This window comes from Monodelphis domestica, chromosome 4 (genome assembly GCF_027887165.1).
Source record: "Monodelphis domestica isolate mMonDom1 chromosome 4, mMonDom1.pri, whole genome shotgun sequence".
NCBI lineage: Eukaryota > Metazoa > Chordata > Mammalia > Didelphimorphia > Didelphidae > Monodelphis > Monodelphis domestica.
In genome coordinates, this window is record NC_077230.1 from 182653285 (window position 1) to 182779710 (window position 126426).

At 35.4% G+C, this 126426-nt stretch overlaps 1 protein-coding gene across 1 annotated transcript; it reads left to right on the forward strand.

The window, feature by feature from the left end:
- The first annotated feature begins 420 nt into the window (after window positions 1-420).
- HAT1 (histone acetyltransferase 1) lies at window positions 421-86572 on the forward strand. Its single transcript, XM_007494368.3, has 11 exons — window positions 421-763; window positions 22014-22118; window positions 39522-39597; window positions 41554-41674; window positions 63449-63628; window positions 63929-64050; window positions 64551-64655; window positions 64979-65085; window positions 69899-70050; window positions 73227-73343; window positions 86278-86572. The coding sequence occupies exons 1-11, from the start codon at window positions 757-759 to the stop codon at window positions 86443-86445; spliced, it is 1260 nt and encodes a 419-aa protein (XP_007494430.1). The 5' UTR covers window positions 421-756; the 3' UTR covers window positions 86446-86572.
- The last annotated feature ends 39854 nt before the right edge of the window (window positions 86573-126426 follow it).

Here is a 126426-nt window from a genome sequence, read left to right on the forward strand (position 1 = left end):
CCAAATTACTTACAGGTACTAATACTAACTTAGAGACTTATTTACTATTTGCTGTAAAAATGCCCAAATAACAGCATGTTCTTTTAAACTTACAAGAAAAACTTATTTATTTATTTGTTTTTTCTTAAAAAGATATATTTTACCAATTACATATAGTAACAATTCTCCACATAAGTTTTTTGAACTTATATGATTCAAATTAATTCCTCCCTCTCTTCCCTCCTCCTTCCTGGAGACGGTAAGCAATTTGATCTGGGTTATAGATGTATTATCATAGTCACCGGAAGAAATTTAAAGAAGATTGGGTATACTTTTTGGTTTTTACTGTACCATACCAGGGAAGAGGCAGAAGAGGAGAGTATTAATATCAAGTTGCAAAGGTTGAAAGTGAGCCTCCCAAGGGGCGGGGTTATTCAAATGATCCTTCACAAACTCCTGAAGAACTGACTATTCATAGCTCTCCTCTGGGGCTGGAGATCCTTGACCTCTGGCTTCGCTTCGCTGGAGGACAAGCAGATCAGCCCTTTCGGTTGCTAAGCAACGATGGGCTGTCTGTCATCCCAGATAGGAATGCTCTCAAGTCTCCGGCGCTTCCGCTCCAGGAGCCCGCGGGTTGCGCGCTCTAAACGCTCGCTCCCCAGCCAGTCAGCCGTTCCGCAAATGGGCGGATACACGTCACGATAGTGCGCTCACTTCCGGACAGGGAGCGCGCGGGTTGATTCGTTCTCCACGGGCGCTTTAGCCTGCTGCACGGAAATGGCGGGTAAGTTCCCGGGAAAAGTTTACCTAGGGGGAGAAGGGGGGGGGGGGAGCCCTGGGGATGGGATGCCGAGGTACCGGCGGCTGCGACTTGGCCGCTGCTAGTCTTGGGTAGAAGGAGCGGGGTCAGCCACAGCATCCTGTGGCGCCTTGCCGCCGGCGGTCAAGCTCCGGACTCTGCTTCTCGCTCCCTTGTCCGTCTGTCCTTTTCCTTCTCCAGCGCCGGGTTGGATCTCGGCGCCATTGGGACGTCGGAGCCTGGAGCAGCTGGAGTGCGTAGGTCATGGCCTCGTCCTGGAGGCTCTCTTGTCCCCGAATTACAGCGCGTCTGGCTCGGCTTTCGCCTCGCCCCTCCCCCCAGCCTGGTCTGTTCGATCGCGAGCGCCCCTCCTCCCGCCGGCTGACAGTGACGCTTGCCCGGCCTGGGACTGAAGGCTACTGCGGACGCCTCGAGGCTCCGCCCCCAGCCTCTTTTCCCGCGGTTTCGGGGCTGCGGCCCCTGGCTGTCAGAACTGCTTCTGACAGACTCCCCTTCTCTTCACCTCTCACCTCTCACCTGGAGGCCACTTCAGTTTAGGATCCCTCGTATTCTCTTTAACTCTGGGTTAGGAAGCCGGCTGGTTGTATACTTCTTGCAACCGCTACACTTAATTTTAGGGTATATACGTGGAGGAGAAGAACACTCAGATCTCTTAATATGTTCTGTTGAATTACTTTGCCTTCTTTATTCTGGGCCTCTTCACTTTGTGATAGGCTATCTTGATTTCAAACAAGTTTCTTAAGAGAGTGTATTGAGTTCCCAAGTAGAATAAAAATATCCCAAGGACTGAAACTTCTTTTAAACACATTAACATTGCTTTAATTTCTATTTTTGTTTTCCTGTTATAATCAGACCCCTAATTCCCTTTTCCTCTATTAGACTTTAATAAAACTCAAATGAGATAAACTAATTATGGTATTTAGTATGGTTCACTTTTATTGTTTTTTTTAGTTTATTTTAAATTTATTTTACATTAAACAGTATATAAGACTAAAACATCTATACCAAATTATAAACAAATCAGTCTTAAACTGCATACCTGCAACATTTACTAGACTTGTTATTCAGTCCTGTTTGACTTTGTGACCCCATTTGGGATTTTCTTGGCAAAGATACTGGAGTGGTTTGCAATTTTCTTCAGTTCATTTTACAGAGGAGAAAACTGAAGCAAACAAGGCTAAATGACTTGCTTAGAGTTACACAGCAGGTTAAATGTATGAGATTACATTGCTAGATAGAAATGAATAACTTAGAAATAATTCTATCCAATGCTGACACTTTGCAGAGGAGCAAACTAAGCTTGGACTAGCACATAACAGTAGCATTGGAACCCAGATCTTCTGATTTACAAGTTAATTGTTCTTTTCCACCTAATTCCTTCTCAGAACTTAAGCATCCTCATCTATAAAATGGGGATGAGAATACTTAACCTTCCTTGCTTAATGTTCTGTTGTGAGGCTGAAATCAAAGGATGTGTATAAGAGCTTTATACTTTGTAAGGTATTTATTAACTATTGCTAGACACTGGAATATAGAAATTAAGAATCCATTGTAGTTGTATGTAATTGTGGTTTGTAGTTCATTCTTTACTCCTTTTTTCTGCTTCAGTGTAAGTCTGCTGAGCCTAGGAAACCTATTATTTTCTTTAAGTTTTATTCTTTGCAAAGGACTATTTTACCACATCTATTTAATGAACAAATCTGAGCTAAGATAAGAACCACTTATCTTGTTTTTTTTTTTTTTTTGTAGCAAAGATGTTTATTTCCATTGAGAGAATTCAAAAACACATGTATGTTTGGGGTGGAGTATAGACCCAAAGGAACACCCCCCCTCCTCCAAATGATTAGAGGAGGATGCAGGCTTTTGTAGTGTTTCAAGAAAAAGAGGAGGGAAGGTTTCTGTGATTGGGTTACATGGGAAACTTGCCTAACACAAGAAATATGCTGTCAATCTTTTGGAATGTTTCAAGATGCAGCTTTAAGAAGATAGAGGAAAGCATGGGTACTGTTCAAGGCATGCTGACCTTTTGGGACTGAAACAATACAAAGCCATTTTCTCTTTTTTAAAAATTTATTTTGTTACATGTAGTAGTAATTTCTGACAATCGTTTTCTGATATTTTAGTATTTGGGCCCTGTCTCCCCCACATTGTAAATAGTTCAATATAGGTATACAGTGCTTTCATATACTACATATTTCCATAGTACTCATGCCGTTAGAGAAGACACATATCACACATACAGTAAAAAAAGTCATGAAGGAAATAAAGTGGACAAGGCCATGTTTTGATCTGCAGTCAGACTCCCAAAGTTCCTAATTTGGATATGGATAACATTTTTCATCCTGTGTCCCTTGTGGTATCTTGGGAACTTGCTCCAGGCACCGATGTCTCAATGGTGTAGAGATCTGGCCCTGGGCCAGAGAAGGAAAAGGGCAGATGACTGAGAGATAAACAAAGGAACTTGAAGCAGAGTCAGGAGCTTTATCACCAGCACCTTTTCCCTTATCCTACATTTATCTTGCTTTGCTGCAAATGAACCTGACTTCTTTGGTTTTGGTACTGTGTACCCTCCCTTAAGCCTTTCCCTTAAAACTTCAATATATATTACTGAAAAATGAAATGACATATAGGTGATACAATTAATTAGGAAAAAACTTTAAATCAATTAAGTTTGAAAAGAAGAGGGTATATATTATAGGAATTTATTATTTTGGACCAGATCTGTGTTTTCTTTGAGACGATTTGAACAGAATTGATTTGTATGTACAATTATATTGAATCTGAAGGAAAGATGAATGTTAAGGCTCCAAAATTTGTATTGTAAAATTTTAATATTGGGTGTAAAGAATTACATAATCCTTTATCTTCCTACTATAACCAAACTCTTAATTTCCTTTTTCCATATTAGACTATACTAGAACTCAAGTAAGGTAGTCTATCTTGTTGATTCAGAATTGAGTTAAACTATAGTATTTTAAAAGTTTGTTTTTATTTGTTTTAATAGCACACTTTCAATTTCAAAACATATAAAAATATAGACCACCTACACCAAACATAGCCTCATTTATATATTTATTTACTTAATTTGCTTTTTAAGCCCTTATCTTTTATCTTGGAATCTATACTGTGTGTTGGTCCCAAGGCAGAAGAGTGGTAAGGACTAACCAATGAGGGTTAAGTGACTTCCCCTGGGTCACATAGCTGGGAAGTGTCTGAGATCTGATTTGAAACCTGGACCTCCTGTTTATAGGCCTGGCTTTCAATTCACTGAGCCATCCAGATCTCCTGAACATAGAATTTTAGACTCAGAAAGTACTGTCAAAGCTAACCCTCTCATTTTACACATGGGAAACAGGTGCAAAAACATTACTTCATTTGCTCAAGGTTATCCAGTGTGAAATATCACAATCTAGTTCTGTTTCTAGTACTCTTTTCACTATGCCACAAAAAGACAATGGCCATTTTTATTTGCATAGTATATATTGAACATAAATGAGGAAGACAGATTTATATAGTGTGTACCAAGAACTGTTTTTCACAAATTTAAAATTTTTAAATAAATATTTAATCTTTATAACCAATAATAGCAGGTGCTATTATTATCCCCATTTTATAGTTGTGGAAACTGAAATCAAGTTGACTTGCCCAAGATCACACAGCTTGGACATGTATGAACATACATGTTCACATTTGAACACTGGTCTTCCTGATTCCAGGCTATCAGGATCTATGAGGATGGAAACAAGTGATTTAGTAGTTTATTTTAGAGGTTAGTTGTCTAACCAGCAGGGTAGTCACTTCTATTTGAAGCTTGTTTGATGTATCAGATATTTCTTTTCTTCATTACTATTAAATCTATAGAATTGAGGTCTTGAATGAAGATGAATTTGCTTAGTATTTTTTTAGTTAGTCCTTTGTTTTCTAAGACAACTGCTTTCAAAATCCAGTTGTTTTAATTGATATGTTTTCTCTAATTTCTCTATTTTAAATATTGCATTTTTTTCAAGTATAGAAACAGAATTTTAGTGTTTAAGGAAACAGTTAAAATCTAGTTGGAATTAAAAAAATCTAGGACTTTTACTTGAATTACATAGACATTATGGACAAACACAAATTATATATATATGTGTGTGTGTGTATATAAATAAAGGAAAAGCAAAAAAGGATTCTAGATGAAGCCACATCTTTTATGACATATAGCTTGTTTTTCCTTTTAAGTATGTAGTAGATTCAATATTTAATTTTCAAAGCAATTCTGTTTGTCATTGTTTCCTTCTGTCTTCCTTCTTTCTGTTCCCTTCTATGCATTTAAAAAAATCCTTTAATGACCTAGTTTTCTTTCTTGGGGTAGGGTAGCAACCCTATTAGTAGTCTACCTCCCTTGGAAAAAAGTGGAAAAAAAAACCCATTGTAACAAATATGTATAGTCCAACAAAACAAATCCCCACACTGGCTCTTTCCAAAAATGCATATTTCATTCTGCACACCGAGTTGGCCACCTCTTGTCTGAGGAAGTAGTATGCTTCATTATTGCTTTATTAAACCTTCTAGTCTTGAAATCTTCCAGAGCTGTTTTTCTTTACAATGTTATTGTTAATGTATATAAATTGTTTTCTGAGTTCTACCTACTTTATTCTGCCTCATTTCACACCAGTCATTTCAAATTTTTCTGAAACCTACCCTTTTGTACTTATATTTATCTAAAAGGATACATTCATGTACACATATATACCATTATATTCATGCACCACAACTTGGTTAGTTTTTCCCCCAATTGATTGATATTCTCTTAGCTTTGAGTTCTTGGCCATAACAGCAAAAAAAAGCTGTTATAAATATTCTTGTACATAGGGATCACTTAACTTTTTGGGGGGAATAGGTCTGTTCATTATTTGCCCAACATTCAAAGGGTATTCACAATTTAGTGACTTGGGCACAGTTCCAAATTGCTTTCAAAAACCAGTTAGACTATTTCACAGCTCTGCCAACAGTCAACAAGCATTAAGTGCTTACTGTGTGCCAGGTACTGTGCTAAGTAATAGGGATATAAATACTTGCAAAAGAAAGCCATTTTCTTCCTTCAAGTGACTTACCAGGAAGAAGAGACTTTCTTGGAGGAAAGAAAACATATAGGAGGAACCAGAGAAATTTAGGGAGGAAGTATACAGACTTGGGAAATAGTTTTGAAGTTCAGAAAGTCTGAACCATATGGAGGGGGGAATGAAGGTTGGCCAGCTTAGATCATTCTCCCAAATGAAGGCCTGAGGAGGAACTCACTATTGAGAGAAAAGGGTCTCCATGGCAGAGGAATGCTCTATTGTGAGAAGGCCACAAGGGTAAGTGTATGTTCTAGGATCTGACTGAAAGCCAAGCATGGTGTAGAAATCCAGAAATCAGAAGTAGAGTCAGTGGTGCTTTAGTAGTAGTACTTTCTTGACCTCTCCCAACAATTTCATTTTTTTTTCTTTTGGTCATCTTTTCTGATCAGATAGGCAGGAGGTAGAACCTCCGAGTTGCTTTAATTTGCAGTTCTCTAATGATTAGTAATTTGGAGCATTTTTATATGGTTTTTGATAGCTTAAAATTTTTTTGAGAACCACTTGTCCTTTTGACAATTTTATCTGTTGAGGAGATCTTGTTATTATATATTTGAATTAATTTTTTCTAATTTATCCAGGATATCAGATCATTATTGGAAAAATTTGCTATAAAAGATCTCTTCAGGTTAGCTTTCCCTTTTCATTTTAACTGCATTGGCTTTGTGCAATAATTTTAGTTTTGTGTAATTTAAATTGTTTTCTTTTGAGATTCTATCACTTTGGTTTTGGATTTCAGTTTCCTTTGCCTAGCTCTTTAGCTGATAACCCTTTAACCTGTTAAACTGGAAAAAAACACAAAACTATTAAATGGTCAGAAAAACCAAGTCTTTAATCAGGAGAGGGATATGGTACAAATAATTTAGGCCTCCACACAGTCACACGCTCAAAACCACACAGAGCCTAAGATTGGCTACCATTTCCCAGGGAGTGCACCACCTTAGATGATGGTTCTGAGGACTCTTGAAAATTTGGGAGTTTATATACCTCTTGGGGAACTGAGTACTAGAGAGTATGGTTGATTGGCTTTACAATGGCTACAAAGAAATGGGGGAGTCCTAGGCAGGATTATCTTGGAGAGGCTGAGGACACAAAAAGGAAAGATCCAGCCAAGGACGGTGCTACTTTGATACTGAAACTACTAGAACAAAAAGATATTTAGCATTTGATTGAGCTCCACCTAAAGTACTTTAAGGTTTATTGTTAGTCTGAAACTCTGCAGCTGGGTTTTTCCTCCAGGAGAAATTCTCATGTGACAAGATTAAATTTGGGATCTCAAGATCTCAAATTGCTACACACTTGGGATTTCTAGGTTGGTTTCTAGATACCATGTTGACAAACCTTAGGATTCTGTTCTGGGATTCTGTTTTGGGTCCTCATTTCTTCTTTCTCTATACTACTTGATCTTGTTGAGAGATGCCTGTGGACTCCTTATCTTTATCCTGAAGAGTAAATCTACTATTCCCAACCACAATGAAACTCCTTGTCTTTCTTCCTTAATCTCTTCCCCTCTTCCTTATTTTGGTAGAAGACTACACTATCCTTCTAGTCTCTCAGGCTCAAAGACACCCTCATTATCTCTCCTCCACTTTTAACCTCTATATCCATTCTGTTACCCAGACCCATCAGTTTCACCTTTGCATCTCTCAAAATACACTCTTTTTCTCCATTCACACTTCCACCACTAATCAAGGCCCTCATCACTTCTTTACTGCAGTAGCTTGCTGATGATCTTCTTGCTCCAATCCAAGTCTCTCTGAATTCCAATCCAGTCACCAAATGATTTTCTTCAGTTGCTCCAACCTTGTTACCTCCACTTCACTCAGTAAATGCAAACAGCTCCCTGACCTTCCTAGGTTAAATACAAAATCTTTGTATTCAAAGCCTTTCATGAAGTCTCCTTTTCAGTCTTATTCTTTACTCCCTCTGGACCTCACTCCTCTTTATCTTTAAGCTCTGCACATTCTCTGTGTCTGGCTCCTATACCTGGAATGTTCTCCCTCCTCACTCTGCACCGCCTTCCCTGAATGTTTCATGTTCCCACCAAAATTTCATCTTGGAAGAAGCCTTTTCCCAACTCTTCTTCCTTCTAGTTCTCTCTGCCTGTTATTTAAACTGTTTTCCCTGTATATAGTTTGTTTATACATATTTGTTTGCTTATTGACCCCTCAATTAGATTGTAAGCTCCTGGAGGGCAGGAACTGTCTTTTTCCTCCTTTTATATTTCCCTCTCCCTGGGATAGTATGTACTTAATAAATGTTTACTGATTGATTCATGAATCAGTCCTTTCCATACTTTTTGAATAGTTTTTCCTACCTTGCTTTTCTAATTTGTCTCTAATATGACCCTAAAGTAGATCATATATGTTTGGCTGTATATTGTATGAAATTTTGAAGGCAGCTAGGTGGCACGGTAGATAGAACACTGGATCTGGAGTCAGGAAGAGTTCAAATCCTGCTTAAGACACTTATTAGCTATGTGACCATGGGCGCATCACTTAACCCTGTTTTCCTCAGTTTCCTCATCTATAAAATGATTTAGAAAAGGAAATGGCAAACCACTGCAATATTTTTGCCAAGAAAACCTCAAATAGTCACAAAGAGTGGGACACAACTGAAAAACAAATTTGTTTTTGTGTGAGATTTTGCTTTATTCCCAATTTCTGCCAGATAGTTTTCTCAACAGTTTTTGTGAAATAGGAAATCCTTAGCTCAGCATTTGAGGTCTTAGATTCCCAAGAGTCTCAGGTCTAGAGATCTAGACTCTCAAGTTCACATTCTTCTATATCTCATATACTTAATCTGTTTAACTGATTGGCCTTTCATTTTTTAAACCAATACTAAGTTATTTTGAAAATTACTGCTTTGTACTGTAGTTCGAGATATGGTACTCCTAGGCATCTTTCCTTGTTTCTTTTTTATAATTTCTCATTAGATTCTTGACCATTTGTTCTTCCATATGAATTTTATTATCTTGTCTACTTCTATAATTGTTTGGTACCACATTAAATAAGTAAATTAATTTAGGTCATAGTCATTGTTATAATTTATTATACTAGCCCAGCAATGAGCAATTAATATACTTCCAGTCACTTTGGTCTAAATTTCCACAAAGTATTTTGTAATTGTATTCTTATAGTTCCTTTGTGTGATGGCAAAGAATCTGAAATCAAAGGCATACCCATTAATTAGGGAATTTGTGGTAGAATACTATTGTGTTATAAGAAATTATGAGCAGGATGTTCTCAGAAAAATCTATGATAGTAAGAAACAATGAGCAGATTTTTTTTAATTAAAAAATTTTAATTAATCTTTAAAAAATTAAAAAGACTTGCATCTGCCAGTGCAGGTGATCCCTTAGATCACCTACAGCTCTAAATAATGTGTTAAAATATCCTTAGGAGTAAATATTAAGATTGGGCTGGAATTCTTACTCTGTTATCCTCTCCATACTACTTTAGAAACCAGAAGACCAGTAGAATTCTTTGATCCAGATTACTTTTGATTATATAAGCATTTATCATTATGACTTTTAATATTCAAACCAGAAAGGAAATCCTAATACCTTTTTTTAACTTATTCCTGTGTATTTTTTCCTTACTTTTTTCTACGAACTCTAGTCTACCGTATGTTTCTTTTAGCAATTATTTTTAATAAAGAGAAATTTTAGGCAACCTGAATTCTCTTCTCCTTTGTCACCATTCTTTAGTGAGATAGGGGAGTTCATTTAATTAGAGCATTAGATCTGGAGTGATGAATACCTTAGTTTAAGACTTTCTACTGTCACTTATTATCTTTGTGACCCTGGACAAGCCATCTCTTTAATCCTGTTTCCTTATCTGTGAAATGGTGTGGGAGGGGGATAGGTGGGATTGGGGAGATAATTTAACTTCCCTGGGTTGTTGTGTGGATCAAATGACATATTAACATATATAAAGTTCTTTTCAAACCTTAAAGTGCTCATGTGGTTAGCTATTATTTTTTTATCTTCCAGAAGAGTAAACATTTTGGGAAAAGTAGAGGAATTACTAATAGTTTGCTTTGGGTAATTAACATTTTATAATATAACAAAAATAAACTTAAGCATTAAACAGTTAAAAAAGGATAACCATACTATCTTTGTGATTATGTAAACTTATTTCTTCTTAGTTCATGATCACTCTGTATATTCTGAGTCTTTAAACCATTTTAGACATCAAATCCCTACAAATTTTGATAGCAGTCTTTTATCTGTCATTTATTATGAATATTTTCCCCATGTGTAGTGTTATATTTGGAAATTTGTATTTACTTTTTGAATTAGGAAATATTCCAACTATGTACAATATTCTATGTACAGAATGAGTGTGCTAATATCCATTGAAATAAATAAAATGTTTTGATACGAAATGGTAACATACAAAATTGCAATTCTGTCATAGAACTTATGTTAAATAATTGAATTCAATTCAGTTTTTTCCCTTTTTAATTTAATATTTAAAAATTTATATATTTTAAAATATTTTTCCATGTTTCCCTGATTCATTTTCTTTCCCTCCCCTTTTCCCTCCCCTGTCCCAGAGCCCACAAGAGATTCCACTGGGTTGTACAAATGTTGTCACTTGATAATGGATTTCCATATTATCCGTTGTTGCTATTGAGCAATTTTTTTTAAGACCTAAACTCCAAATCACATCCCCATACATACATGTGATAAGTGATGTCATATATGTTTTACTTTTGCATTTCTACTCCCATAGTTCTTTCTATGTGGATAGCATTCTTTTACATAAGTCCTTCAGGAGTGTCCTGGCTTGTTGCATTGCTACTAGTAGCAAAGTCTATAACATTGATCAATCCAGTTTTTGATAAATCTCACTTTGCTAAATTCATTTGATAAATTGCCTGGGAAAGAATTACCAGGAAAACTGGAAAAGAGTCTCAAAGAAATTAGGTTTAGACCAATAGTTTAGACTAAATTCCACAATAATTCAAAATAAAAACATCGAATATTAGAACTAATGTTACACCTTTGACTATGAGTAAAAGAAAGGATAAATTCTTAAACCATACCAAGGCTTTTGGGACATTCTGTTATATATAGACAAGTTGCAAAAATATATAAAACCAAGAGCCATTCTCCAGGAGGAAAATAGTTAAAGGATACGAATGATTTTCAAAAGATTTGTAAATTACTACAAAATTTGCAGAAGAATGCTCCAAATGACTAATAACAAGAAATGCATAAATTACAGCCCTGAGACTTTACCTCATAACTAGCAAATTGGTAAAGATGACAAAAAGTTTGTTGCTTTTATTTTTTTCCCCATGGGGAGCAAGGCTTTATTTTTATTTTATTTATTTATTATTATTATTTTTTCAGATTTTAAACATTATTTTATTTGATCAATTTCTAATATTAATCCTTGGATACAAAAATAATTTTCTTTTCCTCTCTTCCCTCCCGCCACTCCTCCCTTAGTTGATGCACAATTCCACTGGGTATTGCATGTGTCCTTGATCTGACAGTTTGTTGCTTTTAGAAGGGTTATAGAAATGAAAGGGCATGCTAATGAATGCATTATTGGTGACTTTGTGAATTTGTCCAACCATTCTGGAAAACAATTTGGAATTATGTAAGGAAAGTGACTTATTTGTCCATACCCTTTGACATAAATTTCCATTGCTAGGAATATATCCTGAGGAAGTCATTGATAAAAAGAAAGATTCCACATATATCAAAATACCAAGCAATACTGCTTGGGGTAACAAGGAATCAGGGACAAATTAAGATATCCATTGTTTGGAGAATGTTTTAAACCAATTGGTATGTCAACATAATATATACATTATTGTGGTAAAAGGAGGAGTAGGCACTAGGAGGGTAGACAAACAAGGAAGGGCTTCCATGAATTGATGCAAAATGAAATTGACAGAACCAGAAAAACAATATATTAAATCACTACAGTAATGAAAGTGAAAGAACAACAAAATAAAAATGAAATCTTCAAGTTATAATGATCACTTTTGGCTTCAAAGAAATGATAGACAACACCTCACCAACTTTTGGGGGGGGGGACAGAGATAGAGGACTATGGGTACTGTCAACATGGAATCTAGGAATCCCAAACTTGTGGCCTAGTGGGATGTGATGAACCCCAAGTTTTAGGACTACCTTATAGGTTGGAGACCCCAAAGTTTGTACTTGTTCCCTTTTCCCATGGGAATCTACCCTGAAGGGAATCCCAAGCTGGCAGTTTCAGACTGAGTGGGAGACCCTCAGGGGAATGACAATCCACTTCAGGTGGGAGCTAAACCCAATCTGAAGTTGAGTGACTCTTTGGCACTATAGGCAGTCTCCCAAGCTGAAAGTCCTGAGTTCCATCCTTGGAAGGAGGGTGTGATATACTGGGAGAGGCTTCTGGAGATGGAAGAGTCACTGGACTTCCCACTCAGTCTGAAACTGCTAGCCCCTTCTAGATCCCCTTCAGAGTAGATTCCCATGGGAAAAGGGAACATGGGGTCTCCAACCTATAAGGTAGTCCTAAAACTTGGGGTTCATCAAATCCCCCTAGGCCACAAGTTTGGGATTCCTAGATTCCATGTTGACAGTACAGAATACTACAGGTAATATCAGACTTGATAATATAGGTAAGTTTTGCAGAATGTCATTGCCCCTTCTGTTTATCATAAAGGATGGTTCTCTGGGAGGGGATAAAAGAGGGAACATAATGGTAGATGTAGGTGATATAAATAACAAAAGATGTCAATACAATTTATTTTTCGAAAAACAAAATACTATGCAAGATGTAGCATAGAACAGTATAGTGTTGAAAATGTAGTCAAAGGATCTTTTTTTCCATCTTTTAAAATCTTTATAAAAGTTCTGCTTCATTGCTTCTATTTTGACTTGGTGGTTACTGTAGGTTCTAGAATACAACATGCTTAAGGGAAAGGAACATATTCATTTTTTGTCTTTGAAATCTAAAGTCTCATACAATACTTGACAATGAGTAAATGTTTAATAAATGTTTGTTGAATTGAATTGGACAGAGACTGTGGAAAGGAAGTACTTTATCTTTTTGAGAGACAGTAGATGGACAATAAACTGGGTTCAGAAATGAGTAAGAGGAAGATAATGGGTTAGCATTTGGGAAATTGAACAGTAATGTCAAGCTCTTCCTTAAAATAATTTCCAATCTTTTTTAATATTAACATTTTTCAGAGATTGCCACTTGGCTAAGAATCATAGAATACCAAACTCTCAAAGTCATAGATGATATAAAGGATGATGGAGTGATATGATAGTTGTAAATAGGTTATGGCACATCAGCAACAATGAACTGTGCATAAAAACTGATATCACCAAAGATATATGATTGGAAAGGAAGGAGGACTAGCAAGAACAAGATGCTAAACTGTTGCCTACGTAACCTTAAGAGAATGATGCCTTGTGGAGAATTTATGTGAGGACATGTGCAAGAATAATATAGGATATGAAAGGATCAGTGGGTTTCAGAACATATTTTTAGAAGATTTAGCCATATTGAGACCATGTATTAAAATTAATATATTAAAGTGTTTTTTTCTTTTAAAATAAAAAAATTACTTCCCATATGTATCCTAAAATCAGAACATGATTAACTTTATGGTTTCTGCCTCCACATCTTGAAAGTTTACTATAAGTTCGTTAATAATTAATGAAATTTTATTTTTTGGAATCCAAGTCAGCAAAAGCTTTATTTCTCATTGTTGTCAAGGCATGGAGAAGCATCACTTGACAAGTAAAGAAGTGTATCCCTTCTGACAAGTGGACCTCTGGATAAACTATTTTATCTTAGGTACTTAGAATATACTGAAAACCCACAGTTAGGCTGTATTCAACAACTATATATTGTGAAATGTAAAATGGATAATTTTGAATACATTAAATTGAAAGGGTTTTTTTTTTTGTACAAATAAAACAAATGTTGCCAAGATTAGAAGGAAAACAGAACTTCGGGAACGGGGGCTTATTTGGCAGTCTTTCAGATAGAAGTCCTCATATATATATATATATATATACATATATATATATATATATATATATATAGAGAGAGAGAGAGAGAGAGAGAGAGAGAGAGAGAGAGAGAGAGAGAGAGAGAGAATGAGAATATATAGAGAACTTTGTGAAATTCATAAAAATAAGTCATCCTCCAACTCATAAATGTGCAAAAGATATAATCAGACAATTTTTAGATGAAGACATTCTCTAGATCATTACTAATTAGAAAAATGTCAACCAAAACAATTATGAGTTACCATCTCACAACCATCAGATTGGTTAAAATGATAAAATAGCAAAATGACAAATATTGGAGGGGATGTAGAAAAATGGGGACACTAATACATTGTTGGTAGAGCTGTGAACTGATCCAACCATTTTGGAGAGCAATTTGGAATTATGCCTACAAAATTATAAACTTTTATACACCCTTAAACCCAGCAATGGGTCTATTTCCTAAGGAGATCAGGGAAAAAGGAAAAGAAGAATCTTTATGTTCCAAAATATTTATAGCATCTCACTTTGAGGTAGCAAAGAATTGGAAATTGTAAGAATGTCCATCAATTGGGGAATGACTAAACAAACTGTGGGATATGATTGTGATGGAATACAACTATACCGTAAAAAACAATGAACAGGATAATTTAAGAAAAACTTAGAACTACATAGAATAATGAATAGTGAAATGAGTAGAATCAATAGAACATCACATACGACAGAATTAAATTGTGAATGTTACCTCCAGAGAGTGGAATGGAAAGGTGAAAACAGGAAAGATTTAATTTGTATTGTATTTCCTTCCTCCCTTTAGCTAAATGAACCTGTTTTTATGTGTGTATACAGACACACACACACACACACACACACACACACACACACACACATTTTTAGTTTTGAACACTTCTTTCAACCCACTTATTACAGTATGAACATGTTGGTCTCCCAGAAAATGCCTTCTGTGATTCTGCAAGCGGAGAGGAGAATCTGGGATACTTGTGGATAAATTATATTAATACATTTTTTTTAAAAGTAATCAATTATTTGACTTGTTTTCAGTACTATACTTCTTTAATATGTCCACACAGTGTCTTGCATATTTTATGTAGCAAATACATAATATTTAAACCAAAATGAAAAGTTTATAGATTAGTTTTCAGAACTTTCCTACTTCCCCCAATTATTTTCAACTTTGTTTAAATCAAAAATGTATTTCCTCTCCAGTTGAATTGAAAATTCAATTAATTTGGTTATCACTGAATACTTCCATCAATTAATGTTTTAGATGATACTGTATTTAGTGTATCATCTAATGTTTTGATGCTGTTGTTTTTAGTTTATAATATATAGTCATCTTTTCCAAAGCACAGTCTACTAGTATTTAAAAAAAATTTCTATTTCTAAAACAGGAGATTCTGACAGGGATTTTATTCAGCAAGTATTTGAATGTCTGTTACATGCAGAACATTGTCCTAAAGATACTAATATTATATGTGTTTAGAAACATCAAACTAGTATCTTTTTAAGTAAGCAAAACTAAATTTATGTTGATGGTTTTGTTTTGCTTCTAATACACATGTATAATATGGTAAATTATAAGTTCTCTTTCGGGTGCAAAACTACTGACTAGCTATCAAAATACTTGGGATTTTTATAATAATGTGATATCATTTTGACACATCTCTACTACACATATGCTTTTCATGATGATATACATTTATGAGACCTTCACATCTTTGTATCTCTGCCATGACACCTAGTACAGTACCTTGCCTATAGGAGACACTCAAATATTGATTTCCTCACAATTTATAATCCTAAAAACAGTTAAGTAAAATAGCCTGTGATTTTAGAGGTAGTACATATAGTCATATTGTTTTCCTTTTGTTAATGGTAGAGGTGTATACTTTACAAGTTAGTAATTTATTGCTTTTGATTTGAGTTTTGTGGCCATTTGAAGTCATCTTAATTTTTGTGGTTGTGGATTTAGATGTATTCTTTTGGTTTTGCCTTGTCCATTATCGCTTCGCCCCATTGGCTCCTCAGCCAAGCACATACACCAAATGTCTGAACCTGCGGTTCCTCTCGTACTGAGCAGGATTACTATGGCAACAACCCCTCATCAGTAGGGTAAAACTAACCTGTCTCACGACGGTCTAATCCCAGCTCACATTCCCTATTAGTGGTGGAGGTTCCACCGAGATTTGAACTTGGATCGCTGGATTCAAAGTCCAGAGTGTTTTTTTTTTTAGATGTAAGTCTGTCCCTAGCTTCATATTCATCATTCCTTATAGCACAACAATATTACATACATACCATAAGTTTTTCTGCTATTTCACAAGTTAGACATGGTTTGTTTCCTTCTTTTTTACTATTATAAAGAATTCTTATGACTATTTCCATATTGCATTTTAACCACTCTTCATAAAATTCTAAAGCTCCATGCTTCAATATTCTATAATATGTTTTAAGTTTATAAGCTAGAAAATGAATAATAAATATTAAAAGGTGTTTAGCATTCATTTTATTTAAAATGCTGTTGCAATTATATAATTTAAAATCAAAGTTATGAATTAATTTTATTCTCTTTTTTTGTAGACTAAATAACTCTATGGAGTGATTTTATCAATTAATCAGCAAACATTAAGTGTTTAAATATGACAGACAATATACTAAGGGCTGGGGATACAAAGAAAGTTAAGTTTCTTACCTTTAAGGAGTTTGGAAGGTGACCTAACAGCTAAGGGAACTCAGAAAGGCCTCCTGCAGAAGGTAGGATTTTGAGTTAAAATTTGAAGGAAGCCAGGGATTCTAAGAGGCAGAGTAGTACAGGGGGAAAGCCTTCCGGGAATGAAGGGTCAGCTTCTGCAAAAGCACAGAGATGAGAGATGGCTAGATGTAGTGACTTGTGCAAGAGCAGTAAGTCAGCAAATCAGCATAGTTAGATTGTAACATGGAAAGTAAAATGGTAAGAAAACTGGAACGTCCTGGTTGTGAAGCACTTTAATAAATGCTACCTAGAGACTTTATATTTGATCCTGGAGGTTAGGTAATTTGAGATTACCTCCAGTGGAATTTATTAAGGGAGGAGGTGACATGGTCATATCCGAACTTTAGGACAATCACTTTGCATTTGTGGAGGGTAGACTGGAAAGGAAAAAGACTTGATATAGAAAAATTAGGAGTTCAACAGAAGAGGTGATGATTGTATAAATTTGTTTGTAAATTTCTAAGGATTTATATCTTCTCTAGGGAATGGAGAGGCAAAGAAGCTTTTTGATCCAGAAGGCCAATTAGGAAGCTGGTATAATAGTTCCCAGCAATGTGTGATCCTGAACTACAGAGTGGAAGAAAAGGATGAATTTGAGAGGTTACATAGGTAGAATCTACCAAAATTGGCAAATGATTATAGAGGTTGAAGGTGAATGAAAAATAGAGGATAACTTTGAGACTGAAGGATAGTGGCTTTCTCAACAGAAATAGATAAATTAGCCACTAGGATAGGTTTTAGGGAAAAATAATGAATTTTATTTTGAAATGCCTGTAGGACATTCAAATAGAGATATTTTAGGGAGCTTTTGGTATTGTGTGAGACCTAGAGTTTAGGAGAGAGAATTGAATTGGATAAATCTGGGAATCATCTGTATAGAGATGCTAATTGGACCCTTTGTTGCTGTGGGAGTGAAGAGAAAGTTTAGGGCAGAGCTTTGGACTGCTAGGTAATCCAGTGAATACTGAGCTGGACCTGGAGTTTGAAAGACCTGAGTTTAAGTCTAGCTCCAGATAATAGCTGTGTAACCCTGGGCAAATCACTTAATCCTATTTTCTTTTGTTTCCTCATCTGTAAGTAGATCTGGAGAAGGATATGGCAAACCACTCCAATATCTTTGCCTAGAAAACTTCAAATGGGATCAGGAAGAGTCAGACACCAATGAACAATGCCAGAAACAACAGAGAAGGATCTTGGCCAAAACTCTCAGTCAGGAGTGGGACCTGAATCCCACTAATTTGGCTGAAGAGTAGCAAGATAGGAAGAAGCAGTATCTTGACAGTACAGGGAGCAATGGGTTATAATCAGCCATCCTAGGTTTAGAAAAGAGAAAGCTGAGGTTTAGGCCTATGCCAGTCAATAAGTAACAAAGCCTGAACTCAGTGATTCATAGAATTTCAGAGTAGAAAGGGGACTTGGCCATTTAGTGCAATCTTTGCCTGAAAAAATATCTACTGTAGACAAAAAGCCAGTAAGTAGTCATCCATTCTTTTCTTGAAAATATTAAGAGAACAGGAACCCCTAATAATAGAAATAGAACAGTACAGTAGAAATAACATGAGATTGGAAAGTTGGGAGTAGAGTTGGAATTCTGCCTCAGTACCAAGGTAACCTTGGGCAAGTTATTTTAATATCTGTAATCATCAACTTCCTTATTTGTAAAATGAAAGAGTTGGAGTAGATCATCTGTCTGAACTTTTTCCACTTTTGATTAGCTTTAATTGTTAGGAAGAGACCAGGAGACTAACATTGAAGCATGAAACTCTTTCTTTGTACCATCTTGTCATCACACATATTCTTTTCCATTGTTTTAATATATCACAGATATTTTGCAGATATGTGCAGCATTTTGGGTAATGTATAGAATTTCTGGTAACATATGAATGTAAACCTTAAAATTTCTTAGACTTATAAATGTTGGAAATTTCACCATTGGGAAATTTCATACTTGAAAACTTCTTGAATTTTAAAGATAATTTATCTGTTTCAATTTATATACTTTTCAAAACTAGTGAACTAAGTAATATTTTCTACTTTATTCATTCTACTCTTTATATAACCTCTTAAGAAAAGTTTCTAATAAGAGGGGGAAATAGGGAGCGAATAAGCATTTGTCGAGCATCTACTATGTTTCAGGTGCTTTGTTAATCACTTGTTACAGATATTTTCTCATTTGATCTTCACAACAACCTTGTAAAATGTTATAATTATTTCCATTTTAGAGTTGAGGAAACTGAGGCTAATAGAGGGTAAAATGACTTGCCAAGGGTCATGCAACTATTAAGTATTTGAGTTCAGGGCTTCCTGATTCCCATCACTATATATCACTATATCACTAGACCCATGCTACCTAATGGCCTCTATTCTTATTTTCTAAAATTGTTAATAGAATTTAGTCTCCTTTTTTTTTAAGCTCTTTTTTTGTCTGTCAGTTTCACTTATGTAGAATTCCCTAAGGAAGATAACTTATGAACTAACATGATCTAGGAGCAGATATTTAACATTTATGGATATTTTAGTGATACTTAAAAATTTAGAGGGGGGGGGGGAGAGAGAGAGAGAGAGAGAGAGAGAGAGAGAGAGAGAGAGAGAGAGAGAGAGAGAGAGAGAGAGAGAGAGAGAGAGAGAGAGAGAGAGAGAGAAGTATCTTGAGTGATACTGCTGCTTTGAAAATAATGAAATTCTACATTGACAACAATTCTAAAATGGCAGCAAAGCCATTGTCCTTTTAAACTAACATGAAGGCCAAATTTTTGCATTCAGTCTTTAAACTAAAGGATTTCAACAAAGCTATCCAGCTTACTGTGGGAGTGACTTCAATTTAGCAATATTATCTCCTCTTCAAAGGTCATGCCAAAAGAACACAAGCACTGGCAGGTCCTGCCAAGCTAGCTAGACAGGCTTAGAATACAGACCTGATGAGAAGCTGCATGACTTAGGGAAAAAGTACACCAGATTTGGACCTAGGAGTCCCATGTTGAAATTCTTTTGATATTAGCTATATAATACTCTTCTTCTCATTTAATTTCTCTGGGCCTCAATTTCCTTGCCTATAAATTGTGCTATCTACCTCATTTTTTCTATTTTTGTAGGATGTTACAGTTCACAACTTTTTCACCTTCAAGGCTATGTTGTTTAAAATGAATGACCCAAGTTTCTTATTGCTTTTTTGCCAAGTTGATGACAGACTGTTATTTGATTCAATACTTGAATTATATAACATTTTAGAGTTATAAATTTACTTTCCTCAGAAAAGCCTTGTTAAGGGAGGTATAGTGGTATGTGGGCTATAAGTAAAATTATACTCACTTTTTGGATGATGATGTTAAGGTTGTGACTTATCAAGAATCACAAAGCCAGTTTGAAGAACTGTTAAATGAAAGTCAGGTTTTCTGACTCCAAGTACTTTGGCTTTTTTACTACTTCTAAGTTTTGCAAGTATAAAGGAAGGGCTGAAGTAGGGTGATTTAGTTACCTTGGGAAGTTGACCAAATATGCTTAGTTCCTGCCAAATCTCTTGTCTAATAATTGGTAGCCAAAACTTGTTAGATCACTGAATATGGCGTGTAAGTCTTGTTTTATTCCTTCATTTGTCTGTATTGGCTAAACAGTAAAGATTTTGTTTGAAAGCCATGTTTTATGTGAAAGCTGCTTTGTCACCTTAATAGTACACAATTGATAATGTGCATTAGCCATTCCTGCCCCAGCAGCATTTTTCCAGCATTAAAAATGAAATATTATGTAGTAGTTGCCAAAGACAATTTTCTCCCCCCTCCCTTTTTTTAATTTTTTTGAAAGTAACTGGATCTTTGACATTTTAAGACATGCCATTGGCACTGCATGTGTTTTAGAAAATGCTGCGTAGATGTGAATCCTGTCAGGGAAATCACTGTATACAGGTTTATATAGTATGAAATACATTGGTATATGTTGACTAAAGAAGAGCTCTGTGTTCTGATATTTTCAGACTTATTAATATATAAAGAAAGCCTACTTTGTAAGCATGCTCTTTAACATATTGAGTCCTTTCATTTTAGAATTGCTAAAAAAAAAACAAGTAAAACTTTAATATAAGGAGGTTGATGATCTTTTGATTAGGTAGGGTAGTCTTTGATTTTATTGGTCATCTTCTCTACAAATTATATCTTATAAGTATTTTATATTGTACATATTTCAGTGCCCCACACACTGAGAGACTAATGACTTCACATGGCTCTATGTCAGAAGTAGAACTTGAATCCACATCTTCCTGACATTCAGGTCAGGTCCCTAGCTACTGTGCTGTGCTTACTCTTAATTTGAGACAAGTTCTTTTTTTAGTTTTAAAAATTAGAACTTTGACATTGAATATCAGTGTAATCAACTAAATTTGCTTAGCAACTTAAAAATCTTAATTGGGTTATGTTCCATTCCATTAATTGATTTTGGTCTGCATATATGACTTGTTTGATGTGTGGAGATTTCCAATGAAGAAATTTCCTGGAGCAGTTTGGACCATCAGCTATTTTTTACTTTATAATCATGAATCGTCCTTACTCCTGGTTTTGCTTTCTATCCACTCTGCTATTTTGACTTACAATGTGCTACAATTTAACCTTTTCTTATTATTAGACATTTAGGGTTTTTCTTCAATTACATGTAACTTTATATAAACATCTTTGCCTTTCTTTTTAAGTACTGAACTTGGAATCATGAACATCTTATTTCCTATCCTCCAGTTATCTTCTGACTTCTTTACAATTTAATCTCTCAGCCTTTATTTCCTTATCTAGTGTAGGAACAATAATTTTACCTACTTTTACAGAATTGTTGTGAGCATATAATGATAATAGCTAACATTTATACAGCACTTACTATATGCTAGGCACAGTGCTAAATGCTTTGCAATTATAATCTCATTCGATGCTTACAACAATCTTGGAAGGTACATGCTATTATTATCCTCATTTTATAGATGAGGAAAACAAAACAAATAGAGAATAAGTGATTTGCCCAGAGTTACACAGCTAGTAAGTTTCTGAGACATGATTTGAATTCAGGTCTTCCTAATTCTAGGTCTGTGGTTGTATCCACATTGTAAAGTATTTTGCAAACTTTAGAGCTCTATACAAATGCCAGCTATTTTTAAGCAACTTTTGCAGGGCATATTTCAAATGTCTTAATTATTGACTATGATTTTTGCTACTTTTGCTATTGCCATAATTTGATGTTTTAATAGTTTTTATGTTTTGGCTTTAGCTTCCCTAATATTATTCTGATTCATAATTTTACTTAGCATTTAAATAACTTCTAATCAAGTGCTTTTGATTCTCTCTCCTTCCCCTACAGGATTTGGTGCAGTGGAAAAATTTCTAGTGGAGTATAAGAGTGCTATGGAGAAGAAGCTGGCAGAGTACAAGTGTAACACCAATGAAGCAATTCAACTTAAATTAGGTATGATCAATTTTAGATATTTTAAATTCTGTGTTCTTGGAATATGTACACTTCTTAAAAGTTGCTTATTTTATATTGAGGTGGGATTCATTTGTGGGAGAGCTTTGTAAATTTTATACATGGAACTTTTTTATAACTGCTTTATAACTTTCTACTTTCATATGAGCCAGTCTACATTGTACTAGAAATAAGGCAGCTGTAGAGTATAAAAAAAAGGAATAATAGAGATTTTTAATATTGCTATAGTCAGGTCAATAACATTATTATGGCTGGAGGGCTGGAATAAATACTTCTCTATCAACTCAGAAAGAAAGGAAGTCAGAGTGGAGATTTCCTTATTTAAGTATGCTACATTATGCTAACTTTCTAATAATATTGACAAAAAACAAGTAAGATTTGTTTGGCACAACTTGTTCTTTATGAGCCCCATGGTCAAGGAACTTAGTCTACCAGGACAATAAAGCATGTAAACAGATAAATAAATGTAATTGAAGAAGCAAATATTAACAACTGTATTATATGAAGTTGAACTAGGGAGGATTAGGATAAGTTGTAGGAAGTGACACCTGAATCTTGAAAGAATTCTAAGAAATGCTTGTGAAGAGGGAATACATTCCATGGATAGGGAAAAGCCAGTGTGAAGGCATTGCAGTTAGGGCTGTCAAGTTCAGAAATCAACTAGTTTAGCTGCAGCATAGTGTAGAAGAATAGTGATATGAAATAAGTCTGGAAAAGTAGAGTGGATCCAGATTATGAGGGGCTTTCAGTGTCTGGCTGAAGAGTTTATTAGTTCAGAAGCAATAGAAATCCAGTGAAGATTTTTCAGCAGGAGGATGATATGGTCAGACTTGTGCCCAAGGAAAATTTGTTAGCAGTTCAATGGAGTAGAAATTGGGGAAAAGAGCTAGGAATCTTGTAGAACAAGGAGTTATTACAGTTGTCTACAGGAGAGATTATTGGGGCATTGTAAGTGGAGGAAAGAAAGGAATAGTAGGTAGCAAAGAATTTTAAGAACTGAAGAAGAAAGATTAAAGGAATTACTCTGAGGTTATAAAGGAATTAATTCTGGGGTTATAAGAACTAGGGTGGTGGTTATTAGGATGTTGAAGATCTCCTTTAAGAATAGGAATATTTAGAATCTAAGAGGATCTACCACTATCTTCTTTCTAGGTTTTTATGATAACTTCCCCTCCCCCCTTACTCTTCTCTTCCTCTCCTCTCCTCCCTCTCTCTCTTTCTCTGTTCCCCTCCTCCTCTCTCTCACCCCCACCCCCACATCTATCTGATTGCTTCTTATTTTTTAAAAACCTTACCTTCTGTCTTAGAATCTGTATTAAATATCTAAGGTAGAAGAGCGTAATGGGTTAGGCAGTGACTAGGGTCACACAGCTAGGAAGTATCTGAAGTCATTTGAATCCAGGTCCTCCCAACTCCAGACCTGGAGCTCTGTTTACTGTGCTACCCAGCTGACTTTTAATTACTCCTCCTTAATCTCTTGCTGGCTTCATGCTTGCTTACTGTGGGTGTTCCTAAGGTTTTGTCCAGAGTGCTTTTCTCTTTTGCCACTATACTAATCTATACTATTTCACTTGGTGATTTCATACCCACTTATCTGGTCCTAACTTCTCTCCTGATTTCCAGTCTTGCATCTCCATCTCTAGGTATCTCGAACACGTGTCCAAAATGGAACTTTTTATCTTTCCCCACAAATCCTTCTCTCTCTGATTTTACCATTATTCTTTTTATTTTCATTTTAAAAGATATTTTATTTTTCCAATTACATGTTATAAGAATTTTCTACGTTAATTTTCTGAAGTTATAAGATCTAAATTGTCTCTTCTTCCTACCCTCCTCCTTTCCAGAGATTGTAAGCAATTTGATCTGGGTTATACGAGTATTATCATGCAAGACCCATTTCCATATTGTTTACTGTTGTAATAGAATACTCATTTAAAACCAAAACCCCCAAATGAAAACTCAAATAAACTAAAGTGAAAAAAAGATATGCTTTGATCTGCATTCTGATTCCAACAGTTCTTCCTTCCAGAGGGTGGTTAGCAGTCTTTGTCATAAGTCCTTCAGAACTGTCCTGGATCCTTGTAGTGCTTAAAGTAGCTGAGTCTTTCACAGTTAAACATCTTACAAGATTGCTGTTACTGGTACAGTGTTCTTCTGATTCTGCTTATTCAGTCTGCATCAATTCATGTAGGTCTTTCCAGCTCTTTCTAAAATCATTCTGTTCATCATTTCTTACAGCACAATAGTATTTCATCACCATTGCATACCACACTTTGTTCAGCCATTCCCAAATTTCTAATTCCACAAAAAAGGTCTGCTATAAATATATTTGTAGAAGTAGGTCCTTTCCCCTTTTTTCATTTTATCTCTTTGGGATACAAACCTAGTAGTAGTATTACTAGACCAAAGGATATGTCCTTCAGGTATAGTTCCAAATTGCCTGCCAGGATGTTTGGATCAGTTCACAACTTCACCAACAATATGTTAAATGTCCCAATTTTGCCACATATCCCCTTCAGCATTTATTGCTTTCCTTTACTGACATTTTGGCTAATCTGAGAGGTGTAAGGTGGTACCTTAGAGCTGTTTTAATTTACATTTCTCTGATCGAGTGATATAGAACATTTTTTCATAATAGCTTTGATTTCCTCATCTGAAAACTGCTTGTTAATATTATAAATTTGACTTAGTTCTCTATATGAGAATTTGGACATTTATCAGAGAAATCTGTTCCCCTAATTTACTTATATCACCCTTTATGTCTAAATCATCTTGGGATAGGGTGTGAGATATTGATCTATACCTAGTTTCTGCCATGCTGTTTTCCAGTTTCCCAGCAGTTTTTGTCAAGCAGTGAATTCTTATCCCAAAAGCTGGGATCGTTGGGTTTATCAAACACTAGATTGCTGAGGTCATTTTACCCCTAATCTATTCCATTGATTCATCCTTCTGTTTCTTAGCTAGTAACAGATTGTTTTGATGACCACTGCTTTTTATTACAGTTTAAGATCTGGTAATGCTAGGCCACTTTCCTTCACATTTTTTCCCCATTAAATTCCCTTGATTTTCTCGATCTTTTATTATTTTTTCTTATTCTTTAGAATAATTTTTTGGTTGTTTGATTGGTATGGCACTGTATAATTTAGGTGGAATTGTCCTTTTTATATATTAGCTTGGCCTACATATGAGCAATTGTTTTTACAGTTGTTTAGATCTGACTTTATTTGTATGAAAAAGTATTTTGTAATTGTGTCTATAGAATTCCTATGTTTGTCTTGGCAAGTAGATTTCCAAGTATTTCATATTGTATAGTTACTTTAAATAGAATTTCTTTATCTCTTGCTGCTGAACTTTGTTGGAAACATAGAAATGCTGAATTATGTGATTTTATTATTCTTGAATCTACCACCACCTTCTCAGTTAGCCAGACTCATAATCATATCTGAGACTGCTGCCATCCTGTGCAGACCCTCATCACTTCATGCCTTGACTATTGTAATAGCCTGGCTGTTTTCCTGTTCATCTTCCACTCTACTATCAAATTGATCTCCCTAAAATGCAAGTCTGATCACGTCACACTCACCTGTAACCTCTAGGATCAAATATGAAATTATCCATTTGACATTCAGAGCCTTTCATAATCTGATCCTTTCCTGCCTTTTCAGTCTTCTTATACCTTACTTCCTTCCACATACTATACAATTCAGAGATAGATAGTGCCCTTCCTTGCTCTTCCTCTACACAAGACACTCCTTCCTACTCCAGGCATTTTCACTGACTATTCTTCATGCCTGTAATACCCTCTTTCCTCATCTCTACTCTTGGCTTCTCTGACTTCTTTAAAGGCTCAGGTAGAATCTCACCATTTACAAGAAGCCTTTCTTGAACTCCCTTTATGCTAGTGCCTTCCCTTTGAGTTTATCTTTATCTTGTATATACTTTATGTGTACATAGTTGTTGGTATGTTGTCTCCCCCCTTTACCCTGAACTCCTCAAAAGCAAGGACTCTTTTTACCTTTCTTTATATCCCTAGGGCTTAGCAAGTGCCTTATATCGAGGAAGCTCTTAAAAATGCTTGTTGACTTGATTGTACAATCCCCACCAGCTCTAAATCTTTGATTCTATGAACCTTAAGAACATGTAATTTCCTTGAGTATACCTAGCCTTGGAGTTTAGCTTTTACCAATAGCAGATAAGAACATGTCCATAGACTTAAGAGCTTTGCTTGAAGTTCAGAAAAGTTAGATGACATCTCCATCTTCACAGAGCTAGAGAACTTGGTTTTTCATGACTCTAGTAGTTTATCTCTGCTGTTTTTCTTAGTTACATATTAAAGCTGACCTTTGGTTTCTGTAGATTTTGGATCTATGTTTTCAAAAGTATATTGTATTTATTTTGAAGTAATTTTGTTAAGATTCTGTCACTAATTTTAATTAGATAAGGAAATAATGAAGACTATGACTTGTTTGCATTTTAAAGCAGTTTTCAGAATTTTCTTTAGAGAGGATAAGTTGAAGAATAAGTGCTTCTAAATATGTTAAATGTGATAGCATTAAAGTTTTACAGATAGGAGTTTTTTGGTGTTAATATTAAGTAAAGTGTGTAGATGTGTGTGTTTGATATATACCAACACATGGTATATAATTATACCTGTTTTATGTACTTGATTTACTTGGAAGTACATTATTTTGGTAACTAAGAATTCATCAACAAAGCTGCTGAGCATTCAAAAGGTATATCATAAAGTCTGTGTACTAAACCTTTATGGAACCCAAACGTTTTACTTATATTTAAACAAAATTGCTTTTTCTAATTTTCTGTGTAGATCCTGTTGCAGGAAGGGGTGTGTCTGGATAGGATTCTCCTGGAGATAGGCTTGGAGAAGTGGCAAGTTACTTCAGATAGTGATTAGCCTGAGGCTAATTTACTGTCCAGGCAAGCTGAACTTATAAGACTTGGTGAAGTAAAGAAAATGTTAAGTAGAGTATATTAAATATAATTTAAGAAAACAAGTGAAGTAGTTTATCATTTTATAATTCCATTAAACATTTTTTCTTTATGAAGGATAAGCCTCTGGTTATATGCAAAATTAATATATGTGGAATATTTCATTCTCCAGGAATATTAACAAGATATATACATATATATGAAAATTTTTATTAACATCTGCTTGTTAATGAGGTGTTCTGTGTAATTGAGGGTTAATTAGAAATATTTTTTTGTTTCAGAATGATTATGTAAATTAGTAAGTAGTACAATGATCTGTGGTTTAATTGATGTGGATCCTCCCTACACTGATTTAGATTGAAATATTCTATACCTCAGTTAGATAGTCTTCATAAATTGCTCTGATCAAAACCACATTCCCTACTGGACAACGTTTTGGTGATGAGCTTTTCTCTTGTTCTCAGATAACTGGCAATTCATCAGTGAGCCTATATCAGCCTTTTCAGACCTTTGTCATGCTAGAATTTATATTCTGATACAGCTTTGAGGTGTACAAGGTCACTAACAATCATAGCAGGCTAACTTTAGTGGAAGTTTGGGGTCATTCTTTTTGGTTACTATTTCTAAGTTTTGTTCATTTAACAAATGAGTTCTCCTAGTCAAATAACTAACCAAACTTCTTTAAACAACCTTTTTACTTTAGAAGTATAACTAATGAAAAACAGTTGGAATACTGAGGCGGCCAAAAGAGCCTGAAAAGTAAGCAAACGCTTGTTCTCCTTGCCTGCAGTGACATGGAAGCCAAGGGCAATTCTTGTTTAGAATATGAACCCATTTGTGACATACTACAAGGGATGGTGGAAAACTGAGCAATGGTATCTCAAAACATTGAAAAGAAGAACCTGCTGAAAGAAATTGGCATGAGATCCCTATATGTTTTTTGAAGAAATGACAATAACCCTTAAAAGAAGATGAAGTTGGAAAGAATATCTGGATTTGAACAGACTTGTAGATAAGAACTCAGTTCTAGAGGTATTACAATTTTGAAGGTATTCTGGGATTAGCCTTTCAGGATATCTCAAGGAGCATAAGATTTCCAAAGGATAAAAGATCGTGGAGAGTTTTTATTGAAAATATAATTAGGAAGACATCAACAATTAGTTATACACATTCCTTTTTTATCTCTAAAGTTTTCCAGGAAATAGTCTCTGCATTTATTGCGAGTATCTTAGATGAATATAGGATATAGACTACTTGTACTAGGGAGGTCATGGATTCATTGAAGTATATATATGACCACAATGGGAGTTTTACTGGCACTAGAGTAAAATTAGATACACCACATGGATAATCTGGTATTTTGGCAGTACTAAAACAAAAAGATTACTGTTAGTATGTAGCTAGTACCATATCCTTTATGGGGGAGTTTTGTGAAAATACAGATAAAAAATTAATACAAGATAAAACAGCATAGAAGAAATTCCACACCTATGAAATTACAGATACACCAAAGTAACATTTAAGAAATATATGTGTTTTTATGGGAAAAGACATTGCAGGATATAAGCTGCTTGAGAGCCAGTCCCATTTCATTTATTGTCTTTATATCTACTTATATGTATATATATTTATATGTCTCTCTCTCTATATATATATATATATAAAGGCTCATCATCAAAACGTTGTCCAGTAGGGAATGTGGTTTTGATCAGAGCAATATATCTATTGTATGTATATCCTTTGATCAGAGCAATTGTCTACATATCCTTAGTTTCTAGCAAAGTGTTGGGGACATACGTGTTTAACAAATTATTTTCACTTGCAAAAGATATAAACATGCATTATTAGATGTAGTTTCTGCCCTTCAATATCCTGTACAGATTTTATATGAAAGGCGTGTGAATATCAAATTAGTGAGGATAGTATAGTAAATATAATAAAGTCTTTAAATGTAGATAATCTCTTTAGTAATCTCTGAATTATAATTTGAATTTTAATTGTAATTAAGATATAAATAGTTGGACTAAATGTGTATCAACCCTGGGACATATCCTTGAAGTTAGTGTTTTTAGTTAGACTGTGAGGGATAAGCAGGATTAATAAAGGGGAAAAAAGGAGTGAGTATATTCTAAGCAATTTATTATTCCTGTTAAAGTGTTTTATATTGGCTTCCAGTTTAAACAAGTCCAGATTAGTTATTTAAGTTTACCCATGGTGTTTATGTATTCAAAGGATTATAGATCTAGAACTAGAAGAGACCACAAAGTCTATTCAGTCCAAATCCCTCATTTTATATAAGGAAATTGAGGCATATTGAAAGGTAAGTGACTTGTCCAAAGTCACAGAGATAGAAAATGTCATAAGAGAGCTTTGAATATAGTTTCTCTGACTCCAGAGCCAATGATTACCCCACTATACAGTTAGATTGGATGAAATAAGTGTTCATAAATACAGGATTATAGAATTTTAACTTAGAACTCTAGTTCATCTAGTTGAACTGCCTTTATTTTATAGATAAAGAACTGAAACCCAGGAGACTTAAGGGAATTGCCCAGTAATAACTTCCATCTATTATAGGCCTCTAAAGTTAACAATGCATCTTCCTCATAACCCTGTGAGGTAAGTAGTTCAAATATTATTCCTATTTTACAAGTGAGGAAGAAATTGAGGCTGAGAGATTATGATTTTGTTTATGGTCATTCAGCTAGTAAATGTTAGGACCCAAGATTTGATCATAATGTTGACTGAGATCTCCTGAGTGTTAGTCCAGAGATCTTTCCATTATGCCATGCACCCTATACTCAAAAGTCATAGAACTAGAGTCGGGATATAAAACTAGAATGCCAGTGTATTGTTAGTGTAATGCACATTCCAGTCATAAAATTTCTCATTCTAAATTATGTATGTGATATAAAATGCATTTAATTGGATCTTTAGCAGTGTTACCTACCCTTTTGTTCTTTAATTCTTTTCTTGTAGGGAATTGAAATGTGGTTAGGAAGTTAAGAAAGTGGCAGAGAAAAAATTTAGGTCTGACCAGAAATGAATAACATTGTTTATGGTATGTTAGGTACTTTAGAATAACCATAATGTTTTGGGGAATGTTTTGCTAAAGGATGAGATAAAAGTATAATTTTGGTGCCTGGATTGGATATAAAAATTTATGATTTCTTAATAAGCAACTAGTTTGACTTGCAAAAATATAAACAAATAATCATCAGTCTGTCTGAACCAAAAAAAGCTTAAATACCATATTTCAAGAGAACACAAATGAAAATTGCTCAAATCTCTAACAATAGTGATGGCAAACCTTTAAGAGACTGAATGCCCAAACTGCAGCCCTCAAGTTATGAGTGAGTCCCCGCCTCACCCCAGACAGGGGAGGGAGAAAGCACTCCCATTGAACTGCTGATTAGAGGGGAGGGTCATGTGAGAAATATCCTTAGGGGAGAGGGATGGGATCAGCCTCCTCCAGCATGTGTGCCATAGGTTTGCCAGCACAATCTTAGAATCATAGGTTAAAGTGAAAGGAGAAAGAATTCATTAGTTACCTGCTGAAAGAAATCTCAAAATGAAAACTCCCAGGAACATCATCAAAATCCAGGGTTCCCATATAGAAAACAAAGCAACCATAAACAAGAATTCAGATACATAGGAGCCACGGTCAGGATAACAAATGTTTTAGAAGCTACCTTTATGAAGTAGTGGAAAGCTTGGAATATGATATTCCAAAAGGTAAATGGTATAAGCTTACTAATAAAAATAAATTAACCAGCAAAATGGATTATAATCAATCTTAAAGTGTGAAAAAATAGACTTTAAATAAAATTAAGAACTTCAAAATATTCTTGATGAAAAGACCAGAACTGAGTTTCAATGAAATGAAAACTTAGGAGTAAAGAGAAAAGTAGAAAGGTACACATGTGATAAGATGCTTATATGTTACTAGGGAGACAAAAAAACAATGTCTTCTCAGAACCCTGATATCTTCAAGCACCATAGAAAAAGGTAAAAATGACAGACAGAAGATCTGGGTATGGTTTTAGAAGACAAATGGGGAAGCCTAGAGGACCATATTGGGGATGGAAGGAGAGAAAAATCATTATAGCTGGATTAGATGAAAAAGTATTCAAACATGGAGAAAGGAATGGAGAGAATAGGTATCCAACAAATCTTACTTTTCATTTGAACTAAAGAAAAAAAAGTTGAACACAAATATACATACCCGAAGATTTTAATTATTATTATTCCATTCAACTGGGAGATAGGAAGGAGGAGAGAGATTTAAAGAGAGTAGAATAAAGAATAAAGGTGTCTTAACCAAAATAAATTACATGATTGAAGGAGGTCTGTATGAAGAGAGAATTCAGAAGAAAGAAAGAGTAAAACCTGTTACTGTTTAATTTATAGATTATAAATATGTTTATAGCTTAGGAAAAGTTTTCTACTACAACTTTCTATTTCTAAAGTAGACACTGGGAGCAGAGAAAAAAGGTAAAAGATGACAGAATCAAGGAAATTAGAAAATAATCATAACAGTGGATAGTATGAATTAAGACTACCCCCATCACCACTATCACCAAACCCTCTTCCCCCAATGGAAAAGATTAGCAGACTGGATTAGAAAATAGAATCCTATAATACTTTTTTTTTCCACAAAAAAACCATTTGAAATAGGATTCATATAGACTTTAGCATAATTGATTATGTTTCAGATGAATTAGAAAAGGCAGGGGTAGCAATAATTTCAGAAAAAATATTTTATGTATATGTAGGCAAGGTAAGAAGAGGAATTAAATTCTTTTTTAAAAAATTTTTAAACCCTTACCTTTTGTCTTAGAATCAATACTGAATATCTGTTCCAAGGCAACAAAGTGGTAAGGGCTAGGCAATTGGGGCAATAGTGGCTTGCCCAAGGTTACGTAGCTAGGGTGTATGAGGCCAAATTTCAACCTAGAACCTCCCATTTCAATACCTGGCTCTCTACTGAGGATCTACTGAGCCACTTAGCTGCCCCAGAATTTCATTATTCTTACTATTATGCTTAATATAAATGCATAGCATGAATACTTAAAGGAAAAGTTAAGTGAATTTCAGAGAGAAATGGACAGTAAAACTATAATAGTAGGTACCTCAATCTTAGTTGTACTTTAGAATTAGACAGATATAGCAAAAAGATTATACTTGAGTAGAACTTTTGAAAAATTAGAGATGATAGATCATTGCTATTACTAAGTGGAAACAAATGGAAACCGCCTGGGCTATAGTTTGCTGATCCCTACTCTTTACTATCTTATTTGGTTATCCCTTCAATTCCCACAAGTTCAATTATCAGCTCTATGCCAGTGATTCCCAGATCTATCTATCTAGTGCAAGTCTCTCTGCTGAGCTGTATTCATGCTTAACTAAATGCTTCTTGGACATCTCAAACTGCAGGCATCTTAAACTCAATATATTTTCTTTCCTTCTAAATCCCATTCTTCCTTCATGTTCCTTTTAACTGTCAAGGGCATTACCATTCTTTCAGTTGTCCTATAACCGTGGTATCATCCTTGCTGCCTTACCATCACTCACATACCAATCCATTGATAAATTGTATTGTATCTACTTTCATGAGATTGCTTGTATTTATCTCCTTTCATTTATTCATGCATCTACAATCCCATATTAGTCTCTTATCACCTTTCCTAATCTGTTGTAATAGCTTTCTAACTGATCTCCCTGTCTCAAGTCTCTCCAATCTATCCTCCATTAATTTGCCAAAGTGATTTTGCTAAAGCATGAATTTGACCATGTCTTTTATTTTTATTTATTTTTAACTCTTACCTTCCTCTTCAGAATCAATACTGTGAATTGGTTCTATAGCAGAAGAGTGATATGGGCTAGGCAATGGGGGTTAAGTGACTTGCCCAGGGTCACATAGCTAGAAGTGTTTGAAGTTAGATTTGAACCCAGGACCTTCCATCTCTAGGCCTGGCTCACAATCTACTGAGCAACCTAGCTGCCCCTTGACCATGTCTTTTATACTTTGATAATGAACTTACAAGCTCCTTGTTATCCTGTTAGGTATTTAAAATTCTTTTTAACTGGGCTGCCTCCTACCTTTTCAGCCATCTTACATACCATATTGACTCACTCTTTTAGCTACACTTACCTACTTGTAATTCCTTCAATAAGACACCATGTTCCATCACCATGCCTTTGCATTTGTTTTCTCCCATCCCTTTGCACTTGTTTTCTCCCATCCCTTTCACATCTTCCTCCTAATTTCCCTGATTTTCCTCAAGGCTTGACTCAAAGTCTACCTTTTTGTAGGTATTTCCCCCCTACCCCACCCCCAGTTACTAATTCATTCCCCTTTCATATTACCTTCCATCTACTTATTATTTTGTTTTCTTAGGATTTAGCCCAATTCCTGGCCCATAGTAAGTACTTAATAAATTATTCTTGACTGACTTTAGTTTGTTGTTCAAGGAACAATATCTTTACTAATCCTAGGAAGCCCAGATCTCTCAACACAATGAAAAAACTGAGAATACTTAACTTCTCATTTCTTCATGTGTCTTGATTAGTTTCCTAGTATCTTTTCAACCTCCCATAATGTAAAGGTGCTCAGAGACTTCCCCTTCTAAAGCTTGTCCCTGTTATTTTGCGGATGGCAACAAGCAAGAATGATTTTCCTGTGGTCATATTATAGGTTAAAAAACATAGTATAGTTTTAGAGTTGTAAGGGACCATAGATGTCATAGAATTCAGCATTCTTGTGCATTTTTTGAAAATTAAAGATTCCTCTCTTTTAAGCGTTTGGAATGAATTTTAAACTTAATTATAATTAGAGAAAGTATGCTTGGAAATGTTAAACTGTTCTGATTGATCACATAAGGTACCAACTTTTATTTTATAGCTAAAAATAATTTGTCAATAGTATTGTAAATATATGTAAAAGATACTTTTGAAATATTCAAAAGAACTTGTTCTCATGGATTGTGGTACCTAAGGGGGGGGGGGGTGTGAACCATTATACTCCACTATTTTTCCTGTAGCAGTAATACTAATAACTCAAAATTGATTCAGTAACAACTGACATCTGAAGTAATATAATTTCCATTTTACATGATGAGACTTGCCAGTAGAGTCAGCTGGTGGTGCAGTAGATGGAGTAATAGGCTTTGAGTTAGGAAGAACTGAGTACTAGCTTTGTGACCTTGGGCAAGTCACTTAACCTCTATTTGCTTCATTTTCCCCAACTATAAAATGGAGATCATAATATCTACTTCTGAGGGTTGTTGTAAGGATCAAATGGGATGGTATTAGCACAATCCCCACAACATAGCAGGCACTATATAAATAGTTATTCCCACTCTTTCTTTCAATGTAGTATAACCAATAAGTATGAGAGATGGATTTCAAACTCAGATCTCTCCTAATGTCCAGTACAGGTCACTATCCTATATGCTATACTGCCTTGGTTAACTAGTTCTCCCTTCTTTTTTTTTAACCTGCCATCATGGAGGAAAAGGAGATGGGTAGAGATTTGAAGTACCAAATGAAAAGGTTAATTACTTATAGTTTTAAAAGTTCCTTTATATTTCATTATTGTGCTTTGTCATATGAATCTTACATATTTATGTATTATAAGTATATAATATGACTATACCTGTATTTGTGTTTTATCCACTTACTAGACCCTAGGTTCCATGAAGCCAGAGATTATGTCTATTCAGTGCTAATATTATACCTACTATAGCACTTTGCACATAATAATTGCTTAATATGTTTGTATTTTGTATTATAATTTTCATTTAAATCCTATGTAAGCTGCAGAATATTTGTTCCCTACTGCCATTGGCATTGTATTTTTTTCTTCAGTCTGGCCCTGGAATTCAGACTTACTTTTAGTATCCTAGAAATGCAAGTAACTGGCTAGATCTTATAGAAATATATCTTTTCAATCCTTTAACATGACCTTAGTCTGAAGCTAAGCAGAGACTCCTGTTTTGCCCTCAATCTCAGCCATCTTGGATTTCCTCATCCTGAAAGTTCTAGCTAAAATCTGGAGTATTCTGTCCTCTTTCTCCACCTCCTCCTTAGTTTTTTTTTTTTATGTTTTGTTTGAGAATTTTGTTTTAGCTCCATTTGAAATAATTTAATTCTTTTATCTTTTTTCACTTAGCTCTGAAATAATTTGTCTAGCCATCAATGGAACAAGGCCCTTCTCTTGCCTTTTATATCAGGCTATTATCTTGCCTTCCAAAAGATCAGTGGATACCTGATGCCTTTCTGTAGTCCTCAAGGATCTAACCACTGCTATCACATAACCCTGAGTCTTCTTTGGGTCTTTCCTGCCACTGTTCCCACTTCTTAAGTCTAAAAGCTATGTGCTGAAATAATTATAACCCCCCAAATTGTATGAACATATAGTAATAACAAAATTTTCACCCTCAAAATACATAGCCAAAATAATTTTATCACAAGAACTTCACAAAGAGGCATGATTCCAAATGAAAATGGAAAAGTTCAAAACTTTTCTCAGTAACTTTTTTTACCTACCATTAATTAAGGATTAGAATTTTGATCAATAAAATTAAATAATCCTACAAAGAAAATTTGATTAAAGGACTTAGATTCAAATTGACATATATAATTTGAAAACTTTTAATTTAGAATTATCTATGATATATGTATACTTACAGATATTGAAGTCCTCCATATTTTTTTGTGAATGATACTGTGCTTATTTCACCAAATTCTGAAACTTTTTTTTTTAACTCTTACCTTCGTCTTGGAATCAAGTATTGATTCCAAGGCAGAAGAGTGGTAAGGGCTAGACAATGGGGGTCAAGTGACTTGCCCAGGGTCACACAGTTGGGAAGTCTGAGGTCAGATTTGAACCTAGAACCTCCCATCTCTAGGCCTGGCTCTCAATCCACTGAGCTACCGAGCTGCTCCCTCTGAGACATTTTCAAAGCCATGTAAAGAACCATAATAATATAGAAGAATTTTGCCCAGGCATTCACACAGGATAAAAACAAATTGATGAAGAATGCAAATTATCCAGACTGCTACATAGAGAAAGAGAATGCTCATGTGGAGAGAGAAAAAGAGTGTATGTGTGTACATATGTACGTACAACATATGTACTGCATATGGATAACTGATGGACATTAAAATTGGATAATGAATTAGGCCCAGTGGGTAGAACAGGAGAAGAGGGTTAAATTTCCTTTGGGAACTTGCAAAGTTCTTTCAGAGATCCCAAACTACTCTCTTAAAGAAAGACACATCTCTTTTTAGAACAATATTCTTTCTGTGGTATTGTATCTCTTTGAATCAAGAAGTGCTATAGTCTTTGAAGAACTGGGGCAATAAAGAGGCGCCTCGTGAGTGTGTATTAACTCTTTGACCTTCCTAAAGACCAACTTTGGAGAGGTGGCATAAAGGCTTCTGACAGGAACTTATAATCAGAAAATTTGACTGGTACATAGAAAGAAGAAAGAATGCATTGATAGGCATTGTGCTCTATTCATGTCCTCTTGAGGTAGGAGACCTCAGGGAAGCACCAAGCACATTGATTGAACGTGTAGGCAGGGAGTGTGGGTAATAAGGATGAGTATATTAACAGAGATTACTGCATTGATGGAATCACAAATACATTTGGAATCATTTAGATTTTTTTTTAAACCCTCATCTTCTGTCTTTAGAAACAATACTGTATGTTGGTTCTAAGGCAGAAGAGTGGTAAGGGCTTGGCAATGTAGTTAAGTGATTTACCCAGGGTCACACAGCTGGGAAGTATCTGTGGCCACATTTGAACTCAGAACCTCTCCACTCTAGTTTTGGTTCTCAATACATGGAGCTAATTAACTGCTCCTATAATTTAGATTCTTTGAATGTAATTTGTAAGAATAATTATACTTTAAATGTTCAAGGGAAAATGGTTTGGGAGAATTAACAAAATACAAGATTTTTATTTAGTTATAAACTAAAACTAATATAAATGATCCCTTATTTTTTGCTTAATTATATACTCTTTTTAACAATAGGTAACATTATTAAGTCCTCACAAATGACAAAGTTAGAATAATGCAATCACTACGTTATTTCTCTAAAACTTTCCTTAAGGCATTGATAATTATACAGATTTCTATATCTTGTGCCTGGCTTATTAGGAGCTTTTAAGAAACTGGACAGGGTTTTTAATGAAACCAAACAATACAATTACTTTCTTACTGGCTCTTTCTTCCTTATTTCTATACCTTCTTTCCATTTTTCTGTGTTTTTAGATTTGAATTGGAACTAGAATTGCATTTTCTTTCAGTGACTTATTTAAATTAAGCAGAATATGTGGGTTCTTCAGCACTAAAATAATAGTACAATAAAAGTCTGTCTAAAGATGTTAAAAGGCATTCTGCCCCATTTCTAACAACTAAGTGTTGTCTTAGGACTCGTAAACACTAAGGCACTTAGGAATCAATCAGGCAGACATCATAACCTCCAAGCAGTGGTTTGGGATGAAAAGTAAATAAGCTGGAAATTATAGTTAAGGAAGATCCTTTTATTATGGGACTAGCTGAAGGAAAATCAAAATTATTCAGCATGAACCACATCTATTTGGCCTTGAATTGTTAGTGATACTCATTATGGAACCTAAGAAAGGAAACATGTGGCATGACTTTCAACTAGCCCACGTATATATTTTTGTTCTATTGGGAAGAAGTAGGAGGAAGTCTCAATAAGATGAAATATGTACTAAATGACACATGTAAAACTGATGTGCAATCTCTTACCTAACAAGTAAGTAACACAGTTGTTAGAGTATTGGACTTGGAGTCAGGAAGACCTGAGTTCACTTTTAGCTTTAGACATTAATTCATGTGACTCTGGACAAGGCACTTAATATTAAGTCTTTTGTCAACTTCAGTTTCCTCATTATAAAATGGTGACCCTAATAGGACCTGCCTCTTAGGGTTGTTGTGGGGAGTAAATGAGATGATATTTCTAAAATGCTTTGTAAGCCAATAGGTGCTTTAGAAGTGCTAGAAATTATCACCCCTTACCCCTATCACCCATACCTATACCATCAACTGTTTGACATTATAGATATATAATCTAGATGTAGTGTCAAAAGGTAATTTAAAATGTTATCCTAATATCAACATCAATAAAGTTAAGTATAGCTTTATAAAGTGGCCATTTTGAAGAAAAGGAGTCTTCTACCTCATAATATACATGTTTGGGGGAGAGATACACTGAGAAAAGGGGGAGGAGGAAGAGATTAGGGGACAACTAGTGTGACTCAGTAGATTGAAAGCCACACCTAGAGATGGGAGGTCCTGGGTTCAAATTTAACCTCATATAGTTCCTAGCTGTGTGTCCCTGGGTATGTCACTTCACTCCTATTGTCTAGCCCTTACTGCTCTTCTGCCTTAGAACCAATACACAATATTGGTTCTAAGGCAGAAGGTAAGGGGTGGGTTTTTTTGGTTTTGTTTTTGTTTTTAAGAAAGAAAGAGAATGGAAGGAGAAAAGGTGGTGGTGGGGGGTTCTTATCATTTTATAACTATACTTTGTAAAGATTAAAATTAATATACAATAGCTAAATATTATATTTTTATAAAGTTTTATTAGTAACTAAAGCAAAAGAATTCAGCCTGATCACAGGTCAAAAAGAGAGCATGGGAGGAGCATACATCCACTTGACTACCAATAACATGATCTTGCCAACATGGAGATGTAGGAGAGTTTATAGGGAATTTTGGGAAATACTAAGGACTTCTGGAGAATAAAGTCAAAGGTTCAAAAAAAAAAGGAAAAAAAAAACAACTTAAAACTAAGGTCCTTTATAAATCCTGTATAAGGAGCCTAAAAATAAGCAAGTGGCACTATCATTCATGAGCAAAATCAATTGTTCCTGAAATTCATAGTATTTCTGTTTGGATTTGTTAAACAGTGGCTAGATGAAAAAATATTTTTATGTTTATTGACTTGTAGGTATATCTAGACTAGTGGTTCTCAAAGTGTAGTCTGGGAACCTCTGGGATTACCTAACATCCTTTCAGAGGATATGCAGGGTCATTATTTTCATAATAATACTAAGACATTTTAATTTCTAATGCCATAAAAATATTGACAGATATTACCTAAATAAGTACTCTTTGAGCAGTCTTTATAAAATTTTAAGAATATTGAAACTGAAAAGTTTGAGAACATTGATTAAGACAAGTAACTATTCATTTTTCTGTCTTATCTATCTCTTTCATATTAGATTTAGAGTATTTCAGCATTGAAACTTCAATATTGAATTCAGAATTGTCTCATAAAAATCTAGTCAATTGTCTCTATAGAAGAAAGATAAAAATTGGTGAAACCCTGGATGACTATAATGGAACTGCTTCTATTGTGTGTATGTATATTTTATATATCTTTTTTTTTTAATAGTTCGCTTTGCTGAGGATATTGACAATGACAGCACAACTTTTAATCCTGAATACAGCCATCAAATATTTGGGGATGAGTAAGTATTATGGCAACATAAAACTAAATATAAATAGGATACATGCATTTATTCTTTAGCTTCATTCACATAGCTATTAATTTTATATTTATTGTGTCCCTTTTACATTACATATCATATTTTCTTGTATTGGGAATTTTTTTGATAGTAAGATTCTAGGTATGTTGTACTCCTTAAAAACCAGAAGTTTTTAAGAAACTTTTTTATTATAATTTTGGTTGTATAAACAAACAGGTAATAGGAAAACTATTAAGAAAAGGAACTTCCAGAATATGTCATGAGATCTCAGTTCAGTTGTGATTAGTATTAATCAACCTGAGTCATGACAGGATCTTAAAATACTTTTTGATTCATCAGAGAATTTAAATTACATTTGATATCATCTCATATTTTTATTCTCTCTGATGGTTTTATTTTGTATCACATGTTTGGTAACTCTTAAGTTAACCAAAAAATTAAAATAACTATAACATTCCTTCACCACTTTTGATTAAGTGGACTTTTACTATATTATGGAATTGTTGTTTTAGTGAATAATTGTGCTATTATGCACAAAAAGACCTTGACTTTTTAAAAATGTCAACTAAGAATGTACGCCCATTGTCAGTCATAGCTGTTCTTTATATCAGCATTTTTCTGTGGATTTTAATTTGGTTTTATCAGGATTTGAACATAAATTCCAAGAATTTTAACTCATTAACAGTAGCTCATGATTTTTATTATCTTGATCATATGTTAACTTTCACTGATTGTTATTTGTATTCAGTTAAATATTGCTCAGTTTCACTGGGGTAATGTTCATGAATGCTATCATTTTATAGAATAAATAGCTCTTTATAGTATAATCTACTTGAAGAAATATTGATGCATTAATCTTTTTTTTGCATGTTCCTTTTTAAAAAGAGAACTAATAATATTTTCATATAAAAGTTGGCCCTTCATTGTTTTAAAAAATTAGATCTGTGGAGGCAGTGGGTAGCTCAGTGGATTGAGAACCAGGCCTAGAGACGGGAGGTCCTGGGTTCAAATTTGAATCCACATGTCCTGGCTGTGTGACCCTGAACAAGTCACTTAACCCCCATTGCCTTTTTTAAAAAATTAGATCTGAAATGGAAAAACAATTATACTTCACTTTCTAATTTTCTCTTGAATAGAAGACAGTATTAGAAGCATATTGTATTCCTCTGTGTTTTTATTATTCTCTGTAATGACAAGAACTGTAAGGGCTAAGTGATAAGTGCCACAGCTTTGGGGCACATTTCACCCAACAGACATTCTTGTGTATATTGTTAATTCATTTTTAAATCTTGTAATATATATCCTTTTAAAAAAATGGTGTGTTACTGTGCCATTCTTTTAGGTGGTCTACAAGACAAGTAGCTAGATGAAATTTTCTGTCTTAATTCCTTGTCCACTTATTCTAGTATCACCATTATCAAGTCTCTGAAATTATAATAAAAGCTTGCCCACATTTTTCTGCAGTAGCCTAGAATGAATTTTGGAAATGCTGTTGTTTTTAAATGCATTTCATAGGTCTCTCATGGCAATATAATCTTATTGGAAATTACCTAACTAAATTTATTTCACTTAGAAGGCAGCAGGGAAATTTTATGACCCTTTTTGTCTGAGTTTATCCATTTGAATGTGACAGTGCCTACCTACAACCTCAACTCCATATTTCTCAGAGGGTTTAGGATGTTGTTACCACCCTTTTCGTAGAAGGGAGCAGTACAGTTGAGGGACCACTTAGACTTTTGATTGACTGAGGTCCTGGTTCAACACTTTCTTTTTTTTTTTTAATACAGAGCTACTTAAATTTTTTTTACAAATGTTTATTTGTTTTTATGAGAACAATGAGAAATATTTTATTGCATTCAAATGGAAACCATAAATAGGTTGGTATGATCCTTATTTCTTTTGGGTTTTTGATTGCTTCTTATTTTTTTTCCCTTCCAGTGAAACTGTCTTTGGTTACAAGGGCCTTAAGATCATTTTGTACTATAATGCTGGTAACCTGTCAACACTGTTTCGAATTGAATATGCATCTAAAGTTAGTGAAAATTTCGACTGTGTAGAGGTAAAAGTAGAAATAAAATTACATTTTCACTGTACTTTTAATTGTTTAAAATATTACATTCTAAGCATTTTAGGTAAGAGAGGACTATTTTATCTACTTTTAGAATACATAGAGTAAATGATCAGTTGTGACTTCTACTACTCATTAAATTATGTAGCCATTTTTTCCTACTCCTCCTGATACCTTAGACTTTTTTCTATACACTGTTTCACCTTGACTTTTTGTCTGAACATTGCATTTTCTTTTCAAACACTTAAAGTTCTCTTCCCATTGCTTTTTTATTATGGATCAAGAAAATTTTATTTAGAAGGTTCGCTGCTGCACATTTTATGTAAAAGGAATGGAACTCATTGGGATAGAAGAAAATATCTAAATTCTCCTTTCAGAAACTTTGTAAACTATTTTTACAGTTTCCCTTAGTAGTCACTATTTTCATACTTCTGATTCAGATCTCATAGAGATTTTGTTACTATTGTCTCATGAGGACTTCAAGGCAAGAGTGAAGTTGAGTATTTTGAGTATGTTTTTCTGTATTTCAAAATCCAAACATAGGCTGTTTTTGTTTTGTTCAACTTCCAAAAAGATTTATTCTTTCTCCTAAAAATGCTCCCTTTTTTATTCATCAAGATATTAATTTTTTGTTTAACCAGTCCCTAAATTTCCTGTGCTATTAAAAATGATGAACTATGGTGCTTATGCTTTCTACATTTGGTATACAGCTATCTTCCCTTCTACAACTTCTATTGAGTATTTTGCAAAATCCACCTGCCAAAATCTGTATCGTTTATTCCCTTATAAACTTCATTCTCACCTAGTTTTTATAGTATTTTGTCTGTTCAGGAAAGCTATATCCTAATAACAAAAGGTTTTTCCATCAGCTTTCATTGAGAATTACAAGGCTGAAATGGAAAGTTTTTATTATTATTATTCAATACAAATACAAGACAGTATTCAGTTTCTTTGTTCATCACTCCTTTGAAGTGAATACCTCAGACTTGTAGAATCAATGCTTAGAATCAGGTACTGCTTTTTCTCTTAATTGGTAGTTGGCTAATGATATCAGGATCCATGCCCTCTTTATCATAAGTCACTGTGTTTCCAGGATCTTTAAGTTTCTACTTGAAAGATTTCTATAATTCTTTAATTCTATAATTCTTCCATAATTTTTTTTCAGAGGAATTTTATATTTATATAAAATGAACAGTTCACATGGTTATCAAGTATTTGAAGTATTCCCAGTGTTTCAGTTCATAGCTTGCCAAAATTTCTACTATTTCATCTTCACAAATAAATACATTTAATCAAATCACACCAGTTATCACTGGATCAGTCAAAAAACGTAGAATTTTAACAACTTCAATTTTGAAGAGTTTGATGACAGATATTTCCTTTAGTTACTTCTACTGATAATCCTTATGGAATTCTGCTAAGGCCCACTTGCAAGAGACTCATCAGTTCCATGACTACTTTAGCCTAGACTATGTTTTCTTGATACCAATGTCTCTTCTATAAAATGGATGGATACATTCTTGCAAGGTTTCTTTTAAATCTTATTTTTGTAAATGAATCCTGTTTCCCTTTGATTTATTAAAAAATTAGAAAAATTCTTTTAGAAAAGTTCTTATTAGACATAATAAAATTGCATTTGGTAATGACACAAACTGTATAATTGAAATTACCAAACTTAACTCAGAAGAAAAGGTAGAAAAAAAGCACTGCCTGCTTTTTCTTACGATCCTAATGAATGCAAATATTTGCATGTACAGAGAGAAAAAGAATTGTATATAAAGCCATTGATCTCTTTTGTGTATTGTTTGATTTTTAATGTGATGGGTTTTTTCCAAATTTTTTCTACTTCTCATGAAATCTCCTCCTTTCCCTCACTTATAACAAATACATATAGTTAAGCCAAACAGATCCACATACTTGTATGTATTGTACAGTAGTCTCTCAGTGATCGAGAATGACTATTGTCTTTGTGCAGTTTCATCTACGGTGTACCCTCATGTGGCTTTGGAGTCCAAAGGCTGAAGTGCAAAGTTTGTGGCACATGGGGCATGGGACTCCAGTTGTTATGGGAGGTGCGGTTGTGGCCTGGTGTCGGCGTTCATGCGCAGTGGCAAGATGTCGACATCACTCATCTTCAAAGGTGATGGCGGCATGGTTAATGTGGGTTCGCCAGCTGCTTCTGTCAGAGGCAGCGAGTTCTACTTGCTTTGGTGTAATGCCAGCCCACTTCAAGTTGGACTTTAGCTGATCCTTGAATCTTTTCTTTGGTCGGCCTTGTTTCCTGAGTCCAGCTGACAGTTCACCGTAGAATACCTGTCTTGGTATTCTCTGTGGGTCCATGCGGATGACATGTCCAGACCATCGTAGCTGGGTTTTGAGGACCATTACTTCGATGCTGGTGGAGTTGGCTCTGTCGAGGACTTTCTGATTGGTGATTCGGTCCTGCCATCAGATCCTCATGATTGACCGGAGAGAGCGTTGGTGGAATTGCTCCAACTGCTTCATATGCTTCCGGTACAGTGTCTATGTCTCACAGCCGTACAGGAGCAAGCTGAGGACCACTGCATTATACACTTTGAGCTTCGTCGCAGTGCTTACACCTCTGTGTTGGAGGACTTTGGAGCTCAGCCGCCCAAGTGCCTGGCTGGCCTTTTGGATCCTGGCATTAATCTCGTGGTCTAGGGACCCGTTGTTGGCGATGGTGCTGTCCAGGTACTTGAAAGTGTTGATGTTAGAAAGCTGCGTGCCGTCGATTGTAATGCACGGCTGGTTAGTTGGCCTCTCTGGTGCAGGTTGGAACAGCACCTCTGTTTTGCTGAGGCTGATAGTCAGGCCAAACAGTTTTGTTGCGGTGGAGAACCTGTCCACAATGGTTTGGAGATGATTTTCTTGGTGGGCCATGAGAGCACAGTCATCTGCAAAGAGAGCTTCTAGGATGAGTCTCTCTGTTGTCTTTGTTTTTGCAGTCAGGTGGCGAAGGTCGAATAGTGAGCCATCCAGTCGTATTTGATGTAGATGCCCAGGTCTAGATCCATCACAGCATGTCGTAATACTTGGGTGAAAAATAGGTTGAATAGTACTGGAGCGAGGACACAGCCTTGTTTCATGCCATTGGAGCTGTTGAAGCAATCGGAAGTCTCTCCACCAAATAGGACTTCCCTTTCATGTCGACATGAAAGAGCTGGATCAGTTTGACGAATTTTGCTGATCAACTGAGCTTGCTGAGGATCACTGTGTCAAACGCATTTGTCAAGTCTATGAAGACAATGTAGAGACTCAGGTTCTGCTCAAGGCATTTTTCCTGCATTTGCTGCACTGTGAAGACCATGTCGATGGTGCTACGATCTGGTCGGAAGCCGCATTGTGATTCAGGCAGGTTCTGCTCTGAAACAGATGACAGGAGTCTGTTGAGTATAACACGGGCAAGGATCTTTCCAGCAGTGGAGAGTAGTGAGATGCCTCTGTAGTTGTCACAGGCTGCTGTTCTTGTATAGGGCTACGATGGAGGCATCTCTGAGTTCTGGGGGCATGTCTTCCTCTTCCCATATGCTGGTCAGTACTATGTGGAATGCCTGGAGCGCCTTTCCATTTAAGGCCTTGTACACCTCGGTTGGGATCCCGTCTTTACCGGGTGCCTTGCCTGCACTCATTTGTTTAATGGCTTTTTGGACTTCCTCTATTGAAGGAGGGACATCAAGTTGTTCAATGGAGTGGTTTTGGGGGATCTGGTCAAGGGCGCTTTGGTCGACTGAAGAGGGTCGGTTGAGAAGCTGACTGAAGTGTTCTTTCCACCTGTTGCTGATGCCTTTTTTATCTTTTATGATAGTATCACCGTTTGAGGATAGCAAGGGAGTGGTGGTGGGTTTTGATGGTCCATAGACAGTCTTGAGGGCACTAAAAAATTGTTTGTAGTTTTTCATATCAGCAAACCGCTGGATTTCTTCTGCCTTTTTTTCCCACCATCGGTCTTGCAACTTCCTGATCTCACGCTGCGCCGTCACTTGGAGAGACTTGAATCTGTCCTTTTTAGGAGCAGAGTTTGGGTTATTTTGCCACTCCATAAAGGCTTTGTTCTTCTTGCTCAATAGGTCTTCAATAGCAGTGTTGTTCTCGTCGAACTAGTCCTGGTGGTTGTTTTGGGCCTAGGACTGCCTTTGATGTTTCCTTCACTGCGTCTCTAAACTGGTTCCATTTCTCGGTTGAGCTTCCAGTGAGTGGTCCCTTGGCAGACAGCTTGCTTGTCCAGGCAGGACTGGGATGTTTGCAAATAAGATGGATCTCTAAGACTACTCACCTTGTAAAATGCGCAAACGTTTTGGATGGTGAGGCGCAATGCGCATTAGAAGAGTCGCTCTAACCAATTGGTGGTCTATCCAGCATTCTGCTCCTCTCGTGGCTCTGGTGATCTTTACATCCTGGATGTCTTGCCGACTTAAAATGATGTAGTCAATGAGATGCCACTGTTTTGTTCTTGGGTGCATCCACATTGTTTTATATTTGTTTGCCATTCTGAACACAGTGTTCGTGATGGCTATGCCTAAATGGGTAAGTCCTTTTTTACAGCTGTAGTCTACCATGTCTCCTTTGGAAAGATGGGGAAACATGTTTTGAGTCATGAGGTTTCTAGAGATTCATGATTGGGAATTGCATTGGTCAGAATTTCTCAGTCTGGAAGAGTTGTTTTCCTTCACAATGTAGGAATTGTCCTAGGCCCTTTTACTTCCTATCAATTCATATAAACCTTTTTAGACTTCTCCGAGTCTGACACTTTCATTATTTCTTAGAGTACAATAATATTCCATTACCTTTATACACCATAATTTGTTCAGCCATTTTCTATTGATGAAGATTCCCAAACAAGGGAATTACATTAAATATTTAAAAGTTTTTATTTTACCTATACTGGATGGAAATCTTTTAAAAGGCATTTCATTTGTGCCATAAATAGTTTATTGAGCAAATTTAACCTTTTTTACACATTTTTATATTTGACTATAACACAGGCATAACCCTGGACTTCTATTTTGAGTTCTTGTCTATTTTTATAGGTTTTTAGTATCTTCCTTTGCTCATGATTATCATTAATTACTATTAGTATATCTACCTCTAATAGCTGGCCAGTTGATTGTGATATCTGATAAAAAGTTTTTTAGAATTAGGGTGCAAAATAAGAATATACAAGCTTCAAATAAGTTTGTAAGTGATTTTATTGCATGGAAGAATTCATTTTGGCTCCTCAGGAGCCTTTTTCCTCCTCCACTTGTGTTTTTTGCTCCATGTTCCAAATTGGTTGAAGAGATATCAAGCTGTAGTGGGATAGGGACTGAGGACAAAATCGATTTCACTGGTATATGGAGCTTAATGGTAAAGAAACTGCCACACCTAATGCAGATCAGTAGCTCCTATCCTGGTTATAGTCTTAGCAGGACTCTAGTATTCATTTATATTCAGTGTACATTTGTGTGCATTTAAAATGGCATTGGAGGTGAGACCAAAGGTAAATTGTGATGACTCCAGTTTTTAAAAAAGATTGTTTCTAGGGTTCTGACATGTAATTTCATTGGTTCAGGGAGTTCCTAGTGAAGAAACTTTCTATACCTGTGCAGATCTGCAACTATGTTGCAAGTTAATAGCCTTAAAGCCAGGGGTCCCCAAACTTTTAACACAGGGGGTCAGTTCACTGTACCTCAGACCATTGGACCAAACTATAAAAAAAGCTATGAACAAATCCCTATGCACACTGCACATATCTTATTTAAAAATAAAAACAAAACAAAACGGGAACAAATACAATATTTAAAATAAAGAACAAGTAAAGGTAAATCAACAAACTGACCAGTATTTCAGTGGGAACTATGGGCCTGCTTTTTGCTAATGAAATGGTCAATGTCCGGTTCCATATTTGTCACTGCTAGCCATAACAAGTGATGCAAGTGTGCATCAGTTAGTCTAGATCTGGTTAGAGATTTCAGATGTTTCATTCTGGAAAAAGTCTGTTCACAGACATAAGTGCTGCCAAAGATGGTTGCCATTCTGAGTGCATGGTTCCTGAGATTAGGATATGTCTCAGAGAGATGCATAGAAATTGGGCAAGCTTCTTGACTTGAATGCATCTTTCAGAGAGTCACAATTCTGCAGTTCAGCCACTTCTATTTGGTAAATTGTATCCACATTTTCAGTGTTAATAGAAAATGGGTTACGGAAAAACTATGTCCTGTTCATGGAGATGAAGCTCTTTAAATCTGAATTGGAACTCCTTTTGCAACTTTTCCAGCGAATCCACACATGTTTCTTTTAAGAATGCAATCAAGGGTTTTTCCACTAACAGATTTTGAGTTAAGGGGAGATGGCAGAAATTTTCCTCCTTCACTTGTTTGATAAGGAGGCCTAATTTTACTTCAAATGCTTTCACATGTGATTGCATATCACAGATGAGCTTCCCTTTTCCTTGAAGTTGCACATTGAAACTGTTGAGTAGCTCTGTTACATCTGACAGAAAGGCAAGGTGCCATTTCCATTTTGCATCATTGAGCTCTGATACTTCTTTATTTTTTGAAAGCATATAAGCTGTAATCTATGGAAATAAGTCATAGAAATGGCTCATAAGTCTCTCTCAACTCAGCCAGCGGACTTCTGTGTGGTACAGAACATCTTCATAGGCAATATTTAGTTCAGACAGAAATTCCTGAAATTGTCTGTGCTTTAGTGCATTAGCTCTAATGAAGTTTACACAAGATACCACAATTTTCATAAAGAGTCCCACTTCAGTGATTTACTACATAGCAGTGCTTGTTGGTGGATGAGACAGTGTATGGCAATTGGATGAGAATGGTTATGTTTGTCATCTCTTGTTTAATGTGAATAATTATTCCTTTCTTAGACGACCCCCCCCCCCCCTCCCCATACTAGGAGCACCATCAGTTGTCACACTGGCTAGTTTAGCCTACTCCAGCTCCAAATCCTTCACAGTTTGGGAAACCTTTTCATAGATAATCACTCCTGTAGTTGTTCCTTTGATGCTTTGCAGTGCAGCAAGCTCTTCTGTGACTTTGAAATTGTCATTCTTCCCACAAATAAAATTAGAAGTTGTGCAGAATCATGAACATCATTGCTCTCGTTGAGTGCCAAGGAAAAGTAGGAAAGTTTTCTTGCAGAGTTTTGCAAATGCTGATGCAAATTGTCTCCCATTTCTTTAATCCTTCATGTAATTGTAGATCCTGAAAGATTTAACTCTACTAAATAAGTCTGCCTTTTCTGGACACATTTTTTTGGCAACAGAAAGAAGGCACTCTTTAACAAATCCTTCCTCTACTAATGGTCTGTCAGTGCACACTATTAGCTTGGAAACTTGAAAACTTGCTCACAGTAATGAATTATTTAGCTGCTTCTGCTTCACAAAAGTATTTTGCTGAATTGTCAATGTATTTTTCAGTTTTCATATTTTATCTTTTCTTACATCTCCAACCAAACAAATCATATCTATCTTTATGTTGAGTTTGATAGTGTCGATGTAAAGTTGTATTCTTTGAACACAGACACTATATTTTGGCATATTAAACACACAACACACAGCTCTTTCCTTGTACTGCATGAAAAAGTAATCATAAGTCCACTGTTCTTTGAATATCCTACACTCTGAGTCAATTTTTCTCTTTCTTCATCATTGTTTCTTAGGGATTCCAAATTGCTATTAGTAAAATACATACATACATATCCCTACAAAAACAATATGCCAACAATAATTTTGCCCACACTAAGGCATACAGACTGCACTGCCCATCAATGCAGTCTGATCTGTGTCCGTTAATGCAGCCTTCCCAGTCCACATCATTTCAGCCTCACCAGTGGTCATATTGGTGGAACTACACTTTTACCTCAGGCTTATACTGGTGCAGTGTGGGAACCGGCACGATTACAGAGCCGGTTCCTCCACTACCTTTCCAGTTCACGCTACCCTGTGCGAACCACACTGTGATCTGTGAACTCACACAGGAATCTGATCGCATGGGTAAGACCCTATTATAGGGGCCATTATGTTGTGCATCTGGGGGAGTATGGGGGCCATTGTACTACCGTGTTTCCCCTAAAATAAGACACCGTCATATTAATTTGACCCCCCCAAAAACAGGGGGTGTCTTATAAAACACCCAGTGGCAGTGGTGTACTTCTCACAGTAGAGGCCCACAGGCCAGATCACCGCTATCCGATGCCTGTATATAGTACTGGAGCTGGTGCTGGGCCTGCGACACTGTATACTGCCGTCTGGGATAGCAGAGGCTACAGCACTGGCTGTGATGGGCCGGTCACACCTTGCACAGGCCTATTGCCACCACCACTATACCAGGCAGCAGTATACACAGTGCGGAATCCCCTTCCCCAGATCGCTGCTCACCATGCTGATGTCTTCCATTGTGTAGCCGCATAATCCTTTGCGTGGCGCCTCGTTCTCATTCAATTACTCTCAGAACAAGGTGCCATGCAAAGGATTATGTCATCAGAAGTAGTACTGTACGTGAGTGATGCCATGCTTTGCGGCACTGCCACATACAGTACTCCAGGAGCGCAGGATGTGGATGCATCCTGTGCTCCTCTCACCACCAATGAAAGAGGTGCCCCTTCTGGAAGTGCAGTGAGGGCCAGATAAATGGCCTCAGGGGACTGCAGTTTGGGGACCTCTGCCTTAAAGTATTACATAAGGAATTTTAAAGGTTAAATAACTTTCTTAGACAGTCTGAGTGACTTCCATCTGTCCCAAAGCAAATTCATCCTCCCCTGCAGTTTACCACTTCTTCCCGTGCTGCTTGATCTTCAGCCTCAGATGAGAAGAGGAGCCAGTCCGTTCTCAGTCCATGTGCCTTCCATCTCCTGTGTGTGTCCCCTAAGGGAAGGCAGCAGGAGACAAAGCTGGGCAGATATTCTCTGATCTTTGGCTTTCTATTTCTGGCAATGCCTGACTTAGGGGAAGAAGAAGAAATTTGGTGGGGAATGGGACTTCCTTCTTGTGTTTTGCAAGTTTGACTTCAATCTTTTGCTGCTCCATCTCTTGCTTAATTTCTAACTTTTGAAGTGAAGAGGAGTAGTGAAAGTGTCTCCCATCTAACCACGTGCCTTCTATTTCATGTTATATTTGTCTCCAGCCTGATCTCTAGCCACCTTTGAGAAGAATAGTGACCCTTCCACTCAACAATGGACACTCTTACCCCATCATACTCTATACATCCCAGTTATTCTGAAACCCTATAGGTCATCATCCAAATTCTCTTATTACCCATACCCTCCCCATACCACCTGAGTCTTTATTCTCATACCTCTTCAGCCCTCCTACCCTAATGTTCTAACCAAATCCCCCCCTTCTCTACTTCTTCTGTTGTGATTCTTCCAAAGGCAACAAACTTCCTTCATCCTAAAGTTTTTCTTCTGCTCCTTCCATTTATTAGCAGTTACTGAAACCTGGCACCTCCAATGACACAGTCTTCCTGGCCACCATTCCTAGTATTGAAGGCACTTTATTCATTTGCTTTGGCTTACTGGCCAAAGAGGGAGTTGCAAAACTGTTGCTCCCTTTTTGCCACTTCAGAATGTTTCCCCTTCTCTATCTTAGAAGTTCATCCTATACATATCTACCTCCTAATCAAAATCCTGATAGCTGTTGTCAATGAATTTGGTACATGGCTCACAATATTTTTATCCACTTCAACTCCTGTCCTCATACAACTGCAACATGTAAATTAAGTCTTTCTCAAACACTGTAACCATTTATTTCCTCAACCAATACCCTTCCCATAAACTACTCCTACAACCCATTTCAGCTATACACAAAGGTGGTCATGCCCCTGATCTTGCTGTTGCTCATAAATCTACTACCTCAGGGGCAGCTAGGATAGAGAGCCAGGCTCAGAGACAAAGTCTTGGATTCAAATTGTAGTTCAGACTCTTGAGTCCCTTCCTTATCATTTTGCCAATTGCAGAGCCTCCCGAGCATTAGCCTTGGGTCACTGTCACCATCTACAATACACGCTGATCCTATATCTTTCTGCTAAAGAAGATGAAGAAAATCACACAAATGTTCTGATTGGAGTCATTACAAGTTTATACCACACCACCTCAACAAGACTGTCATTGCTGCTAGACATTCCTGTTTTGCTACCTTAAGCATTCATTATGCCATTTTCTACAGTAGCTCTTCTAAACCTATTCCTTTCTCCTCAGACTTTTCAAGGCTCCCACACACACACCTGAGAACTTTGCTTCCTATTTTATAGAAAATTTGAGGCCATCTGCCACGAGCTTCTTCTTCCTCTCTCTTCCTCATCACATATTGCTCATTTGCCTTCTGACACTCTCTTCCCCCTGTCTCTTAGGATAAGGTAGACTTACTTCTTGTCAAAGTTAACCCCTCTGCATTTCCTCCCAACAGATTTGCCTCTTGTCATCCCCATTCTGTAACTCATTTGCAATCTTTATTTTCTATTAGCTTCTTCCATACTACCTACAAACATACCCATGGCACCTCCATCTTGGAAAAAACCCTCATTCGATCTCTGCTGTGACCTTTTTTTTTCTTTGGGGCTATACTCCTTGAAAAGACTTATCTATACAATAGGTGCCTCCATTTTCTCTTCTTAACTCCTTGCAATCTGGTTCCAACCTCATCATTCCACTGATGTTACCCTCTCCAAATTACTATTGATCTGTTCTTTCCAAATATAATGGCCTTTTCTCAGTATTTATGAACTTCAACCTCTCTGCAGCCTTCCTGTGGTCAGGAAGTTCTATGAAAAGTTGATCACTCTCACCTTTTTGATACTCTTTTCTCTAGGTTTTTGGGACACCACTCTTTCTACCTCTTTGACCACTTCTCAGTCTCTTTTGCCGGATCCTTATCCACATCAGACTCTAATCATAGGTATGCCACAGGGTTCTATCATAGACCCCCTTCTCCTCTCCATCTATACTAGTTCACTTGATTATCTCGTCAACTACCACAGATTTAATTATGATCTTTATGCAGAGATGCTTAAATCTTACCTATCCTGTCCTAACCTTTCTGTTGACTTCCAATTTATAGTCCATCAACTGGTATTTCAGATATCTAGAATTGGATGCTCAGTAGACATTGTAAACGCAACATGTTTGATATTGAATTCATCTTTCACCTGAATCCTCCTCCATTCCTAACTCTCCTATTACTATGGAGGACAACACCCTCCTCCTAGTCCCAACCAAGGTGTCATCTTTAATAACACTCAGCCCTTCTATCCAATCTATTGCTAAAGCCTATCAGTTTCACTTTTCTAGCATCTCTTGAATATACCCCTCTCTCTCTCCTCTACAAGCTACCTTTGCTCTCAGACTTTCATCACCACATACTTCAACAATTGGAGTAGCCTGTCTGTCTTCCATTCAGTGATTTCCCTAAAGTGCCTATCCAATCATGTTACTCTTTATTCAATAAATTCCATTGGCTCCCTGTTCTGTTTGGCATTCAAATCCTTTCATAACCTAACCCTTTTCTAACTTTCTGGTCTTCTTACAATTTGCTCCCCATCTTATATTTTTCCATCCACTGATACTTGCTTCTCTGCTATTCAGTGACTAAGACACTTCCAGATCTTCTCTCTTAGAATTTTCTCTGGCTGTCTTCATGCCTGGTATGTTCTCTCTCCTTATCTCCATCTGCTGGCTTCCTTTATGTTCCAACTAAAATCTCATCCTCTGCAGGAATCCTTTCCTAATTCCTGTTATTTCTAGTGTATTCCTTCTGTTAATTATTTCCCAATTTATCTGTATATATCTTATTTGCTCTTATTTGTTTGCTTGTTATCTCTGCCATTAGTTTGTGAGCTCCTTAAGGATAGTGACTGTATCTTGCTTCATTTTGTATCTCTAGTGCTTAGCACGATAGCCAGTATGTGTCAGAGGCTTGAACTTATTCTGAGTTGACTCCCTAACTACCATTCACATTCAGTATGGAAGCTGCCTCTATTTTGAAAAGATGTAATCTTAACTTAGCATTTATCACAGAAGGCTTATTAATATGTAGTTTTCACAATTAAATGCCATTAAATCATTCAAACATAAGTCAAGTTAGTTATTCTTTTTACAGTGCTATTGGTATTTATTCTCATCAAACTCATTTTCTATGAACTGTTTTTTTAGTTTAAGCTAACTGTCCTGAATTGATTTCTTCCAAAAGAAATATTGACTTAATTATTGATAAGTCTTTCAAATATATACAGTGAAAATAGCTATGTGTTTACATTGACTTCTAATTGTTCCATGCTTGAAAACCTGTTTTTTCCATTTGGAAGTACATTTTCACTAAGAAATCAATGTTCTTTGATTTTGTTACTTTATAGAGTCTTCTCTTCTGATCAAAAACCATTTAAATGTGTTCAAACAATCCCCTTACCATCCACTATTTACTTACTTTTTTTTTAAGGAGGGAAAGAAAATCTGGAGTTAGTGGAATTTTTTAGTGGGCTTGTTGCCCTTAGCATTTGAGTTGTTATATGGTGTATAAATTAATGTTGCCTAAGCAGTACATGTATCAAAATCATTGAATTATTTTTATGTCATCAAGCATATTGAGTACTTACTAAGTATTCAGAATCATAGTAGGCACTGGTAACAATGTAACAAAACATGGCTCTACTATTAAGGAATTTATCATCTAGCTGGGGGAGAAAACACTAATTTGGTTAAACTAGAGAACACTTAAGGGTGAAATTGTGATACCCACTACTAAGAGAAACTGCTATAGATAGAGAAAGCTTGTGGAAACAGGCGAGATAAGCTGGCATAAGAGAACTGCTAGATTTAAAGGGAGAGAAGATTTTTCTCTTACCCACTGATGAATATTTAAACTGCATCCAGTTTTTGCAGTTCTAAGTACTCTTATAAACATTTTTCACCAGGTTTTTTTGTTGTTTTTTTTAAACTCTTACCTTTTGTCTTGGAGTCAATACTGTGTATTGACTCCAAGGCAGAAGAGTAGTATGGGCTAGGCAATGGGGGTTAAGTGACTTGCCCAGGGTCACACAGCTGGGAAGAGTCTGAGGTCAGATTTGAACCTAGGACCTCCCTTCTCTAGGCCTGACTCTCAATCCATTGAGCCACCCAGCTGCCATCTCACCAGGTTTTTTTAAAGTAATAGTTCAAGCATATGTTTCCTAGACTGCAATTGTTGAGTCTCAGAGGCTATGATTATTTTTATAAATTCTACTTTGTACTGTTATATTGCATCACTCAGGGATGAGCTGAGTTTGCAATTCCAGTGGCATTCAGTGAGTGTATTTGTATATCCATACTCCCCATTATCTTTTCGTTTTATTGCTTATACTTATTTTTGCCATGTTTAGGCATGATTTGATTTGATTTTGTGTCCTATTTGATAAATTAATGAGAGTATGTTGTCATTTTTACTATATTACTATGGCTCATCAATTATCATTGTCCCTCTAATAACTTTTTTCAGTCTCATTGCAATTATTAGAATTTCTAATACCATTTCAAATAAAAATGGTGTTAGTGGGCATCCTCACTTCATACCTGTTTTTAGAAGGCATACTTTGTTGACTCTTGACCTTAAGGTGGATAGTTTGTATTGTATTGAGGAAACATTGAAAATTTTTCTAGGTTGAGAGAAAAATTATGAGTCAATAAATAGTGATTTGGGAATGAGTATGTATGTAGAAGACTGGGAATAGCACCCTAGGAATAATATAACTAGATAAAGATGAGGGATTAAGTTGAATTTTAGAGCTAGGGTCATTGAGAAACTCATGCTTGATGAGGTTGGCACCAGGTACCAGACACTATTATAGCTCTTAATCAAGGAGGTATATGAAATTAGATATCTTTAAGCCATAATATAGAAGATAAAGGGCATGGAAGTAGGAAATAAAGATAGAGGGCAATAGCCAATAAACCACTTTTATAATCCAATTGTGGCTATATGGAAACCAAAGAACATTCTTTTGTGACAGAGGCTGGCACTAGAGAAAAAGTACCAGACTGAAGAGTATGTGAAATTGATCACCAAGAGAGAGGAGGGTCCCCAGGACAGGAATCCTGAAGAGAGAAGACTCTTACTAGAGAACAGTGAGGGTCTCTCGGTCTTGAGACACTGAAGAGAGAAGTTAGGAAAAAGACTTTCTCCTGAGGGTTACCCATTTTTCCTGCTGGTGACTAGAAATCCTTCCCCTCAACACTTTCCCAATTGAAGGGACTTCTGAAGAGAAACCTGAGCAGACTTTACCTCAGCTCCTATTGCCCAGGGGTGAGTCAACCTGACTTTCTCTCAGGGAGCTCATGCTGCCAAAGCCCGAGTTCCCCCCAAACTTAAGGATAGAGGGGGAAGGAGAGGAGAACCCCCTTCTCAAAGTGGGGTTCAGGGGAGATAGCAGATGTAAGAGGTTGGCTCAGAGAGAGGAGAGGGGGTTCACATACTCTTCAGTCTGGTACTTTTTCTCTAGTGCCAGCCTTTGTCATTATTTCATAATTGTTTTAAATGTTGAAAATCTGCATGGAATAGCAACAGATAATTAACTCAGTATATAGAAATAGAGGTGACTTAAAAAATAATGGAATCGAAATGTCCATAAATTTAAAGCAGAGTTACAAATAATAAAGGTCCTGCACACAAAGTTACTATACAAATGAAATTGTTATGTTTCTTTTCCTCATTAGCTACACTTAAATGCAAGTCTCTTTAGAAAACTAAAGCAAAAAGTGTTTCTCAAGGTTCACATCAGTAAATTAGAGTACTTCTAATTTTGGTGTTAAGCAGATTTTTATTTTATTTTTCAAATTTTCCTATATAGTGGCATTGACATCTTTTTTTCCTCATTTTAAAATGAGATACCTTCAGATTCATTTAAAAATGAGTTTGCCTTTTTTTCTTATTATAATTAAGATTTCTCCCCAACTGTACACTATCATCTTTACAGATAAAATAGTCCTTATTGTGTTTTAACAAATCAGGGTTTTTTTTGTTTTGTTTTTTGAAAATTTTATTTAATTCGTCAGTTTAGAACATTTTCTCTTGGTTAAAAGAGTCATATTCTTTCCCTCCCCCTACACCTTCCCTTAGCCAACGTGCAATTCCAATGGGTTTTAATGTGTCCTTGATCAAAACCCATTTCCATGTTGTTGATGTTTGCACTAGGATGATCCTTTAGAATCTATATCCCCAATCATATCCCCATCGAACCATGTAATCAAGCAGTTTTTCTTCTGTGTTTCTACTCCCACAGTTTTTCCTCTGAACGTGGATGGTATTCTTTCTCGTAAATCCCTCTGAAGTGTTCTGAATCACTGCACTGCTACTAATGGAGAAGTCCATTACATTTGATTGTACCATAGTGTATCAATCTCTGTATATAATGTTCTCCTGGTTCTGCTCCTCTCACTCTGCATCATTCCTGGAGGTCGGTCCAGTTCCCATGGAGTTTCTCCACTTTATTATTCCTTTGAGCACAATAGTATTCCATCACCAGCATATACCACAATTTGTTCAGCTATTCCCCAATTGAAGGGCATCCCCTCATTTTCCAATTTTTTGCCACCACAAAGAGTGCAGTTATGAATATTCTTGTACAAGTCTTTTTCCTTATTATATCTTTGGGGTACAAACCCAGCAGTGCTATGGCTGGATCAAAGGGCAGACAGTCTTTTAGTGCCCTTTGGGCATAGTTCCAAATTGCCTTCCAGAAAGGTTGGATCAATTCACACAACTCCACTAGCAATGCATTAATGTCCCAATTTGCCACATAACAAATCAGTTTTAAACAGTTTTTAAAAATTTAAACACCAAATAAATTAACATTAAAATAGAAAAAGGATTGTATGTGAAACTACAAATCTTTATTATATATAGCTTGCTTTTTCTTTTAAGCAGATGATAAATCCACATCCAACCGATAATTTTCAAAACAGTCATGTTTGTGTTTTCTTCTAGTCTTCCTTTTGTTCATAGCCTTTTTTCTTTTGGGGGGAAGAGATGGAGGGAAAAACTTTAGGAATATCTTCTCTTCCATCTTCTTCCTCTACTAGGAAAAAAATAAGAAAAAATTATTTTAAACAAGTAGACAGTTAAGAAAACAAATTTTCATATTGTCTAAATTAAAAAATCCTTCATCTTGAATCCATTACCTCTCTGTGAAGATGTGAGTAGAATGATTTGTGCATTTAGTCATCTGAGGTTATGGTTAGTAAATGTCCTTGTATAAAATGTTCTGATTCATTTTGCTTCAGTCTTTGAATAGAAATTCATAAAATTCTTCCTTGGTTTCTCTAATAGTCCTTTTCATAATTTTTTATGGCATACAGTAACCTCTTACATTCAAATACCATGATTTTTTCAGTTTTTCCCTAATCAGTTAGATACCTCCTTAATTTCCAGTTCTTTGCTATTTAACAAAAAGGATTGCCATAAGTATTTTTTAAAATAAGAGCACTTTTCTTCCTTTTTTGAGTTTTCTGTGTATAGGCCTAGGCATTCCTAGTAGTAAAAGGATATGTTTGCAGAGTTTAATGACTTTTGAACATAGTTTGAAATTGCTTTCTAGAAAAATTGAACCAAGTAACAGCTGTTTTAGTGTGACTGTTTCCTGTAGCCCTTCCTACATTTGTCATTTTTCTCTCCTATATATGGTCTTTGATAGTTGATAGGTGGAACTTCAGAGTTGTTTTAATTCTTTAAATAGTTAATTATAGCTTTTCTTCCTTTTGAGATTTGCCTTTTCAATATAGTTAACTCTTGATTATTCAGAAACTTTGTGTCACCCCCCCACCCACCCCCCCTTTTTTTTTTTTGGTGAATTATATGTGACCATCCATTCATGTCCTGCTGCCCTGCCCACCTTATGATAAGATCACTGCTTATTTAGTGTTGTTGCTGAGCATGGACAAAGATGAGAGGAGAAACTCAAATCAATCATTTTTGCTAATTGCTAAGTTCTGGTAAAAGGTTTAGTGGAAGAAGTTGAAATTAAATGGCTAAAAATGGGAGTTATATTATGCATAAATTTGTTATATTATTGTCCCTGTCTCCCATTAACATGGATTAAATTTGAGAGGAGGCTCTAATACAGAACAAAATGCTACAGATCAAGCACACATAGTATTTTGTTATAAGGAAGATGAGTCTTGTACTTGATAAAATTATTTTTTAACTTAACTGCTCTTTTAGAGAAGATAGTATTATGTTTTCAATAATGAAATTTTAGCTTTTGAATAAGGTATGACAGTGATACTTCATAAGTATTGTGTTTATGTTAAATTTTTCATTGTAAAATATCCTTAATTTTTTCAAAATTTTTGCCTTGGAATTTAGTGAAGCAAAGAGTACAAATTCACTGTAAGTCAAATATAACACAAAACTAATTTTAAAAAAGTTTTTGAGGTTCAACTAGTTTGAGATTTCTTTTTGCTTGTATAATTAAAAAATCAATTATTTCTAATATAAACAAGATGGCAAATTAGCTATTTATGAATGTTTTTTTAATAAAATAGATTTTTTAAAAAAGTTTTTGGTCATGTTTCCATTTCAATCAAGTGTAAAACTTCAGGAAGCCTCTACTATGTTTTTCTTCTTATTGACTATAAAAGTAACTAGCAAGAATTAGAGCTAGATGTGCTACTTTCGTTAAGACAAATAATATCGTAAAGTCTTATATTAACAAAATAATTCATGTCAGAAACTGATTTATATTCATGATCACATAAATATTAAAGAATTGTAGAATTTAGATTTGAAAGGGCCCTGAGGACATCTAATCTAATATTAACATCTAATCACATTTTATAAATGAGGAAACCAGAGCCTAGAAGGATAAAATTATTTGATCACTGAACTTAAGTGAGATAACTAAAATTTAAACCAGTACTTATGACTTCAGATCTAGTGGATTTACTTTCTACTACATCACCACTAGATCCTAATATTGCTGTTTTTTAACATAGTAATGAATTAAAATCCCTATTGTTTTTATGTGTACATTTTATACTATATTAAGTAAAATAATGGAATGTTAGTTGTATTTAAAGCATTTACTCTAAAACATTAACCATAATCCAAAAAATCAAGACAATTTCACCCCCCACCCCCTTGTGTAACTTTTAAGAGAACCCAAATGTTAGGAAACCAAGTCTGAAGGAGAGGTTTTTGTTTATCCCCAAAAAGGCAAATACAAAAAACCCTTTTCAAGAATGTATTCTGGGTCAGTGATTTCCAACTCAGAAGCTGTACAGAGGTCTGTAAATCCATATGTACCAAGTATTGTCATTTTGTTCTTTATTTACCTCTAACAAAATATGCAGTTTGAATAAATTGTTGGAGGTTTTATAGCATTAGTTGTTACTTTTTAATGCATATAGGAATTGGAATTAAGCAGATAGATATAAATTCATTTTAAACATTAAATTTGTAGTTTTTAACTGCCATGTTTTTCCTCTAGTATAAAATCTTAGCTCTAGAGCTAGAAAGAGGGCTTTTTTAAAGGCCACTTAGTTCAGTGATCTCATTACACATATGGGTTAAGGTCAGACCAATGAAATGACTTGCCCACAATCACCATGTAGCAAGTGAAAGAGCTGATAATTCAATATAGGGTATCTGGTTCTCCAAGTTCAGCACTACTTCCATTATTCCATACTGTCAGTGAGAAGATGCTAATCTTGTCAGATTCCATTGCATTTTTATATTGAGCCAGAGGTCTTAATTCTTTTTTTTTTCTTATTATCAAAGAGATGATTTTATTGTTGCTTAGTTGTGTCTGACTTTTCTTGAGGGGTTTTTGTTGTTGTTATTATTATTATTATCATTATTATTATTTTTGACAAATATACTAGAGTGGTTTTCCATTTCCTTCTCCAGCTAATTATCTAGATGAAGAAACTGAAGCAAATTGGGGTAAGTGACTTACCCAGGATCATGTAGCTAGTAAGTGTCTAAGGTCAGATTTAAACTCAGGGAAATGAGTCTTTATGACTTAGGGGTCTTAATTCTTAAAGAAGATGGGACTATTACCCCTTCAATCTATAGAATTGTGTAAGCAAAACAGATTTAGAATGTAAATTCTAATGAGTGAATTTTCTTCAACATATTCCATTTTGTAACATGGAAACTAAGCATATATCTTAATGAAATGCTTTATGAACTTGAAACAAAAAGATGGTCTTGACTTAACCCTTTGTATCAAATTCAGTTAACTAGAAGATAAATTTTTGTATATTCTGATATGATGTATTATAAGTCACATCGTTAAAAAATGCGTGTTTTTTCCTTCCAGAAAACTCAGTAGACATTAAAATCCTAGTCAGTTGGTCTTCAAATTTGTTCTATAGCTCTTGGGGAGGGAATGTGAATTTAGTTTTTTAAACAATGAATTTCATGGTATAAATAAGATAAAAATGCATTGTAGTTCATCTTTTTAGAGAATGGAAATTAATGCTTCTAGAATATTTAACCTTTGCTCATTGTACCTTCCTTTTCATTCTTACCATTTTAAAGATTAAAATTTAGTGTTTGAGTTAAAGCTTTTTATCTGGTTATCTTTCATGTTAATTGATGTCATTTATCATATTTTTTAAATGTATAATCTGTTATCTTGAAGGTTAAGTCCTTGAGCTTAAAAAGCTTTGTTGGACTAAAAAGTTGATATTGCTATGTCCTTCCAACACCAGCATAACCAGGTGATTTTTGCAGCTGTTTTATTGGAATGAAGACAGGATTATCAACTATGAAATATTTTAAGAGATTAAGAGAATTGTTACAAAGGTGTAAACTGATTACACTTTTTGTTCTGTATAGAAGATGGTAAATATTTCAGGGGAATTTTTGAGAGTAATGCAAAACAAAATCTTAAGCAACTTGCAAAATCTTAAAGCTGATTTAAAAAAAAATTATTCAAGTTGGGAACTTTATAGATGTACAGCTTTAACTATTTCAAATCCCAACTTGAAATTATTAATTAGGAGTACCTTTTATTTGAATCACCAGAAAATAAGCTTATGAAAAATTAAGTTATTCTCCTTTATAATAATCTTGTTATTTAAATTGCATTAATAGTATAAAAAAAGAATCCCTAATTTGTTCTTTACTATTCTGTTGTTCAGATTAGCCTGTAGTTTCAGAGAGAAATATTTATCAAATCTTGTTTAGATAGTAACAAAAAAGAGTTCTGGTAATTCAGCTCTTTTATCTTGAAGATGAATCAGATGCAGAGACACTACGTACGTGTTAAAAGTAAGCTCAGGGGCAAAGTATTGTAGAACTATATTCTAACAGTTTAGTTCTTTTTTACAGATAGAAAACAATTTAAATATAAATGTTGATGGTACCAAAGCATTGAGAATACAACTTGTTTGTGATAAACTCCATCCGTGGTTCTCTATCCTAAAATTGTAACTGAATGATGATAAAGTGCTATTCATCTGCAGGTGCATTGCTTCTACTTAGTTAAAGATGGTTGAAAGGACAGGAATTAGTAGCATGTTGTATTAGCCTTTTGTAGTGTATTTTGTCCTAAGCATCTTAATTTCCCTGTTTTGAATGCTAAGTAGCAAGGGTCTTGGTTTAGAACTAATACCCATCATGCATGTAAACGGTGTGAAAGAGCTGCTTAGTAAGTTAACACAAAGTGTTCTTGTGTCAGTCCTTGTGGAAATAGATACAATACAAACATTACAGCTGAACTCACGGCAAACTCCATTAAGTAAAAACCTGGCCTCATTGTTCAGAAAAAAGTTTGAATAGAATGCAAGCTCATTTTGTTGAATGTAATGTCAGGCTTTTAGGGACTGTATTGAGGGGTAAGGTTTTGTTAAGTTGAGACCAATTCATTAAGTTTTATTGCCTGGTGAGAAGCAGTAATACTTTATTGTGAGACTTCATCAAATATTCATGGTTAAAGAGAAGTAGTAAATGTATTCAATCAAGTGGTCTTTTGGGGTTTTGAAAAGGATTATGAAGTCTGCTCAGCTGATAGTCTGAACATTTACCAGACTTGTTTAACAAGTGTAATTTTAATCTCTGAATTTAATTTTGTTAAGACTTGCCTTTTTTTCTTCTTCCATAAATTGAAGTCTATAGAAATCACGACTAAACTATATGAATATCTTTGTACATAATTCTATTTTGTTGGCGTATGTAGTTCCAAAATGCTGATGGATATTTTAAAACTTTGTCAGAAATCTCTTGTTATTAAATCTTTAAAAAAAAAACCATTTTTTTTATGAATGGGGGAGTTGAGAACTGCCCCCTTCTTTATTGTGGGATTCTTATTCATTTGCCTAGTCATTAGCTTTATCCCCCTGATGAAGGCAACATTTTCTTGAATAGATGAGCATGTTGGTTTCTTCCTATGTCACACAATTTCCAAACTTTTAAAATTGATTAACTTCAACGTTTTTCCAGGAATATAGTCAGCATAGATCATGTTTACAGCTGCCAAACTAGGAAAAATACAGTGGCTGTCTGACTGCCTTTTATTAAATTATAGTGTATCTGTGCTTACTTGAGACCAGTTTAACAAAATTGGTGTGGTTTTAGATGTGACTAGATAATCTTATACATAATGATCTCAATTCACTGCAAGTTTATAGTTTTTCTTTTAATTATGTATTATAATTTTGAGCTGAAGTTACATGGTTTTGTGAGTCCTATTTATGTCTTAAAGCTTTCTAATATTTTTAGCTAAATATTAAGGACAAATGTTGATTTTAATTTTTTTCCCTTCCTCTTTAATGTCCAATCCTTAGGCAGATGATGTTGAGAGCAAAATTAGAGAAATCATTCCTCCAGGATTTTATACAAACACAGATGATTTTGTTTCATTGTTGGAAAAGGAAGTTAATTTTAAGCCCTTTGGCACATTACTCCATACATACTCAGTTCACAATAAAGAAGCAGGAGAAAATATTACCTATGAAATATACAAGGTAAGAAGAAAACTAGATATTTCTTTAGTTTAAATTGAGACTTATTTTGTTTGCTGATGGCTGCATCCAGCATTTAGTTTATTTTTGGTAATCTTTCCTGACTAAAGAATATAGCTCTTAACATTAAAAAAAAGTTCTCTTTTCAGAGTGTGGGTGGGTGGATGGGGGTATGTGTGTATACACATCTTAATCAGAGCATTCTGCTCCCAGACATTTTCCCACAGGACAGTTTTGTGTTCTACAGACTTTCACTTACCTCTGTGAGGAGTTTCACCTGACTTTTCTTGGCTTTTTCCCTAGGCTGACATGACATGTACAGGCTTTCGAGAATATCATGAAAGGCTTCAGACCTTTTTGATGTGGTTTATTGAAACTGCTAGCTTTATTGACGTGGATGATGAAAGATGGAACTACTTTCTAGTGTAAGTACAGTTCTAAAGCAACAGTAGACCTTATTACCTCCACAAAGCCTGCATTTTAATTGTGGCGGGCCAATTATTGGGACAGTATAATGATATTTTTCCCAGGAAAGAAAAACTATTGTTTATCAGGCTTGAGTTTTCCTTCATTATGCTTTGGGAGATCTTGAGAATAGAGCTGAATTAAATGCTGTTGTCCGTTAGAGCCCTGAATGTAGGCTTAAACAGTAAAATGAGCTTTGCCTGTGTTTTCTTTTACTTGCCACCTATTCATCTTTATAATAGGCAAGTGCACTGAAGTGATGTAAAGAGGTCTGATTTATCCAAGTTGCTGCACACCAATTAAGTGAATTGTACATTCAGAACATAGCAGGTGTATCCATTGGGCCCTCACAGAGTAGCTTGCTGACACTGAAAATTCAGTCAGAGAATGGAAAAGAAAATGGACACTGCATGGGAGCGCGACTGTAATTGACCTGCTTGGCTTTCTGTTTTATCTGCAGATTTGAGAAGTATAATAAGGATGGAGCTACGCTCTTTGCGACCGTAGGCTACATGACAGTCTATAATTACTATGTGTACCCAGACAAAACCCGGCCACGTGTAAGGTAATTGGCAGTGTAACACGTGCCTTGTCTTTTATTTCAGAAGAGGGAACTGCTGAAGTTTCCAATACTTGTTATAATGGTGTTGATTTGTTTAAAAAAAATCACCATTATCCAGTGGGTATGTACTGATTTATTTCATTGTGCCCTTTGAAACAGTGGGGAAGATGTTTTGATTATCTTTGTAATTTTAACATTTTTTGAAGATAAAGTTTCCATGATTTTGTTACTTTAAAAGTTGTTCATAATATATAATGGATTTCAGATTTTAAATGGATTGTCTGGTTATTGTTTTAATTTTAAAATGATTTCTCTCTGTATTACAGCCAGATGTTGATATTGCCTCCATTTCAAGGTGAAGGCCATGGTGCCCAACTTTTTGAAACTGTTCATAGATATTATATATCTTCTCCTATTGTTCTTGATATTACAGGTAGGTAAATATCTTTGTTCTTCAAATTTAAGTTACTGGAAAATCTCTACAAAGTGTCTAAATTTTGCATTATGTCTGTCACAATTTAATTGAGACTTAACCTTCAGCTGGTACAATATCTGGTGTAGGGCATTTTAGATTGTAAGCTGCTATGGGGCAGTGGCTGTATCTTTTTAACATGGTGTTTTAATAGAAAGGATTTTCCAAGTTCACAGTTCATCAAACTTTTTATTTGGTCAGGCTATTCAAAAAAGTTGAGTTTTTTAATACCTATTTTTATGTACTTCCTCCTTTGTTGAAACCATGAAGGAAGGATTATTTTGAATGTGATACAAATTTAATAGGTTTGTAGATAATTGGTAACTTTTATGAGTGTTTCATTTCCCTTTCTTCATGTTACAAATTTGAGGAAAATATAAAGTCACCTCAGAAGAAAAAGAGTAGAATGAGAGAACTGTAGTGCTACTTTATGATATGAACATCAATCTATTAGTTATCCACAGAATACTATGACTAACAGAGGTAATGAAAGAAATATTTGACTTTAATCTGTGATTTCATCTGTTGGATTCTTCTATTCAAGCACTATTACTATATGAATACTAAAGAGCAAGAACAGATTGAAGGAATATGAGTAAATTAACCAAAAGTAAAATGATGCAACTTTACACTTTTTTTCTGCAGTTTATGAAGTTCTTGCCAAAGAAATTATTTTCTAGATGCTGCTCACTAAGTGATGAATTACTTGGCCATGGCCATTAACTGTTCATTTTCACAAATAGAGGACAATAGATTTTACAACTAAGAGGAACTATGAAAATTAAGTCAAACCCTTTCATTTTTGTAATTGTGTTCTAGGATTTTATTTTCAGGAAAGCCTTAGCATATAAGATGAACTTACTTTTAACATAAAGTAAGTTAACTTAAAATTGATCTGAAAGAAACTCAGAATTGCCATTTTTGAATGATCTTTAAGAAAACATACTCATTTTATCTTGCTGTCATTGTAGCTAAGATAGGATTCAAAATTAGAACACAGGTAAAGAATTAATGAAAATTGGAAAGTTAGATATGTTTGCAAGGTGAGAATTCAGTCTAGAATTGATGTATAAACTATAATAATTTGCTGCATTTGAGTTGTAAATGGTTAGCTATCCTTCTGATTTCCTTATGGTGGTTGGATTTAATTGATCTGAAGCAGTTTTGAGCTGCTTGACTCACCAAAAAGAGATCTCGCTGAACACTAGAGGATTCTGGGTCTCAATCTGTGTCAAGATCTGTTCTAATTTTATATTGTCATATTAAATAAAATTTGCTCTTAGTGACTTTAAGGTTATCTTCTTTCTAGAAAATAACTTTTTGCATTATATCTGATTACCCATGTTAGAATAAAAATAATATAAAAGTACTTTGTAGAGTGTAGTATCTTTATTTTAAGGATATATATTTACATATTCTCTTTTGATGAATATCCACTATACCTCTAGAGTTAGGCAGGCATTTTTAGAGATAGAAATACTTCTATGAAATGATTGGTTGTGTCTTTTCTAATTTTGAAATGTAAATTGGTGATAGGAATAAAATTTGATGTGAGAATAAAAGTTAACATCATGTAAATATATTTGTCCTTTAGAAATCCCTTATTGTTCAAGAACTTATTTTAGAGCATTTTAGAATACTACATTTAAATTTTTTATGCTTGGTTAATTTGTGCTTTCATCTTGTTTCCCCTTTCTAATATATCATTTTCCTATCTCTTATTTCATTAAGAAGAGGCTTTTTTTTTTATTATAACTGAGCACTTATATTGTTAAGTGTTATAGTTTTTAACTTGTAAAAATTCAAACTTTGACCCTGTCCTCTAATGCATATCCTGATGAACCTTGGAAAAATCTGTATTTTAGCACGTTTCATTATTAATATATTGCTTATCTCTTTGGCACTAAAGCAATTGATAAAAGGAGACATGCCAAATTGTTGGGGTCAGGAGGTACTGCAAATTCACTAAGGCTAACACTTTCACCCTTAGTTATAGAATTTTTGAAAATTTGAGAGGCAGTATGGCCCTTTTTGAGCCATATTTGAAATATAAACAGCCCATGAGGGCTTATTTTAAGCTAAATGGTAGTGATTATTTGCATAATTTAAGGTGACCTTTCAATTGTATGAAAATTGAAGTAGAGAATATGACATACTTTTTAGTTTTGACGTTTATAATTTTGATTAATACAAATATTTTAGACATGGTCCATGTTATTATGAGACACCTATTGAATTATTATTAGTTGTTCTTACATCAGATTTCCTTTTGGATAAATACACTTTTTAAGTTTGTTTCATTTAGTCTTAATTTGCTTTTTTCCATTTGAGTTTTTAGAACTTCACTGGCAATAGACAAAATATTTGATGTTGATACGGCTGGGTCTTGAGTCAGTATTTACATTTTAAAATAAGATATATAGCATATGCAAGCAATCTTAGAAAAACTTTCCTTCCCCCTACCCCCCTCATTTGGAGCAAATATTTTGGTAGTTATTTATTTCCTATCTGAAGTTATCATTCTTCATTAGAGTTCATTGGTGTATTTATGGGAAAGGCTTAGTTGTTAGTGGATTGAATCCATGGTGAGCAAATGCAAATTTTCTTTTAGCTGCTAATTGTTGCCTATAGACTAGCTGACAGCCTCATTTCACTTTCATGAACCAGGCTGCTTTACTAATGGGTTTTCTGTGCTTGGCCATAGCATTCTTTCATGTTTATTTCCTGTAAGAAAATAAAAAAAGACTTATCTTGACAGTTTTGAAATGTTCCTTTGAGAAATGCTGAAAAATGTTTTAAGTCACTTTTGTTTCTGATACTGCCTTTGACTTTGCTATATTCATCATGCCTGTAATGGAATTTGAATTCTCTTTTTCTCGAGATAACTTACTGCATGCCTATGTTTCAGATCTTCTTTTATCAACTCCTCTAAAAGTTTAAATTAACATCATATGGTCCTTGTCCACTATCTTCTAAAGCAGGCAGTCTACAAACACTTATTACACAGATGACCTTAAAGGAACTGTGTACTCCCTGAAATCCAGAAGTGGTAGCATGTAGAGGGAGGAGAGACAGGATTAAGAATAAAAAACTTTTTAGAATTTCAAGCATCACAGATCTTTATAGTTCTTTGAAGGTGGTAGATGATATCTTGTCAGTAAATATGGCAAAAAAGAATGTGAGCTGGAAGGTGATATTAGAATAAGTGCTCTAGTATCTAGATTCAAGTAAAAGAAATGTAAAACTTAAAGGGAATGATTAAAAAGCATATCATTATAAGTGAAGCACAAAAAAAAAGAAGGAAACCCAAGCATTTAAGTATATATGCCTTTTAGTAATTTTCTTTGGCTATACATGTTATATACATATACATGGTTTTTTATAAACTCTTAGAATTTGCATAACTTGATGTTGAAGTTCAAGTAATTAACTTGACACTCAAGGCAACTTCTGCTGAAATTGCTATTTGTTTTTATTCCCTCCCTAATTTAGAGCCCCAATTCCTATACCTTTAAAAGTTTTTATGGTAGTATAAATAAAATAAAATAAATAAAGTAAAAAATAAAAACCTCAAATGCTGGTGACAAATAGTATGTTGACATAAGTTGTTTTCTAGCATCTGATTACATGATCAGAATTCTATCCTTTTTCTTTGACTATTGGTTCAGACTCACAAGACTTTAGTTTGACTAATAGAAAAATATTTTAGACATGAGTGCTGATTATAGCAGCACATTTGAAAAATACCTTTCATTCTGTTCTTTAGAACTAAGAAACAAAAAAGTAAAATATTTCTTTAAAATAGTGCTAAGTATGATAAATAAACAACATTGATGGGATGAATAGTTTGTGGGCCTTTATTAGTTTGGGTAAAGAGAAGGAGGTGGAGTGATACAGAAAGTTTCAGTGTTTACATTGCTAGTTTGCAGAATACTAGGAAGGTGTAACTAATAATATATGAATCAGTAATTATGTGAATTAGAGATATAGAGTTAATATTTTGATGCGTTAGATATTTGTGTTGGAAAGAAAATTTGAAGATTTTCATGTTATATTCTTTTAGCATAGAAAATTTTTGATGTGAATATATTATTAAGCTGAATGCCAGATGTGTGCTAGCCACCAAACTGGAGGAAATATGTTTTCCATGTGGTCAATACTCACATTCCAATATAATACAATTTTTCCTGTGCTATTATGTCATTACTTTGTCATCTTTAAAAAATTGTTTTCCTATGCTGAATAGAACAGTTCGTTTTTTTTAATTTGATAATTTTTCTGATAGTTTTTGTATTGTAAATGTAGTCAGAAGTAGATCTGCAGTATGAGATCAAACAAAAGTAAACCAATTTTCTTCCTACATGCATTAGAGAATTTTAAATTGACTTAACTTGGCATGTATTAGTGAGCCTCTGAAATGACTGTTCTATGTCTTTCTGTTTGGTGGTGTGACTTTTATGTTTTTAGTCTATTGAGTATGAAAATCAAGACTGCTTGTGACAGCAGTGTGACATAAGGGAGTATTTTAAAAGACTAAAACTTAGGTCCATAAGTATTACATAGATTTGTAAAGATTTCATTTTTAATATTTGGCTTAGATGGGAAATTTTGCTGCTTAAGCACAGTTGTAGTTTGTAAGAAGGATTTTTAAAAGTTACACTATGCCCTTTATATATTCTTATGAACCTTTAAACTAAACTATGTACTCATCTTTCAAAATAAAAAGAAATGATTTTGAATGCTTGTATTGCCGTATTTTACTTTATTTCCTTAGCTGAAGATCCATCTGAAAACTATGTGAAACTAAGAGATTTTGTACTTGTGAAGCTTTGCCAAGATCTGCCTTGCTTTTCACCAGACAAGTTAATGCAAGGATTCAGTCAAGATATGGTGACAGAGGCACAACAGAAGCTCAAAATAAATAAGGTATTTTAAATAATAACAGACAAAATAGTTTTGAGTTTTATAACAAAATATTTTGTATTTAAGTAATGATAAATATATAACAAAACATTGAAATATATAACATTTGATCACGGCATTGTTGTCAGAAACTGGCCCATACTTCAGCAATTATAGTGTAAACCACTTTTCAGTATTGCATACAGCTATGAAAAGTGAGGAAGAGTGTTCTAAGAGATTCTGTTAATGTAGTACAGCATTTTATGTGAAGGATTTTGGAGCAAAAACTAGAAAGCTCCTTTGTACTTTAAAATATGTACTTCAAAATTCTTTGTCCCTTTCAAGAGATACTGATATACCTCACAATTACTTTCTAAACTACTAAAGAAAAAGATCATTTAAATTCTACCCAGTACCAACATGGTCATTGTCCAGAAAAATCCAAAAGCAACAACATAGCCTTCACACACTTTCCTTATGGCAGTGGTTATGAATACTAGTTCATAAAGCATAATGGTGTCATGCCTTTATCATTCATAGAAGCATGCAAATATTTAAGAAATGCATGTAAGACCATGCTCAAAAATTTTTTTATTTTTGTCCCCATGATTTCCTAATTATTTTTCTTCTGTTTTAAAATAGCTAACTTATTTAAATTTGGTTTAGGCTTGACACTTTAATGAGAATAATTTTTAGTCTTCATCAATATGAAAGCAAAGTTAACATTTTAGGAATGAATAAATTAGTGTAGAAATGAACAATGATGATGTAGCATGGGAACTAGCTAGGTTTTGTTTTTTTTTCTTCCTTTCATCCTTGTTTTAAAGTGTTGATTTTTGTCCTATAGAAGAAAACTTTTTTTTAGGAATCTTGTTGATCAGATATCAATCAGTGAATTTCCCATTTTGTATGACTGAGGGTGGGGGGGTAGGGAATACACCATAAAACAGTCTAGAAACCTTTGAGTACACAAACTTAGAAAATTAAAACCCTTTTTAATTCAGTGTTTAACTATTTAAAGGATCTTGGCATTGGAAGGAATGAAGAATTAGCTGTTAAGGATCTGAGAAGGCAATTACTGCGTAAGAAAATAAGGGATAATTTATTACAGATTTGCATTAAAATATACAAATACAAATATCTAACTTAATAGTTGCACCTCTAATGTATTTTCAATTTTCTGAATCTTTTGGAGTCCATAATTAATGTGAGAGAATAGTTGAATGTGATTAGGTTTTTTTTCCAATGACAAATATATTGATAATGGGTAATTCAATTAGACATTTTATTAGTTATTTTCATTTTGCAGATTTGAGAAGCTTAGCATTTCTGGATTTTTTTTTTTAATTTTAAAATTTTTTATTAGCTTATGACACAAGGACATTTTAGTTGGAAAGATTGGTCAGATACAACCAGTTAACTAGAAATTTTGCTCCTGGTCTTTAGACTCTGCTTTTCAGTCTATATAGAGGTGTTAGCTTATTAACTGGATTGGTCCTGTCAAGACCCTTAAGTAAAGTAACCAAACAAAGAAGAAAAATGGTTCTGCTTATATACACATTGAGAAGAGGCACATATTGTTCATCTGTTGAAATTAAGCAAGAAAGATCTTTGGCAAGATGGAGCTTCCAGAATAATTCAGGAGAACCTAGAAAGTTAGGTGAAATATGGGACTAGAGAAGAGGAATTAGATGTGCTATAATATGTTAAGTTTGACAATAAGGAATTTTAATAGTGTTAGAAAGGAAGCTGGCATTCAGTAAATACTGGTATTTTACTTAATATGGATTCTTACAGCATTTTTAGTAACATATTCCTTTTTTTGCTATCATTGTCCAAAATGATCTGTTGTTAAATAAATCCTTATTAATAAACTGAAGCCTAAATTGGGCTAGTTATATAAAACATTCTTTCCTCTTAATAGTTCAGGACTTGCTTCCTAGACATTACAAAGGATTTTCCTCCAAATTGGTTGGCCTTCTATTCCATCATTGCCAGCATAATTGACCACAAAATGAGAGTAACTGAAAAGCCTTGTTACATATATAGATATTTACTGTGTTAATTTTTTTTTTAAACCCTTTCCTTCCGTCTTGGAGTCAATACTGTGTATTGGCTCCAAGGCAGAAGAATGGTAAGGGCTAGGCAATGGGGGTCAAGTGACTTGCCCAGGGTCACACAGCTGGGAAGAGTCTGAGGTCAAATTTGAACCTAGGACCTCCTGTCTCTAGGCCTGGCTCTCAATCCCCTGAGCCACCCAGCTGCCCCCTTACTGTGTTAATTTTTAAAGAGAAAGTATTTCCCTTTATCAAAAATGATCCTAAACATTTTGGTAGTGGAAAATAATACCATCAAGTAGTTTTCTTTTTAAAATTTTGGTAATTTTTAATGTCATTTTCAAAATAAATTGACCATTTTTTTCAGCTATTTAAAGTGAAAAACTATTGAAAGCATTTATAGCAGTAGACTTGGGATGGGGGCAGTTGTGTGGCATTACCTTGAGGAATGTTATCTTGTCAAGGAGAATGTTCTGATTCTACTTTGAAACATACACTGGTCATTTTATACCCAACATAACTTATAAGAATTATAGTCTGCAATGTAGTATACTTCCTAGGAAACACTATTATAATTTGTACAAAAATATTCTGGACTGTCCTAGGAGCTAGACATTTATTTCATTGCCTAAAAATCCTACATTTTAAAAAAATGATAGCAAAATGAGGGGAGAACAAAATCTCAATAGTTAAGAATAACTTGGCACTCCATTGTGAATGCCTTTTTTTTTTTAGCTCATTTTTATTGCTTTTAAATAAGTCCCTGAACATAGTGTCAAAAATTGAAGTCAGGAGGGGTGTGCTTTAATGAAAAGAATTATTTGTAATAAGCACCTGGTATATAAACCACAACTTTTCAAGTACTTTAATTTTGTTTACATGAAGTTGGAAGTGTTTTTGGTTGTTTTGGTTTGCTTAAAGCATTAACTACCTAATTCTAACTTTTCATATTGTTTCCATTCTAATATGACTTTGTTAGAACTGAAATGGAAGAAGAAAGATGAAGTTTCTTTAAGAGCAGAATTAATTTTTAAAATTAGATGATAAATCCTTAAAGACATGTGTTACTTTTTGTTGTCTTTTGAATAAGTGTCAAGAATTTAAAGGAATTTTTACTGCCTTTTCTTTTATTTAATTTTTTAGCAACATGCTAGGCGAGTTTATGAAATCCTCCGGTTACGTGTGACTGACATGGGTGATGCTGAACAATCCAGAGGCTATAGACTGGACATAAAAAGAAGATTAATTGGTCCATATAAGGTATAACAAGTTTCAATATTGTATCCTATTCAGTATTTGGGGCAGCAAGGTGGCACAGTGAATAGAGCACTGAGCTTGGAATAAGGAATCATCTTCATGAGTTCAGATCTGGCCTCAGACACTAGCTGTGTGACCATGGGCAGATCACTTAATCCTGTTTTCCCAAGTTTCCTCATAAGCAAACTACTCCAATTTCTCTGCCCTTTGCCCTCAAAAATGTGGTTATAAAAAGTCATACATGACTAAAATAACTGAACGATAAACAGCAATTCAGTACATAAATTAAAAAGACCAAGGAGGAAGTATTAATGGACACTATTTATAGATGGGTCAAAACCATCTTCTTGCTGCCTTTAAACTACTTGCTTAGGAAAGTTTAAATGCTTTAAATTTCTCTACTACTTGGGGCAGTTACGTGGTTTAGTGGATAGAGCTGGGCCTAGAGATGGGAGGTCCTGGGTTCAAATATAGCCTCAATACTTCTAGATGTGTGACCCAAGACAAGTCACCTAATCCCCATTGCCTAGCCCTTACTGATGATCTTCTTGGAACCATTACTTAGTATTGGTTACAAGGCAGAAGATAAGAATTTAAAAAAAATTTCCCCCCATTACTTTATTCTCTTTTTTTACTGAAATAATGTTAACCTTCCTCCTCTTTAGTTGAAGTATCTGTCATTAAGATAAATTCACACATAGTAATTTTTTCTTTCACTTTTATCCATCCAAGGAAATCTTAAGGACTAACACATGGTCAAACTTTTTACCACTCTTGTCTTCTACATTTTCCCAATCTTTATGCTTTTCCTTTTCTTTAACTGTATTTCTGACATCCTTTTCTGCCACTGAGTAAAAGGTAAGCTTTTCTCCCCATGTTTTGTTCCATGTTTCTGTTTCCTCTTTTTTCTGCCTATTTTCCTCTTCTGTCTTAAATTCTGCTGGGATGATGCACCATTTATACACATAATTAAGAATAGTATAACTATAGGGAGTTATGAATACTAACAGCTAAAGGTTGGGGTGGGGGGCTTCATAGAACGCTTCCAATTGGAAATGGCAGCTAAACGGAACTTTGAAGTGACAAGAGGTAGAGGTGAAGAGGGATTATATTCTAGTCAAGTGGAACAACCTTTTTGAAAAGACAAGCAAATGAGAGATAGAATTCTGAGTCTGGGGTATAGCAAGTAGTCTGGTTTGGCTAGGTCACGGTGTGTGTAATAAAACAAGTATTATTAAATTAAATATAAATATAAATTAAATCCAGATGAGTAGGCTAGAATCAGACTAGGAGGATTTAAATGTCACTTTTAAGTTTGTATTTCTGAGAAGCAATAGGGATTCTGAAGAGGATTCTTGAGTAGAAAGGTGATAGGATCAGACCTCTACATACTTTGGCAGCTATGTGGGAGGACAGCTAGGGAAAAAAGACCAGTTGGACTAATTGAAAGATTCATTAGGAAGCTATTGTAGTTTGATAAAGGCCTGAACCAAGACGGTGGTCAAAAAATAGAAAAGAAGATTGAAGAGATTTCAATTCAGCTTTCATAAGAAAAACCTGGCAACTTTTTTTTAACAGGGAGGGGAAGTGAATAGAATTGAAGATGACTTAAGATACAAATATGAATGCCTAGAAAAATGATGACCTGCTGGGATAAATAAGGAAATTAGAAGAATCAAGTTTAGAAGACAAACTCATCATGACCAAAGTAAAACTCATTGATGCCCATGGAATATCCAGATGGAAATGTCCAGAAAACAATTGACAAGGAATGGACATTCAGGAGAGAAATTAGAGTTGGATATTTAAGTTTAGGAGTTATCTCTGTAAAGAGGATGATTAACCACATGGGAGTTGATAGAAGTGTATTAGAGTTGGCTCAGGACAGAACTCATAGGAGTCACCCACCTTCAAGGGACAGGGGTAGTAAGAAGTGGTCAAACAATTAGAAAGGAAGCCAAATGAAAGCAGTGCTCTAAAAGCTCAATATGGGGATAGAAGGGGGCTGTCAGTTTTAGATTTTGGCAAGACTGACCATATGATTACTTTCTTCAGTAAACTCCAGTGGTTCCTTATGATTCTAGTATCAAAAAGAGTTAGAGATAAACATTTAAGGGCCTACAATGAGCCTGGCATTGTGCTAAGAAAGGCATAGGCCATCCCTACCTTCAAGGAACTGGCAGTTTAATGGGGGAGACTGAACATTTAAAAAGCTGAAAGAAGGGAGAAGGGGAGACCTGACTTATGGGGCATAATGAAGTCCTGAGCTGAAATCAGAAATTATCTGAGGAGGTGAGATTTAGAACTAAATTTATCCAGTTGAATAGGGATCATGACATCCAGATCAGCTGGGTAGGAAATAATATTTCTTCTAGGTCTCATCCTTTAAAATTGTTTTGTGTGTAAGTTTTATTAGGCACATAATTACTAGAATAATAGTTTATATAATCTATCAGTAATTATACACTCTGGGGATATATGCTTAGTAGGTGGGAGGAGATCTCCTGTGGAAAAGACTTGGGGTGTTTAAACTGTATCGAAAACTCAGTATGAGCTTATAGACTGAGATAGTTAAAAAAATAATATACTTGAGTTCTACAAAATAAAATTACCCTTCCCCAAGCCCAATACAGTGTTTTCTGTTACATCTTTCTGCCTGGCATTGCCTACCACTTCATTCCTATTTTATGCCCCTCCTTCTCTCCAAGAACTATGAATTCTTTAGTGCTAGAATTGGTTATTGGAAGAACTGGAAGTGGTGAGACATAAGAGGGGGGGATAATCTCGCAGATCTATTTCTCACCTAATGTAGACCAAGTAAAACAAATCTTTTTTTATTTTCCACATGACAGCTTGAAGAAAGCTATTATAACCACCTCTATTTTCCTTCTGAACAAACATCTCCTATACCTTCAACCAATTCTCCTGTGGCACATTTTTACATCCCCTTAGTCTCCTGGTTACCCTATGCTAGTTATATTCTAGTTTGTGATTGCCTCTTTTTTTTTTTTAAACCCTTACCTTCCATCTTGGAATCAATACTATGTATTGGCTCCAAGGCAGAAGAGTGGTAAGGGCTAGGCAATGGGGGTTAAGTGACTTGTCCAGGGCCACACAGCTGGGAAGTGTCTAAGGCCAGATTTGAACCTAGGATTTCCCATCTCTAGGCCTGGCTCTTGATCCACTGAACTACCCAGCTGCCCTCTTGTCATTGCCTTTTAAAAAATGTGTTGGCTAGAATTAGATATAATCTTCCATATCTGGTCTAAAGCAAAGTACACTAGAACTATGACTTCTTGTTCTGTATATTAAATTTTTTATTGAAACCTGAATACCTTATCTTCCATGGGTTATAAAAGGGTTTAAAAGGATTGTAGGAAGGGAGAGTAGAGTTGTCTTTGGGAAATGTCAGTGACCTTTTAATAGGTGCCTTTGAAGGAATGTATAAAAAGAAAGATAATCTGGTCATATGGTTGTCTAGCCTGCATTCCACAATGTTAACCAAGCAACATCATGAGAATTTAAGGAAGCTCTTCCCCACCTCCCAGTGATGGAGTCTTTATGGGTAGATCATTTGAGTTACACAGTAATGGAGTAGGTGCCAGTTTGGAGAGGGAATAGTCTTGTATTTGATACAATCTGCATTGTTGGAGGGAATATATGAATTTCTGAAACATGGACTTGGAGGATTAGAATAAGATCATATCAGTTGATTTTTGCCTGCCATTTTACTAACTTGTAGTTCCCTAAAATCCTCAAGTCTTTTTTACTTGAATTAACCAGTCACATCTCCTTCTGTCTTGTAATTGTGCCACCTTTCTCTTTCTTTATCTGTTCCCAGTTCTGTCATCCATAATGGGATTGGATTAGATGACTACTTATATCCCTTTCCTGATCCTATGTTAACCGTCCCTCCTGATTTCCCATTATGAGATAGTGGCAGATAGAACTTGACGTAACTGTTATCTAGGGGATTTTATTAGATTGCAATATCTAGTCCAGTGCTTTTTCATTAAAAAACAAAAGTTTTTGTTAATAGTTTAACATTGAATCACTTCCATAACCAACAGCCAATTTAACTTGCTTAATAAATTTAAATTAATTACTTTTGAGTTATAAAGTATCATTTTTCAATCATTTCCCATTAAGTTATAAAATTCCTTTACTATTTATTCTCATTCACCTTTTCCTCTTCTGGGGTCATGGTGTTTTTAAGGAAAAAATGTTTTAAAAAAAGAAGGGATGTAGTCTACAGGGAAGGGCTTGTACCCTGAAGTATAAAGAGGGGGTGTGTGTGTGAAGATTTTCCCCCTTCTGCCTTCCCTCCTTAGCTAAAGCTGCTCTCTCCAATTCGCTCTTGTCCCTCTTGTCCTCCCTCTACTACTCTGGTCTCCCCTTGATCTGTTCACTCACACTCAGCTTGGGGAACAGATAACTTTTAATGTTAACTCACTCAGGTAATACAAAAGGAATAATGGGCGGGGAAGAATGGGAAAAGGAAAGTGGGGAGAAGGGGTCCCTGTTTCTTATCTAAACCCTTTCCCCTCCCTCCTTTCAGTTGGGGGGGAACTCGGGCTTTGGCAGCCTCACCCCTGGGCAACAGGAGCTGAGGTAAAGTCTGCTCAGGTTTCTCTTCAGAAAGTCCCTTCAATTGGGAAGTGTTGGGGGAAAAGATTTCCAGTCACCAGCAGGAAAAGTGGATAACCCTCAAGAGAAAGTCTTTATCCACCTTCTCTCTTCGATGTCTCAAGATAGAGAGACCCTCACTGTTCTCTCAGCCAAAGCTTTTCTCCCTTCAGGAAATCCACTTCCTGGGGCCCCTCCCCTATCGAGGTGATCAATTTCATATACTCTTCAGTCTGGCACTTTTTCTCTAGTGCCAGACTCTCATCACAATGGAGAATGTTCATTCTTCCGATTCTACTTTTTTTCTTTGTGTTCCTTACAGTTATTTGTATAATATTACAGTTTTCCATTATATTTAGCTATCATAGTTTTAATTTTTTCTCTATTAAACATTGGGATTCTTCCCAATTTTTCCCCTAATTATATACATTATTGCTATGAACAGCTGTGACCGAACTTTTTTATATTATTGATGATGAAACATTTGGACCAAAAGCTGTAATCTTGAGGTAACTTTTCCTGTTTTGTTAGATTGAATCCAGGGTGTTTTTTATTATATCATGCTGCTTTCGTCTAGAAAGGTACACTAATTTTTTTGTCTAGCATTTGTATTATGGGCATCAACAAGAATAGTTCTGTTGAGGTTTTTCCTCCTCAGGATTTCAAGGTTTGTTGTGGTTTTTGTCTCTCTCAGCTGTGGTTTTGATTGTTTTAAAATTTTAACAGCCAATTAGGTCTTTTTCTGTGGAATGACTCACAAGTATCAAAAGTTCATGTGAGTTATCTTTGACATTATATAAGCAGCCATTGGGCTAACCTGAAACAGAGCACTACTTCAAGTTGTATCAAGTGCCTAAATAGCCAGTGTCTAGTAGCTTTACTCAGTTTTTCAAAGGGATAATTTAGTAATTTTAATACAATCTTATATGATTGCCTATGCTACCTTTTGGATGGGACTAGTACCAGTGTTTCCTTTCTTTTTGCTTTTCTTAAGATAACTTCAAGCATTAAAGTAGCATTGTATAGTGGATTAAGAATGGGCTTCAGGTCTCAGCTTTGACATATACACATGTCATAAGGAGCCTTGGGACTCTGGGACACATTTGTATAACTTATCAGTACATCAGGCTACTCTTTAAGACTTTAATTTGAAGAATTGTTCTGGATATGTATGGGTGTAGACATTTCTCTAGAGAGAATTCTTTATACCTACAAAATCACAAGCCCAGGTTAAAAAACAACAACAAACTTTTTAGGTATTGGGGTTCTATCAGGTAGTGATAGAAAAAGGCCAGCTTTATTACAAAGACACAGTGATGAACATATATACACAATCAAGCATTAGCTTTCTCTTAATCCAGAGTATTTGTGGCATTCTCTTCCAAAAACAATCAGTTCATAAAAAGCAGAGACCATTAGCTAATTATGATGATTGCTCATTTCTGAGATTCTTAACACTGATAACTTCTTAGATTTGTGGTTTGGTCACTTAATCTTTCTGAGTTACTGTTTCTGAATCTTTTCACTGGGAATAATACTTATATCTTCAACCTTATAGGATAGAGACAGTACTTTTTAAAAACCAGAAGCCCCTTAGAAACGTGAACCATTTTTACTTTTGCAGGAGATTCCAAACAATCCTGGCTGTTCCTCCATACAAGAGGAATTAAACCAACATTAAGCAGATTCAGAATCATTCATTCTTAATCCTTAGAAAGTTTTGTTTCACAAGCCATTGATATTGCTTGCAAAGCAGCAAGTCAAAAGAAAGTTTTTGAAGTCAAATCCCATTCTGTTGGTTCAAATTTGACACTTAGGTGAATACATTTCCTTCTGTCACTTTTAAGACCGATTTAGTATTATTCATCATTTGACATTCCTGTGCCTTTAGATTAGAACTGTATCCTATTTCTAATGTTTCTTGGGTGAGATTTGTTTAATGTGTCCACCAATTATATTTATTTTTCTCCCTGTTATTTGCATAATTTTTTTTTTTTGGTGCCCCAAATAGCTAATATCTTAAAATTCTTTGAGACTGACTTTTAAGAACATTTTCTTCAAAACATGAATTACTGAACAACAACAAAAAAGTCTGGAAACTAAGAAATATTATTCAACAATGTTCAGTAAATCGGATAGGAGCTAGATTAGCATTTTACCTTTTTACTTTAAACCTTTTATTTATAATGTAAATGAAGTTGTTCCTTATTTTAAAAAATCAAATAAAAATAAAACAAGATTATAAGGAAAAAGTATTTAAAGTATTTGAATTTTTAATTTAATACCAAGGCTTCAGGAAGTACTATATACTTCCAAACCAAAAAATAGTTTTTACAGATACGACTTCCCAAGGAACTATAATATATTTTGGTATTCTAGTTTGAGTCAAGCTTAAGAAGTTTCATGCTGTTTTAGTCAGATGATATCTGTAAGATAATAAAAGGATTTTGAAAAAATATACAATATAAAAAAACTAATCCAGTGAAAAAAATGTATATAAAGATCTTCATAAATTGTTACGCCCTACAGATAAGTTAATAGTATATGTAATCCATGATTTATGACCCTGAGACATTTAACTAGAAAGCATTATAATTATCCTTAATGATGAGGATTTCAACTAACTATGTGTATTGAGGAATTTACTTAATTACTTATTATGGATTTATATATTTTTAATTAAAATGAACTTAAAAACATTTTTTTTCATTGTAAATTATTTATTTAGTCACATTTATTTAGAACATTATTCCTTGGTTATAAGAATCATATTATTTCCCTCCCTTCTCTCCTGCATCCTCTTCCCATAGCTGACATGCAATTCCTTGATCAAAACCTATTTCCATGTTGTTGGTGTTTGCATTAGGATGTTCACGTAGAGTCTACATCCCCAATCATATCCCCCTCAACCCATGTAATCAAACAGTTGTTTTTCTTCCAAGTTTTTACTCTGAATGTGGATAGTGTTCTTTCTCATAAGTCCCTCAGAATTGTCTGGGATCATTGCATTGCCACTAATGGAGAAGTCCATTACATTCGATTGTACCACAATGTATCAGTCTCTGTGCACAATGTTCTGGTTCTTCTCCTTTCGCTCTGCATCAATTCCTGGAGGTCATTCCAGTTCCCATAGAATTCCTCCAGTTTATTATTCCTTTGAACGCAATAGTATTCCATCACTAACATATACCACAATTTGTTCAGCCATTCCCCAATTGGAGGGCATCCCCTCATTTTCCAATTTTTTGCCACCACAAAGAGTGCAGCTATGAATATTCTTGTACAATTAAAATGAACTTCTTGAACCTATTAAAAAAATTTTAGTGAAGAAAATCAGAGTTCCCTCTTTTCCTTCTCTTAGTATCGAAAAAATGAAGAAGAAAGGCCTTATAACAAATAATGCGTAGTCAAATAAAACAAATTCCCATCTTGGCCATATCCAGAAAATATATGTCTCATTCTGTTCCCTGACACAATTACCTATCTTTCAGGAAGTAGGTAAGGGGCATGTTTCCATTCTGGTATTTGTGGATTCTGCTTAGTTATTATATTGATCTGAGTTCTTGAATTTTCAGAGTTTAATTTTAAAGAAGACTTCCAACCTGAGTTCTTAAGTTTTTCACAGTTACTTGTTTTTGTTGTACTCCTTATTTTTCTCACTTAACATTGCATTAGTCAACTTCACTAAGATTACTGAAACTTTCTGAAATTGGAGTTGGGTCTAGAATATGGCCCTGAAAAGATATGCCCTATTCAAAAGGAATAGAACAGATGAAAGGGACCATAGAATATCATTATTTAAAATATAGTCATGTTATAAATATAATCCAAGAACTAAAGTTGGTAAGAATAGCATATATGAAGTGAAATAGTTTAATATAAAATTAGAAAACTTAATTGGAGCCAGATTCAGAGACTCTTGAATGCCCAGCTGAGGAGCTTCTACTTAATTTCTATTAGGTATCACTTCAGTTAAGTCATTTACTGTCTTTAGGCCTCAGTTTCCTCATCTAGGGAGTGTTGAAATTGTATGATTGCCAAGTTCCAGTGGGGAACAATTGAAGTTTATTGAGCAGAAGAATGATTATCTGAGCTTTCTATTAGGAAAATTCATTTGGCACCAGTATATAGAAAGGACTATAGTCAGAAGAATTAGAAGCAAGGTTGTAAATTATAGTATCGTAACTAGGAGGTAATAAGAGCCTAAATTAGGTTGGTGGCAATGGGAATAGAATGGAGGAGGGAAAGTATGATTGACAGGACTTGACAACTGGATGTCAAATGTGAAGGAGAAAGAAGAATCAAAAATGACTGTAATGTGCGTTTGAGAGCCCACATGATTAAGTAGAATAAAAGGCAAGTTGAGGATTAGAGCAGAGAGAGAAAGCTAACAAGGAACTAGGGAGTAAGGTAGGAGTAGGTCAGCAAAGATAGTTGATCAAGGATGTCTTTTATTTCCTATCTCTACATTAGTTTAAATAAAATCTATAAAACTTCCCTACTAATTCATAGTAACTTGTCATGAAACTTTTTGACTCTTAACTAGATGAAACTGCTTATTTTTCCCTTACAACCATTTCTTTGTTTTTTAAAATAAACTGTATTGCTTTAAAAACTATTTTGAAATTCAACCTGATCACTTGATTCTGCTTTTCCTCTGATCAGTATATATCTTTATATTTGTTTTGATTTTGAAACAAGTAATGTCTGTATTATTACAATTTTAAAGTACTGATTGACCTGCCCTTTTTTCAGTTCCGTATTCATAATTGAGTGGGTAGAAATGATTCTCAGATCCAAACATGATAAATCTGTGTTCTCAAAAGAATTTTTTTAAACCCTTACTTTCCATACTGATTTGATTCCAAGGCAGAAGAAGGGCTAGGCAGTGGGGGTTAAGTGACTTTCCCAGGGTCACACAGCTAGGAAGTGTCTGAGGCCAGATTTGGACCTCCTGACTTTAGGCCTGACTCTCAATCCACTGAGTCACCCTGCTGCCCCTTCTCAAAAGTTTTTATCAGTGATACACTTGAGTTCAAAGGAGCTTCAGTAGATATTAAATAAAATCCATATATCAATAAGAAATACCCATACAATGTCAATAAATGATTATCCAACCTTTTTTTTTTTTAAAGAACTCTAATGAAGGAAGAGATGACCACTATTTCGTGAACCAACTCAACTATGTTATCCATGTTTCATCATCTTTTCCCCACTATGTATATGAACAACTAGCTCGTAGTTATACAACTCAGTTGTACCCATATTATTTTAATTGACTCCTTTTATCAGCCTGGTATGCCCAGAAGGATCCTTCATGAGGAACATCATTCTATTCAATGTTTTGTTGATGACCTTTAGAAAGGAGCTCGCTAAATCTTCAGATGATGATTAGACCAAGTTAATAAATTAGTAACACTAAAGATAGAAATAAATATTTGTATGACCTGTACCAACTAGGGAAAAAAAATTGAACAAAATTGGATGACAGTAAGAATAAATACAAAGGTTTTTATATTTAAGGCTACCAAAACCCAGACTAGTAAGAAGGCAACCCGAGAGTTATAATTTACCACAAGTTGTATACTTCACTCATATGGTGACATTGTAGGGGTAGAAGAACCACTCTTTTGGTGCTTAATACTGTTTCAGTATCATCTTCTGAGTGATTGTATGGCATGAAGCAGGATATATATCCTCTCCAAGCTTTTATTTCTTCATGTAGAGAAGAGTGGACTCTGTGATCTCTAAGGTCCCTTCCAGCTCTGAAGCATGAAATGTAGGAGCCAGGGAAAGCCCTTTTGTTATGTTTTGTACTGATTTGACCCTTATTTAAAATTTTGTTCAGCACATTTTCAAAATGTGAAAAAAAAATGCAGAGGTTTAGCAAAAATAAATTATTAAAGGAACAATGAAGAATGAATAGGGAAGGGTTCACCAAAAAATTTTAAGGCAGAGATTTAACTGGCTAGCTTTTAAGAGGAGAGAAGAATGGTGGTAATCTTTTTTTCTTCATGTCTATAAAAGTCTAAATCAAGATGAACAAGTTTAAATTGAAGCATTTTAAATCAAAGCATTAGGATTACAGTTGGCATAAAGGAATCCTTTTACCTTTGCAGGGATTGTATTATCTTCATTCATGTGGTTCAAAGAATAATACAGTTTAGACCTGGAAAGGCCCTTAGAGGCCATCTTGTCCAACCGTTTCACTTTACAGATAAGGAAGCTAGCTCAGAGAGGGTGACTCTTCTCCATGAGGCCAATGATGGGAGGAGGCTATAATAGAAGCCTCACAGCCTTCATTCTGATTCAACAGAAACAAATGCCTATTCAAAGTTTTAACAGCTTCATGAAACATTCCAGATCCCTAATACATGCATAATTGGCACAAGAGATGTGTCAAACCTTGGAGGGTTCTGTAGATGACCTAGTTCAGTTCCCTTCTAAGAAATAGGTCCCAGGAAGAATAAGTGACTTATGCAAAGGCTTGGCTAATTGGTGGTTGAGTCAGGGCAGGAATTCAGGACCCATGGCAGTTTACTGTTTTTCCTCCATATGCTCTCTACTCTAAACCTGTCACATAAATGGAAATGTGTCTGGATAAGAGAATCTCACTTTGAAATAAGCTTAGCCTCGAATGGTATACTAGTGAGGGAGCCCGCTTCAAAGCCAGAAAAGCCAGAATTCAAGACTCTTATCAGATATCCCCTGACTTGTATGACAGGACAAATTACATGATCTCTTAAATCACTTGACAACTGTCTTTTTGAAGAGAAGGTGCCAAGAACCATTGTGTAGAGTTTCTTCATCCAGAAGTTCCCAAAACCCTTGACATTTAGGTCCAGTTCCATATCTCTATGTTAGTGCATATTGCTCTGTTTATTCACATTGGTTTTTCTGTTCGTTAAAATTTAGTGTGATCTTTTTTCTAATGGGTAAGTCTTTCCAAAGCTATTTTATTTGGTATTAAAATCATTGCATTTGTGTTGTTTGAACAGCCATGTATTTATGCAGCTAAAACTGGGTCTGCTCAGCTATCAGTTTTATAAATTCATCATTTTCTTTTCCCCCTTTTTTTGTTTACAAGATTTGCATGTTAAGCTTAGTGTTTTAGTTTAGTGTTTTTGTTTTTTTGGCATTGTAAATGCAAGGGATCATATATGGGTCATGAAGGGACCTAGGAAGGCATTTAGTCTAGTATCTTCAGTTTATAGATGAAGAAACAGACCCAGGAATGTTGTCACTTGCTCAAGGTCATACAAGTACTGGAATCTGAACCTGAATTTTCTAACTCCAGAGTTCATATTCTTTCCATTGTATTGTGTAAGCATGAAAATCAGTTTAATACCTTTGTATTACATTTTTTCTGATTTGTACCAGAATTTTGGTGAAATTGAAATGTAAGACCTTTTATGAAAGGGGTAGGGCAGGGCATTTTTATTCTGACAGCCAGTTTAGTGTATCAGAATGATTTCATGATCACCTGACATGAATAAGATTACTTTAAAATGTAATTTAGTAGACTAGTTATATAACATTACATTTTACAGGAGGATTTTTAAGTTTTACTATCTAAGTGTAGTACCACTGTAGATTGCATACCCACTTAAAACATTTTTTACTTAGTTTCTAAAGGGAATACATTTTCACATGATACAAAGATAGACCATGAATAGAGAAATTGATCCATTAAGGATTTATGTAAAATCCTTATGTAAAATACAAAATAAATGTGGTGGGTTTTCACTTTACCTATGACCCAGTCAGTTTACTACCACCCTAGTTCAGTGTTCTCTCACTTTTTGTCTGGAAAATTGCAGCATCCTTCTAATTGCTCTCCCATCTTTCATTGACTTTCTTTTCAGTCTTTTCCAGCTGTCAAAATAGCCTTCCTAAAACACATCTGCCCAAGAATCTTCATTGGCACCCTATAACCTTGAGGATAAAAGATCTCATCTTGGCATTTAGTGCCCTTTACAGCATGGCTTTAGCATACTTTTTTTTTTTAGCATACTTTTTAAGACTTCTTTCAGATTACAGTCAGTTTGTTGTGAGACTTTTTAAAAAATATTAAGGTGTGGTAGCTGAAGCCCATAGAATTTAAATGACTTGATGGAGGTCATTACCCAGGTTGTAATCACCACAGGTGAAATTTGAAATGAGGGCCTCAACTCCAAAGTCCAGCGATGTTTCCACTCGTAACAACTTGCTTTTTTTTTTAATATTGGAGATTACTGTTAAAATGATACAGATTTAAGAAAATAAGCTATTGATTTCCTTTTCTTAACAAATAATTTTATTTGCTGCTTAGAAAAAGCAGAGAGATCTTGCCAAGATGAGAAGATGTCTCAGGCCTGAAGAGTTGACAAACCAGATGAACCAAATAGACATAAGCATGCAACATGAACAGTTGGAGGAAAGCTTCCAGCAACTTGTTTCAGACTACAGAAGAATAATAGAACGACTTGCTCAAGCATAAGTCAACCTTTCTGTACAGGAAGTAAGGAGATTTCTATACATTGTGCTGTGAAACACCCATAATGGCTTAATTGAGAAATCTTATGTGACAATTGTATTTACATTAAAGGCTATCTTTTTTTTCTTTATTTGAGGATTTTCTTTTGGTGGGCTTGGGATTATAGGTTCTAAGATATTGTTAGATTCTAGGAGCACTCACTGTTGAATAAACCACAGGTTTACTTTATGAAATGCCCACCACTACCATTTCTTTCCTTCAAAATAGCAATTGAAATGCTAACTTGGAAATATGATATGGTAACATAGCTACTTCCTTAAATGAAGAGATGAAGCAAATGAAGGAATATATTACTCAGCAGTAAATGTTCTCAAACTAATAACATAAGGCATTATGCCCATATAGCCATTTTCTTCTAGGGTACTATACTCTGTAACTAGAAAATCAGGTTTCTTTCCAATTATCTTGCACTGGAGAAAGAGAGAGAATGTGTAGGCTCAGCTGATTATACTTTGAGATGGATGTAGCATTTTAAAATAGACTCTGATACAAAAGGTCTAACAATTTCTCCTGTCCCAAAACTATGTTGGGAGAAAAAAAGTAGATTCCTCACTTCTTCATGTTTTACTTTGAGGCACTGTTCTCACCTAGAGATCTTTTTTAATTGAATTTTTGGAAAATATAGACCTTTTCCCCCAGAAACTTCCCTGGCTTTAGATAGATACTTACTTGGAGCAAATAAATGCAAGTAAACAGTAAGATTGACTAAAGTCCTAATTCCTCCAATCTATTTTTGCAGTAACCAAATATGTAGCCCTAACTACTGAAAGTGGGCTTAACTGGCTAGAAATAAGTATTAAGATATTTAATTGTTGGTCCTTCACAGAAAGAAAAGACCTTTGAAGCAGACCCAGAGAGGACAGAGTCAAAGAGGTAGTAAATTAAAGAGCTAGGTTTCAAGTCCAGGTACACTTACATCTAAATCTAGTCGTCTTCTCTATGCTGTGCTGAGGTTTGGAAATATGGGAATGCTTAGGGAATCAATCTATAAAACATGAGACTGAATTAGTTTAAATTCCTAAGATCAATTGGAAAAAGAACAGAATCATTTAGTTCACCAATTGGCAAACTAAGAAATATTTTTATATATTATAAAATAAGTTGTATTTAAATGTAAAACCATCTTTCTGGGTAGTGGACTGGATTTGGCCTTCTGGCCATAGTTTGTTGACTGCTGATCTAGCCAAGTCCCCAAATTTTGCAGATGCAGAGACTGGATCACAAAGGTTAAGTGACAAGCAAGGTAATCACACAAAATAAAGCTAGGGTTCAAGTCTGACGACTCCAAATCTGGCACTTTCTGCTTCACTGTGCTGCCTCTCATATGTTTAGATTGGCTAGAGGTGTGTTTTTATGTGTATTCAGGTTGTACCTTATCTTCGAAGTTTTTTTTTTGACCACTCTAGTTAATTTCTTGGATTTTATGCCTATAAATTTTGTCCATGATTTCTAGCACAGCTGAGGGTTGCAAGGTAAGAAAAAAATAGGTGTCATGAAGAGGAACATAGCTGGGGACGGGGGTAGCTTTGGTTCTCCAATTACACCCTAATAGAGTGTAAATTCACTGAGGGCAGGAACTGTTTTGCCTGTGTATCCTTTAAAGCCTAACAAGTAGGCACTTAATAAATATTTTTTCATTAATATATGTTTATTGAATTAACATATTTGACACTATAAGCTGGAATTCTACAAAGAGCTGGAAGAATATGAAAAAGTAAAATACTTATGAGATTTAGCAGCCACCACTAAAGGAGTGAAGAGCTTGGGATATGGTATTCCAGAGGGGAAAGAAATATAGATTTACAATAAGAATAACATACCCAATAAAAATGAGTATAATCATATGGGGTGGGGAGAGTGAAATTTTTATGAAATAAAGAACTTTAAAGAATTTCTGATGAGGACCAGAGCTGCAAGGGAATTTTGATATGTGAACAGGAGGTGAGAGAAGAAGTAAATGTGTATGAGCAGTCAGAGATCGCGTATGTTTCCCTCAGTACCCTATCATCATTAGTGTCCTAGAAGATACTGATTAAGGCAGAGAGCCTGGGAGTGTTTTTGTTATGTTTAATGACCTTAAAGAAATGGGAATAGAAAAGAAATATACTGGAATGGTAGAGGGTAGAGATGAAGTATGAGGAAAATTATGTGACTTGGATGCATATGCTAAAACCGATACAAACATAATGAGTGGTGAGCCTCACTTTCCCTGACTGGATCAAAGGAAATACTATGACACATACATAGAGTCTGGTGCAGAAGTACATTTCACCTAAAGGAAAAAGAGAAAGGGGAGAAGAGAAAAGAGAATAAGAAGGAAGACTAATGAAGAGAGGATAATCCTAAACAAAACAAGTTTGGGATTTAAGAGGAAAGGATAAAATGTGTGAATAGGCTCTGGGAAAGGAGAGGCAAGGATGCAGACATTGTATGAAACCTAGACCACTGCTGCTGAACATGCTTATCTCCCTACCTTCATAAAGAAGGGGTAGAAAACTGATGGATGCATATTACCATGAGGTAACATTACAGTTACATGATGAAACATGCTGCCTACTTCTCGACAGTGATGGGCGCTGGGTACAATTGAAACTTTTTTAGAACATGGCCAATGTGGCAATTTGTTACAGAGACTTATTTACTCTTTGAATAGAGAATAAGAGGAGAAAAGATGTTTTTCTTCAGTTGAGAAAAATAAAATTATGTTTAAAAAATAGTGTTGGTTGAATGCAGATAAGATTAGGGGAAAAAAGTTATGGGGTAGGGGACTCTTAACAAGTTTCTCTTCTAAAGGGAAAGGAATAAGTGTTTAGTTAGCACCTCTTATGTGCCAGGCACTTTAGTAACTGCTTTACAAACATTTTACTGAATCTTCACATTTTCAAAATATATAAGAAACTAATTCAAATTAAGAATAAGACCCATTCCCTAACTGTTAAATAATCAACGAATAGGAACTGGCATATACATTTCAAAGGAAGGAATGTAAGCTAGCAGTATTCATATGAGGAAATGTCCCAAATCACTAATAATGAGAAATGCAAATTAAATTAATTGTGGTTCCACCTTATACCCCTCAAAGTGGCAAAGTTGACCCAAAAAGGAATATGTTGGAGGGGCTAGAGGAAAGTGTACATTAATACACTGTTGACAGAGTTGTGAATTAGTTCAGCTATTCTAGAAAGCACTTTATAACTATGCTTTAAAAAAAAAAGCTACTAAACTGGAGATGATTGCAAGATATCAGAGAGAAGGCTGATATTTTTGCCTTAGCTATTCTACAACATGTAAGCACCATGGAGCCAAAGTCAGGTTTACTCACACAAGTTCTAGCAGCTACAAATATAAAGGAGTGGAGAGTTTAGACTATGCTATTCCAGAAAGCATATGAGCTAGCATTACAGCCAAGAATAACCTGCCCAGTAAAACCATATAATCCTATGAGGGGGAATAGACATTTAATAAAATCTGAAATTCAAGCACAAGCCTCAAGAAAAGTATAAAAAGGTAAATGATGAGAAAGTTGCAAGGGACTAAATAAGGTTAAGCCATTTGCATTCATATATAGGAAGACAACAAATGCAATTCTTTGGAACTTTATCATCAACTAGAGATTTTAGAGAGAGGGCCTAGTGTGATTCTGTTCTGTTATCTCAAAAGAAAATTAAGAAAGGTGAAAAGAATGGATGCATTAGGAAAGAGATCACAGGAGAAGAAGAAAGGGGGAAATTATTTCATTTGGAAATGGGACGTGCAAATAATAAAAAAATGGGGCATGCAAGGAAGAATTTATACGATAGAGAGAAGTGGGGGAGGAGATGGGAATGGGCAATCACACTCATTTGAACTGATTTAAGGAGTAAAAAAAATATACATATACACAGTTGGGTAGGAAAATTCATCTTGCCCAATAGGAAATTAGGTGGAAACGAGGGAGAAATGGGGAGAGTAATCATGGAGGATAGATTAAAGAAGATAACAATTAGAAGCAAAACAGATGCTTGAGGAGGGGACAATAAAAAAGAGAAAGTATAAGAGCAATACACAGTAATCATAACTGAATATGGGATGAACTCATCCCATTCATGAAATGGGGAAAATGAAAGAAAAAAACAGAATGGATTAGGAACCAGAATCCAACAATATGTTGTTTATTTAAAACACTTGAAAGAGAAAGATAGACATTAAAATAAGGGCCTGGGGCAGAATCTTTTATGCTTCAACTGAAGTCAACAAAGCAGGGATATCAGTCACGATCTTGAACAAAACAAAAGCAAAAATAAACCTCATTAAAAGATAAGTGGGGAAACTTCATTTTGCTAACAGGTATCCTAGACAACTAATTAAATACTGAACATATATGTACCAAATGATATAGATCTGAATTTTCGAAGGAAGAATTAAATGTTACAGGAAGAAACAAAACTAATAGTGAGGGGCCTCAATTCACCCCTCTTGGAAATGTAAAAGAAAATGACAAATGCACGAGGGGATGTGGGAACACAGATACACTAATACACCGTTGTTGGAACTACAAACTGGTCTAACCCTTCTAGAAAGCAATTTGGAATTATGCCCCCAAAGCTATTAAACTATACATGGTGCTACTGCTATGAGGTCTATTCCCCAATGATATTGAAGAAAAAGGAAAGGACCCATATGTACTAAAGTACACACAGTGGTTATTTTTATGGTAGCAAGGAATTATAAATTAAAAGAATATAATTTTCAGAATAGTTCAACCAGTTATGATATGTGAATGTGATAGAATACTATTTTGCTAAGAAACGATGAAAGGAATGATTTCAGAAAATCTTGGGAAGACTTATATAAACTATGAACTATGCAACATGAAGTGAATAGAATCAAAAGATCAATTTATACAGTAACTGCAATATTGTAGCAGTGTTCAACTCAAAGACTTAGTTGCTCTGATGACCAATCACATTCCAAAGGACTCATGATGGAACATGCATTTTCACCTCCAGAAAGTGAACTGATGGACCCAGAGTGCATATTCAAGCATAGATTCTTCTATAAGATGATTAAAGTAGAAATTTGTTTTTCATGTTTGTACCTTTTTGTAAAAAGTTGTTTTTGGTTTGTTTGTTTTTTGCCTTATCAATAGGTAAGTGAGGGAGAGGGCGGAGGTAACTTCAAGCTGAAAATAAATTATACATTTTGTTTAACCCATACCTTCTTAGAATCTTAGAATCAATACTCAGTATTGGTTTCCAGGCGAGACAATTAGGATTACATGATTTGCCCAGGATCACATAGGAAGTTTCTGAGGCTAATTCTGAACCCAGAACCTCCCGTTTCTATTCACCATGCCATGTAGCTGCCCCATACATGTCCTTTAACATAGCAATACTACTACTAGGTCTCTCTATACCCCAAAGAAAGAGGAAAAGTATGCATATGCACTAAAATATATGCAATAACTCTGCAGTAACAGAACTAGAAACTAATGGGGTGCCTGCAAATTGGGTAATGATGAACAAATTGTTATAGAAATGAATGTAGAATGTCATTGCACCACAAGATGACAAAAGGCATAGTTTTTAGAGAAACTTGGAAAGGCTTGTGTGGATTAATAGGGAGTGAAGTGAGCAGAACAGAATAATTTATACAACAACGACAAAATTGTCAAGACAAATAACTTTGAAAAGCAGAAGAACTTTGATCAGTTCAGTGATCAGTCATGATGTCAGAACACTACCCACGGCCTGAGAGAGAGGTGATGGACTCAAGATGTAGAATGAGACATTTTTATATGGTCAATGTGGGCATTTGTTTTGCTTGACTATACTTAATTCATATAAGGCTTTTGCCTCTTTTTTTTCCCTTTCTTTTAATGGAGGAAGGTGATATAAGGAATTTTGCAAGCTGACAGCAAGAGATACAGCAAGCTAACATTCCACACAGAACTCTCAAGAACTGGGACACACACACACACACACACACAGAGGCAGTTGCTGAACACAGTTGGTGAAGTCTGAAAAGAGGGAGAGTCTGCTGTTTTCCTCTAGCAATCCAGAAAGCCCAAAGGGTTTCTGTTTGTTATTTCTGGGGTGGACCCAGAGAGTCAGTGACTCCCTCTTCTATGGCTTTCTTGATATAATGCCTGTCCTTGCTGCTGCTACTACAGAGAAGTGGATTTCAACAATGCTGGTGACTTACTTCTGGGATTACTGCTTGAATCAGAGGACTCCTGTATTGTGAGATTATTTGAACCTGGCCCTGTTCCAACCAAAACCCCTAACCTTAATTACTAATTTAAGGATCTAGATTAGAACAATTATAGTACGTATAAGGGTTTTAATTTCTGTTTGGGTTAAGAATTAGTTATTCCTTAATTCCCTTTTTCCCTTTACCCTTTAGATAAATAAACCTGTTATTTTATATATCTATTTAGTTTTGAATCCTTATTTATCAGTAGGGCAAACCTACAGAAATGACTTAGGCCAGAGTAAAACAGAGAGATCAGTAGGTTGGCAGTTGAAACCACCTTGCAACATTCCATTGTCCTTTCCAGCACTTGGTTGCTCTCCAAGGTCTTGATTGACATGGAACTCTGAATGTTGATTGACTCAGAAGGGGGTTTAAATTTTAACTATACTAAAAGCATATATGTTAGGAAGCCATTTTAAAAATTCTGTTATTTGGTGTTTGTTATTATTAATCATAGTGGATAATAATAACATGTATCCTGTGTTTTATAGCAACTTCATGTACACATTTAATATCATGTCAGGAGATATAACAAATGTTATTTTGTATTTTTTATGGAATTGTTTCCTACATATCCCTTATGGGATTTTAACCTTGTTTCCCCTTTGTTGTTATATTGTTTTAGAATATGAATGGATGGAACCAGTGATGTCTTTAACTATAAGAACTGTGTTAGCTTATGTACCATTGTTGTGCTTATGTTTACTTATCTTGTATAAATGTAGAGTTTTGTTTTTTGGTATTGGCTATAGACTAAGGGCAATGGTTTTATGGATGACAAAAGATTCTGAGATGAAGCAGATGATTATGATAATGAAAGATAAAATAGAGACCATGGAACAATGTATGAAAGAAATTTTTATCTAAGTTTGCTGTTTATGTATTGCAATAGTAGTAGAATTTTCTGTATTCGTTGGTAAGAATAGTATTTTCCGATTTTAATGTTTTGCATTAATTTATGTTTATATTTTGATTTTGATGTTTTTTGCTTGTTTTGCTTTTGCACATGTTTGATCTGTATTTTGAACTTTGTAATTGTTCACTGGATACTTTCCCTTTTCCTTTCCTTGATTAAATCCCTAAAATAGAATAGTATTTGATAGGATAAGATAGTTGAGTGTAGGCTGTTTATTACTTTGGCTAGAAATTTTAGTTTAAGGAAAATATAAGTTTGCCAAAATAGTATTTTCAACACAATTTTAGCTTTGTGCAAAGAGGGGACTGTAGTAAGGGATTTTGCAAGCTGACAGCAAGAGATCCAGCAAACCAACATATGACACAGAACTCTCAAGAGCTGGGAAAAAACACACACACAGGCAATTGCTAGACACAGTTGGTAAACTCTGGAAAGAGGGAGAGTCTGCTGTTTTCCTCTAGCAGTCAGGAAAGCCCAGAGGGTTTCTGTTTGTTATTTCTGGGGTGGACCCAGAGACCCAGCGATTCCTTCTTCTTCGGCTTTTCTTACTGCACCAAGGCAAGAGGAGACCTCAGGCCTGCTCCCCCAGTCCCATACAAGGGCAATGATAAAGAAAAAAAATTTTAATAGCTGTAAGTTCCTACTTCCAGCCCAGAACTACAAATGAAGATTGCCAGAAATGTGTAGACACTGAGACACTGAGCAAAAAAATAAAATAAAATAAAGCAGGGAAGGTGGAAGCCACTGTGCCTAGGCAGCCTTCAGTAACTATAGGATAAGATGGGATGATGCAGGCAATGTGTCATCCAAGCAATCCATGTTAGAATGCAGATGCAGAGCCAGCATGATACCCAGGTAGGGAGTAGAGGTCTAAAGGTGTTGCAGGTGGCCTACCATGCCAACAGAACCAACACTAGCTGAGACTTGTCGGGACACAATAAGGGATCTGAGAGGAGACATAGATGTATGAGTAAGTGGAGACATAACTAGGTCCAAGGTCAAAATCTGAGTTCAATCGTTAGATGACTAAACCAGAAGCCAGAGACTCCTACAGAGTTCATAGACTAGTCTTGGGTAACATATCTGGAATAACAGACACTATATCAGTCAGACAATAGAAGGACAACAACCCCATGCCATCCCATTCACAAGTATGGGAAGGAGCATAATGTGGTTCAAACACAAAGTCTCAATCTAGAAACTAAGTCTGGAGACATGAGCAAACAAAAGAAAATACCAAACATGATAAAAAAATTACTGTGGATTTGAGAGAAGCTCAAGAGGTAAACCTTGAAGTAACTCCATAACAAATTCAAGTATGCCTAAAAATATGTTATAAATGAAGTTGAAGATAAAAAATGAAATAAATACTTGGGATGAAAACAATTGTATGGAAAATAAAAACTTAGAACAGGAGGTAGAAAATCTTATGCAATAAGACTGAATATTTGAGTGAAGCAATTAGAACTCAAAAACTCCAAGAGATAAGAAGAGGTATTTGAACAAATTTAGTATTTGAAACAGGGGAAAATGTAAAAATGAAAAAAATGCAAAAATAACTGATTGAAAGGGAAAAAGACCTATTTACACAAAAATATTCATTGTTTCTCTTTTTGTGGTGGCAAAGAATTGGAAATTGAGGGGATGTCCATCAACTGGGGAATGGATAAACAAGTTGTGGTATATGATTGTAATGGAATACTATTTTGTTATGAGAAATGATGTGCAGGATGGTTTCAGAAAAACCTGGGAAGATTCATATGAACTCATGCAAAGTGCAGTGAATAGAAACAAGAGAACTTTGTACATGATAACAGCAATATTGTAAAATAATCAACTATGAATGGTTTATCTATTCTCAGCAATACAATGAACCAAGATAATTCCAAAGGACTCATGATGAAAAATGCTACTCACTTTCAGAGGAAGAATTGATGGAGTCTGAATTTAGACAGAAATATACTAATTTTAACTTTATTTTTATTGTTTTATATGAGTCTTCTACAAAATGACTAATAGGGAGATATGCTGTATATGATTGCACATATATAACTTAGATCAAATTGCTTAATGCAAGGGGCAGGGGAGGAAGGGAAAGAATTTAGAACTCAAAATTTTAGAAGACAAATGTTTAAAATTATTTTTACATGTAATTTGAAAAATAAAATATTTTTTAAAAACTAATATGACAATAAATCAAGAGAGATAATTTAAGAATAATCAGGTGACTGAGTAATTTATAAGCCAGGCGCTAGAGAGGGGAGGTCCTGGGTTCAAGTTTGGCCTCAGGAAGTGTCCTAGCTGTGTGACCCTGGGCAAGTCCTTTAACCCCTATTACCCAGCCCTTATTGCTCTTCTGCCTTAGAACTAAGATACAGTATTGATTCTAAAATGAAAGATAAGAGTTTTAAAAAGAAAAAGTACCAGACTTCATTTTTTTTCCTTTGCTACAGGTAACATAGGTCACCAAAAGCTCTACAGAAACCATTCATGAAAATCTGTCCAGAAGCCTCACTTGTGCCATGTCTATTCCAACCAACATAGTCTGATCCTCCTGTGCAGTGTCAAATGTGCTGCTGGTACTTCTGCCAGTATGTAAAAGACATTAATTTGGACAAAATAATCTTTTTAGACATTGCTTAAATGATAACTGTGGATATCAATTTACTGGAGTCCAGACAACTATTGGATCTATCAGACTACCAATCTTATGCTAATTTACATATAAAATTTAAAAAACACCATCCAAAAATAAAGGCACCTAGAATTCCCCAAAATCCATAACCATACCAAAATCTTAGACATGTTTTGTTGTGACAGTTGCAGCTGTAGGGCAATGTGGCATCAGGTCATCATTTATATGTGTTTTGAGATTTGAGATAATAAAACTCACAAAATGAAAAAAATCCTATAGCTAACTAAAAAATGAATAAATAAGGAATGTTGATTTCATATGGAAGATTTGGTTAGTTTTTAAGTTGTGAAGTGAAAGATGAGACTGAGTACCAGGAAGTCTGATGTAAGCCACAAGCTTTTTTGCCTTGTCCCAAGAGTCAACCTGCGCTATTTTACCTGTGCTCTCTTGTCTTCAATCTTAGTAGAAGACAGAGCATTCTGGGAAATGAATACCTAAGAAAGTAGAGCCAAGATGGTGGAGTTGCAAGAAGTAATGCAGTGACTCCCCACCACAACTTCTCCAAACAGGTCTGGAAAATGTGCTAGCCAGAATCTTTATGGGAAATCCAGAAAAAGTCACCATGAGTCTTTTTTCCAGTCTAGGTCAGCCTATGGGGACTTGCACCAAGGCAAGAGGAGACCTCAGACCTGCTCCCCCAGTCCCATACAAGGGCATTGCAATGGGGACAGATGCCAAGTGGCACATCTTTGTCACCTACTACATAAGCTCTGGGTCCCAGATTCACGGCAGATTGAGAAGAAGAGCTGCACGTGTGGGTGTCATTCTCAGAGAGGGAGGCCCTGAATTTAAGTATCAAGAAAGTAAGAAGTTAAGAAATCAGCAGCAGAGCAGGATCTCAGGTCAAGGATCCAGCCCAGACTACAGAGGAATAACTAGGGCAGGAATCCCAGGCCAAAGGGGAGCTTACAGTTCTGTCACTGAACCATTAAAACTTCCTCACTGCCTGAGAGGATATGAGCTCACTGTTGGTGATCTAAAGCAAGGTTAAAAATTTTCAGAGCTCAGACAAAGAGGGCAACAATCAGATCCTGCCCTCCAGAAGCACTGAAAGCTTACAGGTCCCCAGACTGTCCCTAATCCTATAATAATAAAACACTCAATACCCTCAAGAAAATAGCAAAAGGTCTAGCCTAGACCTTCTCTCCAGAAGGGCGACAAGTCTCAACCCTAATACAAAATTGGAGCAGAGAACTTGGAATGTAATAGTTGAGAAGATAAAGGGTATAGGCATGCAGTCAAGAATTTACCAGTAAAATTTAGTATATAATGCTGCAGGAGGAAAAAAAATGGATCTTTAATGAAACAGATGACTTAATGAATAATGAAATAGAAGACTTCTAAACCTTCCTGGTGTAAAGAGCAAATGTGTGCAGAAAATTCAAAATTCAAAAACAGGAGTTAAGAGAAACATAAAGAAGTAAATAGGCACAAACAATGAAATTGACTAAACAAGGATAATTTGCTTCTATTCTAATAATAATATTATATTCTAATATGGGAAGATGATATATGTGTCCCCTCCAAGCCCTATCATGCAAGGGTCATAGAAAGATTTTAATTAAACAAGGCCTAGAAATGGTTCTATTATATCTTAATGACCTTTTTTATCCTTACCTTCCATCTTAGAATCATAATTAAATATTGGTTCTAAGGCAGAAGAGTGGTAAGGGCTAGCAATGGGGGTTAAGTGATTTGTCCAGGATCACACAGCTAGGAACTGACTGAGGCCATATTCGAACCCAGAACTTCCTATCTTCTCTCAATCTATGGCACCACCTAGCTGTCCCCTTTTAAGGGAAGAACAGAGAAAAGGGAGTATTAAAATATGCTGGGGGAGAAGATGAGAGAAAGGAAAGTTAAGGAAAATTATCTCACATTATCAGGTTGCACAGGTAGACATCTATACAAACAAGGAAGAGGGAATAGGGAAGAAGCTAATATTTCAGCTTCACATTTTCTGAGATGATCAAAGAAAGGAAGAATACATATAGTAAAGAAATTAGGAAATTAGTAATATATTGATATGTTCTGATAAGGTGAAGAATTTTGTAAGGGTTATTCAAGAGACTGCAGAGTGGATGAGGAAGAAAAAATCTGTGCATGAGCTTAGAATTTTGAAGGAAGAGCAGGCAGAGTTCAGAGGACAGTTGAGAGACTAGCCAAATTCAGCTCTTACGCTCTGAATATAGCTCTGCTGTGATAGGAAAGAAAGAGAACTCTGAAACCATCTTGAAGGGTTTTTCACTTTCCTCATTGTGGAAATTCATCAGGAAGAAGAACTTGTCAGATCTGCTGGGTGAGAACTGTTGTGAGAGGAGAAAAGATTGAAGACCTGCTTGCCTGAACTTTGGGTTTAGAGCCATACTCTGGGCTGTTAGCCTCTGACACATTTTGGCTAACTGATTTGTCTACTTGGAGACACTCAACATAAAAAAGTTACTTTTAATTAAGGATTACAGATAGTTTTAGTCAGAGATTTTATGGGTTTTAGTCAGTGATAAGGAGTAAAAGAGTAGCTTGAGTGAATACTCAAGACGAAGAACTAAATTCACCAATGAAGTGAAAGAGGTTGGGTGGAGAAATTAGTTTTCCCTTACATTAAGGCCTCCTGTTATTATTAATCCTTATTATATAATATAAATAAATGGAATTTATATATAATATAGGAATATAATTTTATATATAATATATGAATAGAATTTATATAAATAATATATGAATAGAATTTATCTATAAATAGAATTTATATATATATATATATATATATATATATATATACCCAAGTAGTTTGTGTACTGACCTGGTAAAGGGAAGTCACTCTTGGCTTACTACCTTCAAGGAGGAGAGATAGAAATACTTTGTGATCAACCAGCACAAATAACCTCCTTAATAACATCCTTTTATACCCCAACACTACATACCCATAAGGTGGGGAAAAGAAATACATTAGGGAAACAAATGGAAAAGGGAGAAGGAGAGAGGGAGAAATAAAGAGAGGATAAATTAAGGAGAAATTTAGTCATAAGCAAAATACATTTCAAAGATGTATAAAAATTTTTATAATTGAGGTGGCAAAGAATGGGAATCTATGGGGGTATTCAGACTACAGAATGTATAAACAAGCAATGATGAAGGGGATTGTTTTAGAGAAACTTGAGAAGATTTGTATGATCTGATGTCAAGCAAAGAGTAATGAGAAGCATGCTGGAAAAAGGTAGGGTAAGGTGAGACGCTTTCTCACCTTCCTAATCAACCCCTCCCCACCAAATAAACAAAAGTAACTCCACAGAATCAAAGATAAAAGCAGCAAAACCAGACAGGAGTTGGGAGTGAAGCTGAACTGCCAAGGAAAACTAGAGAGGAAGGTTTCTGACTACCCTGCCTTCAGACCCACTACAGTAGGCCCTGGGGGCAAGAAAAGAGCAAACAGAGTAGAGTCAATAAGGTAATCCCCTGGGGACAGTATTAGTGACCTCACTTTGTTTGCTGAGTCCCAGAACCTGAATCCCAGAGGATGCCAATGGAATCCTCAGACAGAGGGCCCTTGGAATAGTTATGTCTGCTGTAGCCTCAGCTCCAGAAAATCCTATTGGTCCATGGCTGAGGACTGAAGAAGTGGACACTGCAGATTCTTCAGGTTCTGGGCCCTGAGGGCAGGAATTCAGGCCTTAGTAGTAGCTAGTGAGGAATTTTGAAGGCCCAGGAAGCAAGGACTAGACACTGGCTCTTTCCCAGATTGAAACTGAGGTAGAGGAGTAAGGAGTGAAGAAGTAGCACACTGCTACGTGTGGCTTCAGGGGCCATCAGGGACCAGGGCCCCATCAGTTGTGGTCACTTAAAGAGAGTGAAGTCTCTGGTTGTTGCTGTGGGGGAAGGTGGACGGACTGCTTGCAGTAGCAATGACAGATGAAGCAGGCTCTGGATGAAACACCTGAGATCAATTGCAGACTGGAGCTTGAGAGGGAGATGTGGGATTACATTACACCCTGGACTATAAAAACTGGAATAATTAAATAGGACCCAGATAAAAACAAATGCAAAAAATTCCTGGAAACTGAGGTAATATACCTAGTAAAATAGGAACCTTGAGAATCCAGTAAAAAGCCAATAATTAAATTTATTGTCCTGGATGCTAAAAACTCAAAAATAAATACAAGGAAGCAAAGGAGAAAGAACCTAACTATTGATAGTTATTATGGGGACAGAAAAAATCATGGCTCAAACTCAGAGGACAGTGAAGTAAAAATACTTCAAAAACAGCAAAGAAATACCATAAATGGACACAAGTTCAAAAGAAGATTTTGGAAGACCTTACAAAAGACCTCAAATGAAAGAGGTTAAGGAAAAATTAGAAAAAAATAAGAACAATGCAAGAAAATCAAGAAAATTACGAAAGAAAGATCACCCAAATGGAAAAAGAGATCCAGAAACTCACAGAAGAAAATAATGTATTAAGAACTAGAATTAGACAAGTAGAAGCTAATAATTTCCTAAAAATAGAAGAGAATACAAAATATATTACAAAAGCAACTGATCTAGAACTAGATCAAGAAGAAACAATTTGAGAATAATTGGACTCCTGTAAAGTTACAATACAATTTTTTTTGAGTGGGAAGGAATCTTCAGTTTAATCTAACCTAATAGCATAATATTTTAATTACATTTCATGACATTTGGTGATTTACACTTTAGCATATTTTGATGACAGATCACTATATGACAAATTTGAATTTTGTAAATTAAGCAATTGTTTTTCAGAGAACTTTAACTTTTCCTGATTGGATAGTTCATCTAGAGTGATTCTTAGATAGTTCTTTAGTTTTTCAATTCCTTCTCCTGTTTGTGCAGATATTGGGATGATATGCTGAAACTCCATATTTTTTCCCTGGAATTTCATCTTTTCCAAAGAGATGTGAAAAATCTTTAGGATTCAGTAGTTGATTCACAAGTTCACTGAATTTGCCTTTTGCATCTGGTAAACCATTTAGACAACATACTGCAACAAATCATCAAGGAAAATTGCCCAGTAATTCTAGAATCAGAGGGAAAATAGAAATGAAAAGAATTTATTGATCACTACCTCAAAGAGACCCAAAGATGAAAATGAACAGAAACATCATTGCTAAGTTCCATAGCTCCCAGGTTAAGGAGAAAATACTATAAATAACGAGAAAAAAAACAATTTAAATATTATGGAGCTACAGTCAGAATAATATAAGACTTATTAGCATCCACAACATTAAAAGAACACAGAATATGGAACACAGCATTTCATAGAGCAAAAGAACTGGGTTCACAACTGTGAATTTTAAAATCTCCACTTTGCTTGGTCTAGCACCCAGGATTGTTCACACCCACACTACACGGTCTATACAGGCTAAGCCTTTCTCCCCGGCTTATACATAGCTGTTAGGGGGAGATACTACTATTGCTTCCTATATACAGGAGTTACAGCACAAACTGCGTGAGCTACATGAATCCGGAGCTGCAGTTCAAGTCGGACCACTAGACTTCTCACTTCATGATCTGAACCCAGGAGACAACATGTATATAAAGAACTTCCAGCGTACAGGAGCAACCCAGCCTTCCTGGGAAGGATCATTCCAAATATTATTAACTACTCCAACATCTGTAAAGGTTGGAGAAAAGGACTCTTGGATTCATTGCTCACATGTTAAGAGAGCATCTTCTATTGAGACTGATTGACTGAATCCTATACATGCATTGGAGATAACTACCCATTGACAAATGGAACTGTTTTATTTTGTTTTTAACACATTGAATTCCTGAATTTATTTTTTTTCCTTTTTCTCTTTTCCTTATTTTGTTATTTTGTTATTAAAATATTTATTTTTCCCTTTTCTCATTTCTATGTACTTAAGATACATACAATCAATATTAATTTTTATTCCACAATAATATTAGTTTAAATATATATATATATATATATATATATATATATATACTTGCTATTATTATTAATACATACCCAAACAACTTTAGACTGTGGGAACCTGCCATTTATTGATAATTGTTATGGAACTGTGATTAATGTTTGTGTCTGACTCTAGGAAATGGGATCAAAAAGGAGCACAGAGATAACCTGAATATGCCAAAAGAGCTCAAAGGTCTAAAAAGCAAAGACCAATCCAGGTAGGATTGATGCACTTCTAAGCCAATACTAAGGACTTGAACCTAGTGTGAGACTCGGGGTTGCGACACTTGACATACGCTAAGATGTAGGCCTTCCTTGTATCCACACTCTTTATGAAAATACCTACAGACAAGTACCAAAGGTTGGCTACTATCCTAGCTCCCTCCATCCCTGAGAATGAAGGTAAAATCAGATGAGGGAATGACACTTCCCTATAAAAATAAGAATCTGGTCCTTTTTTCTCTCCTATAGTATGGCAACTTCCTATAGCCTTGGCTGCAAATGGGTAAGTGAAATTTACTGCATTCTGTCCTACAGACTTGTGGGATTAGAAATTACTTAATTACTAATACAGGGGCCTGTGAAAAAATTGCTTTCTCAAAAATTTGTATACATAGATTTTTGATATTTTGATACTGATTTTGAATTCTTCTTTTATATATATATAAAAGGGTTTATATTTTTCCCCTGATTTTTTCCTTTTTTCCCTTTTGTTTTCTTTTGTTTTTTTTCTTTTCTTTTGTTTTCATTTTTGTTTTTGTTTTCCTTTTGAATTAGCTCACACACCCCCACAACTAAATCTTGTATCCTTAGCTGGACTCAGTGTTTTTTTCAACACTTTCTTCAGGGGGGATTGTATTTTCATAAAATCCAAGATTTAAATTTTGTTCGAGATAGATCTTCAGAGAAGAAGCTTGCTAACTGACTGAATCCAGAGAATGAACTGTTTGTAGAAAGATATCTAAACCCTTTCACTACAGGAAGATCCAGAATGAACCTTGGGGTGCAGTTGATTGAACATTTTTTGAATGTACACTCTTATGCCAAAGGGAACTTCCCCCTAATTGGCTTTTGTCAATGTGCCTAGCAAAACATTGGTTTGCTGTCTTTCTCTCTCCTCTATTTCCCTTAATCTACAACTATTGTAGTTTTCCTCTTAATGGGTAAATTTTTTTTATACACTTGCAGTTAGAATTTTTCAGGGTGTTTAGCAATCAACTGGGGAGACTAGTCCCCCAATCATCATCAGGGGGGATTGCAAATTTTAAAATCTCCATCTTGCTTGGTCTAGCACCCAGGATTGTGCACACCCACACTACATGGGCATGTGCTAGTCAATGACAAATCAGTAATAACTAACTGCCCACCTGGGCTGTCCTAAGCCAAGCTTGAGCCACCAATTGGCACTTATGAGGCACAGGAAGTGAGGTAGGGAACAGCTTCTGGAATTTGCTCACTTCCTGGGGAGAGGGCAAAGTGCCAGTTCATGCTAGGAACTTGAATAGGGAGAAGGCCCACAGACAGCTCTCCTTCAGATCGGTCATGTGAGTCAAGGACTGATTCTCCTTCTACCTTGGCCTTCTGGCCTAAACTCCCTCTGGCTCTGCCAGAAGGTTGAGTTAACCTTTTTCCTTTTCCCCCTCTTTCTTTCTCTCCCTCTCCTCTCTTATTCATGTTGTGATTAAACCACCATAAACTCTATTCTGACTTGAGTGTTTCATTTTAGGAATTTCATTTCATTCAATTTAGGAATTTCATAAGTAAATTACTTGGTGACCATAAATTAATATTATAACAATCTTTAAAGGTGATTTTTCAGCATAACACGACCAAGAGTAATATATTCAGCAAAGATGAGTATAATTATGAAAGGTAAAAATAGAGATATTCAGTGAAGTAAAGGAGTTCCAACTATTTCTGGGTAAGAACCCAGAACTCAGCAGAAAATTTGATCTATAAGGAAACATACAAGGGTAATCATAAGCAATCCAAAAGGTCAAATTGTTTGATTCTTGTATGGGAAAATATCATCTATGGTCCCCGGGAATGGCATCATTATCTGGGTGTTTTGAAGGGGCATATATGGATGGAAGATTTGTTGTTAAAGTGAATGTAATGGCATGAGCTGAAATGGTAGAAGAATAGACCAGGAGGAGGTAGAATGGAATGGCTATCTCATAAGGAGGAAGAATGAGTGGAAGAACTGCCACAGAGAAGGGGGTGGTGGTGAAGTGGAGGACTGGTAGTACTAGAACCCCACTCTCATCAGACCTGGGGAAAAAAAATGAACAACACACAAAATTAGAAGGGTAAAGTTTTTCTTAATATACAGAGACACAGAAGGGAAGAGGGAGGAGATTAGAGAGGGTTTGGGGAGAAGAGTATATATCAAGAGGTAGGGCAGTAAGATCAGGGAATAAGGAAGGAATTTTGAGGTCAAGATAGGGGGGATTTTTAGAATCAAAATCATATCAATAAGAAGGAGGTTGTGGAGATAAGGAAGGGATTTTTGGAAAGGTGGATAGAATAAAATATTCATAAAATAGAATAAAAATTCAAAGGTAAGCATTGAGGGACAAAGGAGGGACCTTTGGAAAGGTGAGCTAATTTGGAACTAGGAGGGCAAAGGGAGAGGATAAGGGAGGGTTTGGGGGAAGAGGTGTGAATTGGAGAGATTCTGGTCAAAGGAAATTGAACATCTGAGGAAGGATAATGGTAGAAATGAAGGAAGAGGCGGGACAGGCAGTGAGGAGGAACAGAATAGATAGAAATGGATAGCTAGTAACTATAACACTGAGTGTAAATGGGATGAATTGACACATGGGAAGAAAATGGACAGCAGAAAGGATAAAAAACCAGGACCTAACAATGTGTTGTTTACAAGAAACACACTAAAAATGGGAGGTACTCATAGAGTTAAGATGAGAGGCTGGCACTGAATATACTATGCCTTAGCCAATCCAGAGAAGGCAGGGATAACAGCTGTGATCTCTGACAGAGATGGGGATAAAATACATATAATTGGAAGGCATCAACAGGGTAACTATATTATGTTGGGGGGGTGGTATTGTGGATAATGGAACATTATCAATTTTGGACCTCTGCACTAAGTGTTATAGTATCCAGACCTTTAAAGGAAAGAACTAAATGAGATACATATGGAAATAGATAACAAAAAAATAAAGTGGTGGAATTTAATTTTCTCTTCTTAGGACTAGATGAATCTAACAAAAAAAAAATAAACAAGAAATAAGTTAAGGAGATGAGTAGAACCTTAGATAAGCTAAATATGACAGATACCTAGATAGCCCCCACACACCTGCATGACGTTAGTAGTAGATTTAAGTCTAAGCATACACATAATCCAAACATATTTTCCTGTGGCACAACAAGATACATATTCTGCAAAAGTCTTGCTTTAATACTCATCATATTATGGAGGTAATCCTGCATTCGTGAGGGGTTATGGCATAGGAACAAAAGTTTCGCTGGATATGGCCAAACTGAAAAGACTTGGTTTTAGAAAGAGTATGGTTCAGGCAACAGATTGTATCTGCTGCTTAAAGTCCAATCTAGCAAAATATGGTCCTGGTAATATATGTTAACTGAGAATCAGATTAGTTAAAGTGATCAATTAAGTGCTGATAGGAACATGAAGAAAGGACTAATATTACATTGCTAGAGCAGCTGTGAACAGTTTTTTTAGGAAAAAAAAAGATAGAAAAAATATATAAGAAGTTATAAAGCTATTCATACTCATTGACCTAGGGATGCCATTACTAGGGTTAGGCCCTGATGGCATTATTGAGAGGGTAAAAAGCTGTGTATGTATCAAAATATTCATGGAAACTTTATTTGTAATGACAAAGTAATTAGAAACAAATGCAATGAATGGGAGATTCAGAATAGATTGTGATATTTGAATGTAATAAATTTTATTATGTTATTAAAAATGGCAAGTATTGGAAATATAAGGAAAAGAAAGGAAATATATGGAGATGAAAAGAGAATAATACACAACATGATTGCATTAAAAACTCCACAAAATCAAGAGAAAAAAGTATCCAAGTAAAACAAATCTAAAGGGAACTCAAAAGCAGAAAATGTTTATATTGTTATATACATACATATGTATATAATTTATACATTTTAAAATAAATTGTAAACGATGTGGAATTTGTAGGTTTGCAGATAAGTTTTTATGCATGTGTTTAGTTAAATATTTCTTGATAGTGGTAGTTACTAAGTATGTAGTTTTTAAAAAGTAAAGGAAAAAAAAATAAAGTGAATAGAACCAGGAGAATAATGACAAACAACTTTCAAAGAATTAGGAACTTTGATCAGCAAAATGACCAACCATGATCCTAAAAAAGTAATGATGAAACATGTCAGAGAGGTGAAGGTCTCTGCAGAATGAGGGAAAAAAATTAATATGGCCTATGTGAAAATTCATTTTTATTGAATATTCATGTTTGTTACTGGGGTTTTTCATTAGTTTTCAAGTGATGAGTGGTGTCAGGTCAGGAGGGTAATAAGGTAAGTTTCTACTGAATGAAAAATAAAATATAATTTAAAAAATTTAAATAGAATATATTGTGATTTCTTTTTTTGGAATAAGGAGAGAGTTCCTACTAATCTAATAGAATTTTTTAATAGTAAGTGGATAGCTGACTTGTTGTATGTATTTCCTAAAGAGAACCAATCTGATAAGCTTTACATTATCAAAGTACTGTAAAAATACTTTACAAAGTACTGTAATTACTTTAAAGTCAGAGCTTTAAAGGAACTACTAGCCAACTCAATAGTACAGTACTTTTCCAACACCCTTCAGAGGGATATAAATTGAAAGAGCTTATAAATAAATGCTTTATTAGTTTGAATGTAGATGATAAAAGGATGTGCCAAGAGATGAAGATCAGCAGACCAGCAGTTAGCAGAGATAAGGATTTCATGTGATGTGGGCATTCCTGGATGGCCTAATGACACTAAAGCCTGTAGTCAAGAGTTACCCTGATCATATGGATTTTACTTTAGCATATACTTCCTGCCAAGTTTCTGTGTGTGCCCATCCTCTACCACAGGTTGTGGGAGACTGAGACGTAGGTTTATGTGCAGATTGTAATGGTTTCTAAGTCTTATAACCAACAAGCTAGAGGAGTAAACATTTTCCCCAATTCTCATGACCTCACAAATCTCTCCAAAACATAAAATGTACACTAGAGATAATATCAGTTGCATCCATGGTCTAGGACTAATAAGGAATTATGTTTTGTCTCACTGCACATGTATAATCTATATCAAATTACTTGTTATTTCAGGGAGAAGGGATGGGAAGTAGAGAATTTGAAATTCAAAAAATTTAAAAATAAATGCTAAACATATATTACATGTAATTGGGGGAAAATAGTAAATTTAAAAATTGTTTTCAAATTAGAAAGCTAACAAATAAATTTAAAATAAGTGCAAAAAAGGAGATATTAAAAATTAGAGGAGAAATAGACTAACTGGAAACCAAAAAAATAGAAATTATAAATAAAATTAAAAGCTAGTTCTTTGAAAATACTAAAAAAATTGATTAAAGTATTTAGCTAATCTGATTAAAAACAAGAGGGAAGAAAATCAAAGTCATAAAATAGCAAATAAGCAAGGTAAAATCACAACAAAACGAGAAGAAATAGAAATAATAATAAGGACCAATTATACACAAGCATAAGCTCACAAAATTGAGAGCCAAGAGAAATAGAGGAATACCTTTGGGAATATAAAATGCAATACTTGTCAGATCTTTGGGAAAGGAAAGATTTTTAAGACCAAGCAAGAATTAGAAAAAATTACAAAATGCAAAATAAATAATTTTGATTACATTAAACTAAAAAAATTTTTGCAACAAAAATTAGAAGGGAAGCAACAAATTGAGAAACAATCTTTATAACAAAAACCTCTGACAAAGGTCTAATCACTCAAATTTATATTGAGCTAAATCAATAGTACAAGAAATCAAGCCATTCCCCAAATGATAAATGGGCAAGGGACACGGATAGGTAATTTTCAGATAAAGAAATAAAAACTATTAATAAGCACATGAGAAAATGTTCTAAATCTCTTATAATCAGAGAAATGCAAATCAAAACAACTCTGCAGTATCACCTCACACCTAGCAGATTGGCTAACATGACAGCAAAGGAAAGTAATGAATGCTGGAGGGGATGTGGCAAAATTGGAGCATTAATGCATTGCTGGTGGAGTTGTGAATTGATCCAACCATTCTGGAGGGCAATTTGGAACTATGCCCAAAGGGTGATAGAAGACTGTCTGCCCTTTGATCCAGCCATATCCCTTTTGGGTTTATACCTCAAAGAGATAATAAGGAAAAAGACTTGTAGAAGAATACTCATAGCTGCACTGTTTGTGGTGGCAAAAAATTGGAAAAATGAGAGGATGCTCTTCAATTGGGGAATGGCTGAACAAATTGTGGTATATGCTGGTGATGGAATATAATTGTGCTCAAAGGAATAATAAAGTGGAGGAATTCCATGGGAACTGGAATTGGAGGAACTGATGCAGAGTGAAAGGAGCAGAACCAGGAGAACATTGTACACAGAGACTGATACACTGTGGTACAATAGAATGTAATGGACTTCTCTACTAGCAGCAATGCAATGATCCAGGACAATTCGGAGGGACTTATGAGAAAAAATCCTAACCACACCCAGAGAAAGAACTGTGGGAGTAGAAACACAGAAGAAAAACATTTCTTTAATCACATGTTTCGATGGGGCTATGATTGGAGATGGAGACTCTAAATGATCACCATAGTGCAAATATCAATAATATGGAACTAGGTCTTGATCAATGACACATGTAAAACCCAATGGAATTGCACATTGGCTATGGGAGGGGGTTTGGGGAAGGGAGGGAAAGAATATGATTCTTGTAACCATGGAAAAATATTCTAAATCATCTAATTAAATAAAATTTTTAAAAAAGAATATAAAATACACAAAGTGACAGAAGACCAAATAGAGATATTAAATAACCCAATCTCAAAAAAAGGTAATAGAACTAGCTGTAAAGAAACAAGAAAAAAAAATTGACCCTGATGAGGACAGAAGAGAATTCTATCAAAATTTTAAAGAACATTTAGTACCCATGCTTCACAAATTATTATCAAAAACTGACAAAGTACCCTACCAATACCTTTTATGAGACAACTATAGTCCCAGGCCTTGGACTAGGAAAAGATAAAACATAGATATAAAAAAGTATAGGTCAATATCATTAATGGATATCAATTCTAAAATTTTAAACAAAGTCCTGTCAAACTCACTGCAGTGATTTATCCAAGAAATTATTTATTATTACAAAATTGGATTTATACCAGGGATGCAAGGTTGGTTAAAAACTGGGAAAACAAATAATTAATCATGTTATTAAAAATATCCCAAATTATCTCAATAGATATACATTCTCTCAATAGATATAGAAAAGGTCTTGGACAAAAAGTAACACTATGTTAAAAATTCTACATAATATAGGCATAGGAGGACTTTAAATATCATGAAAAGCATTTATCCAAAACCCAAAGAAAGCACCATATGGAATAAAAATATACTAGAACTTTTAAAAATAAATATACGAGTAAAGGAAGGAAGCCTATTCTCCCCACTATTATTAGATATAGTTCTGGAAATGCTAACTATGGCAGTAGAAAAGAGAATGAAATTAAAGGCACAAATATAGGTAAAGAGGAATTAAAACTATCTCTATTTGTTGATGATATGACAGTATACTTGGAAAGTCCTAGGTAATCAGAAAAGATATTAGTTGAGACAATAGTTTCAGCAAAATTGCAGGCTACAAAGTAAATCCTTAAAATATCATTTCTATATAATAATAACAAAATCTATGGGATGTAGAAAAAGAAACTTCATTCCAACTAACTACAAAATGCATAAGCTATTTGGGGATCAATTTACTAAAGCACCTACCAAACTTGTATAGATTCAATTATGGAGTACTCCTTAAAGAAGTAGTTGCAGGTCACATTTCAAACAAGAGGGATAACTAAGCATTTTTTTCTGATCCCCAGGACTTCTTAGACCTTTCCAAAATATAAATTATGTGTCATAGATGAAGTAAATTTCCCTGTTTCCAACATAGAAGTTGATTCCTATAGGTCATATATTGATCTAGAAAAAAATATCATTATTTATGTTATATTTAATTTTTAATTTGTTAAAAATTTCCAAAATTATATCTGGTTTGGATCTCAAGTTTGACACCTCTTGTCTAGAACACCCAGAATCCAAAAAAAGGTTAAATTAAAAAAACCAAAATCTATAAACTGATGCCTAGCCTGATCTCCCTCAACACTCCCTCCTCTACTGTCTACCATGCTACAGGTAGAAAGATTTGCAGTAAAATCCAACCACAAACCCCAACTTCCTCTCCTTCCTAGTGCCATGGAGATCATGAAGTTTGCTCTAGCCTTGACAGATAGCCAGTGCTGGGGTAATAGCATTTGGTACTACAAAAGATCTCTGTAGGACAGCAGAAGAACAGAAGGAACAGGTTAGGACATGTGTCAGGGTTTGAAATAGAGAACAACTCCACATCACATCCCTCCCCACCCTTCTCTCCCTCCCAGAATCTTGGAACTACAGAAATCAACCCCATAGCACCATTGGGGCAGTTCTTCATTTAAAAAAATTTCTTTTTAATTTTATTTAATTAGTTAATTTAGAATATTTTTCCATAGTTACAAGAATCATATTCTTTCCCTCCCTTCCCCAAACCCCCTCCCATAGCCAATGTGCAATTCCATTGGGTTTTACATGTGTCATTGATCAAGACCTAGTTCCATATTATTGGTATTTGCACTAGGGTGATCATTTAGAGTCTCCATCTCCAATCATAGCCCCATCGAACCATGTGATTAAAGAAATGTTTTTCTTCTGTGTTTCTGCTCCCACAGTTCTTTCTCTGGGTGTGGTTAGGATTTTTTTTTCATAAGTCCCTGTGAATTGTCCTGGGTCATTGCATTGCTGCTAGTAGAGAAGTCCATTACATTGGATTGTGCCACAGTGTATCCATCTTTGTGTACAATGTTTTCCTGGTTCTGCTCCTTTCACTCTGCAACAGTTTCTGGAGGTCATTCCAGTCCCCATGGAATTCCTCCACTTTATTATTCCTTTGAGCACAATAGTATTCCATCACCAACATATACCACAATTTGTTCAGTCATTCCCCAATTGGAGGGCATCCCCTCATTTTCCAGTTTTTTATGGGGCAGAGAGAGAGAGAGAGAGAGAGAGAGAGAGAGAGAGAGAGAGAGAGAGAGATCAATGGAACAGACTATATCATCAGACTATATCATCAGAAGCCATTGAACTCAATAATGAGAGTTGGTAAAGTAGAAATCATCAGTTACCTAGGGGAAAATTTTTTATTTGATAAAAACTGTTGGGAAAACTGGAAAGTAGTCTGTCATAAATTGAGCATAGACTAATAGATTCTACAATTTTGTATTTCAAATTTGTTACCTTAATATTAAAGCTTATGCTATAAAAAATTTAACCAGAAGCAAGTCATATAACTGTCACAGCTATGGTTAAGAGACATATTCTTTACCAAATAAGAGAGAGAAGCAATTACAAAAAATAAAACAGAAAACTTTGATTACATGGAACTGAAAAGTTTCTTTAAGGCAAGATTAATGCACTTAGAATAAAAAGTTAAGTTGGAATGGGGAAAAAATTTTGTATTAAGTTTCGCTGATAAGGTTTTGACATCTAAGATAGGATATATACATGTAAAACTAAAATCCATTCTCTAGCATATAAATGGTCAAAGGATTTGAACAAACAGATTTTGAAAGAAGAATTTCAAAGTATTCATAGCCACAAGAAAGTATGCTCCAAATCACTAACAAAAAGGAAAAGAGAAAAGATGCCCAGCAAAATAACCCTGAGATCTTATTTCAAGTCTTATAAATTGGCAAAATGACCCCAAAAGTGGTAATGGTTTATGTTGGAAAGATTGTGAAATGAAAAGTCCACTAGTACATTATTGGTGGAGCTAGGAAATAACAGCCATTTTGGAAAGCAATTTAGAACTATGCAGATTAGTGACTAAAATGTCTATACTATTTGAACCACAGACTTATACTTCAAGAAAGACACTGATAAGAAGAAAGTCCCCACACATACACCAGAATATTTTATAACATATTTTGTGATAGCAAAAAATTCAAAACAAAATAGATTACCATTGATTGCTAAAGCTTCCTCCGAGGGGAGAGAGAAGCTTTAAGGTAGGAAGATAGAGAAAGGATAGAAGTTTCAGATACCACGAGGTGGATGACGGAGTCGAATTAGAGATATGAGGTGGCAGGAATGAGTCTTTATTATCAATGAGCCACAGCCAAGCTCTGATCAAAGGACCATTCCGAAAGCTTATACCAGTCCAGAGATCCAGATTTAATACCACACAGGTCGGAGAGATGATAGAGAAAGATTAGAGATGGAGCCTGGCCAGCCAGGCTCCAGCAAGGAGAGGCATCAGTGCGAGCTGGAAGGGAGGAAGAGCAGAAGAGAGCAGCGGAGCTGGCTGGGCCCTATTTATATGCAAATATACACAGGACATAGGGATGATCATCATTGGTTAATGACAAGGTATAGGTGTGGTTTCTCTTAACCAGGTGATCACAAAGAAACCTGTGTTCCCACCTAACCTGGGAGAAGCTGGGGTCAAGGGTCAGAGGCTTTCCCAGCCACGTGCAATACTGAGCATGCTCAAGACTGAGCATGCTCTCTTCTAAGACAATCTGTACATACCAACTGTTTCCCTTGCCCATAGCTAGGGGTGGACTGCTACAATTGCAGAATGGCTAAACAAATTATCTGTGGTACATGAATGTGATGGAATATTACTGTGCTATCAGAAATTATGTGCATGAATAGAGAGAAGCACAGAAAGATGTACATAAATTGATGCAGTGTGAAGTAGGCAGAGTCGAGAAAACAATATATACAATAAGTATAACAATATAAATGCAATGAACAACTATATACACAAAATAAAAAATGAATGTTGCAAAAATAAAAAAGAATAAACACAGACCGAAAGAAGCAATATGAAAAGATATTTCTAACTCACCCCTTTTTGGAAGTGGAAGGTCCACAGGTACTATACATTGCCCATGTTTTTTCAATGTAATAAGAAGCTGTATCAATTTTTTTCTTTTTTCTTTCTTTCTTTTTGCTTTTCTCTTTTAAAAATGCTATTTGTTATATGGAGTGACTCTTCTGGGAGAGAGGAGAGAGGATTACTTGGGAAAATTAAGATGATGCAAAAACAATCAATAACAATTTCTTTTAAAAATTTTGTGATATATTTATTATTCTTTCATTTGCTTTGTCAGGTAGGTTTGACTATAACAAGTCCCTCCTTTAAAAGCTCCATTGACTTCATCTCACTTCTAGAAAAAAAATGCTACATTGTCTCTTTATCATTTAAAACCATTCACAGTCTGACTCCAGATTTTCTTTCTAGGCTTATCGTAATGAATGCCCTTCATACATCCTACATTTCAATCAAATTGACTTCCTTTCTGTTTCTCTACCATCTCTTTGTTTCCTAACAGGCTCTCCAATTATCTTGGAAAGCACTCTTCTCCCTACCATTTTTTGGAATCTTTGGATTCCTTCCAAGTTTACATAATTTTACTTCCTCCATAAGTCCTTTCTTGAAATTCCCAATTGCATGTGCTTCCCCTAAATCACTTTGTATTTATTTATATGAATTGGTTGGCTGTTGTCCTTCATACTTGAAGAGATAAAAAATGACATTAACTTTTGACTTGCCCATAAATTGCATTTAAGTAAGGCAGAGTTATACAAAGTCATCAGCCTCACTCTTTTCCATAGTTATTCAAGTTCAGTGGCAAGACAAAAGTCAGGACACCTGGTGATAACCCAGTATGACCTTTGCTTCTTTAATGTCTAATACCTCCACAGGTAAAACCAGGAGAAAACCCAAAGCAAAACAAAAACTGGTGCTAACTTTGCTATACAGAAAAATCACATGTCACCGGCAAGACAATACAAAGACTGGAGTACTCAAGCTACTCTAAAGGTAATTTTTACTAATGAATTCTTTTTATTAAAGTTTATACCAAAGTTATTATAAGAAGTTCATGTGGTTCTATTTGATCTGGACATTTTCATTAAACTGTAGAACGTCCATATCCTCAAGTGTTGGGATTCATATAAAGGTAAGCAGAACCAGAAGAGCAATATATATGGTTAAACTACATACGTACATACATATATATGCATATATATTAACTACAATAATGAAAATGAAGGCACAAAACAAAGCAATTAGATTAAATACAAGTACTAATATTGATCCCAGAAGATTGATAATAAAACACTCTTCCTTTCAGTGGGGACAAGAAAAATGGCCCCCACTTACCTTTCTACTCTTATTACATATTCTCTTTACTGAATTCTATGGTCCAATCATACTGGCTTTCTTTTTTTTTTTTTTTTTTTAATATATTTTATTTGATCATTTCCAAGCATTATTCGTTAAAGACATAGATCATTTTCTTTTCCTCCCCCCCACCCCCCATAGCCGACGCGTAAGTCCACTGGGCATTAGATGTTTTCTTGATTTGAACCCATTGCTTTGTTGATAGTATTTGCATTAGAGTGTTCATTTAAAGTCTATCCTCTGTCATGTCCCCTCAACCTCTGTATTCAGGCAGTTGCTTTTTCTTGGTGTTTCCACTCCCATAGTTTATCCTTTGCTTATGAATGGTGTTTTTTTTTTTTCTCCTGGATCCCTGAAAGTTGTTCAGGGACATTACACCGCCCCTAATGGAGAAGTCCATTACGTTCGATTATACCACAGTGTATTAGTCTCTGTGTACAATGTTCTCCTGGTTCTGCTCCTCTCGCTCTGCATCACTTCCTGGAGGTTGTTCCAGTCTCCATGGAACTTCTCCACTTTATTATTCCTTTGAGCACAATAGTATTCCATCACCAACATATACCACAGTTTGTTCAGCCATTCCCCAATTGATGGGCATCCCCTCATTTTCCAGTTTTGGGCCACCACAAAGAGCGCAGCTATGAATATTTTTGTACAAGTCTTTGTGTCCATTATCTCTTTGGGATACAGACCCAGCAGTGCTATGGCTGGGTCAAAGGGTAGATATTCTTTTGTCGCCCTTTGGGCATAGTTCCAAATTGCCCTCCAGAATGGTTGGATCAGTTCACAACTCCACCAGCAATGAATTAATGTCCCTACTTTGCCACATCCCCTCCAGCATTCATTACTTTCCTCTGCTGTTATGTTAGCCAATCTGCTAGGTGTGAGGTGATACCTCAGAGTTGTTTTGATTTGCATCTCTCTGATTATAAGAGATGTGGAACACTTCTTCATGTGCTTGTTAATAGTTTTGATTTCTTTATCTGAGAACTGCCTATCCATTTCCCTTGCCCATTTATCAATTGGAGAATGGCTTGATTTTTTGTACAATTGATTTAGCTCATTATAAATATGAGTAATTAAACCTTTGTCAGAGGGTTCTATGAAGATTTTTTCCCAATTTGTTGTTTCCCTTCTGATTTTAGTTATATTGGTTTTGTTTGTACAAAAGCTTTTTAGTTTGATGTAGTCAAAATTATTTATTTTACATTTTGTGATTCTTTCTATATCTTGCTTGGTTTTAAAGCCTTTCCCCTCCCAAAGGTCTGACATGTATACTATTCTGTGTTTGCCCAATTTACTTATGGTTTCCTTCTTTATGTTTAAGTCACTCACCCATTTTGAATTTATCTTGGTGTAGGGTGTGAGGTGTTGATCTATTCCTAGTCTCTCCCACACTGTCTTCCAATTTTCCCAGCAGTTTTTATCGAATACTGGATTTTTGTCCCAAAAGCTGGGATCTTTGGGTTTATCGTATACTGTCTTGCTGAGGTCGTTTTCCCCCAGTCTATTCCACTGATCTTCCTTTCTGTTTCTTAGCCAGTACCAAATTGTTTTGATGACTGCTGCTTTGTAATATAGTTTGAGGTCTGGGACTGCAAGGCCCCCATCATATGTGTTTTTTTTCATTATTTCCCTGGATATCCTTGATCTTTTGTTCTTCCAAATGAACTTTGTTATGGTTTTTTCTAAATCAGTGAAGAAGTATTTTGGTAGTTCAATGGGTATGGCACTAAATAGATAAATAAGTTTGGGTAGGATGGTCATTTTTATTATATTGGCTCGTCCTATCCATGAGCAGTTAATGTTTTTCCAATTGTTCAAGTCTAGTTTTAGTTGTGTGGAGAGTGTTTTGTAGTTGTGTTCATATAGTTCCTGTGTTTGTCTTGGGAGATAGATTCCTAGGTATTTTATTTTGTCTAAGGTGATTTTGAATGGGATTTCTCTTTCTAGTTCTTGCTGCTGAGCTGTGTTGGAGATATATAGAAAAGCTGATGATTTATGTGGGTTTATTTTGTATCCTGCAACTTTGCTAAAGTTGTTGATTATTTCAATTAGCTTTTTGGTTGAATCTCTAGGATTCTTTAAGTAGACCATCATGTCATCCGCAAAGAGTGATAACTTGGTCTCCTCCTTGCCTATTCTGATGCCTTCAATTTCTTTATCTTCTCTAATTGCTACTGCTAGTGTTTCTAGTACAATGTCAAATAGTAGAGGTGATAATGGGCATCCTTGTTTCACTCCTGATCTTATTGGGAATGCATCTAGTTTATCCCCATTGCAGATGATATTAGCTGTTGGTTTTAGATATATACTGTTTATTATTTTTAGGAATGACCCTTCTATTCCTATGCTTTCTAGTGTTTTTAATAGGAATGGGTGTTGTATTTTATCAAAGGCTTTTTCTGCATCTATTGAGATAATCATGTGGTTCTTGCTAGTTTGCTTGTTGATGTGGTCAATTATGTGAATGGTTTTCCTAATATTGAACCAGCCCTGCATCCCTGGTATGAATCCTACTTGATCATGGTGAATGATCCTTCTGATCACTTGCTGGAGTCTTTTTGCTAGTATCCTGTTTAAAATTTTTGCATCTATATTCATTAGGGAGATTGGTCTATAGTTTTCTTTCTCTGTTTTTGACCTGCCTGGTTTTGGAATCAGTACCATGTTTGTGTCGTAAAAGGAGTTTGGTAGAACTCCCTCTTTGCTTATTATGTCAAATAGTTTGTATAGTATTGGGGTTAATTGTTCTCTGAATGTTTGATAGAATTCACAGGTGAATCCATCAGGCCCTGGGGATTTTTTCTTAGGAAGTTCTTTGATGGCTTGATGGATTTCAATTTCTGATATGGGATTATTTAAGAATTCTATTTCCTCTTCTGTTAGTCTAGGCAGTTTGTATTTTTGTATATATTCATCCATTTCTCCTAAATTGGTGTATTTATTGCCATATAATTGGGCAAAGTAATTTCTAATGATTGCCTTAATTTCCTCCTCATTGGAGGTGCTGTCCCCCTTTTCATCTTTAATGCTGTGAATTTGCTTTTCTTCCTTCCTTTTTTCATACTGGCTTTCTTAATGTTTCTCATATACAGAAAGCCAGCCAAGATGGCAGAGTAGGAAGGAATACAGATCACCTCCATACCATAGCTATTCCAACAAAGGTTTAGAAAAATACCACACTAGGTCCTAATTGGAAATCCAAGGGATAATGACAACAAGTCATTTATTTTTTAGGCCAGGTCAGCATTGAAAAATTTACAAAAGTCTGTAGGCACTGTCTAGTCTATGTCTAGCCAAGAGAGTGCCAAAGAGAGTTTTTTTTTTTAAATCCTTACTTTCCATCCAAGAATCACTACTAAGTGTTGGTTACAAGGCAGAAAAATTCTAAGGGTTTAGCAACTGGGATAAAGTGACTTGACAAGGTTCATACAGCTATTAAGTGTCTGAGGCCAAATTTGAACTCAGATCTTCCTGACTCCAAGGGCAGATCTCTATCCATTGCACCACCTAGCTGTTCCAAAGAGAGTCCTGAGGATATCAAACAAAGCTTGAAGCTGTGCACTAGGGCAAGAAATAGTCAAGGATCTAGCATGGAGGAAGCTGACAGCAGTGTAGGTGGCAAGGATAATAGAAACTGGCAATTCTTTTGCTCATACTCCAGAGCTGGGTTGCAGATCCAGCATTGATTCAGGGAGGAACGGTCCTTCAAGTGGAAGAGCAGAGGGAAAAGTGGTCAAGGAGTGGTCACAGACCTGATGCCATGTAACAGGCAAGGAGCAGGAATGGAAGTGTGCAGAGGCTATGGACCTCTGGTCTTGGAGTGGGGTCTGGCATCTAGCCCCCAGCCTGACATAAAGCCTATAGCTGAATCATCAGAGCAAGGAGATGAGAATAAAAGGAAGACTGTAGTTTTGTTGCTCTGCATCTGCCCAACCTTCCAGCTAGCTGGTGGTGGCTGTACCCAGAAGCAGTCTATGAGGGGTCCAACCAGAGGCAAACTCCTAGTTGTGTTGTCCAAACTCAAATCTGGGTCAGAAGCTTGCAAAGCTTAGACCAGAGAGGCAGCAATCAAACTTTATTCAGGATCAGACAGCTTGGGGTATGCTCTTTCAGTGTATTCAGTTGCCCCTGAGTATCTTGAAGAATACAGGACTCAGCATCTGAAGAAAACAGCAGTAAGACCCAAGAAAATACAAAACAAATCAAAGCAAAACCCAGATATTCCTTGCAGAAGTGTTCAGAGCCTGGCCCTAAAAAAAAAAAAAATTAAATTAAATTTAAAAAAATCCTAATTAAGGAAGTTAGGCTAGAAAAATTAGTGAACTATTTTTCAAACATACCACTCTCTCAATGTTCCACTTCTGTCCCTTTGCATTGGTTGTTTCCTTATGTCTGGAATGTACTCCATCCTCACCACCATCTCTTACAATCCTTGTTATCCTTTAAGAATCAGCTACATTTTACCTAAAAGGCTTTTTCTGATCTCCTTATTTGCTGGTACCTTTTCTTCTCTCCTCCCCCATTATCTTTTATCTAATTTACACTCACACATATATGTACATGTGTATATTATTTGGTTTTTTATTTATGCATTTTGCTTCCTGAATACTTTGCTTTTGTCTTTACATCTCCAGTGCCCAGCATAGGGTAAGGGGGACTCATAAGGAAGGGAATATTAATTCATTAATATAATGAGTTTTTTTTAGACCATATTAAGCTTCAGTTTCTTTGGGATATCTGATTTTAAATGTCCATGAGGTCACTGATGATGTGAGACTGAAGTTCAGAGGGAAACACTAGGACTGGATATAGAGATGTGTAAATTATCTGTATGATCATAAAGCCCACGGAGGCTGATGAGGTGACCAAGAGAGAGTATGTATATATATATATATATATATATATATATATATATATAAAGAAGAGGACCTAGGACAAGGTCTTGGGAAACATAGTAGTTGCCATGAATGATGATCCAGCAAAGAACAAGGAGAGAGCAGTTTAATGAAAACCCAAACAGGAGAGAGTATCTAGGAGAAGAGGATCAAATGCAACAACAAAGGGTGAGAAAACTCTATCTGACTTGACAATCAAGAAGATTGTTGGTAACTTAAGAGAGAACAATTTTAGTTGAATGATTGGGTTAGGAACCAGATTACATGAATGAGGAAGTGGCCCTTGATTTACCAAGGCTAAATCCTTTATATGCAAAATTATTCTTTTCTATTCCATCTTTTCTAGGATATTCGCCCCCTCTGTCATCCCTGCTCTTTTACTAATTTTTAATCTCTCTATCTACTAGTTAATTAATTCCCTTCTACCTATAAACATTGCCATATCTCCTTGAGCCTCAAAAAAATTCATGTTGGTTTTCCCCATTGGCTAGTATCCCAAATGTCTCCTCATTTTTTGTGACTAAACTCGAGAAGTTGAACAATTGGTGCCCCCACTTCTCTTCCCACACTATCTTCTTATCCTTTTGTTGTCTTTTGTTTTCCAACCAACCTCATCATTCAAATCAAAAGCTAAATCCAATGGCCTTTTCTTAAATATCATTCTTATTGACCTCTCTGTACCTTTGGCACTTTTGAATACCCTTTTCTCTTTGATATTTCTTCTCTCTAGGATTCTCTTACACTACTCTTTCTGGGTTTTTCTACATAACTGTTCCTTTTCAATCTCCTTCACCAGATCTTCATCCAGGTCACATTGGCTAATCATGGGTGTCTCCCAAGGCTCTGGTTGGGGTCTTCTTATCTTCTCCTTCAATACTATTTCACTTGGTGATTTCATCAGCTCCTATGGATTCAATTACTATCTCTATGCTGGAGATTCTCAGGTCTATTTATCCAGCCCTAACTTCTCTGTTGACTTCTAATCTAACATCTCCAGCTGTCTAGTTGGATATCTCAAACCGTTTGCCCCACATTTTAAATTCAATATCTCCAAAACTGAAATCATATTTTCCTCTAAGACCTCTCTTCTAAACTTTCCTATTATTGTGGAGCACAATGACATCTTCCCAGTCATGCAGTTTCACAACCTAAGTGTCTTCCTCACTCTTTCTCACCTTTTATATATCATCTGTTGCCCAAATCTGTTGATTCTACTTTCATAATATCTCATATAGATTTACCTTCTCTCCTCTAAGACACTCACTACCCTGGCCATGGGCCCTCATCACCTCACACCTGAACTATTACAATAGCTTAGACTGGTCTCTCTGACACAAGTCACTCTCCACTCTGATTCATATTCCAAATTACCTGTCAAATTGACCTTCCTTAAGTGCAGATCTGACCATGGCATTCCCCTCTTCAATAATCTCCAGTAGCTATCTATGACCTTCTGGATCAAATATAAAACTGTGGTTGAAAAGTTGGAAAGTGGCCATGATAGACAGATGAATGGAATGAGAAGCATAATCTAGTTTTGGGTTGGACAGGGTAGGTAGGTAGGTTTGCACCTAAGCATATCAAGATATCTCAGCCCCAGGGTGGAAATTCCAAAACTAAATGGATTAATTTTCCTAGGGACTGAGGGCATTGATTTTGGAGGTCTAATGTGCTGGTTCCAATGGTCCTTTTTATATTGAAATGTTTTGCTAATGATGATTATTCAATTCATAATAAACAAGAAAGTATAAAATTAAGCAGGGCAATAGTGGCAATGCAGAAGGCAATATAACTTGGGTAGACAGTTGGATGAGAAACGTGGTCTGGACTGGAGCCAGGAAGGGTTAGGTAAGAACAAATTAGACTGGGTAAAGAATAGAAGGAGGGTGACTAGTTAGGATAATATAAAAATGGCCTAATTAAGTAGTAGTGAGGGCTTAAACTAGTATGGTAGTTGTGAGAATAGAGGAGAGGACAAACGTGGAAAGAACAAGCATCATCAGAACAAACAACTTATTCGATATGGAAGGTCAGTGAGAAGGAAGTCAAAAATGACCCCAAAGTTCTGCACATGGAAATCTGCATAAAAATATTTCAGTGCCAGAAATATTTGTCAGAAGAAGGGAAGGTTAAATATCTATTACATGCCATGTCCTTCAATAAACATTAGTAATACAAAGTCAACAATTAACTAGTACCTGTCCTCAAGGAACTTCTTTGGAGGGAAAAAAACATGGACATATATTATTTTAAATATGTTAGATGCAAAGCAAGTTCATTGAGAAGAGAATTAGCTTAAGTTTAGACACACTGTATTTGAGAAGTTGATAGGATTTATCTATGTGGAGGTGTACAGAGTAAGCTGTTGGAAATGTGGTTTTGGGTTTTGGAGAAAGATCAGGGTTGGAGATAGAGATCTGATAAGTCATCTGAATAAATATGATAGTTGAAGCTATGGGAATAGATGAGAATATAGAGATAAGGAAATTGGGCTTGGATCAGAACATCCACTTTAAGGAGTCAAGAAGATTCCTCTAGTTAATTGTATTGTACCCTTCCCAGGGAAAGATTTTTCCCTGGTGAGATCCAGAAGGGCCACCTACATAGCAGTTTCCTAAAAATTCTGGAAAGTTCCATACTGCCTTTGTAAAAGAGGAACTGTCTATAAATCACTGTGCAAAGAACACTGGCCTTGGAATTAGGAAACCAGGATCCAAATCCTGCTTTAAACATTAATTCTGCATAAATATGTACAATTTTTTTCATTACTAAAATGGGGATAATAATATATATTGTGACCACTTAATAGACTCAAGGAAAAGCACGTAGCAAATCTCAAAAGCACTATGTCAACATGAATTGTCATTATTATTGTTGAAGAACAGCAGATAAATTCTGTGCTAGTGGGCAAGTTTTCTGGGGCAGTAGATAACTGCTGCTCCTTTCTCCCCCTCTCCATCTAAAAAATTCCTAAAATTCATCCTGGCTCATAGGTTATCATCTGATCTCTGGGCACTTTGATGATGGGGGAAAGGATATAGGTGAAATGTGTGGCAGCAAAGGATGGAATTGTCAATGACTATTCTGAAGGGCCAGTTCATCATTTGGGATTTCCATTCAACATTTATGAATGATTGTGGTCAGGCCTCCCACATAGAAGCTTAAACTAATTAGTTAGTGGCTTAACCAGTCAGACTGCTGATCCTGACAAGGCTTTCTCCTAAGGTCCAGACCTAGAAAATCACACGACAGACACCCAGTGGGGTTGTGGCAAAGCTTCATGTTCTCAATACTTTTCATCAGAATCTTGGTTCCCATGTTCCATGTCAGAGGTGAAAAAATTTATTTGTGGCAACAGAATTTTATACCTTTTTCAGAGCCAGGTAAAGTCCCCTCTCCCCCCAAAAGGGCAACATTTAAAGTTGTTCTCACAATTCAATCTGAAACATAGTTGTTGGTGAAAGTTACCACCTACCTTCTTCAAAATAAGCTAATTTAGAAGTTAGAAGTGAAAATCTGAAAAATCGTTCTGTCCAAATGAGTCAGACTATAATGTTTTTATTTGAACACCAGAGTCAAGCATGGTTGAAGAGTTACTTTATTCAAGGGACAATAGGAAGCAAAGGGGGATAATATGGATTGTTTAAACTTCTCCTTACACTGAAGATTCATTTGAAAGAATTTCCAGCACTAATTAATAATCTAGCTAGGCCTCAGTTTCCTCACCCTTCAGACTGCATCTTCAAGTTTTTTTTTAATTTTAAATATGATTTCCACTCCCCCTCCCAGATTAAAGACTAATTGGGAAATAGGCTTTAGTCAAGCTCTCCCTTCAGCTGGAAGAGTCTTTAAAAACTGTAATGAGTTATTTTGGCAGGTGAATCTGTGCAGAAGCTGTGGGCTGTAAATGTTTGTTTGCCTCAGCTTCCTGAATTCTCCATTGTGATAGCTCTGGGTGACAGCAGAGTAAGCCCTGTGTGCTGTCTGTTCCCACAGCAGCTGCAGCTTTTCTTCCTTTATCAAGTCGAGGGACAGCAACGATTTTGAACGTGCCTCTGATGAGAAGAATGCCTTCCAGTTAAAGTAGACTGAACGTAGTTCTACGCAGTTGAAGTAGACTGAAGTGAAGGCAGATGAGATATAGTTCAATGGGAGGAAAATCACAGCATCTGCCCTCTTAGTTCCAGAGCTTAATCAGGCTGAATCTGACTGAACCTCAAATGTGGATTGTGTGTGTGTGTGTGTGTGTGTGTGTGTGTGTGTCTGTGTGTGTGTGTTTTGTAGGGGAAGATAAAGGAGGGTGAGACTGGGAATAATAGGTTGAGAAATACCCCAGTTCAAGAAAGAGGCCTGATTTTTTTCCTATCATTAAAACTACTTATTTTATACCTAGGTAGCAGTGTATTTCCTGATATCTAAGTTTAAAGGTTCTTGTAGCAAACTAAATTGTGTGGCTGCAAAGGAACAGAAAACAATTTAATCTTTATAGACGGAGTAAGTCAAAATTACTCACCCACAGAAAATTTCAAAAGCCTCTACCAGTGAGACGACTGGTCCTTTTGCCCCTCTTTTCATGCCCACCTCCATAATCACTAGACTAAAAGAATATAACCCTATATATGTTTGCAGCCTCACACTCTCAAGAGTTCACCCATAAACATAACTTCCTAGGAATCTAGCAAAAGCTAATAGAAGCTAAAGAAAAGAAATGGGAAAAAAGGTATGCAGGTTAACAGCAGGGGAGCTCAGTGTGGAAGGAAAGCAAAAGAGAATGAATAACAAGGCTACTGTTAACAGAGAGGAAAGAATGAAGCAAAGAAGAGAGAAGAGGCAAGTCAGTAAAAAGGAAGCAAGAGGGAAAAAAGAAAAGGGAAAAGGGTAAAAGTAAGTAAAATCTTACCTCCTTTTCTATTTGGTTTCTTCCTAATCTGTCTTCAATATCTCTTGACCTCCATAAATGGACACAGTTTTTTTTTTTAAAGGCCAATCAAAAGGGCAAAAGAAGTCTTTATCTTTGCCTGTGCACTTTGACGAGTCCCTCTTCTGGTATAGAAATGTCAGACAATGCATCTTCTCTCTCACACTATCCTCTTTATATGAGAAATCCTGGGATTTTTTTTTTGGGGGGGGGGTAAAAGATCAGGGAGCATTTTCTTATTCTTCTTAGGCAATCAGTTCTAGGAATTTGTGGAAAGTCAGAATCAAAATTCTTTCAAACCTACTGTTGGTCCTGTTAGCAGATATTGGTGTTTGTCCTGTTTCCATTTCTTCCTTGGTGTTTGTCCTGTTTCCATTTCTTCCTTAAGAGTTTAACAATGGAATTTGGCATTTTATTCCAAAATCTTAAATTATTTCACCTGAAACTGTTTAAATTGCTTGAAGGCAGTGGCCATATTTTATCTTTTTTTTTTTAAGCCCTTACCTTCTGTTTTAAAATTGATAGTGATTATTGGTTCCAAGCAGAAGAGAGGTAAGGAGTAGGCAATTGGGGTTAAGTGACCTGTTGCCCAGGGTCACACAGCTGGGAAATGTCTGAGGCCAGATTTGAAGCCAGGATTTCCCATCTCTAGGCCTGGTACTTTATCCATTGGGCTATCTAGCTGCCCAAGTCATATTTTATCTTTCTCTGCTCCCACATAATCTATATAAAATAGGCAAGACAAATCAAGTCAACAAGAATATATTAATGGCTTCAAAGAAATCTGTGAAGACTTGTATGAACTTATATGGAATGAACTGAATAGAACCCGAACAGTTTAAATGATGACAATATTATAAGCATGATTAGGAAGTGTGATTTTAGAGGACTAATGATGAAACATGCTATCAATTTCCAGACAGAGAGACAGAGAAGTGATAGACTCAAAGTGCAGACTGAGATAGATATATATATGTGTGTGTGTGTGTGTATAAAAATACACACACACATACACACACACACACACACACACACACACACGTCCCCTTTTGGACATGGCCAATATAGGAATTTGTTTTGCTTGATTATGATGTTTATAACAGGAGTTTATGCAACTGCTTGATCACATGGGTTGATGGGGATATGATTGGGGATGCAGACTCTAAATGATCATCCTAGTGCAAACATCAATAATATGGAAATTGGTTTTGATCAATGACACATGTAAAACCCAGTGTAATTGCATGTTGGCTATGGGAGGGGGGTGAGGAGAGGGGAAGGAAAGAATATGAATCTTGTAACCATGGAAAAATGTTCTAAATTAATTAATTAATTAAATGAAATTTTACAAATTAAAAAATAACAGGAGTTTATGGTGGGGAAAGAGTAGCAGGGAGAGGGGAAATTCTGTTGCTTGAAAAAAATAAAATTTAATTTAAAAACCCCATGCATTTATTAAGCTCCTATGTGCTAGGCACTGGGCTAAGTGCTGCAAAGAAAGGCAAAAGTGAGTCTCTGCCCTCAAGGAGCTCACAGCCTAATAGGGTAAACAACACAGAGACAACCATATACAAAACAAGATATATAAAGAGCAAAGTGAAGATAGTCTCAGAGGGAAGGCATTCATGAATAAAGATCAGGAAAGCCCTCTTTTGGAAGGTGGGACTTTAACTGAGCCTTGAAAGAAGTCAGGGAACTTAGAAAACAGACAGGAAGAGGGAGTTCTAGGAATGGGGGACAACTAGTGAAAAGGCATAATTTTGAGATGGAGAGTTCAATACAAGGAATAGTGAGGAGGCTAGAATCACTGGGCTATAGAGTACA

What these genes read in the sequence shown, in the direction of transcription:
- HAT1 (XM_007494368.3), top strand. An exon ending in TTACCTATGAAATATACAAG is followed by an intron (nt 63,629 to 63,928) that starts GTAAGAAGAAAA and finishes CTTTTTCCCTAG; the next exon opens with GCTGACATGACATGTACAGG. An exon ending in GATTAATTGGTCCATATAAG is followed by an intron (nt 73,344 to 86,277) that starts GTATAACAAGTT and finishes TTTGCTGCTTAG; the next exon opens with AAAAAGCAGAGAGATCTTGC.